The following is a 144179-nucleotide window of genomic DNA, read 5'->3' as shown; positions in this document are numbered from 1 at the left end:
GAATGTAGCTCATAACAATTTTACAAATGGTCTGTTGTATTACGATATTTCTGACCATTTACCGATATTTATTATTTCTAAAGTTCACCTTGTTAAAAAAATTACTAAAAATAATTGTGCAATGCATAGAAAACAAACAAAACATAATATTGAATCATTAAACTTTGATTTAGCCAAAGAAGATTGGGTCGAGGTATTATGTGTATCTGACGTAAATGTAGCATATGAAAAATTTCTAGAAATTGTATTACATTATTATCATAAGAATATACCCCTTGTCAAAATAAAAAAAGGTAAAAAGGCCAAACAACCATGGATTACTAAGGGTATTTTGCGTTCCATAGTCGCCCGTAATAAGTTGTATAAGGAAGCCCTTACAAGTCAATGTAACGACAAGCTTAAGAAGTATAAAACGTATAGGAATCATCTTACATCTCTTATACGATTGTCTAAGAAGTTATATTATTCTAACAACATAGAAAGTAATAAAAGTAACAATAATTTATTATGGAAAACTGTAAAGGAACTCTTAGGCAAGAAAAAGACAGAAAGTAATAAATGTTTCTTAATTGATGAACAACAAATAACAGATCCAATTAAAATTTCAAAAGCTTTTAATGAGTATTATATAGATGTAGGCCCTAATTTAGCAGCTAATATTGATTCAGGTGACATGGACTACAATAAGTCCTTGAATTTCCCACGTGAAAATTCCTTATTTCTTACTCCAACCAATGATTATGAAATTATTAATGTAGTTCAACACCTTAATTCTACAAAATCTAGTGGCCATGATAGTATAAGTGTTCACTTATTGAAACAAATAATCTTTAATATGGTAACCCCCCTGACATATATATTTAATTTATCAATTTCAACGGGTGTATTCCCACATTTGCTTAAAATCGCTAAAGTGATTCCTATTTATAAAAAGGACGACTCCTCAGTAATAAGTAATTATAGGCCAATTTCATTATTACCAAGTATCTCTAAAATTCTCGAAAAAATAATATATAAAAGACTTAACACTTTCTTACAAAAAAATAATTCATTGATTCCTAACCAGTTCGGATTCAGAATTGGTCATTCTACCGATTACGCAATTCTGCATATGTATGATAAAATAATTGAGGCTTTTGCGAACAGTGAACATATTGTTGGAGTATTTATGGACTTGTCAAAAGCTTTCGATACGATTGATCATAAAATATTAATACATAAATTACAATACTATGGCGTAAGAGGTCAAGCTCTTTCATGGTTCACTAATTATTTACAAGACAGACAACAATACGTATCTTTCCAAAATCATGAATCAACAAAATTAACAATTAAATGTGGAGTACCGCAAGGATCTATATTGGGTCCATTGCTATTTATTATTTATATAAATGATATTATTGAAACCTCTTCACTTTTAAATTTTATCATCTTTGCTGATGATACGAGTATTTCTTATTCCCATAAAAACTTTGATACCCTCATAACGCGGTTAAACTGTGAATTAATGAAAATTTCTAGGTGGTTTAAATCTAATAAATTGTCATTAAACCTTAGTAAAACAAATTTCATTCATTTTAAACAGACCAACGTACATGATATGAGAAATTGTAATATTGAGATTGATGGCTTGCCTCTCATTGAAAAACAATCTGTTAAATTTTTAGGAGTCTCTATTGACTCTCATCTAAATTTTAATGAGCATATACGTAATATACATACATCAATATCAAGGAATATTGGAATACTGTATAAGTTAAAACAAATTCTTTCTGAAAGATCTATGATTATATTATACAATTCTCTAATTTTATCACATGTGATTTATTGTAATATTGTATGGGGTAATTGTAGCTTAACAAGAATTAATTCCTTATTTTTGCTTCAAAAGAGAGCGATTCGCATGATCACTAACTCACATTATATATCACACACGGAACCTTTATTTCAGCGTTTAAAAACATTAAAAATACAAGATATCCACATTTTTCAGACATGCATTTTTATGTATAAATATTCTCATAATCAATTACCATCCCTATTTCACAATATTTACAGTTTAAACTCAAACATTCACACATACCCCACACGTTGTTCAACAAATTATCACTTAGAAAATCCTAAAATACTTTTAGCACAAAAATCAGTAAGACATCATGGACCAGATGTTTGGAACTCCTTACCAAATTCAATAAGGCATTGTTCATCTCTCTATTCTTTTAAAGCATCTCTCAAAAAAACTCTTATATCGAAGTATCTACATAACTGATTTCAACATGCAGTAGGCAATTGTCAAATTTCGGTCACATTGCAACTCAGTTTTGCAAATTTTGTTTTCTATTTCGTATTTCTTAATTTCCTTTATTGTAAAGGCTGTATTTGTTTCTACTCGACTATACCACACAGAGCTACGTACACTTCCACTATTTGTTACAAACACATACAAACACGCACGCTCGCGTGCACGTGCACACACACACACACACACACCCACACACACACACACGCACACACACAATATATATATACTAGCAGGACCCGCGGAAATCCGCGGGATCCTAGAGGGGGGCGGGGGGTGTAAATAGATATATAGAGACTGTCTAAATTAAAACCACCAAGAACTTTATTTGCCATTCAGGCCATTAAGAAATATACATGTTAAGCGTCCCCGCCCGCTTCCTTTTTGGGGGCCGCCTTCTATTTTTTTTTTTGAAATTTTTTGAATTTTTTTTTTTTTTTTTTTTTTTTTGAAAGAAAAAAAAACAGCGTCCCCGCCTGCTTCCTTTTTGGGGGCCGCCTCCTATTTTTTTTTTTTTTTGAAAGAAAAAAAACATGAAAAGCACTGCTAAAATGTATTTCTGATTTTAAAAAAGAAAAAAAAAAATTGTCGGCCGCCATCTTGAAAAATAGCCTGAATGTCAGGAAAAATGTACGGAGCGGCCATTTTGAAAGAAAATAAAAAGAAAAAAAAAGGGCCTCCTCCTTCCCATTTTTCGAAAAAACAGGAAGCTAAACATGTTTTTTTTTAAATTTGGCCCTATATAAAAATAAAAAAAACGATCCAACTGTACCGGTAGTTATTCTTTAAGCCACTGGAACTGCGTAGAGTTCCGTAGTGTGGCGTACCGACTACGCAGAAATTAGGCTGCGTATTAATGGGGAAATAGTCCCTGCGTAGGTTATGCGTAGGCTGGCGAAAAAAATTAAACAGGTTGAATTGTTTTCGTTCATCTTCGTACCCCTTTCCTTCCCTCAGCATATAGTAACGTAGGCCAGCGTAGTTGTTACGCAACACTACGCAACTCTACGTATTGACCCCACGCCAATTAGTGACCCGCAAGTGTCACAAATAAAGTATTAAAAATATGCTCATCTGACCCTATACGCCTAAAACCCCCGAGCTTTCGGGGGTTTATGGCCCCTTGAAATCCGTGGACCCCACGCCTATATTATATATACACTCAACTCGCTGCGATCTGATCTCTCCCCCCCCCCCCAACTTTGAAAAACGTAACCCCCGAGCTTTTGGGGGTTTATGGCCCCTTGAAACCCGTGGACCCCACGCCTATATTATAAATACACTCAACTCAGGACCCGCGGAAATCCGCGGGATTCTAGAGGGGGTGCGCAGGCAAAAAATTAAGTTTTTCATTTCGGGGGCTCCATTTCAAATTTTAGGGAAATTTTCGGGGGCTCTTTTTTCTGGGGCTACTTTTTCATTAATTCATATAAGGATAGGCCTACACTTTGTTGAGATTTGTTTAGTAGGCTATTGGGTTTCAGGCTTCCTACTTCATAATTGCCTATTTAAAAAAAAAAAAAACATTTTTCTAGTTCAATAACTAAGTTTTCATGCATTGATTTGATGCAAGAACTGTAACATAATAGACCCTAGATTGTGATTATTTCTGACCATGAATTTCGATAATCATTTTTCAAAGTAAAATTTTCACAGGAAAATCAAATAGTCTTTCAAAAACGTAGACATTAGAGTCTAGTAATACTTTTACTAATTCTAAGCTCAGGTTTCGTAAATCTATTCACGAAACTATATTGAAATCGCGGCAATAATGATGCAAACCAACAGATAACAATTTCAAAGTGTCAAATCTCTTCGACTCGAATTCAACTCACACACTTTCAACTGCAACTCAGCTCATCTCACACACACTACACAGTGGCAATGCCCTGTCAGTTACGGTGATTTTGTCTGATTTTCTTTACTTTGAAGAAATGATTATCAAAATTACGTAAACATGGCGAAAACATCACAAAATAGGCTTTAATTTCATACCTCTATTTATGGAAACTTTATAATATTGCAGCAATCGTGAATTCGTGATGGAAATTGATTGCAGTTTCGCGATGTTTAGTGGTTCATGGTCTAGATTCAGCTTCTACCGACACAAAATCGACCGCCAAAAACTCGAGCCCTACGCTCCGTCTCGATCTCGCAACTGCGAAAATGTACGTGTTTTGGCGTACTTGCGTGCGACATGGTAAGCCAGGTAAGGTATGGAATATGGTTCGAGTTTTTTTTACGACCGATTTTTGTGTATACAATTTTATACGGATAGTCATCGGTCGTGTGTCTACGGATGTCATGTTGAATATCCATGAGGTATCTCTGTCGTCACGCATATCCTGCATTATGCATGTCGCGTCTGTTTTCGCCCTGGACGTCGACACGGAGGAGGACCTCGGGCGGAGTATAGCCAATTCCACAGAGTAGACTCTCCCGCGGACGATGGCACCGGGCACCGGGACCCCGAGGGGAGGGTTCAGGAGGAGATAGCTGCACCAACTTCGGTCGGCGATCTCATTAAAAAACAATAGAATACAAAGGCTGGCGGAGACGTCGCGCCCCCCGCGGAGCCTTAGCGTATTATTATTATAGATATATATACACTTGCACAACACACTCACCAACTCATACACAAAGATCGCTTGAACACTTTTTCATTTTAAGTTTTACCTTAAGATTTTTGTTTGTTTTGTTCTTGTTTTTTTTGAGGCCGCCATCCTTGTCAAGCTTTGCTTATGATTGCGGTCTCCTGCACTTTTCCACCAGAATAGTTAGGATAATACTTTAAATTTATGATAATATGTTATGGAAATAATAAGTTTCGTTATTATAATTATGTACATATATTATGTAAAAAAACATTTTGACATGAAGAAATTATTGTTTGTTTATGTTGTATTATACCTTACATGTATATTATGTTATTTGTTATTCAGTTATATTTTATTTGGAAAAAATGCAGAAATAAAATCAAATCAAAATCAAATAATAGTAGGTGTAGGTGAACTATAGTAGGTGTAGGCGTAGGTGAACCAGTAGGTGAAGGCGTAGGTGAACTATAGTAGGTGTAGGTGAACTATAGTAGGTGTAGGTGTAGGTGAACTAGTAGTAGGTGAAGGCGTAGGTGTAGGCGAACTAGCATTCCCGATAATCACTTGATGTTGCTTAATTCCTGCTTCAGCATGTTTATCCCACCGCTGCCACCAATGTAACGGGTTTTGTCCGGGGTCCCTGCACCATTACCGAGCGGTCAATAAATCTCACGAGACTCCAATCACCCGCACGGTTCTTTCATAAACAGTGAAGCTATCACTCCAACATCATCGATCGCACTCAGATCACGCTACTTTTCTATAATACACGGAAACACAGTGTCATTTTACATCAAAAGGTACTTGCCTTTATTCACGAAGAACTCCAACTTTACAATGTAACTTCCCTTCAACAGCTAGTAGCAGTACTCCGATTCACCCTGTTTCACCTATCTTATCCTGCCCTCCCTAGCTACCTGCCCGAACACGTCCTCTCTTGCTCATGCCTAATACCTAACTCCCACCCGCATGCACTGACCCACATACGCCCGCTACGTTGAAACAACTCCGTTACATTATTATTATTATTATTACTACTACTACTTTTATTATCTTATTCTGTATTATCATCATAACTATTACTATTATTATATTAGAGAATAGTGTTGGAAAGAGACATAACTTAAGCTTTTGTACTTGCACTCATCAGAGTAAAACACAAGATTGAAACAGGAAGCCGAAATCGATCAATATAAACTAAAAGGAACAAGGTGCGAATTAAACGAGCGGTGTCGAGCGCTGATTGGCTGTCAAAAGTAACGGTAAGTTAGGCTAATTAGATTTGTAACTTACATATACTTGAGGAGGCCAACTGCTAAACAAACCCCCTTCTCCTATGATAGGTTCACAGAATGGGATGACAAAACAATAGCAGGAATGCTGACAGGGGCGCCTGGTAGAAGAGCAGCTGCATAGAGTTCACCTGAAATTCACGTTGTTTTGTTCCCACCCACTGTAATCAATTATTACATTGAATATTAATTGTGGAATTAGTAAGAATTATGTTTATATATTATTGTAATAATGTCATTACAAATAAAATGCTTCTAAAAGGAAAAAGTAAAGGTCACTAATGTCCTACAGAGCATATATTAGGTTGTCTCTTAAAATAGCATCCATTATCATTTAGGCCTATATCGATAAACACCTATGAATATATGCAAAGGTAAATACACTAAAACACTAAAACGAATAGTCTTTATCAATAAATAACAAATAAATCAGTAAATAATATTGAAGAAAGGAAGGTATATGTTTTTTACATTTTGGAGCTACAATGCCTCTAACATTTAACAACGTAACAAACTTGACTTATACCCACTTAGGCCTACTGAGAGATCTTATTTTGTAGAATTTAGTAAAAAGGAGCTCTTAACCAGCGCAACTGAATATATTTTGTATAAAAGCTGCGCTATATAAATTTATTATTATTATTATTATTACTACTTAGAAAGTACAACTGGATTTAGCCATTTCACTGGAAGCTTTTTTCCAGCAAAGTATTCAAGGTCCTTTCACTTTCCTTCCATGTAAGGGTATATTGTTGCCTGAACTACCAGCAATATTCCTTTAAACCAGGGAAAGGCCTGCTTGAACTTACCACTTGATATACTGATGTTACAAGTACTCCAGCTGTTGCAAAAACTGTTCCGATTACGTTGAATCTCACGTCATAGAAGGAATTCACTATAACTCCCATGGTTATGGGAATCTGTGCAGAAACAAACAAACAAGCATAAGGAGAGATACACTTATGACAAGTGTAAATTTGTATAGACATCATGTATTATAAACCATCCATTTTTAAAATAAATAGTGGCTAGATATATATATATATATATATGTCTTTGTTAAAATGAATGATTTACCCCCCCCCCCCACCAAAAATAATAATAGAACTACTAATCAGGGGCAGCGCCAGGTTATTTTGTTAGGGGGGGATGGGCGCGACACAAGGGTGTCTGAGTTGAAGTTGAAGATTTTTTTATAAAATTGATGCATAAATGGCTAGATTTGGTGCATACTTTTTGCAAATTAAAAATTAAACGGTCTTAAGTTCAACTAACAGGAACACAGGGGGGGGGGGGGGGGGGTAGTCACCATATTTTTTTTTTCAGAAGGGTTGTTATAGATGAATTTGTCGTTTCCATTGAACGATCAGCCATAAAGTTTAGGAGATTAAGGGATTAATTTGATTTTTTTCAGTTGGTGAAAGGTTTTTCATCGTAAACCAATGTTTGAACTTCCAGTAATGTGAATGTAATAATGACGCGTCTAATCCTAAAATCTGATCGCCTGATTTGGCTGGCTTTTTCTCTCTTTTTCTTTATCTTCTCTATCTTTATTTTTTTCCCCTCTCCCCCCGCCCTCCCTTACGTCATAATTTACATTTTATAGTTCTCTTTCTCCTGGCCTTCCTCCTTCTCATCCCCTTCTTTTTTCTTTTCTTCTCCTTCTTTTTGTTTCTTCTCCTTCTTTTCCTTTCCTTTTCTTTCTCCTTTTCCTCTTTCTCCTTCCCTTCCTCTTCCCCGATAAGGGGGGGGGGGCTGGAGCACCCCCTGCCCCCCTGTGGAGCCGCCCCTGCTACCAATAATAAAAGGAATAATATTTACTTAATAGTAATAATTCAAAATATACAAATATTACATAGTCTAGGATTAGAAACTTGGCTGTAATTCATAGCATCAACACCCCCCCCCCCTCCCATCAGGTTATCAGGTTGAGTGGTTGACCCATAAAAGCCTATCATGACTTTGTGATGATGACAAATCCAAAACAAAGATTATCATACTCACCAGTGTCAGCTTTACTCTTGTTGAATATGTTTTTCGATAAATGGCAGTTTGAATGATAAGAATGCATGGAGTCGTCATCGCCTTGGCTAACTGATATGTTCCTACAGTGTTGTTCTGTAAAGAAAGGTTCGTCAACACCACAAACCCACAAAAGGTTAAGCTCAGTGGTAGTACATTTTTGATGGGGATGCTTTTCCGCTGAAACAAACCCAACATCAAGCAAAAGACCAGTCCAAGGGATGTCATCAGAAAGTGGAGAAAAGTTAGAGTGATGTTGGGGAATCCATGGTTCCGATAGAGCCATTTGTTCAAGAAAACGATGAGGATTGATGAGCAGAGATTGATGACGAGTGAAATCGAGATTAGAAGTTGGCTGGGCTTCCCCGTTTCAGACATGTTGAAAAGTAGGCTGATCTCTGCTATTATCGGTCTGTTACACACCACTGCAGTACTCCGAGCAGCCGGGGCTGGAGCGGGGGCCGCGAGTGTGCTGACGGCTAGTTCCTGCCTAAAGTCCTGCCAGCTATACAATGTGTAGCCAGCTCGCTAGCGAGGTGCACTTTCTTTGCCGCGGGAACGTACAAGTCACGCCCAGCTCCCAAATGCACATAACAGGTACACAGACCTGGCTGCTAGCGATTCGGTCTTTGCACTCGCGCAAATCTGGGAATCGGAGCAACTCCTTATTAACCCTCTTATTAATGAGAGCCGCGGGGTCAAACCAATGCTGGCACGCAGCTGTCAAAGAAGACTAGCGAGTGGAGCGAGTGCCCCCTTCCCAATCGAATGGCCCGATTAAAGAAAAAAAGTGAAGAGAGAGAGCATGGGTGTCGATCCCGGGGGGGATGGGGGGGGGGATATATCCCCCCCCAAATATTTCAGGTGGGGGATGGCCTGTACAATCATACCCCAATAGTTCATAATCAAAAAAAAAAAAAAAAAAAAAAAAAATTTATGATGACAGCCCGATGAGAGTAGTTAATGGTTATTACTCGCAAGATGACCATCAATATACACATTTTGCTATCTTATTTTCATAATACATACATATACAAATAGACAACGAAGTAAATGAGACGACCGTATATGAGACAAGAATAAATTGAATTCTCGTTCATACGGCTTCATCAGAAATTGATGAATTTATTCAATTTATTCAATCAACAGCATCATATAAATGCAGTGCGCCAAAAGCAAAGCCGCAGCGTTAAAAATGCAACGAGCTTAGTAAATGTTAAGCACGAAGCGCAAAAGTGCAAAAAAGAAGAAGAGAGAGATATAATGAGGGACAGAGAGGATACAGGCGCTTAGCCAGGGGGTGGTGGGGGTGGTAGCCCCCCCCCCCCCCCCCCCCAAAAAAAAGAGAGAGAAAGAAGAAAGGAAGAGGACGTAGGAAGAAAAAGGATTTAGAGTCGAGAACGGTACAACGTATCGTCTTCCTTTCTCTAATAATTTAATGAAACGTCAATGCTTCCGCGCTTTGTGCGAAAGAGGGGGGAACTGAATTCAGCAAGGATTAAGAGTCGAGAATGATACAACGAATCGTCTTCTTTTTCTAATAATTTAATGAAACATCAAAGCTTCCGCGCTTCGCGCGGGAAGGGGGAACTGAATTCAGCAAGGATTAAGAGTCGAAAATGGTACAACGAATCGACTTCTTTCTCTAATAATTTAATGAAACGTCAAAGCTTCCGCGCTTCGCGCGGGAAGAGGGGCGGGGGGAGGAACTGAATTCAGACAAGGATTAAGAGTCGAGAATGATACAACGAATCGTCTTCTTTTTCTAATAATTTAATGAAACATCAAAGCTTCCGCGCTTCGCGCGGGAAGGGGGAACTGAATTCAGCAAGGATTAAGAGTCGAGAATGGTACAACGAATCGTCTTCTTTCTCTAATAATCTAATGAATCGTCAAAGCTTCCGCGCTTCGCGCGGGAAGGGGGGGGGGGACTTAATTTAGACAAGGATTGAGAGTCGAGAATGGTACAACGAATCGTCTTCTTTCTGTAATAATTTAATGAAACGTCAGAGCTTCCACGCCTCGCGCGGAAGGGGGGGAAACTGAATTCAGACAAGGATTAAGAGTCCAGAATGGTACAACGAATCGTCTTCTTTCTTGAATAATTTAATGAAATGTCAGAGCTCCCCCTCCCTGCACCCACCCTCTAGGAGGTGCTCACTACCGCCCCCCCCCCCTGAAATAAAATCCTGCCTATATGCTTGAGAGGATAATAACCTAGGTAGCAAGCGCATGTAGGACCCACATGGTTCCCATATTCTCTAAAATGTTATCTTTATTGAGGGTGACTTGAAAAAGTTAAAAACTTGGAAGGGAGGGGGTGCAACCTGCCACACGCCTCTACCTCTTGGTTGCTTTGATCCATTGCCGGCCGAAAATATTTTGGCACCTATCATCCCCCCAACCGAGGATACAAATCGACACCCTTGAGAGAGAGGGAGAGAGAGAGAGAGAGAGAGAGAGAGAGAGGGGGGGGGATGAAAGGGAGTAAACATAAAAGGGAGACATTCAATACCTCTCCCGCATCCTCCCAAACAATAGTGCCCAAAACGTTATGCCATTGACGTCATAATTTGAGCATTTTCTTTGGAGGGGGGGGGGGGGTAACAAGATCTAAATTGTTTTGGCATCCAAAACGCAGTATCTTACAAGAATTATCATAGAACAAGGTCTGAATGGATTGAGTAGCCTATATATCCCTTTATCAACTTGGGTCAGTGGGGGAAGGACAAATTCCTAACAAGAAAAAAATCAATGCCATGAGAAAAAATTACAGAATAATGATTTGCACTATGAGAGCTCAGATGGGGATTTTTTTTTTACCCCAATTTATGGAATGATTTTGACAATGATTTATTCCTAATAGATTTAGATAATAGTATACATTCTCTGATGTTATTCGATAATTATTGGCGAGTGTTTGTTTTGCCTGACTGCTAAAGCATGTGTATGCTAGTAGTACTATGTATATCAACTAGGGGACCTACGTCCTGAAATCATAACTGATAGTAATAAGGATTGAGCACCGAAAGGTGGACCTGTGCGCTTAACAAGTATATCCACTATGATTATTATTATTATTATTAATGCCTCACAAAAGGGCACTAATATAGGTGATCAACACGGTTTTTATCCTGGGGCCTCACAGGCCGCAGTCTGGACCAGTTGCCTAATGTCCAGCCATTGAGGCGGCATTGGCATCATTGGGGCGGTATCGAAAAGTATTAGGTCGATGCAGGGCGGGGTAACATGGAAATGCTTTTCACGTCATTCCCCTCCTTTTCTTTCTTAACCCTCTCCCTTCCTCATTTTCGCCATATTACTAAGGGGCAAATCTCCCGTCTTTTTATGTGTACGATTATTAACTCCGATTTTGTTTTTCTTCTTTCACTTTTCTTACAATCTCATTGTTATTGATTTGCGAGAAGATTGGAACGTTGAGCATTTTCGATTTAAAGCATAACATCGGTGTTTATTAATTTTGTGATATTCATGAACATGTATTTCTCTTTCTAAAAAACAAGACCTCCTCGTTTACCTTTTGAATGGACCTTCAAGTTACATAAATGATGTAAAATCTCAGATTTACCATTGAATTACAAGTTTAAGGGTGATGAACGTAAAATTAAATGTTGCATTATTACAATTTTCTTTAATCGCCACAAGCGACACAAACTTCTTTTACCAGTGGCTTTCATTATTATTTAACTGCAATTAGTTGTATACAACGCACGGCCTTAATTGCATGCATAAATGTCATCAAAGCACGCTTTGTACTGGAGATATAATAACACAGGATCATCCTTATGTTGTATGGGTTCGTGATCAGGGGCGTCGCTAGACCTTTTTCAGTGGGGGGGGGGGGGGGGGTGTAGAGGCCAACAATTACCGACAAAACTAGCCACCAATTACCGACAAAATTAAATGTCCAATATCTACAAATTCAACCCTATAAACGTGGGGCCGAAGGCTAAATTGTTTTTCCTATGGACTATCTATAGTACTTGCATATGCGCAAAATTGTCATTTTCCTCGACGACATAAATATACGAATTATTTCTTCAATTTAGTCAGCATCATAGCTATATATTTTAATGCAGGCGCGGAGCTAGGATCTTATTTTAGGGATGGGCGGTAGTGAACAAGAGATTCACTTTAAAGCGCTTATTAATGGGGTGTGGGTGATGGGCCTCCCGCGCGAAGCGCGGAAGCTTAGACGTTTCCTTAAATTATTAGGAAAAGAAGACGATTAATTGTACCGTTTTCGACTGGTAATCCGTGGCTGTATAAAGTTCCCCCCCCTCCCGCGCGGAACGCTAAAGCTTTGACGTTTCATTAAATTATTATAAAAAAGAAGACGATTTGCTGTACCGTTCTCGACTGTTTATCCTTTTTGGAATTCAGTCTCCCCCCCCCCTCCCGCGCAAAGCGCGGAAGCTTTGTGGTTTCATTAAATCATGAGAAAAAGCAGACGATTCGGTGTACTGTTCTCGACTCTTAATCCTTGTCTGAATTCAGTTTTTCCCTCTCCCGCGCGAAGCGCGGAAGCTTTGACGTTTCATTAAATTATGAGAAAAAGCGGACGATTCGGTGTACTGTTCTCGACTCTTAATGCTTATCTGAATGAAGCTTCCCCCTCCCGCGCAAAGCGCGGAAGTTTTGACGTTTCATTAAATTATTAGAGAAAGAAGACGATTAGTCGTACCGTTTTCGACTCCTATTAAGCCCTATTCATCCGAATTCAGTTTTCCCCTCTCGCGCGAAGCGCGAAAGCTTTGACGTTTCCTCATATTATTAGAGAAAGAACATGATTCGTTGTACCGTTTTGACTCTAAATAAGCCCGTTAAATTGCGTCTGAATTCAGTTTCCCCCCTCTCGCGCGAAGCGCGGAAGCTCAGACGTTTCCTTAAATTATTAGAGAAAAAAACACGATTCGTTGTACCGTTTTCGACTCTAAATAAGCCCTATTAATTTTGTCTGAATTCAGTTTCCCCCTCTCGCGCGAAGCGCGGAAGCTTTGACCTTTCCTTAAAATTATTAGAGAAAGAACATGATTCGTTGTACCGTTTTCGACTCTAAATAAGCCCTATTAATTTTGTCTGAATTCAGATTCCCCCTCTCGCGCGAAGCGCGAAAGCTTTGACGTTTCCTTAAATTATTAGAGAAAGACGATTCGTTGTACCGTTCTCGACTCGTCTATATGAAGTTTCCCCCTCTCGCGCGAAGGGCGAAAGCTTTGACGTTACCTCAAATTATTAGAGAAAGAACACGATTCGTTGTACCGTTTTCGACTCTAAATAAGCCCTATTAATTTTGTTTGAATTCAGATTCCCCCTCTCGCGCGAAAGCTTTGACGTTTCCTTAAATTATTAGAGAAAGAAGACGGTTCGTTGTACCGTTCTCGACTCGTCTATATTAAGTTTTCCCCTTCCGCGCGAAGCGCGGAATTTTGTGGCGTTCCATCACAATATAGAGAAAGGAAGACGATTCATCGTACCGTTTTCGATTCTTATTAAGCCCTATTAATCTGAATTCAGTTTCCCCCTCTCGCGCGAAGGGCGAAAGCTTTGACGTTTCCTCAAATTATTAGAGAAAGAACACGATTCGTTGTACCGTTTTCGACTCTAAATAAGCCCTATTAATTTTGTCTGAATTCAGTTTCCCCTCTCGCGCGAAGCGCGAAAGCTTTGATGTTTCCTTAAATTATTAGAGAAAGACGATTCGTTGTACCGTTCTCGACTCGTCTATATAAAGTTTCCCCCTCTCGCGCGAAGGGCGAAAGCTTTGACGTTTCCTCAAATTATTAGAGAAAGAACACGATTCGTTGTACCGTTTTCGACTCTAAATAAGCCCTATTAATTTTGTTTGAATTCAGATTCCCCCTCTCGCGCGAAAGCTTTGACGTTTCCTCAAATTATTAGAGAAAGAACACGATTCGTTGTACCGTTTTCGACTCTAAATAAGCCCTATTAATTTTGTCTGAATTCAGTTTCCCCTCTCGCGCGAAGCGCGGAAGCTTTGACGTTTCCTGAAATTATTAGAGAACGAAGACGATTCGTTGTACCGTTCTCGACTCGTCTAAATGAAGTTTCCCCTCCCCGCGAAGCGCGGAATTTTGGGCGTTCCATCACAATATAAAGAAAGAAAGACGATTCGTCGTACCGTTGTTGACTCTTAAACCTTGTTTGAATTTAGTTTCCCCGAAAATTTTAAACTTCTGATTTCTTTAGCTGATATTATAGGCAAGTGAAACTTCGAGAAAATACAAGTAACTGTTGTAGTCACTCTCGAAGTCGTCAAAGCGGATAAGAAGTCACAGTTCGTAGGGAAAAAAACTTGTCGACCGACCGACAATATACTTCTGCATTGATATAGTACACGAGGATCGAGCAAGAATACCGACACAGCTGACCCGACACAGCAACATATTTACCCGTGTCTTTCTTGCTCCCTCGACGAGACGACTCCACCCAACAACCCCCTCGTCTCTTTTACTCCCACTCCTCCTCTCTCAGTCTCTTATCTTCCCTCTCTCTACTCTCTGTCATCCCCCGTTTCTTTTGTTTCCCTTTCACTCTTTTTTTCCTTTTCTTTCTTTTCCTTTCTTTCCTCTCCTCTCTCTTTTTCTTTTTTTCTCTTTCTTTCTTCTCTTTTCTTCCTTTCTTTTCCTTTCTTTCCTTTCTTTTCCTTTCTTTCTTTTCTTTTCTTTTCTTTTCTTTTTTTCTTTTCTTTCCCTTTCCCTCTCTTTTTTTTCCCTCTCTTTTTTTCCCCTCCCCCTTTTCTCTTTTTCCGACGGCAGCGCAATTTTACCGACAATATCCTGACAGGTGGGGGGTGTCGCACCCCCCCACACCCCCCTTTGGCGACGCCCCTGTTCGTGATTAGTATAATCACTGACATTTGAATCTCTCTTTTAGCGTGCCCTTTTGTGTGTGAAATGGCGTCTTACGATGAAACCTTATTCACGCTGATATACTGTAAAGTAATCTGGCAAGTAAATTTTGAAGCACTATACATAGGTTGTTTTACGTTTTGGTTTGAGATAGCTGCTCACAATGAAATCCTACTGTTGATAATTTTTATGCTTCCAGAATAATGTTTAAAAGAACACAAAGATCGTTTCTTTTGTATGTAAAATTGAGTTGAAGGAAATTCGCCAAAGCTTTACAATACTACCAAATCTGCATAGGTACTCCAGGTTATTGCCCAAATCATAAATTGTTTGAGTTCAAACTCAATAAAGATGTTCGAGAGGTTGAAGTTTGAATGATATCAAATAACTAAATGATTGAAAGAGAAATATTCATTTACAACCTGTTTGCTCTTATTGGATAAGAATCAATAAATACACGTAAAACAGAGGGTAAATCCGGTGAGATAACACGTGTGTTGCGTCATCAACAGTAAACATGGCTGATCACGTTGCAGATTATGAGATGCAAGGTCTAGAAAATATAACTGAAGGAACTAGTATAAAAAAAAAATCATCGTATATATAAGTTGCATTATATAGGGCTATAAATACATCGTTTTTAAAGACCTTATGTTATCCCCGCGAAAATACTTTGAACTTTTTCAATCAAAGCGGCAAAGGAATCAATAGATAAAAACAAATTACTTTCTACTCAGTACTAAAAAACACTGAAACCCCACATGTTTGATCGTTTGTGGCTCATCATTTTGAAACCCATACATTATTGAAATTTCCACATTGTCAATTTGAAAACGTTTACTTGGAGAAAGTTTCGTTTTTTTAAAAATACTCTTTTCATAGTAATGCTGTGAATTCGTCATTAGATGTACAACTTTGTATCGCCTTTATTATTACGGACAACCTTTCTCTATCTACTTGATTTATCACTTATAGACTCGACGTTGATGTTTATATATTGTAACATTATTCAGTAAAAAGTATGAACAAAATTTTCCTTACCAAATGACAACAGAGGATTATTTCATTAACAAGAAACATCAACACTACGAAAAGCATCAGCAGAGTGATATCAAATTTGACGTTTTGAAAGTTGATATCTCCTCTTCTGTTAATGTGCACCATCTCCACCACCAACGAAAACATCGAAGCCACCCAGTATACGAGTAGGAGCCAAACCATGTGACGTTCACGCCATTTCTCCATCATGTGGAAGTAGAGAATGGAAAATACCGCCCCGGCAAGCATCACTACTCCTGCAACATAAAGGTGTGGTTGGTGTGGTAAGGAGTTGGCGAGGAAGGTGTCTTGGTCAGAATACCTTCTGCTATGAAGGAGAGTGTGAGGACAAGAAGGACATAAGTCAGAAGCCATCTTGGAGTGTGACCCGGGAGACGCAGGAGATAATTGGAGCCGGTGAGACTCTGGCGGGAGGAGCAAGAGGCGAGGAGGATGAGGAAGAGAGATGAGAGAAGGACGAATCCCAACTGGGGTACAACGATGATACCGTTGATTAAACACGAGTTGTTCAAACCGGTGCCAGAGTCGAGTGTGTAGTTTACACCACAAAACCAGTCCCATTCACTCATCGTCGTGATAAGTTGGTTTCTGTGAAAAAGAGAGGAGAAATTGTTATAAGTCTTTTAAACCTATAAGGATTCCACACATTAATACATATTTAATGTGAACACAAGAATATAGAAATACCAGCACATTCAGGGATGCAACAAAATGTACGAATAATATGAATTCTAATACATTTTAAACCTAATTATTATACCGCTTTTGATGTCCTCGGTTGTAAATCAAAAGTAACCAAATCTTTCAAAATGTAATTGAATTATAACTATTGATTGCGTATAAAATTTAATTAAATTGTATATATATTTATTTATTTATTGGTATAGAAGCTCACCTTCACATTATCCGAAAATGAACACAGGCTGTTGTGTATTACCCTGTGCTTGGTGCAGGGCTCAGCCAATATGATCAACCTATACAAATACCACCTGCCTCTCAACATGGACCATGCTCTCACGAACTAGAACAATACAATATATCTTAATTATTATACCGCTTTTGATGTCCTCGGTTGTAAATCAAAAGTAACCAAATCTTTCAAAATGTAATTGAATTATAACTATTGATTGCGTATAAAATTTAATTAAATTGTATATATATTTATTTATTTATTGGTATAGAAGCTCACCTTCACATTATCCGAAAATGAACACAGGCTGTTGTGTATTACCCTGTGCTTGGTGCAGGGCTCAGCCAATATGATCAACCTATACAAATACCAGCTGCCTCTCAACATGGACCATGCTCTCACGAACTAGAACAATACAATATATCTTGCAAAAGCTGCTCTAAGAAGCATACATCAGCGCTTTCGAAACAACGGTGATGAAATGAGCAGAAATCGAAGTTTTTTGTTATTTTATGAGCGGACTGTAAACATCTTTGAGGCAGCTAAACCCCTAATGCTAATGGTCAAAGTCTCATTCTTAATAGTTTTATAAGGGAAGCTATTTGCACGACCTAGGTGTTAAAGGTTCGGTGTAATAAGAAAATGCGAACTAATGTTGACCCTCGAGGTGAAAAGTTCCTTGAACACGATTTAAAAGTTAAAAATGAGTAGGGTGTTATCGGTATAAAATACTGTTTGAATAAAAATTCGTACATAGATAACAATCTAAGTTGAGATAAAGAGCAAATAAAACAATATACTACTACTAGGGGGGGGGGGCGGGGAGGGGAGGCCCAAATTTGAAATCAATTTGAAATTTAGTGTGCTGAAATTTGAAAATCGTGCCTTCCGATATTTCGCTCAGTGGGGGGGGGGGGGAGGGGGAGGGGGGGGGGGGTAGTCAGCACTTTTTTTGCTAAACACCTTCCCCTCCCCCCCCCCCCCTTGAGCAAAAAAAATTGTGGTCACAATTTTTTTTCCAGGGGGGCCCGTCTTTTTTTGCGCCGGGGGGGGGGGGCAAGTCCCGCTCGCCCCCCCCCCCCCCCCCCTGGATCCGCGCCTGCAAGAGAACGAGGAGAAAGAGAGAGAGAGAGATAGGATGCTGAAAATAACAACAGGAAATTTGTTTGCGTTAAAAATAAAAAAGATTCAACAGAGCAAAAAGCAACATCTCGGCAACATTGTGCATGAAGGTTGATAAAAAAAACTGCGTCATTTCGGTATGAAATGTTACCTATCATATTTCTTCTACTGTACTAACCCTCTAACATGCAAAAAATCCTGAACAAAGTCTCAAACCACCAAGATATTTATGTTTTTCTTTGAAGGCGTCACTGTGCATGCAACATCCTCTAACAGTAAATGCATGTTCCCAAGTACCTTGAAAGGTCGAGTGACATCATGATTATTGTTGTTTTAGCCTTATCATTATCGGTCAATGTGAAGAATCATCAAACGAGCAACTGACCTCATCCACCGGCTTGACCGGCGAGACCATGGACCTACTACGAATGTCAAGACTAGACAGAGGGGCTCCTTCGGTAACTATCAGGTCAAGCTCTATTCATTCGATGAAAAACTGTCATGGAAAACTCATATTGCCATAATTGCTCTACACAGATTACTAAGACTACAGGATAAAGTACTATTCAATAGGAAATGTATTGTTTATGATTTACTCATTTCACTCATCTTTGAATATATATATATATTGTTTTAGTTCAAAACCTATTTTAAAATCAAATACATTTTGTAAACTACCAAAAGAGAGAAAAGGGGGAGGGGTACGTGCATGGTGGGGAGGGAGGGGTCAATGAATCCTTACGCAATAATTACAAAATATTGGATGGCTTTGAGTGTGATACAAGAATATTTTGCTCGAGCTATGGCAAGATATTCTTGTATCACACGAAAACAAAGCCGTACAATATTATTATTATTATCTATATTCGGCTGATTAGCGAAATAAAAAAAATTGACTTACCTCGGTAAATGTTTTTTTTCTCCATTTTTTCATAGGTTTTTATTTTTTCTCTCATAAAAAAATCGTACATAACTTATAAAATCTTATACAAAATTACAAATAACCTTTACATAAATAAATTTGCAAATGAATTTCAACATTCCAATACAAGGTTACACATACATCTTGCTATAAAATATATTTGCAAATCAAGTTACACATTTAGGCCTACAGAAGAAAAATATTCACATAATCAAAATTATACTTTCACAATTAAACAAATCGCAAATAAAGTTTTTACAATTTCCTCGACCAGCTTGCATATTACATTTCCAATGTTTTCCTTCTTTTCCACAATAATTTTTCAAAATTTCTTTCAGAGAGAGAAAAAAAGATTTATAATAAAAGGAAAGAATAAGATAGATGATAAAAGAAGAAAAAGAATTTGTTTTCGTGTGATATCGATATCGATAGTTGAAGTTACCGGATGACTGAGCAATACGAAAACAATATTGGTCAGTCATCCGGGTACTGCGCTAAAGATATTGAATACACTGAATTTGTTATACAACTTGGAAGCCTTATTTATGTAGATAATAATCATTATTATTTTATTATATCTGTGTAATAATTATTTTGTTCATTTGGACACCTGCATCAACAAGCTAAAACAAGCTGTCTACAGGTGCTCCCTTTTCCTGTTACCATTTTCATAGTTTGTTTTAATGAACTTAACATAATGTTCATGATTGATATATTTTAAACTGATTACAGAGGAAATTGACCGAATGGGGTTTTACAAGTTAAGCACATTTAAAATGGGTACGCACTACTTCTATGAAAGAGAATGACATGGATCACTTAACAGAACTGCAAAGACTTTCAAGAGCCCGAAAGGTCACTAACCTATTTTAATGTCTACAGAATCATTCCATTGTCATGTTTGCACATTACATTGTTTTAAGGTTGATTTATGAAAGGCCGTGTCGCCAGATATATATATAAAAAAAAGGCTAATCAAATACAATAATAAAATTAAACAATATATCCATTGTTTCTCGCAATAGCTTTCAGGGGCGACATCGGTTTAATAAACGAGTTATTAAGATTATTCCATGAGGGAACCAGGATTCTGTAAAAGAAGGGACACGAAATTCCGAAAAATTATAGGTCAAAGGCTTATTAAAGGGGGCCCGGGGGCACAATCTTGGGTTGTATATTTTAGTTATGACACGAGAGTGTCAAGGGGGCGGACTGATGTGCCCCTTTCCTTAATCTGCAAGTGTATCATGAAGTCACATGTACAAAGCATCAGGGACCTTGATAATACAACTTTGTGATTAGATGCTGCTTGTAAGTATCGGCGTACATGGTGATGTAGATATATAAATAAGGTAAGAAAGATAACCACCAGTCTTTTTCAAGACTACACCAACAGTCCTTTTCAGGACTACTTACCGTTCAAGAAAGATTACCGAGAGTCCTTTTCAGGACTCCTCAATCCTCCCTCTCTCTCTCTCACATGGTGCACCCGCAACCCTACTGTATAAGTTTGTAATTGAAAGCGAAATGAAAGGACAAAATGCAATCGATCAGAAGCGGACAAAAAATATAAATAAATTGTCAACGGCCCCGGTGAATAATAAGCAAATTTGATAGTTTGAAGAGTTCCGCTCAGGAAATATCCTGACCCCATAAAAAATAGCAAAGGAAATTATCAAGATTTGCCAAAAATTGGGACGGGTTGAACACTTTGGTTTGTTGCCATGTTAGCACAATCGTGCCTAACATAATTTTTGAAAGTTTGGCATATTTCTGGCACTGAAAAAGGCCGGGTCACGGGGGTCCGAAATACGTGTTCGTGTAGTCCCATATACATCTTTCTGTGCAAGTGTTTGTAACTTTACCAAGACTTGGCCAAATTTCTTATAATTTTGATGATTCCAGAACCTTGCAATACACACAAATTCTTACATGCTAGATGATCAACCTTTTCTGGTCGGTTCCACACCGTTTCTTTCACAATGCAATCGCATGACCAGAACTCAACTTCATCTTGTTGCTATTTCTTGATATCAAGAATTACCATCGCTTTACAACAGAAAATCATTTCTTGGTGGATGAGTTTCTGGATGAGTTCGTGCAATACTTTTGCGTGAGATATCAGAATGAATTTCTGCACTACTCGATATCCAAACGAATTCTTGCAATATTTTTGAGCTCGATATCCAAATGAATTATTGCAATACTTTTGCGCTCGAAATCAATCACTATAACAATTATTGATATCAAGAAATAGGAATGAATGTTAAAACGGCTTGCCATACGGTCGACACCTAAATTATTGCCCACACCATCGATTGAACGGTCACAGTTCACCAACAAAAGGAAGCTGTGAAAGTCAGTGGCGACCATGCGAGGAGCAATATTGAAGAAAATGAAACACTGAAACGACTGAATCAATATTTGAGCCAGAGAAAAAGAAACAGCGCCATCTAATCATCATTGAAGAAGAACAGTATAGCCAAGCTGAAACAATCTTTTCAGATTGGACAGCCTTAAAACCCAACATCAACAACAGCAGCAACAACAACAACAACAAAATCGTGGAGCAACATTTTGACTGTAACAAACCAGACAAGATACAATTAGATAGGAAATGACACGGACGACATATTTTCGCAAAGCAGATTAAAATTCATGGTTCTTCAAATTATTGCACAAATGTATTTTAATTCAATTTTCTACTAGGAGGTCAAACAAGGCCGAGTTATTTTACATGTCACAGCGCTAGTATAATTATATTCCTATCAATGATCAGAGATGCACTTACAAAAGGAAAGTAGAAGTTACAGACGAGGCGCAGATGATTTAGTGTAACTAGTCTATGTATGGGTCTATGTTTTCGTGGTGACACCAGGGGCGTCTCCAAAGGGGGGGGGGGGGTGTATGTGTGTATGTGTGGGGGGTGCTACACCCTCCCACCTGTCAGGATATTGTCGGTAAAATTGCACTGCCGTCGGTAAAAAGAGAAAGGGGGAGGAAAAAAGGAGAGGGAAAGGGAAAGAAAAGAAAAAAAGAAAAGAAAAAGAAAAGAAAGAAAGGAAAAGAAAGGAAAGAAAGGAAAAGAAAGGAAAGAAAAGAGAAGAAACAAAGAGAAAAAAGAAAAAGAGGGAGGAGAGGAAAGAAAGGAAAAGAAAGAAAAAGAAAAAAAAAGGAGAAAAGGGAAACAAAAGAAACGGGAATGAAAGAGAGGAGAGAGAGGGGAGGTAAAAGCCTGAGAGATGAGGAGTGGGAGTAAAAGAGAGAGGGGGGTTGTTGGGTGGAGTCGTCTCGTCGAGGGAGCAAGAAAGTCACGGGTAAATATGTTGCTGTGTCAGGTCAGCTGTGTCGGTATTCTTGCTCAACCCCCTTTAAATGCATAAGTTTGAAGTCGGTGGGATGTATATTGTCGGTCGGCCGACAAGTTTTTTTCCCTACAAACTGTGACTTTGTATCCGCTGTGACGACTTCGAGAATGACTACAACTACAATACTTGTATTTTCTCGAAGTTTCACTTTCCTATAATATCAGCTAATAAAGAAATCAGAGGTTTAACAACGGCACGACGAATCGTCTTCCTTTCACTATATTTTGATGAAATGCCAAAAATTCCGCGCTTCGCACGGGGGAGGAAAACTTTATTTAGACGAGTCGAGAGCGATACAACGAATCGTTTGCTTTCTCTCACAATAATATCTTTCTATAATAATTAAATAACACGTCTAAACTTTTCGCGCTTCGCGCGGGAAGAGAAAAACTGAATTCAGACAAGGATTAAGAGTCGAAAACGGTACAACGAATCGTTTGCTTTCTCTCACAATTTAAGGAAGCATCAAAGCTTCCACGCTTCGCGCGGGAGGAGGGAAACTGAATTCAGACAAATTAGGGTTAAGAGTCGCGAACGGAAAAACAAATCGTCTGCTTTTTCTAATGATTTAAGGAACTGTCAAAGCTTCCGCACTTCGCGCGAGAGGGGGGAACTTAACTTAAACAAATAGGGTTTATTAAGAGTCAAAAACGGTACAACGAATCGTCTGCTTTCTCTAATAATTTAAGGAAACTTCAAAGCTTCCGCGCTTCGCGCTAAAGGGGGGAACTGAATTCAGACAATTATAAGGGCTTATTAAAAGTCGAAAACGGTACAACGAATAGTCTTCTTTCTCTAATAATTTAATGAAACGTCAAAACTTATGCGCTTCGCACGGAGGGGGAAACTTCATTCAGACAAGGATTAAGAGTCGGGAACGGTACAATAAATCGTCCTAATAATTTAAGGAAACGTCTAAGCTACCGAGCTTCGCGCGGGAGGGGGAGAAACTGAATTCAGACAAGGATTCAGAGTCGAGCACGGTTTTACGAATCTTCTACTTTCTCTAAAAGTTTAATGAAACGCCAAAACTTCCGCACTTCGCGCGAGAGGGGGGAGGAGAAACTTCATTCAGACAAGGATTAACAGTCGAGAACGGTACAATAAATCGTCCTAATAATTTAAGGAAACGTCTAAGCTTCCGCGCTTCACGTGGGAGGCCTATCACCTACACCCCCCTAATGAGCGCGTTTCGCGACCTCTTTAAGTGATTCGTTTGCTCACTACCGCCCCTCCCTGAAATAAGATCCTAGCTCCGCGCCTGCATTAAAATATATAGCTATGATGCTGACTAAGTTGACGAAATAATTCATATATTTACGTCGTCAAGGAAAACGACTATTTGCGCATACGCAGGTACTACAGATAGTCCATAGGAAAAACAATTTAGCCTTCGGCCCCGGGTTTATAGGGTTAAATTTATAGATATTGGGACATTTAATTTTGTCGGTAATTGGTGGCTAGTTTTGTCGGTAATAGTTTGCCTCTACACCCCCCCCCCCTCTCCCCCACTGAAAAAGGTCTAGCGACGCCCATGGGTGACACGAGTGAATAACAGTATGCAAGATAACGACGATGAAATAACATACGAAGCAAAAGCTAAGTAATAATCTCAAATTGTCTGAGACAGAATTAGTACACTTTCTAAAAGTAATGTATTTTTCATTCATCTTATTATTATTACAATTGGATTTCCATACAATGAAACTAATTGAGTGGTCACTTAGCCCGCTGTGAATTACCCACCAGGACTTAATTTTATCAACGGAATTAGTTACTATATGGTCTATTAAGGATGACGAACTATTCACAATTCGAGTGGGTTTAGTGGTATTTATCTGGTTCATTGAGTATATATTATTAATTTGATTATAATTCTTAGTTTTCAGATGTAAAGGTTGTTTTAAGATATCACAGTTTGTATCACCCATCATTATCAGATGACAGTTAAATCCAGATGCAAAAGAAATAAGTTCATCATAATAATTAAAAACTTCATATTTTGAATTAGGAGGTCTGTACCAGTTAATAAAGATAGGTTTTGTATTCTTTAGTCGAATAATAATAGGTATGGCCTCAAGGTGGGAAAGAGAATCGTGCTCTAAAACTGAATAAATAAGACTTTCATGTATATAAATAGCAACTCCACCTCCAGATCTATTTCTGTCCTTTCTGACAATGAAATAATGAGGTATTTCAATTTCAGAACTTCTGATGCTATCATCCAGTCTAGTTTCATTGAATGCAAAAATGTGAAGTTGGTTTTTCATAACAATAGATCGCAATTATCAATATTCTTAAGTAAACTGGCAATGTTAAGATGATCAAATTTCAGACCCTTAATAGATAATTCTGAATATTTCTTAAAGCTAATATCTTGATTTTTCTGGGTGACCTCTGATTTATCCTTATGAGAATTTGATAATACATTCAGGTACATTAGTAGATTCATCATAAAATGGCAATACTTTCATGATACATTTCGGGCACCGCCATTCCAAAAATAATTCAGACATGTCATTATACACTTTGACAGGAATATTAGCGCAGGAGATATGAACCCAATCATCACAAGAAGTACAAAGAAGTGCTCTATGGTTGACTTTAACAAGATTATTGCATAATGCACATAAAAAAATTGATGTTCATTACAAACAGAAAACAGAAAATACAAAATCAATATGAAACCAATTAAGTGACAAAAAACAAAAACAAAAACAAAACAAATATATATTAAAACAAAATAATAAAAATGGATATATATATATATATATATATATATAACAACAACAGCAATATATATATATATATAAATATGTTTGCACACACAAGTGGAGACAAACCGAAACTGGAGCGGGAGCAGTACTAAATCACATATCAATACATGTATGTTATAACAGAGAATGATTATTATTAACTTTACAGGTTCATTCAAAGCAGTAGCCTTGCATAATATCACAATACGGTCATTTAGGAGAGGAAAAAAAAGAAGAAAAAGACTTGCCTGCGGGCAGGCCTAATGATCAATAGGTATTATTGCATATCATTAAGTGGCAAAACATAAAGATAAAGAACCAGAAGCACCAGAGTGGACCATGAATACTCCTAGAATCCATGGTCATATAATACAAAGGAGCAACATAACAAAAGAGTCTACTCATTATATATAGAGTATATAGAGTATGAGAGAGTTATACGAAGTAGAGAACTACTATTACAATCTGAGTCTATGCAGTCAGTGTCAATGACCAATAGTTGAACTTCACTGTATAGCGATTAGTTTCAAAGTGCAAAAGAAGTACATAAAAAGCAGTTAATCCGCATAGACATTTTGGGCGTGGAGTAGCAACTCCCAAATCTTCTTTCTTGTTATACCACTGAACAATTCACCCTGAGAAGAACCTTCTCGTTGTATAATGAATAAGGTATTGTGAGATGGTACACATACACTAAAAAAAGTTATTCAGCCCAATACTGACATCAGTGGGATCAACGACAATGATCACTTATACGTCTAAATCAGAGAAGATCGCCATTTTCTTGAATGTACGAAAATATTACAAATTCGTGAATATAGAAAATATACATGAGTTATTATAAAATAAGCAATAACACAAAATAGTCAGCTAATCATTGTAGAACCAAAAAATGATATAATACTGAGTAAACACGAATAATAATAAATAGATGAGCTGGGTATATGGGTAGTATGTAGCAATGACACAAAGAATGGGATCAGGTTCGATTTACATATATTTAAGACGTCGAAAGTATGACTTAGATTTTCTCGATATGACTCACCCTCGTGCTGTCGATAACTGCAGTGATGTGCCTTCTTAGTAATTATAGTAATTATATATCTCTTTACTCAACGTAGATTACAAGATCTTTACTATGATACTTTCTAAAAAAAAATACGAACGACTTTGAGAAATATATTGTGCCCATGCCTTGAGCCATAATGCATGGCCATTCAGAGGATTTGTTTATGTTGGGGACCGGGGTAAAATGCAATAAATTATTGAAAATCTATTGCATTTTCTGTTTAAACAAAAAATATTTATGGAAACTGCCCCCTACCCTAGCCCCCGCTACGTACAGTCATGGTTCAGTGACAAAGCACTGGCCTCGTAACTGTGAGGCCCCAGGATCAAAACCATGTCGATGTGCTATATTAGTGCCCTTTTTGGGGGCATTAATCCTCATTACTGTCATTTATGACTTAAGGGCGTAGGTCCCCTATTTGATAAGCATAGTAGCATACACATGCTTTAGCAATCACGCAAAACACACATTTGCAAATTATTATTCAATGAAATCTGAGAATGTATACTAATATCTAGATCTATTATTTTTTAATTATTTTTAAAATAATTCCATAAATTGGGGTAAAACAAAAATATTCCAACTATGTGAGCGACAGTGTATGTAGACTGTTTTGTAGAGTACATTCATTAATAACATGTTAATGATAGGGGATAACTCGTCACTAGGTCCCCAGGAAAGAAACATACATAAATTTGAATATGCTAGTAAACCGATCTATTAACCATGGCTCAAATGACCCTCAAATAATATACACACGGGGAAGTGTTATTATACTATTCAAGAGTGGTGGAGGTGCTTTCATGAATAGTGAGTGTCTGTTTAAGTGTGTGAGTGTTTGGGTTTTAATTTGAACGTGTATCAATCAGACATGATTATTTACGTCACCATCCGAAAGACGTGAATAGGTTTCTAACCTGGATCCGATCGCAGTCAGAATGAATTAGGTGAAGTAAATAGCTGACACGCACTGCGTGGGGGGGGGGGGGGGGGGTGGGACTAACATATTGAGACATACGGGGAGTGGGGTACCGTTAAAATGGGTCGCTTTTTCACAAATATTCCTTAACATGGGTCCGCTTTTTCAAAATTTCAAAAACTTTCGTGTGTCTGCATGGACTTGATTTGGCAATACTTCGATATTCTGGGCTAGAATCTTCAACTTTCTACCTCATTCAAGAACAAATCAACAATCACATCCATTCATGATGACAAGAACAGATGCGCCCCTTGCCTATATTAAACTGAGATTCTCGAATTATTGGGCGTTTGGCTTTGACATAGAGATTCCCCTGCTGCTAGAACATGCATGATGTTATGATTCCAAAATACCCCAAAACTATTCTTCCCTTGATCTTATCACAATAGTTTCCATAGATCGTTTCCTTAATGGCCCGAATTCACAAAGGAGGTTTGTCGACAAACCTTGGTTTTCGTACGTCATATGACGCGTTTTACGCGATTTTTACAAACCTGGTTTGTAAAGAACAAAAGGAGGTTTGGCGAAACAAAAGGAGGTTTGAGCTCAAACCTTGATCTGAGCTCAAACCTTGCTTTGTGAATTCGGGCCAATGTGTCTGACTTTCCACTATAGCTTGCTTTCCCCTCTCTTTCTTTTCTCTTACTTTTCGTCTCTTTTCCATTTGCCCGACATCGTGTGCACTATATACACGACCATCTCTCGTTCTACGCTTCAGCTACCGAACCGTGACCTCTGCACAATGGCATGAATACCCGGTATACTAAGCACCTATAAGGATGACAATTTCCCAGTGTTACCTGAATACCCATTCTTGCTCGACGGAACATTCATTTTGTTTGTCCTTCGAGTTCCACTAATAGGGATCTCTGTGAGTGTATCTGACATACTGTGGCGAAGCTTGAAGCTCTGGCTTTAGATCAGGAGGTGTTTAGATCGTATAATGTGCGACCCGACCTCGTGAATTGTGAGTATATATTGCTTTCTTCCTTATCCGACGTACAGAAAAGATATTATTATATACCTAACCTAACACAGAGTTGCGATACGCAACACCTACGGTACGCAACTCCTAACATTCGTGTGAAACAGCACAGGCTAGTAATACGAGTGCACTTAAATTGAACGTCTTCCTGCTATGACTCGCTAGGTGCATGAATATGAATGTGCAATTAATATATTTATATTCCTTCCTTGTCGGAAACGAGTATATAAACCGAGTTCCATTCAACCGGCAAAACATATACGTGACTCGTTGGGGGCGGATGTTCATAGACGCAGGTTATTTCAAGTGGAAAACACTCCGTCCCTCGGATAGGATGTTAAATGGAGGCCCCGTGTACAGGAGAGTCACCACCCTTGCACATTAAGAACCCATTGCACTATTCGTATAAGACAAGGGGGAAACCCCGGTGTAATGGTCCACCTGCACACCCCAATCAGGCCGAGTATACGGCATCTGCAAGAATCTTCAGTATTGAAGGAGGCAGATTATCTTGAAGAAAAAGAAGAAGTTATGTTATCCATACATATAGCAGTCAGCGTAGTCAACATTACCGAGATTTTTTTTTAATGATTGATAAATAAATAATATCGAAATAACTTTTTCTTTTGTTTTTTTGTAAATTCGGTGGAGTCTCTCGGAGGCGCATATCCTCAAATAAGCAGAATGCACTACAAAATAATGAACGCCCAATGAACGCCCAACAAACGCCCACTCGTCCAATGAACTCCCAGAATGGGGGTTCGGTTTAGGGTTAGGGTTAGCGTGCGCTAAGGTGTTATTAGCTCAACCAATTCATCTGGTCAACTGTTGTGGTTGCTCCAAGAATGATTATTAGGGACCAACTCGATCATACAGTAGCCCTAGATTTCTGTCATTAAACTGAAATATTCAACGCTGAGCTGGGAGTATGACTACGAGTATGAGTGTGTAGTGCAGAGGATATAACCGACATGAACTTCACAAAGTTTATCGGGGAGGTGTTTCATAAAGCTGTTCGTAAAGTTACGCATGACTTTACGAACGACTTGCATATGAAAAGCCAAATGGGATGCTCATTCATTATTGATTATTATTTATTAAGTTAAACTGTGCAGATATAGATTAACATTCTTATTATAACAACCATTTTAATGCAAAGTATGTTTTTTGCCATAATTTAATTGAGGTTATTGGAAATATCAGGAAAAAAATGTGGGCATCCTATCTGGCACTTCATATACAAGTCGTTCGTAAAGCCATGCGTAACTTTACGAACTGTTTATGAAACACCCCCGGGTCATATCATATGTTGTTTAGGCAACCGCGTCGAGTTGAAATGGAAGGGGTATGACCAAAGAGATACCAGCTAATAATATCCTCCTTGGTATGACAGCGTTATTTAATACTTGAACAAAAAGGGTCATTCATATAAAATCGTCGATAATTATTGATGTGTATAATCATATAACCTTATAGTTCAGTTTGTTTGTTTGTTTTTATTTCCGTATAAAATCATCACAACATACAAATACATACATAAATGAGATATACGGCGGATAGCCCATTTCAGGCGTGTTAACAAAATACGCCTGTTCTTCCATGGGGTCCGGATAAAAGAGCTGATACATAAAAATCAGATATTTTATACAATCATGGGGAAATAAGATTTATATAAATTCAATGTAAACATTACATTAAACAAAACATAAACGATATAACTGAACATGTATAATATATTTTCGGGTCTAATAAATTCAATTTACATTTATAATTCAAATTCAGTGGATTTTATAAGGGATACAGAACCGCACGAACCCTGAACAAATAAAGTAAAAGGAAAGAGAGGTAAACAGATTATTGAGCACATTTCGAAGATATTGTGAAAAAAATTGTCAGATTGGATTTGAAATTTTGAATCGTACAAGCACTACGGGTATTAGCTGGTAATTTGTTATACAATGAAGTTCCTCTGTAATAAAATGTTCTTTTACAATTATTGGTTTTCGGTCTAGGGAGACTTAGATTACCTATAGAACGGAAAAAATACCTGTCTGTTTTTATTGGTATGGGACGTTTGATATATTCAGGAAAAAGATTATTTAAACTTTTGTACATCATAATATATATATGTTCTTCTTGGCGGACACTTAGTAATTTCCAATTTAAAACTTCATGGATATGAGAAGTGGAAATATGAGAGTATGGATTGATTTTCAATATGATTCTTCCTGCCCTGTTCTGAAGTTTTTGCAACATATCTAGATATTTTTGGGGGGCAGACTGCAAGATTATATCGGTGTAATCAAAATGGGGAAGAATAATTGAGGAATAAACAATTTTTAAATAGATTCATTTACAGAATGTCTCAGTCTACCAAGAAAACCTATCATTTTACCAATTTTAGAGCACATTTGTTCAATATGAAAATTCCACTTAAGCTCTTTATCAATAATAATTCCAAGGTATTTTACTGTTTCTACATTTTTAATATACGTATTTTGAATTCTTAAATTTAAAACATCGTGCCTTGCTAGCATTTGTTTTGTTCCAAAAGACATGCATACAGTTTTAGTACATTTTATTTTCAACTTATTTCTATTCATCCATTTACTAGCTTTGGTAAGTTCGGAATTTAAAGTTGTCTCAACAACTTTTGGATCTTTATCAGAGAAATATAAAACAGTATCATCTGCATAAAAGTGAAAAGCACATTTGTCAAATACAGAAGCTAAGTCATTAATAAATAATACAAAGAGAATTGGCCCAATCAAACTCCCCTGGGGCACCCCGTTGTTAATAGAATATTCATCCGAAAATGTATTATTTAAAAAAGTAGTGATTTTTCTTTTCGACAAATAACTTGAAAACCAGTCCAAAGATTTACCAACTATACCAAGCCGAGCTAGCTTAGATAAAAGTAGCTCGTGATTGACCATGTCAAAGGCTTTATGTAAATCGATGAATACCGCCCCGGTATAATGTCCGTTATCCATGGCTTGGAGCCAGTCGTCAGGCACTTTCAACAATGCCGTTGTGGTTGAGTGCTTAGCTCTAAATCCTGATTGCTCAGGTACTAACATTTTGTTACCTTGAATGAACTTAAGTAGCTGAATTAGAACGATTTTTTCGAGGATTTTAGAAATACAAGGAAGAAGAGAAATTGGACTATAGTTATCAGGATTTGATTTGTCCCCTTTTTTATGTAGAGGGATTACCTTAGCTATCTTCCATGATGTTGGTACTTTACCATCTAAAATCGACTTATTAATTAAATATGTTATAGATTCGATCAATTCGTTTACACAAGTTTTCAAGAAAAATGTGGATATACCATCAACACCAACAGATTTCTTGTGTTTTTTTTTAGTTAGCTACTTGCCTTTTAGTTCAATTCGACTCATTTTAAGGATCAAATACAGTTTTATTGAGCAATTGCTTTCGCCTCACAGGCGTAATATGTTTGTACCAATTGTCTTATTTGACTTAATCAGTTTTATCATGTTCATAAACGATAATTTTGATACATAATTTTAATTTATAAAGAAAATCCCTTGTTGCTAGTTTTGAAGGCCTGTATGACCAAAACACAACGCAGTTTACTCGGAAAATTGATATTGAATATTATAGTCGTGTACTTTGTTGTATATAGGTCTGCATGGAATTTGATTTTGTCATCATGTTTGAAAATGTGCAGAGAGAGTTTTTTTCTTCTTCTTGATTTCAGCGAACTCTAGCGTCGGGCACATCGTAATGCTGTTTTTTAAATAATACCGTTTATAATGCCCTACACTTTATTACCGAATCGAAGGAGCATATTCAAACGTACAACTATATGTTTCTATTGGTTCTGCTTCTTAAATACTCAATGACTTTTGACGCATAATTCTGTGTTGAAATTAGCTGGATGGAGAACGGCACAATGACTTAAAGACATCCAACAAATAAAGCCTAATTATGCTCAAACTATTTTGGGGTGCTTAATTTTGCTGGAGAAGGAAAAGTTATAAGATCGGCATAAAAGAGCGCAAAATATTTAAACAGAGATAAGATGCCGTGCTCTATAGGAGTTGGTAGTGATATTGGTGTTGGTGGTGTCGATGTTGGTGTTAGTAGTGTGTGTTGTGTGGTTAGGGGGGGGGGGGGTGGGGGTCGTAAGCCCGATCGTAACCAAACAAGGAAGAATAAATAACCGCTTTGAAAAACCCAATCTAGTCGTCGCGAGGCGAGCTACCCATTCACCACACGTGTCTCAGTCTGGACGCATTGTATATTACCTACAAAAGAGGAGAATAGATCTGGTCTGAATGTATAAATAATAAAGAAGTTTTGCAAACAACGTGAGTGTAAACACAGTGCCGACAGTGCGAAATTTTCGGGACATCTTCGTAAGACGTTAGTTAGCATGCATCAGATCATGTAGCCTAAATATGGTTTATGATCTATATCCAAGATCAAACGAGAAGAAAGTAACCATGCAAGGGATAGAACTTGCGATTACAAAGGAGAATCATTGTAATAATATACAATCGTATTGATATTGACTATTGAGTACATTTCGCGTAGTCATTTTAGACCTTTAACGTTCTCTAAATATGAATGCGCTTCGTGATTCATCTTAAAACTTTGCTTCGTCATGGTCACGTGATGCATGAAATATCAATAGTACTTTCAGTGTCTGATCTGAGTACAAAAAAATATAGTATAATTCACTGTTCATTGATGATTTTAAAAATAATTATCAATTTTCTAGGTGTAAACTTTTTGTTGACTCACACTGTATAACCTATGTGGCATACCGTAAGTACACTAACTTGTGCCTCAACTTACGTTATCAATAAGTGTGCTCTTATACATGAGATAAACCTGTTACAAGCGCAATGACTCAGTGGTAATCCAGTGGTACCGTCGCTGGGAGGTCCATGGACTCGAAACCAAGTCGATCCATGCGCTAGTGCTCTTTGGTTTAATAGGTAATTACCCTCATTACAAGTCCCTCGGAGAGTACCTAAAGTCGGTGGTACATTACATGGTTACCTAACTTACAAGCATACAATGCTTTATTAGCAGTTAGGCCAAACAAACAAAACAAAACAAAAATGCTAGCCGGGTATTGTTTAAGCATATTATTAGCACGTAGAAAACATCCTGACCCTATTCCATTTATTCTTTTTCAGAGACGTTGATATTTTAAAGGGAACATGATATTTTATGCCCACTGCGTATTCCTGCCAAGCGTTAACAGCAGACAGTTTGTAATCTACAGCAATTTTGTGTGCATACTGTTGTGAGGTAACATATTCATTAACCTTATTAACGAGGGTATACAATTATGTTTCCCTACGTGACCTTACATAGCCCCACCTATTTTATGATGCGTTTTATAAAGGTGTACAATGTTACGCAACATAATTATAACCCACGTATAACATTCAAGCGGTTGCAGTATGCAGTGAGCAGTATATTATGATTATAGCAATCATATTATTTCCAATTAAAAAAATGACGATTTACTGACAACTACCCTGTGAGGAAACAGTTTACCAAAACGATGTCTTTCTCTACAAACAGTGGAGTATAATATTGTTTGTCAAACCGCGGTCGTTTGAGCATCGCTATAAACGTGTAAGTTGAACTTCTTGATAAAGTCCAAATAATTATTATGTTTAAAAGTTGGATAAAAACTGCAATGTGTCAAATCAAGTTTTATTCGGAATCTACTATGTATTTTTTTTAATTTGTCATACTTTTAATTGACCAACGAGTTTTCTTCCTTTTCTTTGTGTCTAGCCGCCCTTACCTGAAGACCTTCCGGACGTTGCCATGGATTCTGCTGCATGGAATTGGTTCTGTGGGAGTAACGCCTCAACGTCGAATCAAGAATGTGTTGTAGACGCCATCATCTCAGTCCCACCCGTAACGTTTTCTGTGTTGGCCATCCTCACCATTATCATCACCCGATGTTGTTGCGTCAGAGGAAAAGCCACCCCGTACCTCCTCCGATATCCCGGGCATTCCATAAGATGGATAATGAGCCTAGCGTTTATCGCCGTGTCTCTCGCTGCAATCGGCGAAGGCATACTCAGCGAGGAATCTTTCCGAAAGGGGGGCGACCATCCCCACCCTTATCTGTACCTCAATGGTGCCTTCCTTCTACTCTCTGGAATCATATCCCTTTCATATTACCATTTCTTGGAGAAGAGACGGACAGAACACTTGTCGTGGTTACTTCTATTGTTCTGGTCGGTATCCATAGTAACCATGTCATATCGCCTGCATCATTTTCTCAACGACGATCTAATTGGCGATAGCGGAACGTACAAACTCGACATCTTTCGATATGATGTTACTATAGTGTTCTTGGTGATATACTGCATTTTATTCATTGTGGAATTCAACTTTGTTGTCGTAAGTATACTTTGATGACGACATTCAAGTCGTTTATTTTATTTGCATCTATTCTACAGAAAGGCACGAAGGGAAAACAATGACCTCAATCAATATAATTCAGCTTCTACATGTATTTATCGCATAACAATTTAAAACAAGTATCTCTGTTTCCTTAACAAAACTATTTCTGTTTGAAACGAAATTTACAAAAGAAGGTCGTCTGGGTATTTTTTATACGAGAATTTCCATTTGAACATCTGATGTACCTTTACTTAGCTGTCGCTGTCCACTAAAAATATGCTCTGGTTGAAGAAACGTGTTTCTACTACAGACATTCCCTAGCCCCACGTTTCATCAACGAAAATCGCAAAGGGACCCAAAAAGAAAATGAACAGTCAATATGCCTCTCGTGCCCCGACAGAAAAGGGATAATCCACATTCCCCCATCCCTCATTGAAAAAAGACTTCTGGCTATGCTATTCCAATGCGGAGTGTTTGCAAATGATATATTATTTGTGTAGGTTTTACATCAAGCTGTAAAAAAACCTGGCGCACACGAAACGATGTGACTACGATCTGATTTTGGAAATATTTGTGAAAGCATTTTATATGAACATTCAAACATGTAACTTGTTTTAATGACCCAGGATCTGAATAGTCATATGATTAATAACAATCTAAATTTCTAGGGATTTCATGCTTTTTTGGAGGGGGAAACCAAATCGGCTCATATTCGTACTGACGTCAGACCAGAATTATGTACAATTTGAAGCCGATTCGGATTTAATGTCGACTAGGTAAATGCATTAAATTTACGGTTGTTAATATTCTTTTCTTTATTAAGAACCTAAATCATGGCGGAAATGGTTATTTAGATTCCATATCTAATATAACCACCCTTTCATACGAAAATCTGATCGCAGGAGGGTCGCCTATTGTACGCCGGGCTTTAGCCAACAATGTTACATTATATTAATTATTATACAGTAGGCTTGCGGGTGCACCATGTGAGAGAGAGAGGGATGATTGAGGAGTCCTGAAAAGGACTCTCGGTAATCTTTCTTGAGGGTGTGTAGTCCTGAAAAGGACTGTTGGTGTAGTCTTGAAAAAGACTGTTGGTTATCTTTCTTAGCTTATAGTTGTAAGGAAAACTATGGCGCTTGGAGAGGATGGGTGGCGGGAGTGGCTCGACGTTTTGAACAGGTTGACTATCCGTTGTCAGGAGTGGAGAAATTATTAATATTAATTGTTGTTAACGTTATCAAAATATTTAACAATCAAGCTATTGCCCATTGCAAACGATGCGTCATTACTCAGCCATATGGGCAATTAGAGCATGCATCGTTAATCAATGCAGTGTTTGCGCTGTTCATGTCGCATTTACTTCGTGCACCATGTCACTCGACGTCAAAGACCGCTGACGCAGTCATTGACGTAACCCTCCGTCAGCAAATGGCGCCTCGTGTGCAGCGGGCATTACGTAATAACTGTCGTAATAACTCGATCTGTAAAAAGGATACACTTGCAACGTATGATTTCATCTATATTATATTCACTCAGAAAACGATATGTTGTTTCGAGTCATCCATTGACGCACTCCCTGCTGACTTGAGACAGCAGAAGATGAAGTATTTGTCCAAGCATTCGTCCTTTCTCTCTGAAGTGACGTTCTGGTGGGAGAATTGGCTTTTCAAGGCTGGTTACAAGAAGATCATCGAGGTCGAAGATCTCGGTAGCATTCCCGAGATTCACACGTCGACATACAACCATGAGAGGTTCAGGAAAGTCTTCGACAGAGAAAAGGTAAAGTTATTGGTTTTGAACCATTCTTGTTTCATTAAGTTAACACCCTTCTGCTCAACGCAGACAATGTCATGTCTACGCATATGTTGTAACACCAATGGGAAACAGTATGTAATAATATTGTGCACAATAAAACTTGAATCTTGAATCTTCTGCACCAAATTGAAAAGTGAATATACATACAACATGAACAGCTTAGATAACTGTACGAAAGCGAAAAGGTAGAGATTGATCCTCCTTCAGAATGTTTAATGATATAAAAGTGGAAAACAATAACTTCACGTATTCATCGCAGTTGTATTTATACGTAAAATGTTTCGGCCGGCATCATACAGTACTGGGATAGCAAATTTTGTTTCAATATGATATTTCACTTATATTTTTAAATCCTACATTGTATATAAAACGTCTACGAAATTGATAAGTAAGTTTAATAGTAGAATATCATTGGTCTATAGAGTTTGTTTACCAGTAGACATTCACAAAGTAAAGTTATCACGAACGTTTATTTTCAGCTTCACGTTGAGTAGTAACCTATCATTAAAGAGAACATGGGGAAAATTTATTTGTGTTTGAGAGTCAACTACCGTAATAAATTATCACCGCCAACTTATAATGTCAATCTCACAACTATGAAAATTATCATGTGCATTTGATATTTCTAGTCATATATTTATGTTTATTTGTTAATTATCCTGTGTCCTAAAACAAAATCACGTATTCAGGAGAAATGCCGTCAGTCAGGTAAACAGCTCAACATCTTCAAGGTGATGTGTATTACATACGGCCCGACGATTGCTTTCGCTGGTCTCCTCAAGATCATTGGAGATCTATTGTCATTCATTGGACCTCTGTCCATCAGCGGAATTGTGAATTTTGTCACCAATACGTACTATTTACCTGAAGATGCTCAGCGTGAGGTAACTATATCCCAATCTGCTAAAAAGAGGAATATTTTAGAATGGGAGAACTGTTATGAGGCCTAAAAAAAAATGTTGTATTGCCCTTTAGGTGCCAAAACATGGGTCGGTCGGTCGGAAATCTTTTTATTTTTTTAGTTTTTTTTCTTTCTCCCTCTTTTGGCTGATATTTTGAATGCTTTAATATTTGTTTTATTCATTAAACATTTTTTTCTAAAAAACGGTTAAAAATAAATAATAAAAAAGTAACGCCTGATTATGATACTAACGTAATGAGTGTTGATTTAGATACTAATGTAGCAAATTAAACACATATGTTTCTTTTTAAAGACCATATCCGAACTGAAAAATGAAATGGATGAATTATATATCAACGGAAAGCTTATAAGCCATAAATGACAATAATATCAAGTATATGCCAATTTAGTGTCTGTCAGAGGAGTATCATACAGCTCTCTGAAAAATCTAAATCTAAAGCTTTGAAAATGAGAGTTGTCGACCTAAAAACTTGCTATCGACTTGATGACATCATTTGTGTGGAGTACGTATATTCACAATGACTTTGCATTAATTAAGCACGGTTCATCGCCTCAGCTATACAGAGTGAGTCAAAAAAAAGTTTACACCTAGAAAATTGCTAATTATTTAAAAAAAATCATCGATGAACATTAAACTGTTATATGTCTTATGAACGAGTGTTTTATTCCAAATCATTTGGTACCATTTTTGTGTGGTATGTGTTCACGCTTGGATGAACAGGAGACATTGTTTGCGAGAGTGCAAATATCAAATTGCGCCAAAGTTGCCTGTGTGATGTTTGCATAAAACAATTGGGATTTGGGTATTAATTCGGTCTTTGCAGATCCAAATAACACCTCTAAAATTAATCATGCCACACATATCAAATATCGAATATCAAATATCAACGAACATTTGTGCGCGTGTGTGTGGGTGTGTGTGACTTGGCCCTTTGCAAAAAAACATATGCAATGCATTTCATTTGATAAATTCAATCGATTCTCTCACTCCGCTAATCCCAACATAATACATACTGAAGGCATCACTTTGGCGCAAGTCGATTTTTGCACTCTCGCAAACAATGCCACCTGTTCATCCGAGCGTGAACACATACCACACAAAAATGGTACCAAATGATTGGGGATTAAACACTCTTTCATAAGATGTATAATAATTTTCTGTTCATAGATGATTTTACAAATAATTAGCAAATTTCTAGGTGTAAACTTTTTTTTGACTCACACGGTATAGACTAACCGATTGTGTCCACATGTTTATATGTCGTCACTGTAACTTCGGCAAATTTGACGCATTTTGACCCGTAATTTGAAGGGGTGCGGAAAATAACCTCTTAATTTGCTTTTGTACAGTAATGAAAGGGTAAATACTTTGTAATCCTTTATATTTGTATTCTACATTCATTCAGTTTTCCATTTATATCAAGTTGAATTTTCATCGGATACGATTTTCTATAAGAAATTTAAGATGGCTCTTCACAGTTCAATTTTTTTTTTCATTGTAAGAGAAATGGTGCATTTTGGGGAGCAATCTGTTAAGTTCTTACATTCAAACGTTATCGGTCGCTATCATTATCCATCAAGCTATTTTCCCCCTCTTTACCTAAATAGTATTTAGGAACATAATTGCATAGGTATATGCGCATTTAAAAAAAGATAACAGGACACGTACTTGTGATGGAAATGTTTCAAAGGATTCCGACATACTATCATTGTTATGACTTAATTTCAGATTGTTACTCCCCATTTGGTGACGCCTTCAGAGTTCTTTGCTAACGGTTACATTCTGGTAGCAGCCGTGTTGGTGTCGTCACTGATACGTCACACCTGCGATCAGTTCTACCAATACATTGTCTCAGTAGAAGGTCTACATGTTCGTTCGGCGATCCAGGTATAAGTTTAGTTTGGTTTTTTTAATTGAGGGGCGTTTGGGGCAGCGGGAGGGTCACTTCTGAGAGATGATTTTCAGACCAGATTTATATGCCGAAAATTGCCTAAAAGATATAAAGAGGGTCCTGGGAATGTTAAGATTTTGACGATGACTTTAGAAATTTGTTATCCATAACGAAAATGAGGCGGGTGTGCAGGGAGGGGGGGGGGGGTGAGCAAATCGATAACAAAGTTGTGAATATGCCCCCTCCACAAAAAAGGGTAAGTTGAATTTAACCTAAGTTTACCTGAACCTCCCCTACATCGGCCACATCCAGTTAGAAATATTATTGACGATTTATTCGGATTAATGATATGATATTCACACTATGATTTACTCATTGAGCATAAAAGAATAGTGCATATACTGCGGCTCAAACGACTTAATCGAAATATTAGTTAAATTACTGCCACCCTTGATAATTGTATGATAGGTTTAAATTAATTTTGTTATGAATAATAGTTTTAGATGCCATAACAAATTTGAGATTATATATCTCGTGTAGTTTGATAGATACACACAAAGTGGATTTAATTAGGTCGGGCAAGTGACATCTCCATGATATACCTCGATCTCTAATTTTCTAACTTTTTGTTCCACCATGATCACCATCCATGGTCTCCCGCGTTCATTTTAACCTCGTCAGACGATGGTGTATTGGAAATCGATGAGGATGTCAACGTATGCGATGTCGGGTGGGATGATGACCATGGGTCAGATCACCAACCACATGTCCGTCGATGCCAACAATATCATGATGTTCTTCCAGTTATCAAACGAGATTTGGGCGGTACCTTTGAAGGTAGGATAACACATTTGCAAAACTCGCCTACTTTGATTCCGTCTCTTTCATTTCATTTGATTTGACTTAATGACGTACTGAAACCATTAGAGTTATGCTCGTTGCACACACGGCATAATTTTGATTATGTTGTTAGCTAAACTACACTATTCAAGTCTGTGAAGGAAAATACATGGAGTATATTTTCCAGAAATTCAACGCAACTGTGCACCGTTAAGTTCGTAGCATATTTGTTTTCTTTTGTATGATGTCTACGTCTTATGGTGCGTCAAAAACCGCACCAGAGTGACGCAGACGCGGTCCTGCGTCAGGTAAGTCATGACGCCTCGGATGAAACGGATATAACGCTTTTTTTTCTCTCCACAAAATGACAGGGAGGCAGTTAATCACTTCCCTATCTTTCTTTGTCAGTGGTGTTACTGAGTCCTGGGCATTACCATAGTTACCCGGTAGGATGCGACCGTCATTGTTGGTTAAACAGTTTTTGAGCGTCAAGTAACGCCTGGCTGGAATGTTCCCCAGGGAGTGGAGTTTGTGCACACAGTTTGTGCGGGCAAGCACTGAATCCAATGACGGTGGTAATAGTATAGCTGTAAAGCGCTTAGAGACGCCCGAGATGTATTAAGCGCTATATAAAAGCTGCATAGTATTATTATTATCATTTAGATCTTTTTTGCGATAACAACAATTTCTTGGAAATAGTGCTTTTATTTTGTTGATTGAGTGAAGTAGATATTTTCAGTATGTCTTTCTTTTTACTCAATTCCCTTTTCAGATTATCATCACTCTGGTTCTTCTTTATCGTCAGATGGGCTACCCTGCTCTCATCGCATCAAGTCTCTTCTTTCTCTCGATTCCAATCCAGATAAAGATTGGTGTCACAGTTGCTGGAATCATTAAGAAAGTTCTGGTATGGGATAATAAAATGCTTTCTCATCTCGTTGTTCGATAATAATGCAATGATGATTAAGATGAAGAGGGTCATTACAATTATGAGTATCATTTATCCCGAGTAGCCTAATTAGTAATAATATCTTTCTGTAATCTGATTCTTCTCTTTCCTTCATTGAAAGATTTCCCCAATCATGTTTTTAACAAAAGAAACTCAATAAGTTCGTTCTAATGAATATCGGTTAAAACATAGTTACATAACTATATGTCCATTTATATAGTAATTCAATATACTTTTAAGCCACTTCAGAGATACTATCTGCGCATAGGCAGATAAAAGTCATTCGTACAAAACTATTAAAAAAATTATTCATTTATGCACTGGCGGTACATTTTATGATACACAGGTGGAAGATTTTTTTAAAGAGAGCAAACATAGTATTCGTGAACCACCTCCATCTCTTTGGCAGTGATCATTCTAAAATGCACAAAGTGGGACGTCTTCATGTGTAAACGGATTTTAGGACACCTATCCCCTGGACATCCACCCCCGGAATAACCATCCCCAGTCAACTACCCCCTATAGGGCAACCGCCCTCTAGGACGACTACCCCAGGGACAACTACCCCCAGACAACTACTCGCCAGACACTAGGACAACTACCCCCGGACAACTATCCTAGAGGGTAGTTGTCCGGGGGTAGTTGTCCCGGGGAGTAATCGTCCTAGAGGGTGGTTGCCCTAGGGGGTAGTTGTCCTAGGGGGTAGTTGTCCTAGGGGGTAGTGACTGGGGATGGTTATCAGGTGGTGGATGTCCAGGGGGTAGGTGTCCGGATACAGTGTAAAAGATGGATAAGTGCTATCTCTTAAGTGACTTATTGCGGTTAATAAATATTCAGAACCCACTCAACTGCAAGGAAAGGTTTCAGCGTAATCTTAAAAGAAAATCAATATAGATTTCACTTGTGCATCTCGCATATCCTCTTTTTTTTGCATATAAAATGAACAACTTAAAGCACGATTTCGAACCATCTGGGAAACTTACCAGATTACAGAATAGAAAGTAATTTTAGTCAAAGGTATCATCACTTGTGTGTTTATTCTTTCTCTGTCATTAGCAATGTGCTGACAAAAGAATGAAACTATCAAACGAGCTGCTACAGGGTATTAAGCTTCTGAAAATCTACGGTTGGGAGAAGTTATTTTATGGTCTCATCAAACAAGCAAGAGAGAAAGAGCTCGCACAGATCTTCAAGATGTACATCGTTATTTCAGTCAATTGTAAGTTTTCTCACATTAACTGTTTTACATCATTCTAATCTTAGAAACGACTTACATGAAGGTGATTTCCATCCAAATAATATACTAATAATAATAGTTCGTTCTTTTATAGCGCATTTCAGGACCGAAGGCCCTCTCAAAGCGCTTTACAATGTACAATGTACGTTTACATAATAATTACTCGAAGCATTCATAAAAAGGGTGAGTTTTCAGCGCTCTCTTAAAAACGTCAACATCAGTCATGGAGCGTAGCGACACTGGGAGAGCGTTCCAAAGTTTTGGTCCACCACATGCAAATGCCCTGTCACCATAGGTTTTTGTGGCTCCATGATTGAGGGTGAGAAGGTGTTGAGAAGATGACCGCAAACGCCTTGGTGGGATGTACGGTGTGAGCAAAACTGAGATGTACTCTGGACACATGCCATGGAGAGCTTTGAAAACGATTAGAATCACCTTGTAGCGGATCCGTAGCTGAATGGGCAACCAGTGTAGATCTCTCAAGATATTAGATTTGATCGTGTCTTAATGTTATAATAAACCATTGTTTTAATGTTATAATTGTTGTCAACTTTTTTTCCTCCCGATACGGTATTCATTTATAAAAGGGATTTAGTGTCAATAACAAACGATTTTCGAGTAGAAAAATATAGATAATTTTGATGTGTACAGTATTTTGATGCTTTTATTATTTTAAACAAAGTTGATTCTCAAAATGCATTTTTTTTTTTTGTTCTCCAGTTGTTATCAACTCCGGGGTCCCCGTTATCGTCGCGCTGGTGGTGAGTCAAATGTTGTCTACTCGCTTATCAAATGACATGTTACCATTATTAGCATAGCATTCGATCAAGCTGTCATCTCTTGTAGTTTCCACCCTGGGGCTAATTCAATGCTTCTACATAGTTTGATACGAGTTCCATTTCTGTAGCTATATACTCAAGAGGACATAGATCACCTTTTACTTTGATTCTCTTTATTTCTTTGTATTTGACGACAACATTATACGCCAGCCACCAAGACTCCTCACCGATCGAGAGCCGACGAATTGTTATCCTTTGGGGGGTAATACTTTGTTCGGTCTGTTATTCTTTTGTTTTCTGTCTGTCCAGTGTGACTATGGCTAGTGGATTAATAAGGATCCTGTCTAATTATCTTCAGATGCGTACTGTGTGTCGATGTGTACCTACTATTCTTTTAATGATGAATATACCCTTTTACCGCATGACACGAACATTTGGTTCTCTTCTGGACCTCTGGCAGTTGATTCCCTTGAGATGAGAATGGATAAGCACTGGTGGTCTGAACGATTTGATTTAATTTAATATAATCAAACCGTCTCTATGCAAATTACATTAAAGCCCATCTGCACTAGGTGAGCCAGGGGGGGGGGGGATAAGACATCCCTGCATGGTCACTGACAGGTGGTTATCTCATCAAATCAGCTCTCAATTAACATAAGAACCGTGGGGACCAACGGTCACCGCTTAGGCATTGTTTGCTATTATAGAGGGCGCAAGTAGCTATAAGTAGTGCAGTGGGGCTTTAAGACATTGATTCCCCCAAAAGCTATTATGATCAATCTCTCCTCGCATCAAGATGATGATGATGATGATGATGATGATGCTACATGTCAACTGCTAATGTGGCTTATGTCAGATTTGTATCTACCTAATCCCTTTCTTCTTCCAGGCCTTCGGAACGTACACCAGCATCACTGGGAAACCATTGACCCCCGACATCGCCTTCACAACCCTCTCACTATTCAACCAGATCGTTGCTCCCCTCTTCATTCTCCCGTTCGTCATCAATCTCTTCGTCAACTGCCTCGTCAGCTGCGGACGTCTCAAGACCTACTTCCTCGCTCCGGAGATCGAGGGCGACGGCGATGACGATGGAAAAGATTTTGAGACCACAATTCCGAACGGGAAGGGTACGGCGTCAAATGGATATAGTGTCGGCTACCAAAATGTAAGTTCACTTGTGCGTGACGGGTTTATGGGAAACAGAATGAAAAACAATATGGCATTTGTGTTGTTGTCGTGAGTATAATTTCAAATTCTTAAGGTGTATTCTTTGGCAATTGGCGCAATTGACATAATTATGCTTTAGTCCGAAGATACTGATCAGGTAAATGATAATATATTATTCACCCTAGAGTATTGATGTAAAATCGAAATCCAAGTAACAAACTTCCGCTGCTCTAAACTCGCAAATATATTCAATTTCTCTGCTCTCGTATTAATGATGTTGAAACTCAGAGAGTAATAGTATTTCAACCACTTTTATAAGACGAGAATGCAAGTATAAATTAATTAACTGAATCCTTGTCGATGTCTTACTCCCAGGGCTTAGAGGTGGAGGTTCGACATCCGAAGAAGGAGAAGAAGACTTTTTGGGTCCACGAGGATGAGCTCCCAGACTCTGACCGGGCACCGCTCATAGCCAGCACCACATCCTATGGATCTGTGGACTCCAGAGGCAGCATGATTACTTCAGTCTGTGAAGAACTTCCTAATGACGTAGCTATCAGGGTAACATATTCGAACGTCTGTGAAGCTGCTAAAGTGTAACCTCACGCTATAGTGTAACCTAACGCCTAAGAAACTGAAAAAAGGTTCACTTCAGCGGATACGCTATATACACACTGATACACAGTGGAACCGTTGAGGAGCACACGCTAAACCGTAATTTGTTGGGAAACACAAGCGAACCAGTGGCTCTGAAGGGACATCGCGAATCACAAACTTTGTAGTGAAATTCGTGATGAAAATATGCGACAAAATGTCTCGATTTTTTAATTTATTTAGTTATATTCTATTTCCTTTATCTCTGCTTTCTTTCTCTTTCTCTCTCTTCCTCTCTTTCTTAATATATCTCACTTCTATAACCCCCCCTCTCTCCTTCTCTTTCTCATCTCATTCTCTCTCTCTCTCTTTCTCATCTCATTCTCTCTCTCTCTCTCTCTCTCTCGTTATCCTTCTCTCTCTTTCTCTATATCTTCCACCGCCCTTTTTGTTTTTATCTCTGTCTCTCTCATCTCCTTCTTCCTTTTTCTTTCTATCTATTAATTGCTATAGCCGAGCTTTATAGAGCCTTTCTACATTGTTGGAAGGCCCAACAATTTGATGGACACCAGGCTGATGGACACCCTTAAGACACACTTCTGCATGGATTTTCAAAACATGTTTATGAAGACGAATATAGTGATGAAAGTACAACATTAGGGTTTTCTGCGTACAACACAAACCTAAATAAATTATTGGGCACTCCTTCGTCAAATTCGTCTTCAAACATATTTGTTGTATAAATCATTGCAGAAGGACATCCTCTTTCACATCATTATATAATTTAACTGAAATTTTGCTATAAAATATTAAGACAATTTTGGGCTCCCAACACTTTAGAGGGGCTGTGTTTATAATGCGTTCATTACATACATTCAGAAACATAAGGGAAAGCTCAATTGATACGCTGACCGTTTTAAACGTAGTATAAATTCAAACATCTTTGGTTCTAACCAACCACATGGCCACATGATTGTTTCACGGTAAAAGAATAATGTCTGTGAAAATGTCAGGTGTTTAAGGCCCCTCTAAAGTTTTGGGAGCCCCACAAATTTCATGGCAAAACATTGATCTACATTTGCCACTCTCCACCCAGGTGTTAATTAATGGGTACCCGGTAAGATGCGAAAGCTAATGTGCTTAGATTAGCAAGTGTGCGCTTGAAAAAAATATGACGCCTGGCTGGAATGCTCCCAAGGGAGTGAAGAATGTGCATACATTATGTGCGGGTAAGCCTGAATCCATTGAACCGGGTAATTGCAGGGCCCTCAGGGAGATCAGTATAAATACTGATGAGGCCAGGCGCGGATCCAGGTTTTTTCGGGGAGGTGGGGGTGGGGGGGGGGGGGGGGGGCAAATTTGAAATTATGCGAGCCAAATATTGGTACGTAATGGTAACACCGGCAATGACAAAAACCTCTTTTTTTGTGGGGGGGGGGGGGGTAGACGAACAAATCCCCATCACCCCACTCTTATATGCAGGCCCCGCTGAACATTTCTCGGCGGGGATCAAGGGGTGGAGCCCTCAGAAGCTTAGTGGGTACAGGCATTGAATTACTGTCAGATGAGCATATTTTGATACCTTATTTGTGACTCTGGCAGGACGTACACTTACTGTATACTTAAAGTTCTGCCGATTAACGTCAACTACCTCTGCGACATACACAAGCGGTCTCCCCAAAGGTTTCCCTCCTCTCTTCACGCTACCTTTCTGTCTCACACGAATAAAGACCCTTTCACCTATTCCATAATTCTCCTTCTTTTCCTTTTCTTTTCCTTTTCCTCTTTCTCCTTCCCCTCCTCTTCCCTTTTTCAAAATGATAGGGGGGCAGCTGCCCCCCCCTGTGGCGCAGCCCCTGGCAGCAGGTTACACTATAGCAGCAGGTTACACTATAGCAGCAGGTTACACTATAGCAGCAGGTTACACTATAGCAGCAGGTTACACTATAGCAGCAGGTTACACTATAGCAGCAGGTTACACTTTAGCAGCAGGTTACACTTTAGCAGCAGGTTACACTTAAGCAGCAGGTTACACTATAGCAGCAGGTTACACTTTAGCAGCAGGTTACACTTTAGCAGCAGGTTACACTAAAACAGAAGGTTACACTATAGCAGAAGGAGAATTAAAGAAAAGGAAGGGGACAAGAAGGAGAAAGGTCAGGAGAAAGAAAATAGAGAAAAAAGCAAGCCAAATCGGGCGATCAGATTTAGACGCGTCATTATTACATTCACATTACCGGAAGTTTAACGTTGGTTTGCGATGAAAAACCTTTCGCCAACTGAAAAAAAATCAAATTATTCCCTGTTATCTCCTACACCTTATGGCTTATTGTTCAATGGAAACGACAAATTCATCTATAACAACCCTTCTGAAAAATAGGGTGACACCCCCCCCCCCCTGCCTTCTTGTTCCTGTTAGTTGAACTTAAAAGCAAAAAGTATGCACCAAAGCAAGCCATTTTATGCATCAATTCAAAAAAAAAAATCACATCTGAAGGGGCACATCCCCCCCCTCAGACACACCCTCCCCTTGCGTTCTTGTTCCTGTTAATTGAACTTACGACTGTTTTCTTTTTATTTTGGCAAAAATTATGCACCAAATCGAGCAATTTATGCATCAATTGAAAACAAAACTTAAACTCTGAGGGGGGGGGGGGGGAAATCCCTCTTAGACACCCCTTCCTTCATTGCACGTCCATTCGCCTCCCCCCCCCCCAACAGAATAACCTGGCGCTTAAGTGTAACCTGCTGCTAAAGGGTAACCTGCTGCTAAAGTATAACCTGCTGCTAAAGTGTAATCTGCTGCTAAAGTGTAACCTGCTGCTATAGTGTAACCTGCTGCTAAAGTGTAACCTGCTGCTAAAGTGTAATCTGCTGCTAAAGTGTAACCTGCTGCTATAGTCTAACCTGCTGCTATAGTGTAACCTGCTGCTAAAGTGTAACCTGCTGCTAAAGTGTAACCTGCTGCTAAAGTGTAACCTGCTGCTAAAGTGTAACCTGCTGCAAAAGTGTAACCTGCTGCTTAAGAGTAACCTGCTGCTATAAAGTGTAATTAACCTGATGTTAAAGTGTAACCTGCTGCCATGGGCGGCGCCACAGGGGGGCGGGGGGGGGGGGGGACAGGGGAGCACCTGTAATTTTTGTATTATTCATTTTCTCTAAAGCAGAAGTGTTTTAGGGGCAAATTTGTTGTTGCTTATAATACATCCACAGGGGTATCCAAGTTTAAGTGAAAACAGACCAATATTGATGATAACAATTGGGAAAAACTGATCTGATCGACTCCTTACAAAGATAAGGAGCAGGCACCAAAATAGCAATATGTTAGATTTCATATTGAAAACGGTATTAATACTATTTCCATGAAATGTAGAAAGACTATTTAAAACTGGATGGGCAGATGAGTAACTGTGATGTAGATGCTGGACATAGTGTGGTAACGCATGACGGTCAGTCTCTAGATCTCATCACGCGTGCGCCTGGCCTCAGTTCAGCTAGCTAGCTTCAGACGTACACGAACAACGAACGTGCGCCGGCATCACGACCGCTACGGCCGCGAGCCCGTTCGCTGAAGTGAATTTCTTTTTCAAAAACTTAGGCGGCAGGTTACACTTTAGCGGAGTTTTCACTTTAGCAGCTTAACAAACGTCTCACTATATTTGTAGGGATGTATCCATGGTTTTGTAAAGAAGAGGGGGGGGGGGGGGGGGGGGGGCGCGGAAGACTTCTGACAAAACATAATTGTAGTGAAATTTCGGGTGCCTTTTTATGCCTCCGTTACGAAGTAGCCGGAGGCATTATGTTTTCGGGTTGTCCGTCCGTACGTCTGTACGTACGTACGTCTCGTTCTCGTGATCGCGTTATCTGAAGAACCGATTGATGGATTCCTGCCAAACTTTGGTCATGTATGTATCTTGCAGAGCGGATGAACTGATTAGATTTTGGGGTCACAAGGTCAAAGGTCAAAGGTCACAGGGCTCATTATGTATGCAAAAACAGCTCGTGATCGCGTTATCTCAAGAACCGATTGATGGATTCCTGCCAAACTTAGGTCATGTATGTTACTTGCAGAGCCGATGAACTGATTAGATTTTGGGGTCACGAGGTCGAAGGTCAAAGGTCACAGGGCACATTATGTATGCAAAAAATAGCTTGTGATCGTACAATCATTAGAACAGATTGATGAATTCCTGCCAAACTTCATTTATGTATCTTGCAGAGCCAATAAACTGAGTAGATTCTTGGTTCATAAGGTCAAAGGTCAAAGGTCATTGGCTCATTATGTATGCAAAAATAGCTTGTGAAAGCATTCTCATTAGAACTGACAGATGGATTACTATTTAACTCAGGACATCTTGCAGAGCCAATGAACTGAGTAGATTTTAGGGTCATGAGGTCAAAGATCAAAGGGTCATATATGTATATGAGAAATTGCTTGTAATCACGATATTCTGAGAACCTGTTAATGGATTACAATTGAACTGGAATTTTAAAAATTTCTTCTGTTTTGGTTTCTAAAATTGCTCTATGACGGAGGCATCATTTTCGACTGCGCGCAGTCGAAGTTCCATCTAGTTTGGTTTATTGTTTGAAAAGGCAGCTCGAAACCACAATTATTGGCATAGCTTTCTTTAGTGAATTCAAAGTGTGCGCGATTGGGTTTTAAAAGAAGGGGGGGGGGGGTCAGGGATAGTGCCCTCTTAATCCGTCACTGTTAAATGCTTCTTGTTCCCCCAGTGAGTATGCCTCGATCTGTCACTTCGTGCATTTTATTGGGAAAGAGTATTCCTGCTCAATAGTTTGAATCAAAAGCAATTATTATTTTTACATTTGTTATATTGGTAAAATAATTTGATTTGAATCATTAGATCACCATGACGATAATTAGGTTATCGAGGATGTCGTTATTTTTCTTTAATGCAGGTAACGGATGGTAATTTTACATGGGACCCCATCGCCTCCACCCCTATCCTGCACGATATAAACGTCGATATTCCGATTGGTAATTTGATTCTTATATCTCAGTATTTGTATTGATGAATGATTTGCATGCTGCTCGCGATTCCTTGCTTGTCATTCTTATATTCATTTCTTGAACCCCCGTTACTCTATTCCCGGTGGTGATCTTTTATAAGGCGTATTCATCAGTTGCTCAAGTTTCCTCGTTTCTTAGATATTCGTGTTCTTTATCATTACCATCCCTCAGCCCCAAAGTGTCCACACTGTTTACTTCCTTTTCCTTGTAACTCTACCAGCAGAACTCTTGTTTTCCCTTTCTCACTTTCTTCTGTTGGTCATACCTCAAATCTTCTTTTCTAAAATGTGTACCTTTAAAGTCATTCCCGTGGTTATATATCTACATTTTATTTTTAATGAATAGATTTAATATTTGGCTGTCATGTGTTTTTTGTGAGTTTGTTTTCATTTCATCAACAATATCCATCATGACAGGTAAGCTTACAGTGATAGTCGGAACTGTTGGAAGCGGGAAATCATCTCTCCTGCAGGCGATAATGGGAGAAATGACCACACTTTCCGGAAACGTACAACTCAATAGGTAATATAGTTCATGGAATTCTGGATTATGAGATGGGGAAAGAGGGGTGGTAGGGGTCCCAAAATTGCTCGGAGAGGGGGGGGGGGGGGGGGGTCAAGAGTCAATAAAATTCTAAGATAAGGAAAACATGGTTTCAGAAGGCCATGATTGGCCCGGGATTGGCCCATCTAGAAACACAAACCATTGTTACCAAATGTTAATTACGGCAACAAGGTTGTTGAAAGGGAAAAAGTAAAATGACTACATGGCAGTTATATAAAAACACTACAGACGCAAGCTGCAATCAGATACCATGATACAAATTATTTTGTCCCAACAGAACACACAACGATATTGCCTTCGCCGCTCAGAAAGCATGGCTGGTGAACTCGTCATTGAAGGACAACGTCTTGTTCGGAGAAAAGCTCAGGGATTCCAAGTGAGTTTACCAAAACTAAAAATCCGAATACAATTTTGTATAATTTTGTTCCTTTTTTATTTTGTTGTCGTTTTTAAAACAATTTATCCTCTCGGTTATTGACGTAATCTTCTAATAGCCCGCAGATTACCTATGGATATTCGTCTGAAATACTGATAGGTCTTAACTATTAGATATCTGCGTCTCTCTGTCATTTCTCTCACCTTTCTCTCTGTACTCTCTTTGAATAATCATAATAAGTTTCCATCTCCTGTGAGATAAAACATCAAAAATCATAAAAGGAAGAAATAAAGAGAGCATAGGTTAATTACATGCATTTTTTCCTAATTCCTAGAGAATATTGTGTCATCTCCTTGATCATTGAGATACAAAATAATATTATGTAGGTCTTGTTTTGCGGTAGGTCTGTTTGTGTTAACATGCCAGGTCAAAGTTTTTTTCGCGGAGGCAGAGAGAATATATTTTGAAAAATAATCATCCTAAAATCTTTTAAAGAAAAAAAATATTGATGAATTGTTCCCTTCACTGAATTTCCCATCCGACCTCAGATATCGTAAAGTGATTGGAGCATGCGCCCTGAAGCCCGATATTGACATGTTACCAGCTGGCGACCAGACGGAGATCGGTGAGAAGGGTATCAACTTGAGCGGTGGGCAGAAACAGCGAGTCAGTGTGGCAAGAGCGCTATACTCTGGTCGAAACATTGTCATTCTGGTAATTGTTATGAATCGTATTAAAGCCCCTCTAAAATGTTGGGAGCCCCAAAATTTGCCAAAATCTTGATGGCAAAATTGCACTTAAATTGTATCATAATGTGAAAGAGGACGTCATTTAATACTTCTGCAAAGATTCCCCCCACCCCAAAAAAAAAAAAATGTGTTTGAAGAAAAATATTGATAAAAGAATACATCATTTGGGTTTTCTGTTGTAAGCAGAAAACCTAAATTTGTTATTCTTTCATCAATATTCGACCTCAAATACATATTTTCTTTGAAAATTCTCGCTGAAATGTGTCTTAAATGACATGCTCTTTCACATTATGATACAATTTAAGTAAAATTTTGCCATCACATTGTTATGGCTCCCAACACTTTATAGGGGCTTTCGTGTCCGGGATTCGTATCTAAATTGAATCTAAATTAAAAGTAATATTTAATGCTTCAGATTCAGATATCAATGGAAATGATGAACGTTATTATCATTATTATACTTAAGTTATCTGTGAAAGGGAAAAACATTGACCGGTTAAAGTTTAGGATCGAGTGGTACATCTCTTATGACTTTAATCCAATTTAGCCAGATTATTATTGTATTTTAAACAGCAAGTAAAGATTATTACGTATCGTTGTGTTAAGAAAAGAAACATTTCTCCACATTATAGCTAGTTTTGTTTTACTCGTCGATAGGATTCTACATAGACAGAGATAATTTTTTTAAACCTATGTCACTGAAGATCTAGATACTGTTTTCATTTCCTGCCTGATACATGATTGGGAGCCAGTCATAAAACAAATCGATTTTTAAGATTGATTGATTGTTGTGTTTCTCAGGACGACCCACTCTCTGCCCTGGATGTTCATGTAGGAGCGCATCTCTTTGAGCATGGCATCTCTAAGATCCTAAGGAAACATAACCAGACTGTGATTTTAGTAACTCATCAGCTCCAGTATCTACCAGAGGCAGATCAGGTTGGTATAGAAATATGTACTGACGTCTTGGTCATGAGAGGCTCTATTAAAAATAATATACCGCGCGCGTATGAAGTTTCTAGGCTTCTGATTGGTCAAAACAGCCGTCATGAAATTCGCTATTGACTTCTGGGCAATATTGCGAAAACTTATTGACCGGGCATAGTTCTATACTTATACGATATCGTAGTAAGACACGCGCAATGCTCTTAGACCGGTAAGTTCCCATGACTCTTAACAAATATATACACTTTGACAGGCATATTTTATCAAAATATCTTCTTATTTTTTTTTTTTTTTTTTTTTAGATTTGTTATAATTTATTTATTTATTTATTTATTTATTTATTTATTATTATTATTATATATATTTTTTTTTTTTTGGGGGGGTGCGAAATATAATATACAAATATTGACTGCTCATGAGGATGATGGTGGGAATTATCACTCCCAAGGTGGTGTTCATACCGGCTCTTCCATCACCCCCAGGCGCATCTCTTTATGTGGCTATTTACATCACCTACTGCTACTGCTAAGCTTTTTAAAGTTATTTTATATAATTTAAAATTGCCTATGTATGTTAGTTCACGTAATGATATGTTTCAACATGTTTCTTTTATAATAAACAGGTTTTTGAAAAAATCTTTCCAATACGCTTGTAATCACGATATTCTGAGAACCTGTTAATGGATTACAATTGACCTTGAATTTGACAAATTTCTTCTGTTTTGGTTTGTAAAATTGCTCTATGACGGAGGCATCATTTTCGACTGCGCGCAGTCGAAGTTCCATCTAGTTAGAAGATGATTTGAAATGCCCAAACATGCTCATGTACATGTATGATAATTAGAACGATGAGAGAGTTTTATATTGCACTACTTATCGGGTATGGGTGATGAGGCAAACGTGAGGGTTCTCTACATCATGTAAACTCACTATGACATGTCTCCCATGACAGATCATAGTCATGAAGGACGGTCGGATCGTAACCATCGGCTCACCAGAAGATGTGGCCATCACCGATCCCTCCCTGTGTTCGGAGTGGCAAAAAGCTGTAACCATCTTCAGCGAGTCAGAGGCTGAGTCTGGGGCCGAGTCAGAAGGATTATTGGACGAGAGGAAGGCACTCAGACGTCAGGTAGCCCGTTCGATATCGGGAGGCCATGCGGATAAGTGTAAGATAAATTAGTTTTATTATTATCATTATCATCATCATCATCATCATCATCATCATCATCATCATCATCATCATCATCCATCATCATCATCATCATCATCATCATCATCTTCATCATCATCATCATCATCATCATCATCATCATCATCATCATCATCAATTCATCATCATCATCATCATCATCATCATCATCATCATCATCATCGATCATCATCAGCATCATCATCATCATCATCATCATCATCATCATCATCAACAACATCATCATCATCATCATCAATTTTTTTTTTTTTTTTTTTTTTTTTTTGGGGGGGGGTTGTTTATCATGCTGAAATTTTGCGTTGTAGAGGCACAATAGAAACATGATAATCGTAAGATTGGTGCAGTATATTATGATAACACAATGATGACCGTCCGTGTTACATGGAGATGAATATAACCAAACTGTCCAAAGTATATAGTGTGATTACTTGTTGAACGAAGAATTCAATGGTAATGCGTTACTTAAAGGGGATCTATCATGTAATATATAATTTTCATATTGTTAGAAAACATAAAACCACAAAACAATTCGTTCGAAGAATATCAAGGTGTACATTGTCTAAATAGGAAAATCCTTGTTTAGCCAACTGATTGTCTCATCAGTGAGCTCTCGAAGTCCAGAAGCACCGTGAGGGGATTTGTAGATAGGACAAGGTTAAGGATTAAAGAGCAAGAGCGCAAAGATTTTGATGAATATTTTGATCCGTCTATGTATTACGTTTATCATAATGCTTTGTATACAACTCCATCCAAAACAGGTCCTGAAGAAAATGAAAAGGGGCGTCTGATAGCAAAGGAGGAGAAGGAGAAGGGCTCCGTTTCGTATCGGATGTATCTCCATTACTTCAAGGCTATGGGATACGGTCTGGCACTCTTTGTTTTATTCACCGCGGTGACGAGATCAGCCATTCAGATTTCAACAAACTTCTGGCTTTCTTCCTGGTCTCAATATGACCTCAACTTGACAGGGGTAATATAAGTGGAAGGCGACACCTTCAAAAATGTAGCAAAAGACTTCATCTGAGATTTGGTCGTATAAATCCAAACTTGTTTGTATATTCTGGCAAGATATCTTGACATGGAGTGATATACTTATATCCGGGGCTTATAAGTCTTTAGATATATTATTACCTAAAAGCTTACAAATCTACCATCCTAAAAAAAACCATGATTGCAACTACTTTAGCAAAAATCAACGAAGGCAATCTCCATGTGCGAACATGACTATGACGTATTACGTAATTCGAACACATTTTTTGATGGGAAATAAAATTGGGTATTGAAATTTTCTCTTGAGTCGATTTTTCGAAAATAATAGCGATTGTGTTAACAATATTCTAGCATTCAGATAATCCGACAGAAGACATACAACATTTCACCGGGATTTTCCCACTTTCCTTGATGAATCTCCGTAATTGCTATTTACGACCCCCCCCCCCCCCCCGTACTCTTTGAACAGATTAGGCTATCGTGTTTTTAATCTGGAAGATATACCTCGATAATGAAGATCCAAAAGTCACGCTTAACAGAAAGTGTCGAAGTTATCAACATTTCCGAATTCCGATCGGATTAATATGGGGCGCATATTCTTTGTCAGGTCAACGCACAAGGGTTGGATATGATCAGTATATCACTGACACCGCATACAACATCTTGCACAGAATTTCCCGCCATTCATTAAAACATTTCTGGTATAATGTGTGTCTTTTCAACCAGAATGCAATCGACAAGTCATCATATTGGATCGGTGGTTATGCTGGTCTTTCTCTCAGTACGTTGTTTATCACTTCGGTCTCTATATTCGTCATTGCCTACGGAGCCTTGCAAGCCTCAAGGAACCTCCACTATGCTCTACTTGATAACATCATCCACATACCAATGAGGTAAGAATGTCATTCACTACAAGGCCCGTTGCACACCAGGGGGGGGGGGGTGTTTCACAAAGATCCTAAGTTGAACTTAAAAATGATGGAAAGCCGTTAGCATCTTTGAAAATATTTTGTAAAACTTATTTTAAAAGGCATAAAATGCTAATTCAATCATTCATATTTTCTATTATCAAGGAGATTTCATGTTCTTGATGTGGAATTAATGAAAAGTCTTGCTTTTGAATATATTTATTTTAAGGCTACAAATGGCTCTTCATAATTTTTAAGTCGGACTTAAAGTTAATCCCGACGAGCCTCACCGGCTGGCTGAGTCGCCGCTAAATATTTCCACGAATCATGGAATTGGCCACCCTTCCATCTTGCCGCCGGCTGGATCCCCCATGGCTCGATCCATACTATGTCTTCCTGCTTACCAGATTATAGTAATAATGTCTTTTATATACCTAACTTAAGAAATTCAGCCATCTGATTGGTCGAAATTGGAGTAGTAATTTTATCTCTAAAGTATTATATACATTGCGACTGTTGTGAAACAATGTTTCTCTCTGTATTCATGCGAAGGTTCTTCGATACAACGCCCATCGGCAGAATTCTCAACCGTTTCTCAAGTGATACCCAACTTATTGATCAGGTAATTATTTCTTGATTTGTATGTTCCAATATTTGTAATTAGTCACGTACGCCGTTTGTCCCCGTATAGATATTGTCATTCACAAATTAATGAATTCAAGTTGGCAATGATTTTGTATGGAACCCTTAATCGGTGATTCAATAAAATATGAGAGTTTGCTAGAACTGCTTCACACCAAGATTAGGGAATCTGATGATGATGTAGTGGTTAATATTAACGATGTTCGAATTTTGTTCGCTAGGGCTAAAGCTGGTAAAGCTACTGGTCAAGATGGGATTTCAAACAAACTTCTAAAAGCTTGCAGCCAGCAACTTGCTGAGGTTTTTACAGCTATTTTCCAAACATGTTTAGATACTGGTGACATCCCACAATTATGGAAATCTTCTATCATAACTCCTGTTCCTAAAGTAACAAAACCGGTAGAGCTAAATCACTACCGTCCTGTAGCAATTACGTCTAATGTAATGAAGTGCTTTGAGAACATTCTTGCTAAATCTCTGAGACGTCAGACAGGTCTCTTTGACCCTACTCAATATGCCTATCAAACCAATAGGAGTGTTGGAGATGCTGTGTTGGTCTTCTTACATAAGATATACCAACACCTTGAAATCCCAAAGGCTTTTGTCATGTGTTTTTATTGATTTTAGTAGTGCTTTCAACACCACTATCCCACATAAATTGGCTGCCTCTCTATCAAATTTTGATGTCTCCCCTAAATTGGTTAGGATCATCCTTAATTTTCTTGTAAATAGGCCACAGCGTGTTAGGTGTAATGGAGTTTCCTCTCGTGATACTTGTGTAAGTATATGAGCTCCACAGGGTTGTGTGCTTTCTCCCCTCCTTTTCTCTGTTTACACCAGTGGAAGCACTTCTCTCTTCTCTAACTGCTCTGTCGTAAAATACGCTGATGACACAGCTATATGCGGCTTTCTAAAGCATGGGCCTGAGAACTATTTCCAAGAAGTACAGAGTTTTGTAGAATGGTGTGATCAATCAAATCTAATCCTCAATGTACAAAAGACAAAGGAAATAATTTTTGATTTTCGTCGCTCTTCACATTCTCATGAGCCTATTACTATCCATGGACATCCCATTGAACAGGTCCCAGAATACAAATATCTAGGGACAATCATCGACAATAAACTGAATTGGAATCCAAATTCACAAGTTCTCGCAGGAAAGGCTAATCAACGGTTGTATTTCCTAAGGAAATTAAGGGAATTCCGAGTTGACAATACCATCCTGGTACTATTCTACCAAAGTTTGTTACAAAGTATCCTTACTTTCAGTCTCGTGTGCATGTATGGGAACCTGTCAAATGAGAATGTGAAGAAGCTTGATAGAGCTAGGAAAGTCGCTCAGCGAATTACTCACACAGAGTTGCCCACAATTGGTGCTCTGTATGAAAAGAAGGTTCTACTGAAGATTCATAAAATAATGCAAGATTCATCCCATCCTTTACATGAGCTTTTTAAGTTCAACCGTTCAGGTATACGTCTAACAGTGCCTAAAACAATACGATGTAGATTCAGACAATCTTTTGTTCCAAATGCCATACACATTTTCAACAATTCTGTAAAACGATGATTTTCTAATTGAGTGTATGTAATGTGTGGATGGTTTGGGTGCATGCGTGGAGCCAGGTCATAATCTTTTCTCCTTTTCTGTCCTCTCTAACTTTACCTGAAGCATTGCTTTGGGTGTGCACCTAATCATTCTACCACTTTCTTTTCTTCTTATTTATTTCCTTATCTATCTCCTTTCCTCTATCTCTGTTGTATTCATGTACCTGACTTCACGCATGCCTGCACACACACATGCATACATGTAAATTGGTATGTTATGCTCTGATCACAACTCTGGTTTTTTGCATGTCTTGTCATGTAAAGCAGAGTCATTTTCATGATAACCATTTTTCGAACAGCTGATGTCTTTTGCCATGCTTTTTTGATCAATTTTTTAATCAACTTTTTAATCAATGTCAATATTTCAAATGTCAGTATTAAGTGCAATAATGTTAAACCTATAACAGTAAATGTCTTTCAACTCAACAAATATGTATATTTGAGAAGAACTGTCTTTTATGATAGTGTTAAAATGCCTTTCACTCTGTCCATAATGATGCGAAACAGTATCTTTTAAACTTTTAATGGATGAACAACGTATCTTGAGTGCGTGCATGAATGTCAGCTGCTATGTTCTTTCTCCCTCCCTCTTCCCTCCTTTCACTTGAAGCTTTGTTTTAGGTGTGCATTTCTCCCTTATTTACCACTTTTTCTTATTTCTCCCCTCTCTTCTACACCGCATCTCTTTGTATACATGTACCAGACTTCGTGCACGCCCTCTTACATGTTTTTAGTATGTTATGGCCGCTGTCCCATGACACATGTATATGTATATGTAAATGTGAAATGGCTAAGGCTAGGTTCCTTATTGGACACTTTTTTATTCCAACTTTCTACTGCACAGGGTCTATCTCTAGCTTGCAGCTCTGAATTTCGAATTTTCGAATGTTGACGACTCATTTGTCTTTTTTTACCACGGGCAGTCACTGTTCTTGATATCCTGTACTCTACCTCTACCTCTACCTCATCTCTTCCCTCCCAGAGCTCCTCGTTTTCTGTCACCTTCTCTTTTCTCCCTCCTTCTCTTTCTCCCTCACATTTCCTTTCTGTTCTACTCCACTCGACTCCTCTCTCTCTCTCTCTCTCTCTCTCTCTCTCCTCATACCCCTTTTCTGGGAGAGAAGGGGTGAATGTTTCAGAGCACTTTTAAATTCATTTATTCAATGCATTCTGTGCATTATCGAGATCCATTTTTAAATGCCAGTTTTAAAGTTTACATGTCAGCTTTGTTAATGCTATTATTGCTATTACTATTATTGTTATTATTATTATTTTTGTATTTTCTTTGTATCCTCGAATGTATTTATATATTGTTTATGTTGTTTGTATATGTACGGCACTTGCCAGTGGAGGACGAATTTCTGTATTTTTTTAAATCGGACAATAAATTATCTTGAATCTTGAATCTTGAATCTTGAAGAGAATTTATTCAAGATGATGATATCAATATATATTATTCCATCACAATATTTAATATTCCTCTTTGACAAATTAGCGTAAAATGTGTGTGTCTATACGAAGAGTTGCTGTTGATCTGAGTTCAACAAAAGTCTTTAATTCACCACAAATTACATTCTGATAACCCCTAAGAAATATGATTGATTAATCTCTATGAAAGTTACGATTGAATCAAATCAAGCACAACTCTTCAAAAGGCAGGGCCCTGGTCATGTCTTGTTAAGAGTTGGAAAAATTCCACATAGTCCTCCAACCATGCAGTCGCAGACTAACCTTCTAATTCATCCCAAGTACAAAGTCAAGATTGATATTAATCTTAAGTGGCGATCTTCGTGAATGTTTATTCATATACGTATTTATTTTTAACTTATCTATTGATCAGCGTTTAGTACATACACTTCGTCTCCTCATCAACCTCGCAGCCAACGTGGTCAGCTCCCTGATCGTTCAGGTAGTCGTCGTCTGGTACTTCGTCTTCTTCTTCATTCCGATATCCTTCATTTTTATCTTTCTGCTGATGTACTACATAGCAACTTCAAGGTAAAGTCCACCGTTTTAATGTTTATGAGACATTGTGAAGTTGACCGGAACTTGATAGACTACTGTCTGCATTTCATCCGGTACCGTAATACGGGATACATAGTGTTCTAACATAAATAGGCCTAAATATAATGTCTAGAAATTGTGCAGACCATTTCCATATGTTTTATTGGATGCGCTGCTTCGTTTCTAGGAAATTATTGTTCAAAAAATATTTTGCAGGAAAAATCTTATTTTTTTTGTACATAAAATATTAATTCCGTTTTACTGTTTTACTATTTCCTTTTGGTCACTGAGCTTTTTTAATGTGTGAGAATGTTTTTACCGTAAATATTATCATTTGAAATGAGATTTTTCATTCAGCTCGATTCACCTTTTTAATTCTTGTTTGGATTGTCTCACTTAAAGTGATGTATTATTGAAACGCGAAAAATGAATATACCGACTAGCAAACAAGGACTTAACCGTTAGGGAAATAAAACGCACATTTAAAAACGATTGATTGTATATCACGTATTTCAATCGCCTTGTCAGACATTGTTATAAACAATTATAAAAGAATAAACGATATGATTTTATAACTGGATGATTTGTCTTATCCTATAGGGAGTTGCAGCGGGCAGAGAGTGTCTCTCGCTCCCCGGTCTTTGCCCACTTCTCAGAAACCCTAGGCGGTCTGTCCACGATAAGAGCATACAAGGATGAGAAAAGGTTCTTCAAGACAATAATGGAGCGCATCAACGTCAACAATACCGTCTTCCTCTATCTCCTCACATCGATGAGATGGGTCGCTCTCAGACTGGTATGATTTTTAAATAAATATGTGATACTGTTTGTCCCGCCTGGCTCAGTCAGTAGAGCGTCCGCCTCATAACCGGGAGGTCGTGGGTTCGAACCCCGGCCGCGTCATACAAAAAGACGTTAAAAGACGGGAGTTGCTGATACCTTGTTTGGCGTTCAACAATAAGGGATAGAGCAACGTCGATCTGGCGCTGCTCAGTGGCTGCCGGGATCACGATCAACTGGGCAAAAAGAATTTCCATTTTCGGTTTAACTTAATAATAAAATTTGGAGTGGACTTTATTAGATTATTATTATTATTATTATTATTATAGTTGGAGCGAGACATAGATGCCGCGCTGTGTGACAGCCTTCGCTTGGTTCAAGCTTAAGGCTGAAATGTGTGCACCTGTCGTAATTGGACCAAGTTGTACCAATCCTTATGTTATCACTCTCAAGTACAGAATAATGCTCTTTTAATAGGTCCTTCTCTTGATATGTATCCTTCTCTTGACATGTATCCAAGCTCTCCATTTTATCAATTAAAATTATACTGACTATTTAAATGGGTTAGGCCTATGCTTCGTATCAAGTTGGTTTCAGCTGTTTTACTTCCCTGTAAATAGGGGTAATTGGTTGATATTTACTTACAATAAATTAATAGTCTCGTAAGTCCATTGATTAATAGCCTTCTTGTAACTTTGAATTTTGATTTGAATATTTACAGGCATCGAGGAACTCCAAATTTCCCAAAACGTTTATTTGTCCAATTTCATTGATTAAATTCATTGCAATGTCAATTTGACACTTCTTATTTTTGTCTCATTAAATGAACCTTGCATTTTAGTATCCAACATCCAACATCACATTCGTCCATCTGCAGATTAGTGCAAATTTTATTTGAGAAATATATTATTTACTTTTTGCAGGATTATCTTGGTGATTTCGTGGTATTTTCAGCGAGTTTGTGCGTCTTGCTCGGAGCTGCCTATTTGGGTATTGACGCTAGTCTTGTCGGTCTGGCTATTACATATTCATTAGAGGTAAGACTCGACTCATAGCCTGCCATAAGGCTGCATGCACGCTATCGTTATAGTGCTTTGTACACGCGAGAGAGCTATCGCTTGAGTGCCATGTGCGTGCAATGCAGCATTCGTAATAGCAGTTATTGTTCATGCTCATTGGACTGTGCTGTGTATTTTGCACCCGCTATTCATAGAACCATCGCGTTAATCAAATTATCCCCAAAACAACCTGGCACGGGGGGATTTGGGGCTTGGCACAATGGGAATTAGCTCTATGGCATGATAAGAGTAAAGAGTTTTGATTACCGAAAGGATCAGAATTGTTATGAAATTTAAGGATGCATGTAAAATTATATTTTTTCTATATATATATATTCTTCATATTTCATTTCAAATTTTCACGATTGTTTGCTGTGTAAATTGATTGCATGATTTTAACCTTTCCCTCTTCATAACTGAAAGGAAGAAGGGAAAAAGTATGAGGGCACAAATCCACCATTATGATCTTAAGCGTATTTTACCTTTCACCTAAATAACGTTTCTAATTCAGTGCGATTTGTACAGGAAATTACGTTTGCCATCATGTGATTAGAGATTTTTTTTTTTAATGTTTACATTTGTTGAGTGATCTTTAACAAAGCAATTTTAGCACGTTAAGCAATAAACTTTCCGTTTCTCCCCCCCCCCCCCCTCTCTCTCTCTCTCTCTCTAATCTCATAGGTTTCACTGTATATGAACTTTGTAGTTCGTCAGTGCTCAGATCTGGAGCTGCAGATGAACGCAGTAGAACGTCTTCGTTTCTACGCGGAGGTACCAACTGAAGATTATGATGGTAGGTAGTCCTTCCGGTCATATGATATACAAATAGAGGTATAAGGTATTATCTTGCCAAAGCTATAATAGTTACCAATTATTTTTGTAGTAAAAGTGTTATTAGTAATTTTAAATGTGAAGATACCAAGAAGAGGGGGACGACAAAAGGTCACGACGCAATGATAATTTCAATTTTTAATGAAATATGGTCATGGGAACGCCCGAAGTTTAGTATTGATGAGGTCAATGACTTAGCATCTCTTTCTTAGTGTACTTACACTCCCTTCTCAAACATTTTATTACATTAAAATGATGCTTCTGTTTGGTGAAATCAATATTTCATAATTATGAGAATTATCATACTGTAATACTTGTGTGGCTTATCCGTCAATTGACAAAAGGGGCACAATCCTCACCAGGCGGAGAAGGGATGTGGGCGGATGGGTGAGGGGTCACGGAGGAGGAATTTATCGTGAAGCTCTGTGTGGCCTATACCTACTCAACGTTGTATTACAACCTTCAAACGAACTTAAAAATGCAGTTGCCTTAAAGCCCATCTGCACTAGTTTGGCCAGGGTTTAGACCTCCCTGCAAGGTCATTGACCGGTGGTTATCTCATCAAATCAGCTCTCAATTAACACAAGAAACTGAGGATCATGGGGGACCAACAGGCACCGATTAGGCATTGTTTGCTATATAGAGGGCGCAAGTAGATATAAGTAGTGCAGTGGGGCTTTAAATACAATGATCAGCAAGTAATATCAAAGCTTAGAAAACTTCTTTTTTTTTTAAAACATATATTTTTAAAGAGTTTGATTTATTTGTATGACGGCAGTATTCATAACAAAACAAAAATATCAACATTTCAAACTCTTTTGACATCTTTGGACAGGTCTTGAGCCCCCTCCTGATTGGCCGGCTCGTGGTGAGATTCAATTTGATGATATCAGTGTGAGATATTCACCCGACCTAGATCCAGTATTACGTGAAGTGTCACTCAACGTATGCTCTCAGGAAAAGGTTAGGAATGATATAATGCTTGTCTTTCCTTCCTAGCATGCAATTATGATTTTGTCCCTCAGTTTAAAAAAAATTAGATATGTTTTGGCCTATATAACCAACTTAAGATTCAATTCATTATGATTTGTTATTCGACATTTTCCTCAATTTATTTAGAATGCTAAATTTACTCTGGGATTGAATATTTACCCTTGCATTTTTAAAAGGAAATTAGTCAAATTAAATCGCTGTACATATTATGGCCTGATATGATATGTCGTTGAGGTTTTAGTTTTAAATGGAATCCCATTTTTACCTGTTTTATTTCTGATGGATGAGACTGTAATGAAAGCAAGTATTGTACCCTGTGGTATTTTGTTTGGAAAGGCTTGTAAAATAAGTTTTAATTGCTTTTTATGTAGTTGTTGAAATCTTGGTTCATCTTTAAAGCATTTGTAATGTCATCACTCTCTCTCTTCTCTTATACTTCACAGTCGAATTATCATATATAATCGTCATTTTCCTTATTTCTTCTATTTCAGATTGGCATCTGCGGCCGAACAGGGAGCGGCAAATCGTCACTGACACTAGCTCTGTTCCGTATGATAGATACATTCAAGGGTAGAATTTTAATTGACGGTATTGATATTGCTGCAGTTCCGCTCCGTACGCTCCGTCAACGACTCTCCATCATCCCCCAAGATGCCATCCTCTTCACGGGAACCATCAGGTATATTCATGATGATGATAGTGGTAGTGGTGATAGTGGTGGAGATGGTGGCTGTGGTGATGATGACGATGGTAATGGTGATTGTGGCGGTGGTGGTAGTAGTGGTGGTGGTAAATGATGATAATGATGGCGATTGTGGTGATGGTAGTGGTAGTGTTGGTGTTGGTGGTGGTGGTGATGACGATGATAATGATGATAATGATGATGATGGTAATGGTGGTTGTTGTTGTGGTGGTGGTGGTGATGTTAATGATGTTAATTGTAATGGTGAAGTTAAAGATAAACTTTAGTACTGGTAATGCGATTGCATTGTGAAAGAAAAGGTGTGGAAAGGATCAGAATCAGTTGATCATGTAGCATGTAAGTATTGGTGTGCATTGCAAGGTTCTGGAGTCATCAAAATCATAATAAATTTGACCGAGGTAAAGTAACAAGCACTGTACACAGAAAGCTATATATGGGACAACACACATGGTGTCGGGGCTAGTACTACTTTGATTTCCCTGTCTTTCTATGCTCATTACCCAGTCAGTATACATTTTCTTCCAAAATTGTTTGGCACATGTCATTTATTTGTAATCTTGAACATTCAGTGTAAGTTTCGTTTGATTCTGTGAGAATTAATTTTCTTTTTTTTTACCAGAACTGGAGTTTACATTTAAGGGTAGTGGTTGTGGTGATGATGATAATGATGATGGTGATGTGAGTGATGGTGGTTGTGGTGCTGATGATGGTGATGATGATGATGATGGTGATTATGATTATGGCGATGATGATGATGATGATGACGGTGATGATGATGATGGTGGTGGTGATGATGATGGTGATGATAATGATATATTTCTTTGTCTTTTAGGTACAACCTGGACCCGATTGGTACAAAAACGGACAAGGAATTATGGGAAGCGCTCGATGTAGCTCAGCTGAGGGAAGTCGTTTCCAATATTGATGCAGGATTGGGTAACTTTTTTTTAAACAATTATTTTGAATGATTCACTACTGCACTTATTATCTCGTTTCAACTCAAGTCAATTTAAATTACCCATTATTCAGGTCATATAGGATTCGCAATTTTTCGAAAAGTCATTGTCTTCGTATTCTTGTGAAGCAATAATTGCAGGGCTCTTGCAATGTCTGCGAAATTTGGCGACAACATTCTGTATGGCGTAATTCCTACTACAGAGTACCTTTGATAATTTCGTAATTTCCTTTTTTGTTTTATATAAAGTATCACATCGTATTTTCTCTTTTACCAATCTACTTAAAAATAAGAACAAATCTTGATTATGCTATTGTCCTAGTTATTGACTGTTCTGCACAATCATTCTATTCCTCTAAATACCTTGATGTAATTTGATTCCCACCTTCGTTGATCAGATTATGAAGTGACCGAAGGAGGAGAAAACTTCAGTGTTGGTCAGCGTCAGCTCTTCTGCCTCGCCAGAGCTTTTCTCAGACATTCAAAGATTATTGTCATGGATGAGGCGACCGCTTCCATCGACCAAGAAACGGTATTTTTTTATTCATTTGATTCATGGAACATGAGATTTACTTGATTTATACAGTACAATTAAGTTACATGAATCAAGAGAGGTACAAGTCATGAAGCATGAAGGACACGAAGTAAAATCAGAGCAGGGGAAAACATAGAAAATGGTTGTACCTATAAGTTCAATCTTCTATCCAGACTCGGAATAAAAGGGTCATAATAACAAGCTCGTCGCTAGGCCTTCGATGATGATAGTAATACTAATAATAGACCACATTTATAACGCGCCTAATACATTGTTTCTAGGCGCAGTGGTGCTGTTGTTCCAGCAGCCATTAAGTGAAGCAATGTCCTTATACAAGAAATAAAGCCGGGACTACAGCACCACAAGTACACAATATTATTCAGTACACAATTACAGTATGTTACGCTATGTTACGTTACAAAATCAAAATGATGAAGGGAGGAGGTCTGACCAAATCTGTGGAAGGGAGTGGGGGAGGGTAGGGGTAGAGTGTAATGAGTGATTTTCTGGCCAAAATAATATTCATTGCAGATCAGACAAGCTAGCGATATGAGAATTCATGCATATGTCATAAATATTATCGCTTTAATGTTAACAGGATTTTATTCTGCAAGACGTAGTGGCTGAAATCTTCCAGGACAGGACAGTTCTAACCATTGCAGTAAGTGACAAAACTGGCGTGGGTCTGTCAAACTGTACTTGTCTTGAAATGAAATTTAAGACATCTGCATTTGTGAAGAAAATCGTCTTTCACTCCATGTGTGTAGCCTCAAATTATTCACCCGCATACATGAAACCTAATTTGATATTTTTTTTAAATAGAAATTATGTCACGCATATTTTGTGCATTTAAAAAATGACATGAAATAAAACCTCAAGGAACTCTGTAGGTCAGGGCCCGTCTTACAAAGTTACGATTGATGCAAATCAATCGAAAGTCCTCCAATCAATGCAAGTTTGCAGTCTCCCATCTCTTTTTGTACATAGTTGCGATTGATATCAACTCTTTGTTAAGACGGGGGCCCAGGTCTCAATTGAATATTGTAATATAGAGATATACTTCTGACGTTGTTCTATTTACTGAAATCTCATCCATTTAATTATTACCTAGTAATATTCTATTCACGCCCACACCAGACCGAAAACAATAAAAGCAATTACCAAAAATCTCCAAGATCAGTATCGATCGGTTTGGAGGCGTTTTACCGTGTGAATGATCATGTACAATACCCAGGTCAGTCCATCGCGAGATCGACTCCGGATCGAATCCAGGCCAACAGACCTAATTTAATTTGTATAATATCTCACATGTCACAGAGAGTCAGTTAACCTGTATGACTTGGGATAAACAAGCAGCAATTTAATGTAATTATACTATTTGCAAATCTTTCCAATATCCTTGTCCTTCTTCAGCATCGTGTGGCGACGATATTGAACTCAGATGCGATCTTGACGCTGAGTGACGGTCGTGTGGCAGAATTCGATACACCAGACGATCTCCTACAGCGAGATGACAGCATTTTCGCTTCGCTCGTGAAAGCGGGAAAGTAATTTAAGGGAAGTTGAACTTGTAGGCTTGCAATATTTCACATAGTTCATCCTTTCTTTAAAGTATGAATTACTGTGTGAATTTGATTATACGCCTTAAAGGAAAAATAACAACATATTCTTAAAGAAAGCAGAGAAAGCAGAGAAAGCAGAGAAAGCAGAGAAGGAGATTGATAAAAATTTGACCTAAATCGGACAAATATTAAAGATACTATGTCCCTTTTGCAGCCAAGCAGGATTTATGAATAAGTCACGTATGTCCTATCTGTGAAATTTAAACGTTAGCAGTGTCCTAATATTCAAATTATGCAAGGAAACCCGTTTTCTTGCTAGACTTCACTGTCAGACAATATTGTCAGTATTGAGTGAGTGACTGGCTCTTTTCTTCTTTGGTAACTAACATACATAAAATGAGCTGTAAATGATTTGTCTACATCAATAACCTACTTCTTGTAATGGCCAAAATTAAACTGATTGAATCTTTGCGCAGCATAAAACGTACGACCATGCGGTACAATGGTCTGAAAATCAAGATTATTACTTATTGGCTCTATAGCTCCTAAGTCGATTTGGCAACTAATTGTCGTTATTGTCCCTCTATAAATTTTCAAGCCCCCCCCCCCTTTTTTTAAGGGGAGTTCTAAAATAGTATTATCTTTCAAATGCCATTGGAATTTAACCTTTTCATTTTTTTGGCCTGCAAATGGGACACAGAGTTATGAATTTTCGAAAGTTTTCATCACTACACAATGTGTAAATTTCAAATTGACGGAAAACATTTTATTCATTCAACCACATACCAGGCGCGGATCCAGGAACCCATTTCTACCGGCCCGGCTATGGCAACCCCTTTGTGTAAAAACTAGATAAACTCTGTTTTTCTCAGATAAACTCTGTTTTTCTCAGATAAACTCAGTTTATCAACAGATAAACACAGTTTATCAGAAAAACTCAGTTTATCAGTTGATAAACTCAGTTTATCAAGAAAAACTCAGTTTATCAATGATAAACTCAGTTTATCAACAGATAAACAGAGTTTATCAGATAAACAGAGTTTATCAGTTGATAAACTCAGTTTATCAGAAAAACTCAGTTTATCAGTTGATAAACTCAGTTTATCATTGATAAACACAGTTTTTCTGATAAACTGAGTTTATCTAGTTTTTACACAAAGGGGTTGCCATAGCCGGGCCGGTAGAAATGGGTTCGTGGATCCGCGCCTGCCACATACACTGACTTTAATCACTTTTCCCAAAAAGGTATAACTTGTTCTAGGATCTTTTTGTCCATTTGAAGGACCTATGACCCCTATGACATGCTTTTCAAAATATGTTTGGAGTACTTCACCGAAGTAGAAAAACTTGAAATTAATGTATATCACTTCCAAATGGGAGAGTTAGTCCCTAAAACTTCTCAGCCGATTGATTCATTTACAAATATTAGGTTCCTATATAGTGATTTCAACTTTTCAAAATCCGTCATTATTTTGTTCGATTTAATGCAATCTTTGAAAAGATCTGATTTTATACGTTTTCATCCAAGATTTCAAATGATTTCTTGTAAATCACGTAACATGGTGTCAGCAACCGGTTATTTGTTTCCAACAATCTTACTTAGAACTACACTATTCAGTATTCACTTTCTTGTACTTTAACACCTTTACTGTATGAATGACTGCATTTATCGGATGGCACATTATTTCGAACCGATTTCACAATAATCGACAAATAATTGACAAATATTTTTATATGAATTATTTAAAGGTTAAGAAGATCGGCTTAATTAAAGTTCTTTGAAGTTTACTTATGGTGCATTGACGTACATTTATATTTCCAAGATGTGTATATTAATCCTTAGTTACGTCATGTAATCTGTACTTCAAGTAGTGCATTAAAGGTGAGAATAAATATATTTTCAGAATTAATTTTTTTCTTCTTCTGAAATGCAAGTTGGTGAAATATATGTTTATATACTTGTGGATAAGAGATAGTTGTTGAAATTAATTATAAAGTTTTTCCTAATTATGTTGTTCTCCATTTTTTTACAGAACGAGTTATCGGTTTACTTGTGGTATATTCCTTTGTTTAAATTTGGTTTTAGTATTTCTTTTTCTATGTATGCCTATAAACAATGGAAGTATAGTGTAACATTTGAATGTGATTTTGATGGAGGCCCCGACTAGAGTACCGATACAAATAGTACTATATTTTAAAAATGTATTAAGTATGAAGAATGAAATTAAAGACGATGTATAAATTTGACAAAACCATTTAATTATCCAACTGTTCATTATGAGGGAACCTGCGATGTTTCCTTCTCCTTAGATCTATTGAAAGAAAAAAAAAACTTAAAAATTTAGAAGGGGATAAACAAAGACGATGATCTTTGGAGGCCTTAAAAAAGATTTATTTATGTTATGCATAATGCCCAATTGTCTTCAAGGGGTGTTTCATCAAGCCTTACAATTGATCTTCAAATTAATCTAAATCGATTTTAGCTTAAAATTGATTTGATGAAACAACTCACAAGCAATATAAACTTTAAGATAAAACTGAATTTGGTTAAAACTTGATTTTTAAAATCAAAATCAATTTTAGTTGATGAAACAACCCCAGGGGTTATTTGGGGTTACTTGGCACGAAACTGAACATATTTAGTGGAGGCTTATTCACGAATCGTCACTTTTTCACATCATTTCACATCATTGTTTGTAGATTTTATGTACTTTGCTGCAATTCATCTATTATTTCTGTATCAACCGAAACACAAAAAGAGGCATTAGTATATTTTATATTTAGTTTTTCTATGCTATTCTTAATAATTTATGTACGCATATATTTTTATATGAAGATAGGAGAACAGTACTGTAGCAATTGTTAATCGCACTGTCATGTGACGCTTCCAAGGTGCTTCCTGAGATGTTGTATGTGGTTGACATTATGCAATGGCATAGAGTTGGGGGGGGGGGGGGACACATAGTATACTGGATGGGTAAAATAAAAAATTTAAAGGCCATCAGACAGGATGGTGTAGCCGGGAGGAAATCGTCTTTTCGAGTTACTTTCTTACCTTCGCCCCTTTCTCTCTCTCTCTCTCTCTCTTCCCTCTCTCTCTGCAGGGAAGCTATAGTTGCGCCACAATAACGGTTTTGAAATACATGTGTATCAGTATGCAAGATATGGGAGGGACCTAAAGTCCTGATCGAAAATAACTATTTATTGGCCCTCGTTTTCTACCAGAATCACTAAAGGCTTCATGTACAATGATGGATCTAGGATTGATTTTTGGAGAGGGGGCAAGTAGAACAAAAGAAAGGGGTCTCACAATTAAGGAGTCCCATTTCAGTCCAAAATATGTGTACACTTTTTTTCCTTTCTTAAGTTGTGCTAAATTGGGTTTAGGTTTGGGAGGGGGCGTCGTGTGCCCCTACCTCTGGATCCGCCATTGAAACATTTCCAGCCTTAAGGTATGTCGCTGTAAGAAGAAAAAATTCTTCATTTTACATGTTTACAAGAAGAGTAAAACGCTTTTAGTCCATGACGTTGGAATTCAAAGGGTAATACTTTTGAGTTATTTTCACGTCACCAGGCACAATGTAATGCTTTTTTTTTTATTTGTTTAAAACGAATTTAGTATAATATTGCGTTTATCTTGATCGGGGCCTTATTTTTAAGCACAATATGTTTTTTAGAGGTATTGGCCTATTATGTACACGAATTTTGTATTTATGTTTTGTAATTTTTTTACGATGACAAATTAATTGAATAGAAAAAAAATGAATTGAATTTATTGATCACTTTTAGTACTAATCTTTGCAGCATTTATGTATATATCTGTCAAATGATTTTTATATTTCATGATTATCTATGTAATTAATATAATTCACTTTGGTTATACGGATGAAATGATTAATATTGTGCGTTTCTGTCTTACTAATGTAATCAAATAAACAGCTCTAAATTCTCTTCTTGTCAAGAAATTATGTTTATGAGTCTATGAAGCATAATACGCTACCAGTGTGTTGCTTTTAATTTCATTTCAAATTTTATTCCCTGGTCTTTTAGGTATAAGACATATAACGAATAAATAAAAGAAACGCTTTTCTCGAAACTCCAATCAAGTAGTAAAGTATTAACATCTTGAAGAAATGACCACAAACAAGATATACTTGCGCCCTAAAACAAAACGTAATGTGTCGTTTTAATTTCCTGAATTCGGAATCCGATGTATTTCTACCAGCAAAACAAAAATTCATACATTTAACGGTTCTAGGACAACTACCCCTAGGACGACTACCCCCGGACAACTGCCCTGGAAAACCATCCTCTAGGACACCTACCCCCTGGACAACTATCCTAGGGGTTAGTTGTCTGGGGATAGTTGTCCAGGGGGTAGATGTCCGGGGGTAGTTGTCTGGGGGGGGGGTAGCTGTCCTAGGGGTAGTTGTCCGGGGGTAGTTGTCCAGGGGGTAGTCGTCCTAGAGGGTGGTTGCCTAGGGGAAAGTTGTCCTAGAGGGAAGTTGTCCTAAGGGGTAGTTGACTGGGGGCGTTATCCGGGGGTGGATGTCTAGGGGGTAGGTGTCCGGATTCGACATTTAACAACATGATGCAATACACAACCTCCGGGCGAAGTTTACGAACAAAATCTCATTATATCAAAGTAAATTGCCGGTAAGCATATTCCACTGTTAAAGCCTTAGTTTACAAACATAGTAGAATAATGTCCGAGCACCATAAACACCACCCCGTTTACCCCAATGAATTTGGGGATGATTCATTCATAAAAGTATCACTAATAATATAATATCCTAGCGATATAAACTAAATTGAAGCCGGAAAACACTGTATTAATATACAAGTGGTTAAATTATTTTAAATACTATACTTTATACTATATTTTCCAAGATACAAATTAGAAATTTCAGTTGACCACAGATCTCTAAGACATTCATATTAGAAAAACATGCACCAAAACATACATATATGAAAGACAATAGTTATTTTCAACCCCAGAAAATCTCATTGCAATAATACCATGTTCTGACTCTACATTTGCCACACATTTCTAAATAGCCCAAATTACAGTGAATAATCGTAATATTTCGAATTACATGTATATAAAAAACACTTTCTGAGAACTCAAGATGGTATATGACACTGATACCGTGATAAATTATCTATATATTATTATCTGAATACGAAAGGAATACGTGTATAATGATTGTATAAATAATACAATGTTAATATTTTTAACGTATATAACGAATATAACATTCAAATTCCATATTCTCAAAAAAGTGACACATTATTTACTTTGCGTAGCTTCATGACAAATATTGATTTATAAGTTTAACTACCGAGTTGTTCTGAGAACGAAAGATTTGTATCCACACATACACATGCTTCCTAAACAGTCGGGTAAGACAAACAATTAAGCAATCGATTTGAAAAATAACTTAACAAACCTAATATCCAACTTTGCAGCATATATGGCAACCTTATTTTAAATACAGTCATGTACCATCATTATCAAAATTTGATATCGTATGTAAAAACTTACCATCCTTAGCAAATACTGGCTGTTATAACCCTGTAATGCCAAAGCAAGGTTATATTTTCCTAGTTACAAAATCGAAATTATGTGAGTCAAATATCACTATCATTATATTTCCTTATCATATAGAAAGATTAGAAATCGTGTACTGTTATCAACCATTTTGCTTATTTGTTATTTTGTGAGTTTATTGCACAAACAAAATTACGATTTTATACACAATTTTAAGATGATGATTCTAACACAAGGAAGACCAATAACTATGGCACTTCAAATACAAAATGAGATATAATGACAACGTTTTCTCAATTAAGAGCACCATTGCAATTTCAAAACGGTATTTAAAAAAAAGAGTGAAAATCTGCATTTTCCTCATTTAGTTGTGACAAGATAATATTTTCAGAGATTGTTCGGCCGGAGAGGCTCTTCACGAGTCTGATGTTCATCTGATCTGATTACTGCCCTTCTCTTCATCCATTCGAACTGTGTCACTGCACGGAACAAAACAAATAATAATACAATTAACAGCAACCGTCCAGTGATCTGACAACTGCCATGTGCAAAGATTTTAGGTTGACCAGCTGGTTGACCAGTGTTAACACTGGGTTTATGTTTCAGGTACAGGGTTAGTGTTCGGTCCATGGCTGATCTTGGGAATTCTATTAGTGTATGTATTTAAACACGGATCCATTGTCGCCGGAGCGTGTGTCGTATATCTACAAACCTATCAGTTTTAATAGAGAAGTGCTGGTAAAGCCATGGAAATGTATTTAGCCTCCGCCTGTTTCTCGATCGGTACATGCATGTCTATATCAGATCTAAACAAAACAAGACAAGAAAAACGAAGAAAAAAAATTTGGTGGAAATGTAGAGGCCGACAGTGAAGTCAAAGGGTTTTTACATGAAGCCCTTGGTTGACCTGTCCTGGGCCCATATTCATAAAACAATAGTAGGTTAGTTGTCAACTATTAGGCTAGTTAGTTCACAACTTTAGGCTTATAAAGGTTTTATGAATATGGGCCCTGGGCTCTACCATCCCACCATATAGGACAGCCATTTACAAGCCTTCCATGTAGGCCCCCTGCATTTCCAAACATCTCTTCTTGTTTTCTAGTCTTGTTTGTTTGTTTGGCAACGGAACAAATAAAGAATTGTGCAATTCCTTGTACATTGTGAACAAATTAGGTATTAAATTGTTAGTTATTTATGATCCAAGTCATGTTGTGCATTCATTTATTGTAGGCCTACGTTTGTTTACTATTTGTGAGTATCAACCGTGCCCTGTAATCATGTTTTTTGTTTTATTTTATGTTTGGAAACGAAAAAATGAATTGAAGAAAAACAATAGGTAGACAAAGATTATACTACCTACGAAGATAAAATCCTATAGGTACATATTTACAACTACAACAACCGTAAAATTACTGATACGGGCATTGTTGGAAGGGGGCATGTGACGTACCCCTCTTCATTCTAAAATTATGTGAGTATGTGATCAGGCCAAATAGGTACGGCTGCAGGAGGGATCAAAATAATATTCGAAAAGATCTACCAGAATTAACATTTCATTCTTGTACATATATATATATTAATAGCTGTACAATGGTGCATTCAATATAGCACTAACATAATCCTTTCAATAGGAATATTGTTGTTCAACTAACTTATTAATATAGTCTCATACATTATCATTATCTCGATTATAAGATTACATTGCAATTCCACAGATTGCTCTTCTATATACCGGCCTCGAGCTCTTAAAAGCTGGGAGCGGTATACATATTCGCAATCAGTTATTGTAGCGTAGGGAGACTTGTGTTAGTTTAAACCCTGCCAAAGTATATATCAATAAAGAGGGGTAAATTTACTCAGTCCGTGGTAAGCAAATTTAAGAGGAGTTTGTGGATTTAGTTGTCTAGATGTTAGTCTATTGAACGACGGTGGACTTTGAAAAGTGATCCCTTCAAACAGAAATTCAAATGACCTTTAAAAACGACTTGAAACCTATCAGCGTCTTTGACCCAATTAAAAGGTTCAAGTACTATTGAAAACCCATCGGGACCCCTTGAGTTGTCAATACCCCAGATGAAACGGAAATATGGTTATACCATTAATAGCGAACAGATAAATGTGTATTAGTCTGAAGCCTCCATTTCCTTTGTTATACACACACAACTTCAGTTTGACAGCTCAATGTCGACTTGATAGTAACTTAAAAAAGAAGACCATCTTATATTTACTATAGATTACATTGGAAATCACATGCAAACAAAAAAAGCAAAGAGAGTATACAGTGATAAAAAGTTTATATACGATATGAATAAATCATTTTAATGTCTTTTCATATACATGTACTTACAATATCCTGAAACCCAATTAACATCATAATATTTTTCCCCATTTTCCTGGTTATATAGAGGAATATCTGACATATCAAAATATACTGACAGTTAATTTGATTACCTCTAACCCTTTTCCAAACAAAATATGAAGTCTTAAAATCATTATCTGTATCATAAAAAACAAAATAAAGTAAACAAACAAACAACAAAACAAAACAATAGTGATCTTTAATGTGAGACGAGATTGATTGAATTTAGACGAAACCCGCGCAGTAAAACCTAAGTATTGCATTCTTTTAAATGTGCAAGTCAGTGTCAAAACACAATGTCCGTACCTCCAAAATGTTATGACGAAAATGATCTTGGTTTCTCAAAATGCCCCCAAAATAAAAGGCACGTCGATCGTTTCATTTTCATTCCGTTTACGAACAGGTCTGCATATCAAGGGAGGCTACCAATATTAAGCAAGGGATCGATGAAAATGGACGAATGAACAAACAGACAGACAAACAGACAAACATACTTTCAACCAACATCCTTAAGCACTGTGTCTCACCAATCAGGTGGAATATGTTGTGTTTGACACGGGGGTTCAAGTTCTCCATATTATTACATGTACTACAAACCAAATGTTACCATTTCCAAAATACTCATCATTGCATTACTTTTTTCAAACTGAGTTGAATACAACACTCATGACTTTAAACACATCATTCATTTTGTATATATTGTGTATGTTGTCAAAAATACATATGATCAAGTTGGTTTCATTCACTTTGCAAATTGTAATGCAATAAAACATTTCATAATTTCAGTTACAGTTACACATTACTTGTATAATACGTAAGCATAAATATCAATAGAAAAATATAAATGTAAGTGTTCTTCATCATCAAGCGAATAAATCTTTATTCCAGCCATTATGTCAGAGTCAAGAGACTGCTTAAACACTATTTTCTTCACCACAATTTAAATGGAGCACTATTTAATTTCTATTTTAAAGTAAGTTATCAAAAGTTAAGGCTTTTAGAGCCCTGAAAATAGAAAGTATTATTTCATGCATCAAAAATGTATTGGTTTTTGATTGGTTGAGAGCTCGTCACGTGACCTGAACATTTCAACTATTTGAAGGTTGCTCTGAAAAAGTACTATAATGAGAGTACTAATTGGGAGTACTTATTTGGGAGTTGAAAAAAAATGTGATTTTTTGTTTTTAAACCAATTTTTTTCTTCTTTCCCAAATCTTAATTTAATAAAAACAAAATATTTAAAATCTTTTTTTAATAATTTTTTTTTTTTTTTTTTTAATTCTAAATTTTTTTCTCTCCCCAAAATGGTAATTTGATGCAAGATATAAAAAAATTATACCATGCCTTCTATTCGAGGTACTGTTAAAACTATGGGCCTCGGTGACTCTAAAAGTACCGTTTGCTTTGGGGTTGCGCCCCTCAGCAAATAGTACTATTGGAGTCACCTCTTGCGGATAGTTTTAACCAGAACCTCTCAAGACAGTGTATATTTGTATACTATACTCCATTCACTCTGCAGTAATACTGTGTATTCATTCAATTAAGGATTCCAAACCAAAAACAACTATTGTATGTATTCAACCCATTATATACAACTCTCTTCCTCTAATTTGATCTATTTCAGTTAGGCCTGTACTATTATTTACTTATCAATACATAAAAGTAACCTTGCAAGTAATTTAATTGCTCCCACTAGAAACACCAACTTTGTCTGACTATTGTATGTTTATGAAGTTATTTTCTGGAAAATATCACTGATTATTATGATAAACTTATCCCAGTCAGACAAAGTTGACCTATCTAGCGGATGGAAGAAATCTCAGCAAAACTAAACTTATCAGAAATAATTTTTGGGGGAGGGGGAGGTAGCAAAAGACTGGTCAAAAGCACTTAATATCCACAGTGGTAGGCATTGATTCACACTGGCAATTCATTCAACAAAGTATTCAAATGCTTGAATTGTACAAGAGGGCTGACAACACAAGAAACTACATGTAAGTAGCTAGAAACTAAAGAAGCTCTGATAGAAAGTTTAGTTGTATTTGTTTCGTTAGAAAGACCTTGTTTCAACCTTTGTGTACTCTTCTTGTTTGCTATTAAAATACATGTAATAACTTTCTGTTCAGAAAATACTTGAAGGCTAAAAAACAAGACCAACTGAGTTATTGACTTCATTTTTTTCAGTGGTTCGATCATTATAAATGGAATTTAATTGGAAATACATTCTCAGCCTCTTGTCTATGTATCTGCCCCCCCCCCCCCTCCACCATAAATTGGCTGTCAAAATAGCTAGGAATAATCCTTGGGATATCCCTGGCTGTGTACTAATGAGCAATATATGATACAGTGAAACCTTGTTTTAAAAACCTCTAATGAGCAATATATGATACGGTGAAACCTTGTTTTAAAAACCTCTTGGATTGACCTAGGAGTTAATGGTTTTGCAAAAAGCAGGTCCTTCAGTTGGGCCAAAAAATTAAAGTATTATAGGCTAGACTGAACTAATCTCATGATGCAAGTTAAGATGAGAATGAAATCCATGAAGTTCTAAAACAGAAGGCAGAAATCTTGCAAAAGCTTATGGTGAATGTACAGAGAGAGATAAACAAAAAAGGAAAAATTGCAAAGTAGAAATGAGAGTGACTGGATATGAAGCAATAGGCAGACTGGAGAACATCTCTCAAAGTTAGGCAGACCTATATGGATGAGAATAGGAAAGACAAAAAAGAGATGGAGATTGGTAGAGTGATGATGAAATAATATGAAGACTGAAACAATGAAATGTGCAATCATCTAGACTCTAGAAAATTTAAGAAAATATTTTTAATCAGCACATGTGATTTCAATAATATGAAATTTTGAATGCTTACAAGTTACAGCAAATGGTTATATCAGAATTTGATATCCATTATTCATCATCAATTGCATCAAACTCTGGATGATAAACATACAATTTCTTGACAAGTTATATGCTGAATAAGAATCAAATTCTTCTTAACATGCTTTTCAGAATGAGACAATATTATCAAATCCTCAAAAAATGAAACACATAATGCTCCTTGTAGAAAATTTCAAAAACAAACTTCTCAAGATATGCATCGTATGTAACTGAGCCTCATCATTATTTTTTATTTTTTTAAATTTTGATCGATCGGCCACTTGAGCCTGTGCAGCTTAAATTACAGTGTGATCCATAATTATACTCGGGCAATTCTCTGCTATCAGTACGTGGAAGGCAAATTGATGTGTGCCTAATGACTTCCTACTGTACTATTAGGTAGCAGAAGTAGTGGTAATATAATTGTAGTGATGTCATTATGATGATGAAGATGACATGATGATATGATGATGATGATGGTGATGATGATGGTGATGATGGTGGTGATGGTGGTGATGATGGTGATGAAGATGATATTGATGATGATATTGATGATGATTGTGATGATGATGGTGTTGATGATGGTGATGATGATGATATTGATGATTATGATGATGATGATGATGATGATGATATGACGGTGATGATGATGGTGTAGATGGTGATGATATGATGATGATGATGATGATGATGGTGTTGATGATGATTATGATAATGATGATATGTTGATGATGATTAAGATGATAATAATGATTATGATGATAAAGATGATGATGATGAAGATGATGATGATATGATGGAGATAATGGTATGATGATGGTGTCGATGATGATGATGATGCTTATGAATATGATCACAATGATATTGATTACGATGATGACGCTTATGAATATGATGACAATGATATTGATTACGATGATGATGATGATGATGATGATGATGATGATGATGATGCATTAGTTACATACTATGGGATTAATTTAATATTATTAGTACTAATCATGAGTACACGGACAACAATTCACAAACAACTATATAAAGTAAAACAAACAAACAAACAAACACAAACATACAAGTAAAGACAGGAATTGTAGCCATGCCCAAAATATTCATGCATAGAGGAATGAGCTGGAGACCTTACTGTATTATTATTATTACTTTTATTACTTTATTTGGCAAAAAACACATGATACAAAACTACAGAAATGAAAATAATTAATTAATTGCAAATCACACAAAACTACATGAAAAACTGGGTGCAACCGACTGTGCTGCCAGGCCTTCAGCAAAGTTAACCAAATAACTGTAGTCTGAAGACCGCCCTAACCTATATCCCAACCATATGCAACCAGTGCTGCTGATTTATGTGACAAAGACAATCTAAGGGATACATAATGTACTGTACCACATTCACATAATTAAAATGTGTCAAGACAAAGCCTTCAAATTTCCCCAGATGTTGAATCACACGCCGGAGACTCATTATGACCACACAAGCAGAAAAAAAGTGGAACAATATTTTACAAAAACATTTCCCTCTCCTCCCCACAACCCCCCCCCCCCCCCCCGGTTCCGAAACCAATCGCGAAGGGACTTAGTCACCCCCCCCCCCCCATGTGTCATCAATTACATTACCTTCAGGGAAAGAAAATCACTAAAATACTTTAAGAAATGGAACAAAACCCAGGTTTGTGTATCTCTGACTTCACCCACAATCCATTCCATTCATCATGCAGATACATGTACGTCAGACCATTCAAAAATCAAAACAAACACAACATTACCAGCTAGCATTTCCCGACCCATTCCAAAATCCCAGAACAACAGATTTGTTAACCTATTGTTTAGTCTATTAATCTGGATTCCCACACATGCAGGGTTCCCATGCAGGATTCCCATGACATACAGATCTATCAAGCCTGATTAAACATACATTATACATGCACAGTTGAAGCACACTGAGCAAGATAGATACCCCCTGTCCACACACAACATTTTCCGTGATTAGGCGTGATAAGCTATACCGTTTCGCGATATTGATACCGTTTTGCGATAGTTTTACAATGAAATATGTGTGTGTGGACGCTCACTAACGATACGTCGTATAACGAAACTAGTCTAACGAAACGCAGGCTTGGGCATCGTTTCGAACTGAAACCCAATGAAGAATCACGCCTAATCACGCTTAATCATGGAAGATGTTGTGTATGGACGGAACTAGTGTAACTAGTGTAACTAACTGGGCGGGGCTTAACGTGACCTCGAGCGAAAGGAGACGTAGACCAGACCTCTCATTTCCGCAACCATTTCATGACCGCAGTAGCAAACTGCGCAACTATACGACATTTCGCTGTAGAGTTTCAGGATTACTTTCTTCTGTGTGTGGACATCCTAGAATTTATACGATGATTATTTATACGACGTTTCTTGTGTGTGGACACTCTGAAATTTATACAATGATTCTTTATACGATGTTTCGTTATAGAGTTTCGGGATAAATTGTTTTGTGTGTGGACACGCTGTATGGTAATAATCTTGTGCAAAAGCAGCCAAATTGAATGTCATGCAACATTAACTGTGCTAAGAATAGTTCAATTTGTGATTCTTTTTTAAAAGGACAATGGGCGCAGCTGTAGGTAGTAACACAGGGAAGGGAATGATAGACTCAGTTGATCATTCAACATGGAGCAAGAAAGATAGATGTACAGTAATATTCTTCAAAAGCAAGACAAAAACTCGAAAAAATAAATTACATGCAATATTAACTGTGACAAGAATGATTAATTTTGTGATTTAAAAAAAAAGGATAACGGTGTACTGTGACAGTGCAGCTGTAGGCATTAACATAAGGGAAAGGGAATAATAGGGTCAGTTGAGCATTCCAAATTATAAAAAAAAACAAATAAGGTGAGTGTTTGGTAGATTATGGCGTCCAATCCATTCATGCATTTCCAGTCACAAGATGAGAGATCACTTACAGCTAAAGAAGGCAAAGAGCAGCCTGAGAATGAGAAGACTATCATCTCGGTAACACATTTCTCCTCGATTGACGAAAACCATCGTCGTAACTCTCACTATAATTATAGATCAATATGAAGAAAAGATTTCAATATGGCTGGGTATAAGAGTGCAAGCTATGAAGCTGAAACCAAGGTTTTTAGGATATGCTAACTACAATATCATAGGGTCATAAAGCATTTCAACATGCAGTCCCTCAACTATGGAACAAACTTCCTAGTAATATCAAAGAATGTTCTTCTCTTGATCTATTTAAGTCTCTGGTAAAGTCTTACCTTTTTAAAACGTAATTTTGTACCATTCTTCATACAATACAATGTATTATACAAGTAGTTTCCAGTTTGGATATTTATCATGCTTATATCGTCGCCTGGGTGGCAGAAAGCATTAGTTCGATCTACAGGTAAAAAAATGATGCGTTAAGCAGAAGGGCGTTAGCACTAAATCGCCTCAAACTTTTATAAAACTGGCCGTGTACTACTATAACATTTCTATTAGTATTTAAGTTTTAAACCAATTTTCTGGACGGAAAGCAGTTTAAATGTAAAACAAATCTTTAAATGCGAATAATTCGAAAAGTAGTTTTCGAGTCGCTCGCCCGCTAACGCCCCTCTGCCAGCCGGCTGACGATATGTTCTTATTAATTAATTTCTTCTGTACTCACTTCTGAAAATACAAACACACCATCGTAGATTATTATTCATCTCTATGACTGCATTAAATACAGAAAGATGATTAAAGTATTAATAAGTAATTGATAAATAATTTGAAGAAAAAAGAAATCTTCCGAAATCAACACTATATTTTAATCCTTTGAATCACATCTTTCACCATGGAGTTATCCCAAAACTAGCGAAAGCCTATCAATTTCACACAGCTGGTACAAACTTATAATCAAACTCCACATTCACAAAACTTAATCAGGAAATAGTCAAAAGAAACAGGATGAAAACATTACTGTACCCGTTCCACAAAAAACCCTATTCTACAGTGAACTGGGTTTAAATCATGCTCAGCAAATGGGATGGGATATACTATACAAAGGCCCTTAACTAGGATTTTTTTTGGAGGGGGGGGGGGGGGAGGTGTAGACAACTAGACATTATATGAGGGGGACCCCTTCGAGTGTGCAGATATCCAAGTTGAGGGGGGGGGGGATCTGTAGAGAGGGTGTGACCTGGGAAATTTGTTGGCATAATCTGACTGAAAATTAAGTTTTAGGTACAATTTTGAACACCAAGACGGTTTCACTAATAACTGTATCCTACCTATGTTGTTTGCTTGTTACATATTTCCTTTACCTAATATCACACTGAGCATATTTTTTTTAATGGACCTCTCGTCGCTAGCAGGGGGGGGGGGGGGGAGGGGGGGGGGTATGGTCCTGATACATGTACACATATGAATGTACTAACTGGCCTAACATCAAAACGAAAACCAAATGTCTAATAAATTAGCATTGCACTTGCACACAGATAACATTCGTTTTAAACAAAATATTGCTTTACAAGTTTACATTAACATACCATAACCACTTTTATATCGATATATATATAATATCAATGTTTTAGACTCCCAGTTTGAACAAAGAAATTTGCCAAGGATATTCCTTGTGTTTGTCAAACAGATACATGGGTCTTACAGGTAAATAAATATACATGTATCATGAAGATTGGAAACACCCAAAGAAATCTGGGAATCAAATACATTTATTCTGTGATGAGATACATGTACATGTATCACCTTTACAATAACAATAAAAAAAAAATCAAACAAACAAAAAACAAGAAGAAATAAACAAATGGCTGCCGTAAATACTGTTTATCTTGTATGCATGTAAATTCACGTAATGCTTGCGTTCTCCACTTTGGGTAAAAGCGTAGTAAATATTTAGCAATTAATTGCATCCATTAGTGTTTTTCTGAAGTCTCTGTTTTCTTTTCAATTATGTTGGAATTTGCTAACCGTCATAACACATGGTAATGGAATAAAGACGATATAATAAAAAATCTTTTAATCCAGAAAAACTTATACAAATGAAGAGAGAAAGAGAGAGAGAAAGAGAGAGAGAGAGAGGAGAGGGGGGGGGGGGGCAGACAGGCAGAGAGAGAGAGAGAGGGAGAGAGAGAGAGGACGAGCAAAGGAGAGACAGAGAGAGAAAGAAAAAAATGATATGATGATGCATACTTACTATGTTTTAGCTGGCGTTTTAGTTTCTTCTTGATTTTGTTCCTGGACTTTGAAGTGTGTGTAGATGACGATTCCACTTAACGTAAGTCCAACGCCTCCAAGCTGGTTGAAAGCTAATGGTTCATGGAAGAGGAAAAACCCTCCAAGAAGCGTGAGACAAAACTTTGCATGTCCCACCATATTGTAACTGTAATTGGAGACGTTAAGGTAAATGATAAATTAAAATTAAACACTTGTTGTAATAGGCATTTGTCACTGATGACTTTGGGCTAATGATTTTAAACGTAAAATAATTGCTTGTTTCTGTGACTATTGTGAAATATCCTGTAATGTATATATATACTGTACCTACATGACTACATCTACTCTAGAGCTTTGCAACCTGGAAGGGGGAGGGGGTTCTGCATTCTACAAAAAGGTAGCAAAAAGAGGATCTGTAGACCTCTCCAGTCAGAGAAAAAAAATCAAATCAATGTTGTTCAGTTTCCTGTTCACTTGCCCTTAGAACCAAGGAAGCATGATGGCTCAGTGGCTCAGTGGTAGAGCAGTGGTCTTGTAACCGGGAGATCCCGGGTACGTACAACACCAAGTCGATGTGCTAGTGCGCCCATTAGTATTAAAGGCATTAATCCTCATTACCAAGTCCCTCGGAAAGGACTTAAAGCCGTCAGTCCTCTGGTTGCTTACTCACAAGCATATGCTTTCTTTGCACTCAGGTAAAACCAAACAACCAACCAACCAAGACTTGTTAGTGTTGATACCTGCTTATGTAAGCTCATATAAATGCTACTACTTTATTGGTCTGCACTTTCAATATCATAAGAAATGACTTGCGACTCTAATCTTCTGTTTTACGAATAAATAGACATATCCTAGAAATCTATAAATGTATTCTATTTTTGAAGGAAATGTACCAGTTTTCAAATTGATAGATACATTAAGAAAAAAAGATTGAACCCCATCATGATTAATTTAACAGTTACTCTGCAGATAAATGGGTAACAAACTTGCATAGTAACAGACAAGATGCATGCTTCACAAGCAAAATGGCTTACAGTGTACACAAAGAATATCCAATAGTGGCCTGCAAGGCTTGTACCTGCAGATATTCAAGTCATCTTTAAAGGATACGTTATTGGAGACGTGTTGCCTATAATCCAATAGATAGAGAGATTCACTGAGAAAGCCACACAGCACGATGCCAGTACAAGGCCCTGCAAAAAGGAACATACAAAAGGGAGTTTGTCTTAATAACTGGAAAATTCAGATGGTATTGCACATAATTATCGAGCAATACTTTGGTACATTTATTTGAGACAATATACATGATACAGCCTCCTTATTGCAGTTTTTCAATTCTAATAATCAGAGTACACATGCACTATAGGAGTGTGCCATATATTTTCCTTAATCATGTAACAATTTTGTTTCTTTTATCAATTAAAAACAATTTTGTCTCTCTCTAAAGCAACTAAAACAGTATACTCTCTAAAGAAGATGAATATATGGCTTCATAATACTGCCACATAAAAATATTTTGTAAAGAATTTACCTAAATATTCAATGTACATGTACTTAGCAGATGACAATGTCTCTATAAAATGTAAATCCATGCTGACAAGCCTACTAATATGCTAAGAATTGATCATTGATGTCATCATAATCATCACTATTAATATTATTATCATTATTATTATTATTATTATTATTATTATTATTATATCATCATTATCATTATCATCATCATCATTATCATCATCATCACCATCATCATCATCACCATCATCACCATCATCATCATCATACATTTTAATCATCGTCATCATCATCATCACCATCATCATCACCGTCATCATCATTATAATCATCATTTTAATTATTATTATTATTATTATTACTACTACTACTTTTATTATCCTATTCTGTATTATCATCATAACTATTACTATTATTATATTAGAGAATAGTGTTGGAAAGAGACATAACTTTAGCTTTTGGACTTGCACTCATCAGAGTAAAACGCAAGATTGAAACAGGAAGCCGAAATCGATCAAAATAAACTAAAAGGAACAAGGTGCGAATTTAACAAGCGGTGTCGAGCGCTGATTGGCTGTCAAAAGTAACGGTAAGTTAGGCTATTTAGATTTATAACTTACATATACTTGAGGAGGCCAACTGCTAAACAAACCCCCTTCTCCTATGATAGGTTCACAGAATGGGATGACAAACAAGAGCAGGAATGCTGACAGGGGCGCCTGGTAGAAGAGCAGCTGCATGGAGTTCACCTGGAATTCACGTTGTTTTGTTCCCACCCACTGGAATCAATTATTACATTGAATATTAATTGTGGAATTAGTAAGAATTATGTTTGTATATTATTGTAATAATGATGTCATTACAAATAAAACACTTCTAAAAAGAAAAAGTTAAAGAAAAGGTACTATGTCCCAATTGCAGCCCCAAAAAATGAAAAGGTTTAATTCCATAGGCATTTGAAAGACAATACTATTTTAGAACTTCTCTCATAGCAAAAGGGCATGATAATGGCTTTTAGTGTGGGAAATTAACGACCAATAGTTGTGATTGCAATCACCTGAGTAATAGTTTGATTTTCAGACCCTTTTACTGACTGGTCGTACTGACATTTTGTGCTGTACAAAGATTCAATCAGTTTAATTTTGGCCATTACAAGTGTTGAAAGATCAGATGAACGGATAAATAAGAGATCACTGTAGACAAGGTTCATGTATAAGTGGCCATCTTGAAAGTGCTTTATTCATGTATCCTTCCGCCAATCGCGGCCTCATTACGCACATCAATGAACTATTGATGTTGTTCATATAGTACCACAACATCCCCCTTCTTTCAATGACAAGTTGAAAGTGCTCTCATTAACCAGTTATATCTTCCCTGCTCAATAGGCACTGTACATGACGAAAATTATCCACTAAAACAGTAACACAATTTGGAAATTTCAACAAGAGGAAACATTCCAAACATATTCTTCTTTTTTTTTTTTTTTTTTTGAGAAGCACAGTACTAAAAACTGTTCAACTAAAACTTACAAGTACCTTTCAACAAGAATTTTAGAAAGGTAAAATAGTGTCCTCCACTATAACAGGCATATTTTTGTCGCTGAATCGACATACTTGTATAATGTAATTCAACTTTTTATAATTTACATAACTTTTGCTGGAATAAACTAAAGTGATTCCATATTGCTTTCTGGCAAACAGTTATAAACAACATTTTCCTGTGAAAAAACGTTTTTCATCCCATTTCAATTAGGACTTAGCAATACGACAAATCAGCGTAACAAAACTATAATACCTGGTCATTTGTGTGGAGAGAAGAAATATCATGCACGAGCACGACATACAATTGTTAAATTCGGTTCTGTATACAGAATAGATTTTCTGTTGAAAGATAGCCAATATTAAGCGTGGCAGTTATATAAAACATTTTGGTTATATACATGTATACTGATTAAGAAATTGAATCACCTGATGTCAAATATGAGGTTTTACTATCATCAATGTAATTCTACCGGGTATGCTAAATCATTAAACAAATAAAGTATAGTTGTTGTTTATCAATCTATTAATCGATGAAGTTTTTATTCTTGATAACGAGATGGGGGATTAACCTTGCGACCATATCGTGTGACATAGGCAAAAGAATCAGAACGAGGGATTGAACCATCGAAATCCTGTGTTCCTGCGGGTGTTGTGCAGGTGTCACCATCCTCTCTTGGAAGATGCTCTGTCCCTGGTGTGGGTGCTGTTGCCGCCTCTATTTGTATCGGCATCTCTCGCAGATGGGACCTGTTTCTCCTTAACACCCTGCCATTTGGTGTTGTCACTTCATATGATCTTGGTTCTGGGCAAACTCTTGAAACCTCAGCCGGCAGCCATGTATTGTCGTCTGGATGCAAAGTTCTGACTTTCTGGCCGACCTTCAGGAGGGACAGTACCCGACCGGCATGTCTGTCATGGTCGGTCTTCATCACATCCCGCCTTCGCTGGAGCTGGTCGTGGACATCGCTCATCTGTCTGTCATGATCATGGCGACCTGGAAGGGTTGTCTTCATTTGCCTCCCAAACATCATTTCGGCAGGAGATGGCAGGTCCGATTGAGGCGTTGCTCGAAGGTGGAGAAGTGCCTTTTGGACATCTTGTCCTGTTTGTTTGCACTTCTTAATCATCGACTTTATGGTGCGTACCATCCGCTCAGCTAGGCCATTGGAGCGCGGATATCTCGGCGATGAGGTGGTGTGCTTGATGTTCCATGACTCACACATGTCTTTGAAAGCTTTTCCAATGAACTGGGGTCCGTTATCAGATATAACTTCGGAGGGCACTCCCAGGAGGCTGAAGGTTTCTTTCATTACGGTAGCAACTGTAGCACTTGTGGTGCTGTGCATTTTCCTGATCACAGGGAACTTGGAATGATAGTCAGTAATGAGTAAGTATTCAGTTCCATCAAGAAAAAACAGGTCTGTGGCTACCTTTGTCCATGGCGTCATTGGAACTTCGTGCGGTTGTAGTGGTTCCCTTTGTTGCCGATCCTGGTTCTCCTGGCAAGCAGGGCAAGTCTTGACAAGGTTTTCAATATCCTTATTGATGCCTGGCCAGTATACCGTGTCCCTTGCTAGTCTACGAGTTCTCTCTATACCCATATGACTCGTGTGTAGCTGCTCCAGGATGTCTGATTGCAGCGTTGAAGGTATCAACACCTGTCTTCCTTTGAAGATAATGCCGTTGGCGACACCCAGTTCCTCTCGGTATGACCAGTGAATCCTTGAGCTGCTTGGAACCTGCTTAATCACGTCTGGCCATCCATCGTGAATAATTCTACTCAGCTGCTTCAAGTTTGGATCGCTTGCTGTCTCTCTCTGCAGCTGTGTCTGCTTCATAGGTGTGAAGCTTGCCAGATCATTGTCATGATTCTCTTCTAACTCCATGACTTCATCTACATGGAGCTCAACGATGACGTCTCCTCTCTTTCTGGGGTTTGGCAACCTACTGAGTGTGTCTGGTAATGTCATCTGACTTCCGGGCTTGTATAGGATATCACAATCATAGCCCTGTATTTTGACGAGAAGCCTCTGTAATCTTGGAGGCGCACTCCCCAGGGGCTTTCTACAGATCGTTTCGAGTGGTTTGTGGTCAGTGTAGACTGTGAACTGGTTACCAAACAGATATGAATGGAAACGTGTGATCCCAAAGACAAGTGCCAATGTCTCTCGCTCGATGTTTGAGTAGTTTGATTGTGCATCTGACAAACTCTTTGAGGCGAATGCGACTGGTCTTTCATTCTGAAGGAGGCAGGCTCCAAGTCCTTTGAGCGATGCATCTACCTCTAGTACTGTTGGGACACTGGGGTTATAGTACCGTAGACACTTTCCTTCTGAAATTTCTGATTTCAATCGTTGAAAGCATTCCTCATGGTCCTCCTGCCAGGTAAAGGGAACATCTTTCCTCAGAAGATCACGCAGTATTGCTGACTTTTCAGCATAGTTTGAGATGTATGGTGATAAATAGGTCATCATCCCTAACACTCGCTGGAGATCGTCCTTGTTCTGTGGTGTAGGCATTTCTCTGACATCCTCCAACTTGCTAGGATCTGGTTGTATGCCTTTGTCTGTGTACAGTGAACCAAAGAAATTGATGCTTCTCGCCTTGATCACACACTTTGTACTGTTGAACACCAGACCTTCTTTTTGTGCAACTCCCATCAGTCTCCAGAGATTATCATCATGCTCCTGTTCAGTCTTGCCAAATACAGCTATGTCGTCAGCTATACCTTCACAGCCTGGCGCCTGTGCAAGGATTGTGTCCATCCTTTGTTGAAAGATGTCTCGACTCACCGAAAGTCCAAATGGAAGTCTGCGAAAGCAATACCTTCCAAATGGTGATCTGAATGTAGTAAGCTCCTGCGATTCTTCGTCCAGGTGGACTGACCAATATCCTGCCTTTGCGTCCAATTTCGAGAAGTACTTGGCCTGTGAGAATGCAGGATTGAGCTCCTCTAGAGTTGGAATCTTGTGAGGGCATCTTTTCAGGTTTTGATTGAGCCTTTTGGGGTCAAGGCAGACTCGCAATGACCCATCCTTCTTCAGGGCTGTGGTGAGGGAACTGCACCAATCTGTGTGATGAGTAACTTTCCTAATGATGCCGTTACTTTCCATCTGATCCAGCTCTTTCTTGAGCTTGTCCCTCAGGTGGATGCTGCATTTTCGAGGCGCATCAATTGATGGAGTTGCATCCTTCTTCAAGTGCAACGTTGCCTTGCCACTGAAGTTCCCAATCTGGTCAAACTGGTCTGGGTAAGCCGCCTGTAGGTCTTTAGCTGACCTGATGGGAGGAAGATCATTTGGACTGTCCAGGCCCATCTGTTGTTCTACTGTGTGAATCGTAACAATCCCTAGCTTTCTGGAAGTAGGAAGTCTGACAATGACTGGTCCCTTTACGTCCGCAACATACCATGTTTGGTCTACGACCCAAGGCGACCCTTCATACATCATCGACATCATCAAGGTGCCTAAGCAGCGTAAAGGCGTTTCTCCGTAGGCAGATAGTCGCGTAGTAGTGGGACGGATAACATCTTTCCATCGAGCCCTGTACATGTCCTTCAGCGTCCGCAGTGGCAGAACATTACCGCTGGCTCCTGTGTCAACCTTTGCATTGAGGCGATGATGACCCCTCAGGTCTGGACATATGATGTTGATACTCGCATATGCTTCGGTCTCCTCCGAGTCAATAGAGTTTAGCGATATATGTATCATGTGGAATTCACGTTCCCCACTGTCCGGATGGTTTGTGTCGTCCGGTCCAATTTCGTCAACCTTACGCTGGTTCCTGCTATGAAAGGATGTAGGCCTATACTGCCTGTTTCTGGGCTGTCTCTGCTGTGAGCTCCACCTGTCTTGTGATGGTGGACGTCTAGGAGGAATCTTCGGTTTGACCTGTTCTTTCGTCTTTCGACACATCTTCGCCCAGTGTCCTTTGACGCCACACGAATTGCACAGGTCCGCGAAGGCTGGACACCTCTTTGGAAGGTGTGAAAGACCACAGTTCCTGCATTTCTGCCTACTGTCGTGACTAACAGCATCAATGTTCCCACTTCCAATATTGTGGAGCGTCTGCAGGCACTGTTTACCGACTTGAATGGCCTCATATTTGCGGCCTTCTTCAAGAAGCTTATCAATTGAGAACCCCTTTTCTTTGTCGAGTAGGTCTTTCTGAAATGACTCGAGTTGTGTAGACGAAATCACCAGCTCTATGAGTCTTTCACTCAATTCCCCCTCGGTGAATTTGCATTCCTTTGCCTTACTCCGACATCTATTGACGAACTCGTCGATCGTTTCTCCAGACATCTGCTTGTATCGCATTAATTCGAGACGATGAATCCTGAAGTTCACTTTGACATTCAGTTGGCCTTCGATTAGGGCCCATAGCTTGCCTGGGTCCTTCTGATCCTCTACACTGAGGCTAGAGGCGTTTATCCTGCGTAACCCTTCGTTCCCAAGAGCTATCTTTATTTTTGTTGCCTGTTTTGTAGTATCAGTTATCTCATTATCGAGAAGGCAAAGTTCCATTCGCTGTTGAAATAACGTGAATTCTTCAGCGAGACCACACTGAGGGTCCCACTTCATCTCTGGATAGCGAGCCATGATCCTGGTTTCTACAATGGGGTCTTGGACTACACAGGTAATTACATGTAATACATGAATTGTGACTTAAATCGACATGTAGGCCTACATAGCAATTAGCATTTACACTATAGACTAGATCTATATGTACAACTTCAAAATGTAGGTTCAAATGTATCAAAATATATCAAGTCTAGATCCATAGACAATTAGACCCCCTTGTGTAATTGGTCTAGCAAAGACAACTGGTCCTGGACCCGCTTTAAGGGGATACCACGGACCACTGTTTGGTCTATAGTACCAGTGGCAGTAGAGTCTACCACCACTAGATCTAGATCTAAGTTAGTAATAGTACATCAGCACTTCTACATACATGTAAGAGATATGTGTGTATCATTCACTTAATTAGGACAGGTCCACATGTAGAAATTGGACTTGTTAAGGTCTAAAGTAAACACATCTAGAGATCTAGACCAGGTCCAGTAATATAGAACAAGGTGAAAGTAGACTTTGATCAAATTACACCTTCTTAGTCATACTCATTCTCATACTCGGTCTAGTCTAGATCCATAAGTGGAGTCTAGACTAGAAAAAAGTGTCTAGACTATCTATCTAGGCTAGGTCTTGATCTAGACCCCTAGACTAGACTAGACTCTAGTCCAGTTTTAGTGGTTTTAATATTGATGTAGACAAATGCTCATGTACCCTTTACAGCTCATTTTATGTAGATGTCAGTCAGTCACTCGATAGTGTCTGACAGTGAAGTCTAGGTAAACAGGTTTCCTTGCATAACTTGAATACTAGAACACTGCTAATGTTTAAATTTCACAGATAGGACATACATATATGAATATATGCATAAGTAAATATGACACTAAAATGAATACATGAATAAATAAATTAATGAATATTGAAGAAATATCTTGAAAGGAAGGTGTATATATGAAATGTACATTTTGGATCTACAATGCCTCTAACATTTAACAACCTAACAAACTTGACTTATTCCCACTTAAGCTATGGTCACAAATCAGAGCAGCGACCGACCGATCAGTAGCCTGCTCGGTCGCTGCTGGAATTAGGCATCGCCCAGCGATTAGGTCGGTGCCCGGGCGGCGACCGCCCAGGCACCGAGCGTATTTTGGGCGGCGAGTGAAAAGTGAGCAGGCGCCGCCCAAATTTTAACTCCGCGCTAAAACTTCAGCGGCGACCGAGCGATGCCCTAAAAACGAGCGGTGCCTGGGCGGCCGCCGCTCGGTGGCCGGGCAGCCGCCGGGCAGAATTGGTTAAAAACTCGCCGCTCGGCCGCCGAGCAGACTACTTTTGGGTAATGTGACCATAGCATTAGGTATAGGCCTACTACTTAGAATGTACAACTGGATTTAGCCATTTCACTGGAAGCTTCTGCACTGGAGGAACTTTTTTTCAGCAAACTATTCAGGGCTCTTTCACTTTCCTTCCATTGTAAGGGTATATTGTTGCATGAACTACCAGCAATATTCCTTTAAACCAGAGAAAGGCCTGCTTGAACTTACCACTTGATATACTGATGTTACAAGTACTCCAGCCGTTGCAAAAACTGTTCCGATTACGTTGAATCTCACATCATAGAAGGAATTCACTATAACTCCCATGGTTATGGGAATCTGTGCAGAAACAAACAAACAAGCATAAGGAGAGATACACTTATGACAAGTGTAAATTAGTACAGACATTATATAATCATAAACCATCCATTTTTTAAATAAATAGAGGCTAGATATATATATATATATATATGTCTATGTTAAAATGAATGATTTACCCCCCCCCCCCCACCAAAAATATTAATAGTACTACTAATCAGGGGCGTCGCCAGGTTATTTTGTTAGGGGGGGGGGGGGTGGATGGGCGCGACGCAAGGTTGTCTGAGTTGAAGTTGAAGATCTTTTTATAAAATTGATGCATAAATGGCTAGATTTGGTGCATACTTTTTGCAAATTAAAAAGAAAACGGTCTTAAGTTCAACTAACAAGAACACAGGGGGGGGGGGGGGTAGTCACCATATTTTTTTTTTCAGAAGGGTTGTTATAGATGAATTTGTCGTTTCCATTGAACGATCAGCCATAAAGTTTAGGAGATTAAGGGATTAATTTGATTTTTTTCAGTTGGTGAAAGGTTTTTCATCGTAAACCAATGTTTGAACTTCTAGTAATGTGAATGTAATAATGACGCGTCTAATCCTAAAATCTGATCGTGTGATTTGGCTGGCTTTTTCTCTCTTTTTCTTTATCTTCTCTATCTTTATTTTTTTACCCTCTCAGTCTCCCCCGCCCTCCCTTACGTCATAATTTACATTTTATAGTTCTCTTTCTCCTGGCCTTCCTCCTTCTCATCCCCTTCTTTTTCTTTTCTTCTCCTTCTTTTTGTTTCTTCTCCTTCTTTTCCTTTCCTTTTCTTTCTCCTTTTCCTCTTTCTCCTTCCCTTCCTCTTCCCTTTTTTCAAAATGATAGGGGGAGGGCTGCAGCACCCCTGCCCCCCTGTGGTGTGGCCCCTGCTACCAATAAATAAAAGGAATAATATTTACTTAATAGTAATAATTCAAAATATACAAATATTACATAGTCTAGGATTAGAAACTAGGCTGTAATTCATAGCATCAAGAATTGAATTGAATTGAGAGCACACCCCCCCCCCCCCTCACTCTCCTCAGGTTATCAGGTTGAGTAGTTGACCCATAAAACTAAAAGCCTATCATGACTGTGTGATGAAAAATCCAAACCCAAGATTATCATACTCACCAGTGTCAGCTTTACTCTTGTTGAATATGTTTTTCGATAAATGGCAGTTTGAATAATAAGAATGCATGGAGTCGTCATCGCCTTGGCTAACTGATATGTTCCTACGGTGTTGTTCTGTAAAGAAAGGTTCGTCAACACCACAAACCCACAAAAGGTTAAGCTCAGTGGTAGTACATTTTTGATGGGGATGCTTTTCCGCTGAAACAAACCCAACATCAAGCAAAAGACCAGTCCAAGGGATGTCATCAGAAAGTGGAGAAAAGTTAGAGTGATGTTGGGGAATCCATGGTTCCGATAGAGCCATTTGTTCAAGAAAACGATGAGGATTGATGAGCAGAGATTGATGACGAGTGAAATCGAGATTAGAAGCTGGCTGGGCTTCCCCGTTTCAGACATGTTGAAAAGTAGGCTGATCTCTGCTATTATCGGTCTGTTACACACCACTGCAGTACTCCGAGCAGCCGGGGCTGGAGCGGGGGCCGCGAGTGTGCTGACGGCTAGTTCCTGCCTATAAAGTCTTGCCAGCTATACAATGTGTAGCTCGCTAGCGAGGTGCACTTTCTTTGCCGCGGGATCGTACAAGTCACGCCCAGCCCCCCAAATAATGCACATAACAGGTACACAGATCTGGCTGCTAGCGATTCGGTCTTTGCACTCGCGCAAATCTTGGAATCGGAGCAGCTCCTTATTAACCCTCTTATTAATTAGAGCCGCGGGGTCATACCAATGCTGGCACAGGCACGCATCTGTCAAAGAAGACTAGCGAGTGGAGCGAGTGCCCCCTTCCCAATCGAATGGCCCGATTAAAGAAAAAAAGTGAAGAGAGAGAGAGAGAGAGAGAGAGAGAGAGGGGGGGGGGGGGGGGGGGTGAAAGGGAGTAAACATTAAAGGGAGACAATACCTCTCCCGCATCCTCCCAAACAATAATGCCCAAAACGTTATGCCATTGACGTAATAATTTGAGCATTTTCTTTGGAGGGGGGGGGGGGGGGGGGTAACAAGATCTAAATGGTTTTGGCATCCAAAACGCAGTATCTTACAAGAATATCATAGAACAAAGTCTGAATGGATTGAGTAGCATATTATATCCCTTTATCAATTTCCTCGGAGGGTGGGTCAGTGGGGGAAGGACAAATCCCGAACAAGAAAAAAATCAATGCCATGAGAAAAAATTACAGAATAATGATTTGCACTATGAGAGCTCAGGTAGGGATTTTTTTTTTACCCCAATTTATGGAATGGTTTTGACAATGATTCCTAAATAGATTTAGATACTAGTATACATTCTCTGATGTTATTGGATAATTATTGGCGAGTGTTTGTTTCCCGTTTGTTTTGCCTGACTGCTAAAGCATGTGTAGGCCTATGCTAGTAGTACTATGTTTATCAACAAGGGGACCTACGTCCGTAAGTCATAACTGAGAGTAATAAGGATTGAGCACCGAGCACAAGTATATCCACTAGGCTTGGGAGCGAGAGCCGAGTACCCGACTCTAACCGATTCTGAAATCCAGAACCGAGGAGTCGACTCCAATCTCTAGAGAGTCGATTACTCGAGCACGTCGGTTCCGAGAAAAGGAGACTCGGTTCCAAGATAAGAACCGAGTCTTTGGCGCTGGAGTCGACTCCACAGCACCAAAATTCAAAGAGATACTTTGCAAAAGTGAACGAAGGAACATTGCCCGAACGAACTGGTGTCGATTCCACAGCACAGAGAATGAACAAAATCAGCTCTGTCAAAGCAGAATGCATGCGAGCGATGGGCGCACTAGCAGCATGCTGTTTTGATACACACATTTGTGTGTGTACCTCCTTCGTAGTACTGTGCATCAGAGTGAGATGTGTGTGCTATGCGATGTGTATAGCACTGCTGCATGTTGTCTGTAACTGCCCCCCCCCCCCCAGCTGAACGTTTGACCTTTGGTAAATTGCGCAAGAGTCTTGGAACAATGGCCCCATTTTCTCTCCTCTTGGAGCGTGTGATCAAGTTGATTCATGTTTTCTCTCGTGCGCAAACTGATTTATGTGACTTTGTGTTTGCTCTCTCTCTCTCTCTCTCTCTCTATCCCTAGTCTTCCCTTCCCCTAGACATCAGACGTTTAGTTTTCTTCCTCAAATAAACTAAATCACACAACTCACAATTTCCTCCTCCTTTCTCTCCCTTGAATTCTCCTCATCAAGTTTTATTCTTCTTAAAAATAAGTTTGACAGGTCTACAATTTACATGTACATTCCCCCACCCCCTATATCTTGTTTCCTTCAGTTATTTTGTTTTCCTTACAAGAATAAATGTGGCAGGTCAACATCTCCCCTTCTCCCTTTCTCTCCCCCTCTAGCATCCCCTTCTGTTATTATTTTTGTCTCAAGAATAAGTTTTGCAGATCTACATCTCTCTGTCTTGTGTTCTTTTTGGGGGTATTTAAACAAATAAGAATAATTCAGGCAAGTCAAGTGTCCCCTCTCGCTGTGGCATTAGCGCAATCTCTAATAGTGGCTGAAAATGCAGACTATTTATTCTGAAACCAAGATCTAGCGCTGTTATCTGTTGTTTAGAAAGCACGTGGTTAGTAGTAACCATGGGAATGGAGTGCCACCGAGCTGGGGCTGGGGTCATTAAAGTTTTTGGGTGGCATTGGGCGGGCGGGCGGCCATGTGAGCATGAGTTATTTACACTTAGCTCTCAGATAAAGGTTGGTCCCTGGGAGGAGAGCCAGCGGACCAGGCATGTTTCGGATACATTCCATTTATTTTAGGCAGGGAATCAGAATCTTTAGTTTTACATAATGGATTGTTTACCGTAATATTGGAAATAATTGTTCTGCATTTCTTACATTTTAGCAGTGTAAGTACGAGTTGATTATTCCATAATTCTATGTTGAAGTTTAGAATTTAAATTAGACCTAACATGTTTTTGTTTGTTTACATTGTTGCCAAGTTGCCATGAGTTATTAAATAATTAATTACTTTATTAGCAGTGGTCATGTTTTTTTCTCGATTTGATCGAAAGTAGTAAAATAAATCATTTCATAACTGTTTATGAAGGTCTGCACTTTGATCTTCTTTATATATTGTTTGCATGTAATTGTAGAGATATCATGAGACGAAACAGATATAAACAAAACATCAATTTACACACACAAGTCACACATACATTCATACTTTTGATACTCAGTTTTAAAAGTAAAGTTTTCCAAAAAAATATCTCAGAAAATCATCTGTTGCTATCGGTGCCACTGCTGAGTGGAGCCGACAAGCACAGTACATAACATACAGTGTTTAAACACCTCCCTGGTGTGTGTGTGTGTGTGTGTGTGTGACCTTTACAGCATTGTGGCTTCAATTACATGTACTGTATATGGCAGCCAGCGGGAGTCGATTCCACTTGGAACCGAGGCCGAGAGTGGGAACCGGAGTCGGTTCTCATCAACAAGGGAACCGCCCAAGCCTAATATCCACTATGATTATTATTATGATAATGATAATGATGATAATAGTACATTTATAAAGCGCAGAAACTATCCAACATTAGGTATATATTCTACTGCGCTACAAGAGCTCCTGATATGCTAAGATTTACGGTACAGTTAATTAAAAAAAAGTGTTTTCAGTTTTGACTTAAAGACGTTTACAGATGGTGATTTCCTGACTTCAAATGGCAAGTTATTCCAGAGTTTTGGGGCTGCACAAGCAAATGCTCGATCACCTAGCGTTATTTTTGTTTTGATAGATGGGATCTGTAGCAACAAAGTATCTCGGGAACTGCGCAAGTTGCGATTGTGTTGAATAGGTTTGAAATTCAACAGTTCTTCGATATAAGTGGGAGCTTGACCAAGAAGTGCTTTACATACAATCAGCAAGAGGGCACTAATATAGGTGATCAACACGGTTTTGATCCTGGGGTCTCACAGTTACGACGCCATTGCTTTGCCACTGAATCATTACTATACGCAGCGGGGGTAGGGTAGGGTTGGCCCCCCCCCCAAATTGAACAAAGATTGAAAACGCAGTAATTTATCAATAATTCATTGAATTTCCCCCGGTCCCCAACAGGAAAAATTCCTCTGTACTACCATGCATTAGGATTCAAGGCATGGCCACACAGAGGATTTTTTTTCTGTTGAGGACCGGGGGAAAATGCAATGAATTATTGATAATTAATCGCATTGACCTCGCAGGCTGAAACTGTCCCGTTTCCATATTTTACGAGCAAAGGGACGGCGAGCGAGAGAAACGATCGATTACACTTTACTATCTGTGATATGCCTCCTCATGAAAACAGATTTCATCTACGTTGTCCCCACACTACTGATTCAAATATAATGTAATATTTGAAGAGCATTTTCGAACAATCTATCTCCTTTAATCTCTCACGTTATATTTTCTTTTCCTTCATGTTTCCGATATCTGTAAAAAAAAATTATGTGTATAGATCTACACCAATAGACAACCTTTTTGTTTTGAAGCGTATGGGGGGGGGGGGTGGGATTACCTAAGCATTTGTATACATATATTTTCTACTTATATATTTATTATTTTTTTTTTTTTTCATTTGATTTGATTTCTGCATTTTTCCAAATATAATATAAATGAATAACGAAGAACATATAAATGTAAGGTATAATACAACATAAACAAACAATAATTACTTCATGCCAAAACGTTTTTTTTTTTATTTGTTTTTTTTTACATTTATACATAAAATAACGAAACTTAATATTTCCATAACATGTTATCATAGATTTAAAGTATTATCCGAACTATATGTTGAAAAAGTGCAGGAGACCGCAACATAATTATAAGCGATGCTTAATTAGAATGGCGGCCTCGACAAAAAATCTTGAGGTAAAACTTAAAATGAAAAAATGTTTCAACGATCTTTGTGTATGAGTTTGTGAGTGTGTTACATGCAGAGCACTTGTAACTTTTTTATTCTCAAGGGGATTGATGTATTCCCTCGCTCTCCTCCTTTTACCTTGCCATATTCGATTATGGGGCTGGGGCGTGCCCCCTCGCCCCCCCCCCCCCCCCCCCCCCCCCCCCCCCCCCCCCCCCCACCCCTCCACCACCGTAGCTACGCCACATATGCCTGAAGACATAACGAATCAATACGCAAGGAATAGAATATTCTACATATTTTTATACAATTTGGGGGGGGGGTTATCTTGCTTTTTCACGAAAAAAAAAAGGGTGTGTATATTCAGAGGGGTGAGTATATTGCACGCACACACAGTCACAAAACATGACTCTCGATCTGGTATACAGCGTCACACCAAAGGAAGACTAATGCTACGCGAGTGCTGATTAGTTGTTTGGAGCGCCGTAGTTAACCGCAGTCCAATCAGCAATGCGGATACAATGGCGCTAACTCGCAGCCAGCTGTTTACACGACCTGTGCCTTGACAACAGCTTCATACAATAGGTTTCAGCGAGATTCAGCTAGCAATATTGATCACGATCTCGAAGTAAATACAGTGCATGTAGAACCATTCACAAGGAAAACAGACCTGTCTTCTGTCGGAATACAGTGTATACTACAAGCAAGAACTGATTTTTAAACTCAACTGGGCATAAAATACAAGGAAAAATGTACAAACTGGACTTACCCATTGACCTCAAAGAGAATGCTGCCATCGAAAGGCGCCGCAATCTTGAATTGGAGAGACAGAGCAGAATTTTCAACGCAAAAGTCAGGACGATTGGCGTAAGTTTCATAAATTTATACTCGTCTCATGTTATAGGTCTAGGTCTAGTCATATATTATTAATATTAGATTATTTGTAAATATGCTTTGACAGTTCACTGTTAAGAAATAAAATAGAATCTACATGCTGGCCTGCATCACATTATGCATGCAACAATATTACAATAACATGTGCAACTCCATGAATCTGTCAAATGGCATGACTAATTGAAGTAGAATCTCCAGTGACTGATGTGTCTTTCTGAAGCTATGCACATGTTACATTAATGTATTCTAGTCTGTCTAATAATTATCGGCTGCTTGGCTAATGTAATTGAAATGATTTTTCAAGCTTATCATTCGTCATTGTGATTGTGCCCACTTGTCCAATAAAATAGTCCAGACAGACACATTTATAATCATGCATTTCCCCTTGGATGAATTTTTTTTTTAATGCAAACATCTTTATGTGTGTTGGAATATCTTCCACTTAAACAAACCTGTATTAAAGAAGAGTTACTTTGATCTTCGGAAATTATAAATAATGTTTATTTAACAATAACAGTAAACAAATCTAATTATATGGTCGGATTCCTATCTCTTTCTGTTTCTGTACAGGTTGATGTCCAGGTATTAAAGGAACAAGTACATGACCGAGATTTACAGGAGCAAAGGGAAAATGACAGAGAAGAGGCGTTTGGTAAGGATTGATAGATGGCATACTTTCCTCAAGAACTTTAGAGTTAGCGTTCACCCAAACTACCCTTAATGTCCAAACAAAATATATCAATGTTATAATTCTTGCAGTCTTCATATTAGAAGTGTTTAATGAAAGAAAAAGGAAGCCGTTTCCAATCATCTGGCAGGCATACATGTACATGTACCTTTCGACTATCCCTGTGTTGAACTTGTTACCATATTGTAACCACAACATGGATTTCTATTTTCATATGGAATCAATCTTATTTCAATTATCAGAAATATTGGATATGTGGTAGATCTATGCCAGAAAATATGTTTCTTTTTTTTATTTTCCAATATTTGATATAGTCTACTTTTAGATATTAGAAAACTACCGGTACCCCAAGTACACTGGTACTGTATGCACCAAAAATCAGACAAATGTAGTATTGACTTTTCTTCTGTCATTGTAATTGTGTTATTGATGCTTTGCCCAATTTTTGAATATTTATTGAGTGGAATTGTTTCCAAATTTACCAGTATTAGTTTGGTCCCATACATGTACCAACCATATTATCCAATAAAACACATATTTTATCAAATCCATGACCTGGACCCACATTGGTTTAACTTTAAATTGATGTTTTATATTTACGAACTGTATTATTTTCCTTTTCTAACAGCCTCTGATATGATCCGCAATGATAAGATTTCTGAGCTTCTCCAAAGGCGCCAGGAACAAGACATCCGCAACCTCAACTCTGCTATGAACGAATTCAGGGATCTTCACCAGCAACCAGAAGGCAGGCGAGAATGGGATCTATATGACCCTGAGGCCAAGAAGAAAGACAAACCTGCCAGGGTGTCTGACGATGACCCTCGCTGCGGCCCATCCAGCATCCAGAAGTTTGATGGGGAAGACTTGGGAGGGAAGGAGCGAAAGAAACTGATGGAGGAACAGATGAGGGAGTGGAGTACCAAACAAGCCAAGGAGAAAGCCCTACAGAAGAAACGACAAGAGGAAGCAGACAGGCTGTATGATCTACATAGGAGAGAGATGGACCAGAGAGCATGTGAACTAGCAGCAGCGGAAGAAGAATGTAGAAGAGCCATCAATTTATCAACTAAGGACTATAACAAATCGCTGGTAAGTTTTTAAATAAAAACTTAGTTTGCAAGTTGTTGCTAAAATGATATCTAAAGATGTGCGAGAGAACAAAAAATATGTAATTTCATTTTATGCAGAAAATTAGATGTATTTTCGTAGAAATTCGTTCAAATATACCTGAAAGCATGCTTTTCAAATAATGATTCTGTGGTTTAAGACTTGCAAAAATGAATTTACAGCTTGTAACGGTTGAATTAGTTCTGATATGTTAGATTTATTAGTTGGCATTTTTTAGGTAACCAGAGATCATCAGCAATAATTTACACTTGCATAGAATATTTTGGTAATTTTCTCAATAAAATAATATTTGTATTAATTGGTGTTTGCTAGGCTGATGAACAAGCAGAGAAAGACCGCCTGAGACGTGAGCAAGAACTTGATGACAACTTCACAGAGCTGGCCAATCACATCAACGGTGACATGCTGACAGAGAATCCTGATGTAGCAAGCAGCGCATTTGGTCCACACCGTGTTATCACCGACCGCTGGAAGGGCATGTCACCCGAACAGCTTGAAGACATCCGCCGTACGCAAGAGCTCCAAAGGCAGGAGAAGGAGCGCATCAAATCTGACGAAGCAGAGAGGGATAGAGAATGGGAGGCACAGAGGATCGCTGATGCTAGGGCAGGTATCCTCATGGATAGAGAGCAGGAGAGACTAAGGAAAGAGCTAGAACGACAACAAATCGCATCAAACTCAAGGCTTGCTGAGGAGCAGAATGCACAGTAAGTCTCACTTTTGTATATATGTTGTTTTTGTTAATTGTTATTTATAGATTTATAATCTATCATCTTTGTTTATAAAATGCAAAATTGAATTTTCTGTAAAAGTTGGACTTGAAAGTACCGATTGTACCTAATGTTATAAAATAGATTCAAATTATTCTCTTTTTCATTTTCCTTCCAGACTGAGCTGCAGTTTAAGAAGCTTGTTTTCCAAATGTTCGTTATTTAAAAAAAAAGGCAGGGTATTCTACTGACACTACTTCAAATTTACATACATGTATACTGCCATCTGCAGCTCACAATGTACCAATGTGTCGACAGCCATGATCTACAACATGCATCACGCACGTGATGATGCTTGGGTACAGGAATTGTAAATCGTTCTATATACGCCTTCACTGAAAGTTGGCGCAATTGAGAATACATTACAGCGATGGTAGAGATGTCGGTAAAATGCTCTGCATTTACGGACTTATGAATGGTGTTCTATGATATATCTGTTCTGCATTCATCGTGAACCCAATCACTTATTACCATGTTGTTGACATTTTTGATTTTCTCCTTTCTTCCTATCCTTCAGCCAAAACTTCATGGACAAAGAAGTTTACACAAATCCACCCACAGCAGCCTACTTTCAGCAGTTCAACAAGACAAGTCGATAAAGTGCTGCAATTACTGTGGATAAGTTACCTGCTGCCTTCTTTTTGTCTGCTAGAATTCATCCAGTGGACATTCCTCCCTCAGCTCAAAGAGATTTTTCTGGCAGAAGAGTTTTGAGGACACCTCCCCCCCCCCCCCCCCCCCCCCCCCCCCCTTCAATCCATTACTTCAGTAAGGCTATATATTATGTAGTGGACAATAGACATAAAGCATTAGTTATCTTCCAATAGCTGCATTGTTCAAAAACTTCATCAGCTACTCATTACATGAAATGAAATCTGAAAGAGCTGTATGGGAAGGATTTTAGAAACTCAATCAAGTCTTGCAACTACTGTTCATTCCCCCCCCCCCCCAAAGATAAGCATAAATATGTAAAACTAAGAAGCGATTATTGTTGCATTTATGTGTACACCATGGCATGGGTTTTACAAGTGGTAAATTGCAGAATATTGCATGTTCTATGATAATAAAACCACAAACTATCTTGTTTTTTTGTTGTTGTACAACTATGTTTTAAATGTTAAAATCGAGTGGGTAGTGCACCAATACTTATATAATATGAGATGGCCTTGAGTGTGATACAAGAATATATTGCTCGAGCTATGACAATATATTTTTGTATCACACAAAAATAAAGCCATACAATATAATTATTATCTATATTAGTCTGACTAGTGAAATAACAAAATTTGACTTACCTCGGTTAATATGGCTTTTTCTTGTGTGATATCAATATGATATCGATATCGATTGTCGACGTTTCTGGATGACCGAGCAATACGAAAATAATATTGGTCAGTCACCTGGGCACTGCGCTAAAGATATTGTATACACTGATTTATTGTACCACTTGGAAGCGTTATATAGATAATAATCTGGAATATTGGGGTACTTTCAAAAGTTTGGAATAGGAAATATTTAGTGATATTTTTTTCCTTTAAAACCCACCAAACACTGTACGATTCAGCTGCCATCCGATTTTAAAGTAAATATTGTACATTAGATTTTGAAACTCAAACAAAGATTATCTTCTTTACTGCGATTCTGAATAATGATATGAATACTAATTATGTGCATTAGAGGGCTTCAAGGGGGAGTTAGGCCGTACTGGCTTTAAATCAAGTCAGATACAGATTTACTATGAGTCGTAACCTATTTGACTTTTTCCTCTCATAAGGAGATTCATGTGCCATTCAGAATCCTGATTCTTGAGTGTTTAACGATTATGCTGTGGAGTTGGTACATATTTGTCATCAATCGTATCAAATGTTATCGCAAATTATTCAAAAATGGGATCATAGTCAAATCGTTAAGTGTGATGTGGGCTTTAGATATTACCTATTACATCAAAGAAAAAGAAATCCTCAGGGTCTAGACTTCACTGTACAGTACGTAACCTGATGGTATCTGTGATGTTATAATTGCATTTTGTTTTGTGGAAGAGATTTATGAACCAAGTGAGATGAGTGTCTTTAATTTGTTAGATTTGCAATTGTTTGAACATATTCTCTGGTAAGAAGGTCGTTACCTCTGCGTTAGAGTATATGGCCCGAAATAACAAAAGTGGTTAAGCCCTGTTTCCTAAAACTTGTTAAACAGTTATCAATAACAAATGCTAAATTTCTATGAAAAACTTGCTCTCGGCCTATCAGATGCCATGGTTTCAGTAGCTTAATTATGACAGTTATTGTAACTTGTTATTGATATCAAGTTTCCTGAAACAGGACCCAGGTGTTACTGAATTTCATCATGGAGTCGTGAACATACACATCTACCGACATGAAAATGTCATTTTACTTAATGTTTTGTCTGATTCAAGCTCTATTAGGGCTTTTGGCTGTATACTATCATTGGATATTAGAAATCTGAGATGTGATCTGTAACGTACGAGACAAAATGAATATAGCTTTGACTTTTACAAATGCACTATCGTGTAGTGTATTTGATGCTTAGTGAGATGCTGTAATGTTAAATCACATAATAATGTTATTTTTGAAGTGATATGTCCTATATTGCTGACCATATATTTTCTTTTACAATGTGGAGCTTGTTAGCACAATGATACTCTTGTCACAAAGTTTACTTTTGTCACTTCACGGTTATGTAGATGGTTACCAAGTGTTATGTTGGCATCGTGGTTAATTATTGAGATATATTTCTTATAACATGTAGAAATGATTGAATATGTATATAGACTGTATATTATTTTAAACACATGATAATTGAATATATATGTATGTACATTTATTAAATACTCATACGTGTTTTATTGACTAAATGAATGTTATGTACTTTCAAAAGAAATTCTTTCTGTGTTAGATTCTGTCAATGAGAAATTGGGTACAACATAGAAGAAAGGAGAGATAGGGATATGAAGAGAGGGAGAGAGAGTGCAGATTAGTGAGGGGTGGAGGATGGTGTATATGTAGAGAGGGAGCTCAGGGGAGGGGTAAGATAAAGAGAGAACATATGAAGAATTTGTGCAACGAAACTTTGTTACCTTTTTTCTTCTTCTTCCATTCTTGATTATTATTAATATAGATTTCAGTGTTGTTTACAGGTGTGCGTGTGTGTGTGTGTGTGTGTGTGTGTGTCGGGGGGGGGGGGTCTATAAAGAGGAATAATATTATATTATAGGCTGCACCTACCTCCCACCTTTTCAAACTAAGATATTGCCTGGTTGCTACATACATGCTACCCTGGGTTTTGAACATTTCAGCCACACCATGCGTTCTGTAAATCTTTGCTTGTAAACAATAGTGATATATGCAAATAAGAATTACTTTTAAAGGCCCACTACACTACTTGTAGCTACTTGCGCCCTCTATATAACAAATAATGATATAATCCTATATGTTAGTCTATCCACGTTCTGTACACGTGTTTCCTAATATAGGGATAATCACATTATGTAAGATCCTTAATGGCGATTCTGATCACTATTACAGAGTTAAAGAAGACAAAATAGGCTTTTTGAAAGGTTTCCCCTTCTTCCCGACCTACTTCATTTTTCAGTGTTGTATACAGGAGCGTTCAGGCGCGAAAGCAGGGAGGGGGGGGGGGTGTTTTGGGGGTTAAACCCCCACTCCATTTTTTTCCTGCTCAATAGGGGGGGGGGGGGGGGGGGGTTGTGTGCTCAGTAAAAAAAAATGGAAAAAAAGTGCTCCCTAACCCCCCCCCCCCCCCCCCCCTTCCCCCACTGCGAGCGAAATATCGGTCGGCGCGATTTTCAATCTTCAAACACCCTCCTTGAAACAAATCATGCGTACGCCACTGGGTGCGTGCGTGTGTGTCTGCCTGTCTGTCTGTGTGTCGGGGGGGGGGGCCGAGGACTCTCGAGGGAGAAAAAAAAAATAGGTTGCCCCTGCCACCTTCCCAAACTAACATATTACTTGGTTGCCACATACCCGGAGTTTCAAACGTTTCACACATTAATTTTTAGCCACCCTATGCTTTCTGTAAATGTTTGCTTCTCTATACTGACGTGGCGTTTGTCTATACATTGCGGGGAGAGAGAGACAATTTGGGGGTTGGGGATCTGGGTAACTAATAATCATATAATAGTTTAGTTTATCCACGTTCTGCATGTACACGTGTTTCCCGGGGATAATCAAGATCATTAATGGCGATTCTCAATTGCACAGAATTAAAGAAGACAAGACAGGCTTCTTGGAAGGATTCCCCTCATTTCCGACCTGCTTCACTTTTCAATGTTGTTTACAGGTGCGTGCGTGTGTGTGTGTGTGTGTGTGTGTGGGGGGGGGGGACTTTCAAGGGAAAAATAAATAGGCTGCCCCTGCCTTATTTCCAAACTAAAATATTACTTGGTTGCTACATAAATATACCCGTGGTTTCAAACATTTTCACCTATTTCAGCCACCCTTTACTTTCTGTAAATCTTTGCTTCTATATACTGATGTCGCGCTTGTCTGTACATTGCGATGAGAGGGGCTGGGGGGGGGGGGGGGGGGGGGGGGGGGGGAATAAGTAATAACATATAATTATTTTGTTAGAAAGCCTCATTAGCTTCAATTCTGTTCTTCCTGAGTGAAAATGCACCTCAATGTATAAAACTCCCCTACAAAAATGTGTTTCACTCATTGAATTAATTTGTTGTTTACACTCAGGTAGCCATAACTGTACTGGGATCACCAAACTTTGTTTTTTTCTGAAATTTAGTCCCTGTGGAATGTTATGGCCTGTTGAGTGGTTTCTTGGAAAATCGTCATAAATCCTCAAATCTGACATTTAAAAAAAATAAAACTATACTGTGATGTAGCTGAAAGTTTGCAATTTTTCATCGTTTGATCGGTTTTTCTGAATAATTTGTGAAACATATGAGGAAATAGCTGTAACGGTGATCCAAGTAATTTACATCGCCATATTTTATTGGCATTGCAAAAATATTGGGAATTTGATGTTAATATTTGGTGTAAATATGATCTATAAATAAATGATTTAAAAAATGCCAACAAAATGAACAGTTTGACTTTCGTATATAATTATATAATTAGCTGAAATGACCTAATTTGCATATTTGATGAATATTCATAAATTTTTTTTCTTGAAAAAAAAAAAATTCTATACCTGTCTGATAAACATAGGCTTCATTGATGTATCACGTTCGGTTTTGATTTGATTACATATGCGTATATTAATTAGGTGGACTTAGTTATTTTCATAACTTTTTCATATCTGCAGATTCGCAAAAATGGCAAAAATTACTTATTTTTGCTTCTGTTTTCCAAACGGTAATAGATTTTATTTTTTGTATTTTTTACCACAAAGATGATATTTTAGTGTCTGATAATTTAATTTATTATTTGTGTCCGAGAAAGTGATAAATTAAGTTGTCAAGTTTGTCAAATTTTGCCATTTTTGCCAATTTGACCATTTCTGGCAGGTTTTTCGGTAATTTTGCGATATCAAAAAAATGGCATAAAATCACAACGCATTGACCGATTTCATTTTTTTTTTTTTGAAGCTTTTAAAAAGCTTGATCATTTGCAATCATCAAATAACATGTGTTTGTTGTACTTATTTTTGGTGTGCTATACCTATTATTATTACACAAGGAATTGCCAGGTTTTCATGTATACCTGCATGCAGTGGGTGGAGAGTGGCAAAACCCTATATTTCATGTTCGGAATTACGAACTTTTTTCTTTTTCTCCATTTTAGGAATAAGGATCCTTCGAATTTACCGCAATGCAAGGTGAAAAAAATATGAGCAAGGAGGAGGTCAAGGGATGTGTATGCATCGCTTATTGATACATCAATATATACAAAATACGATTCATCTATTTAAGATCATAAAGAAGAGAAAAGTGTCAAAAAGTCAATGATGACTTATAAAAGGTTGAATTGTGCAAAACAACAGTGCAAGTATAGTCTAAAATTAAATATATTACCTGAAACAACAAAGTTATAGCCAAACAGTTGTCCAGAGTGTGAGTGTTACAAGAGATTTATATATTTCTTATTTTGTGGTACTCTATTGTTTCTCATTTTTATCTTATTCATTTCATTTATTTATTTACCCCTTGTTGGATGGAACACCCTGATCAGCGCGGATGTTTTTTTTCACAGGGGTTGTGTAAGATAAAAATTCGTCATAAACAGTAGGGATAAGAGATACAAATAAGAATGACTTTTTAATGGTGAAAACACGTCCTAGTACACGTTTTTCCTGGGAATAATCACATTGTGTAAGATCATTACCCGTTATTTTTAACTTTACAGGATTAAAGAGGACAGGATAGGTTTCTTGAAAGGATTCCCCCTTGGGCCCTATAAGATCAAAAAACAAAAAACTTCTTAAAGGTAAGAACGACTTTTTTTTTTAAAGGTGAAAACACGTTCTAGTACACGTGCTTCCTGGGGAAAATCACATTATGTAAGATCATTACAGTTTAAATTCCACTAGGAATCTTTTGGAGGAACAACAACCAAGTACTGGCGATTCTCAACTTTACAGAATTATTAAAGAGGACAGGGGTAGGCTTCTTGAAAGATCCCCTCTAGCTTGGCGCTTTATATTAAGACCTAAAAACAAACAACTTCATTCCGTATAATCCGTCATAAACAGTAGGGTTAAGATATACAAAATAGAATGACATTTTAAAGTTGAAAACACGTCTTAGTACACGTACTTCCTGGGGATAATCACATTATGTAAGATCATTACCCGTTATTTTTAACTTTACAGAATTAAAGAGGACAGGATAGGTTTCTTGAAAGGATTCCCTTTTTGGCCCTATAAGATCAAAAAACAAAAAACTTCTAAAAGGTAAGAACGTATTTTTTAAAGGCGAAAACACGTTCTAGTACACGTGCTTCCTGGGGACAATCACATTATGTAAGATCATTACTGGCGATTCTCAGAATTAAAGAAGACAGGGATAGGCTTCTTAAAAGGAATCCCTTTATATCAAGTATTACGTAATAAATGAGATCATTACAGAAGACAGGGATAGGCTTCTTAAAAGGAATCCCTTTATATCAAGTATTACGTATTAAAGGTATAGACCAGTATTGGAAACGCCCCAATTTCAAAAAATGAAATGGAAGCTCTCATTACCAATCATGTGAAAGAATATGTTTTGACTAATACATGATGATAAAAAATTTGCCGGGAAACCGCCTGCTAATTCATATATTTGGTAAATTTGTTTCTCTCATGGTCTGTGAGAGATATAGGGTAGTCCCATATACATCTTTCTGTGTATAGTGCTTGTAACTTTATGAAGTATGGGCCAAATTTCTTATCATTTTGATGATTCCAGAACCTTGCAGATGCTAGATGCTAGATAATTATGATCAACCTTTTCTGATCGATTCCACAACGTATCTTTCACAATGCAATCGCATGAACATAACTGGTCTTTACCTTTAAGTGAGATCATTACTGGTGATTCTCAACGTACAGAATTGACGAGGGCATGATAGGCTTCTTGAAAGGACCCCCCCCCCCCCCTCTTGCCAGTGGCCCTCTATAAGACCTAAAAACAAAAACTTCATTCCGTATAATCCGTCATAAACATTAGGGTTAAGATATACACAAAATAATGCCGTTTTATAAATTAAAGGCAAAAACACGTCCTAGTACACATGTTTCCTGGGGATAATCACATTGTGTAAGGTCATTACTGGCGATTCTCATCTTTACAGAATTAAAGAGGACAGGATAATTATGCTTCTTGAAAGGAAATTCCCTCTGTAAGACCTAATAAACAAAAAACTTCATCCGTTCTAAACAATAGAGATAATTAGAGATACAAATAAGAATTACTTCTTAAAGGTGAAAACTAAGGTGAAAACTGCTAAATATTATTCTAAGAGTCTCAATAATATCTATCTTCAAACTTAGAAAGAATGAAATTAGAGGTATATCATTTATTACATTCAATTGGGCGACGTTCAATGACATTGATTTTTTTTAAAAGCCTTTTAACTGTGGTACATTTACTGAATATCATAATATTAAAAAAACACTGTCAGCAAGTTTCTATCCTCTGTTCAAGATTCTATCCAACTTGGAAATGTCAAAAGAATAGAAAAGCCTTCTCCCAAACCAAAAGTCGAGCATTTGGACTTTTATAGTGATTAAATTTGATAGTAGTCGCCCAGTTTTCATTATACATTACTTATTCAGAATCTCGTATTTTCACACCCCGAATATACGATACAGTGCATAGTGTTTAAAACTGATTAGAATTCAAACAACTCTTTTCGATTTTCTCCTTAGCATAATGGTACCACCAGGAATCATTTTACCCCCTCCCACGCTCTTATATACAGTATATATTAACATTTTCAGAGATCAATATTTATTCCTAATCTGCACTCAATTGCCTTGTCTTTATTTTCTCATTACGGGAAAAACGAGAAAAGGTGAATAAAATGGCATTTTCAATATCTGAAATTTGAGATTAAACTCTGGCGCTTACTTTTAGTATATACTTCCTGCTATTTCATTTTTCTATTAGTTTTCCTTTAATTTGTGGAGCAGTATACATGCAAAACAGTCGACCGCCTTGCTCATTCGCTCGATTTAATCAAACCTTGGTTATATATTTTTGAAAGTAGTACCATGGTTACGAATTCAAGTGTGAATATGCTTTGTAATTTTTAATTTGTATTTGGGGGGGGGGGGCAGGGGTGGAGGGGAAGGGGTGCACACTTTCTGTGCTTACCCCTGGTGCCATAATCCAACGAAATGCTTAAATACATGGGCGTGTAAATATGTGGCGCCTATATAGTGTGGGCTTTCAAGGAGACTGCAAAGAAAGTATTGATTTTTATTTTCCGTCGGATATGATATGAACATGACGTACAAAAGAAAAGGAGCCTGTTAATTGACATTGGATAAAGAAGACCTGCGCCCCATTTTTTATATAAAGAGTTGCATTAGATCCAAGTCAGTCGCAAGGATGCAATCTCCTGTATCGTCTGTATACATTATAATTATGTTGCGATTTATCATATCAACTCACTATAAAACAGGGCCATGCATGGGCTCATAGCCCTATATTTATGAAATCTTACTCAGCAGAGTTGCCCTCTAACTATGTTTTATAGCTTATGTAATTTATTCGACTAGATTTATAAACATTTTTTTTTTAAATATGGGCTCTAGTGGACAGAGATACCCAGAAAGGAGAAAAAATCAAGGAAAAAATCAAGGAAGTAAAAACACAATTTGATATAATTGACTACTACTACTACTACTACTACTACTACTACTACTACTACTACTACTACTATACTGATACTACTACTACTACCACTACTACTACTACTACCACTACTACTAACTCGCCCCCCCCCCAGACAAGAGAGGGTAGGAAGCAGTATCTGGGTGCGAACCCATTTCACACTACAAAGATGTTATTCCATTAATAGTGTAGTTTATTTAATCCTGCCAGTTTCAAGGTCCTGAAGTAAAATTTTAAATAATGATAATAATAATACTGTCCCAATAAAACTTTGGTATGTTAAAGACTGAAGGTCGCATATCATTTTTCAATATCACAAATTAATATGAGATTAAAATAATTTGAGAGGGTGTTCTGTCCAAGTTCACAACGTACGTGTACATCCGTAATTATGTACTCTTTGACCATGGAGCTTCCCACTTGCAATATTGGACGAAATGGGGGCAAAATACTTTTCCCATATTGTTACATATCTGGTAGGTTATATTTCTTATCCTGTTTATTTAATCGGTCACACAAATTTGATGTTTTGTTTGTTTGTTTGTTTTTTCCATATACTTTTGTTTGTCTTCAGAAGGGCCTCCAAAAATGCAGATATATTCAACCTCACCAATCATACAGAAGCTTTTTTAAAATTATCTTCCCGTACTTATTTCGTTATTTTGTGTGTTTTAACTCTCATCATCATGTATTTATTTTGTGAACAATTTTGCTTGCAACTACAGTTATAGTCTTATTTGAAATGTTAAGTTTGTATTAATTCAGTTTGTTTTAAATGTTTATATGTGAATCGGGAGACGCTAGACAAGCATATACCTACTCTCACCCTTCATAATGTAAAACTTTTCTTCTCCTTATTTCGTATATATTTACAATCAAATTTGCATTTTAATAGTTTGTAATAACGTGATATGCAATTATTGTTGGTTGTATAATGAAATGTTCAATTTTGTCTTGTTCACAATTTTTTGAATGTATATATTGTTTGTATTTTAAAGGGCCCCAACGAAAACCAGTGTATATGCTGATTGGGCTACCCTTTTTTTAAATGTGTGAAATAAATAAAAACAAATAAAAATAAAGAAAGAAAGAAGAAGGAAGTAGAAGGGAAAAAAAGGAAAGTAATAAACATGACCTTTAAAGGAAAAGGAAATCGTTGACATTGACCTATGAGGGAGACATGGCTGTCCAAGTTCACGGCGGAACGTGTACATCCGTTACCTTGTCCTTGTATTCTTTGACACTGGAGCCTCCCACATGCAAGAAAGAAGAAGAAAGAAGAACGAAGAAGAAAATGATGATAATAATAAAAATAACAAGAAGAAAATGATGATAATAATAAAAATAACAAGAAGAATATGAAGAAAAAGGAAAAGAAAAAGAAGGAGAAAATAATAAGAAGAAGGAAAAGTAGAAAAAGAAGAAGAAAAAGGAAGAAGAAGAAGACAAAGAAGAATAAACAACCATATTTTCCTTTACATAAAGGCATTAACTCACCATAGAAAGCAACAACGTTTGTCATTATTTTGTTATCATGATCCTCTTGAAGCTGCCCACGCCATATTTGGATTATGCTATTTACATCCATCGGGAGTCTTTGATTAAAGATCAAAGGCACTACAACGCCACATAGTTATCAAAAAAATAAACATATTATACAAATAAAAAGGAAGCCATTGACATTGGAAAAAAAAGACCAGGGGGTGTTTCATGAAGCCTTAAATTGATTTTTAAAATCAAAATCAATTTTAGTTAATAAAAAAAACTGGCATCATAGCTATTTAAAAGAGGAAAAATTACGTCCAAGGAGAAAGAGAAAAAGAAGGAGAAGAAGAAGAAGAAGAAGACAAAGAAGAAGAAGAAAAAGAAGGAGGAGAAGGAGAAGAAGAAGAAGAAGAAGAAGAAGAAGAAGGAGTAGGAGAAGGGGAAGAAGGAGAAGAAGAAGAAGAAGGAGAAGAAGAAGAAGAAGAAGAAGAAGAAGAAGGAGAAGAAGAAGAAGAAGAAGAAGAAGAAGAAGAAGAAGAAGAAGAAGAAGAAGAAGAAGAGAAGAAGAAAAAAAAGAAGAAGAAGAAGAAGAAGAAGGAGGAGAAGAGGAGGGCAAATACAAAAATAACCACATTTTACGGCCTTGTAACCTGAGCTGAAAAGGAATCCATCTAACATTCTTGCCCACATTCTACGGCCTTGCAATCTGCATGAAGGCCGTCATGTTGCCAGGAGGAAGATCCAGTAAAATCCAGGACGGATCTAGTATTTTGTACAAAATGGTTCCCAATTTGTAACGCAATAATGCTATACACTCCTATTCAACTAGATAAACAAACCAATTTCATCTTCCCTGAATTCTCATTGTTTTTGCAAACAAAACAATGCCTTCTACTAGACCAAATATCTGGAGCCGTCTGAATAACGAACGAACCAGTGGAAAACCCCTCTATATACCAATTATGAGAAGCTGGATCGTAGTCATAGAGACTGTTTTGTTTTACCTCCACCTTCTTCTTAAATTCTCCTTCGTTTCTTTCCTTACTCGGTGGTTCATTCTCCTCGCACGTTTCGTAAATCTGGTACGACATGTACTTGATCGCGTTTCACCTCTTGCTGAATAGTCAGATTTACTACTCACATTTTACATTATCATTTAAGGAAAAAAATAGATTGTCTGTCATATCTGCGCTTCTTTAGAAAAACCTAACTATTTACCTTACATCATAGTTTATCCCCGAGTTTATCTAAGTTATCTACCCGTTATGTATTAATACTCTACAGTTTGTTTTAATGTAAATTTGGAACAAAATAAGCGTAAACCTAAGAAAAAACACCCCAAAACCACACAAATAATGGGGGGGGGGGGGAATATTCAGACAATTGTGGGGGAGGAATCACACTTATCAGGTGCCTTTTGCGTTGATTATTTTAAGAGGAGCATATTTTCATTTTAAGACCCCAAGGGAGGAGGCACTAGCCGATTTTGCCCATCCCCCCTCCAAAAAAAAAAAAAAAAAAAAAAAAAAATTCTTTACATCTCTGTGGCTGGAATAAGAAGTGGTCTAATTTTAGACCTCATAATGGAGGTCACTGCCTTGTGAGAAGGAGAAGAAGAATATGAAGAAGGAGAAAAAGAAGAAGAAGAAGAAGAAGAAGAAGAAGAAGAAGAAGAAGAAGAGAAGGAGAAGAAGAAGAAGAAGAAGAAGAAGAAGAAGAAGAAGAAGAAGAAGAAGAAGAGAAGGAGAAGGAGAAGGAGAAGAAGAAGAAGGAGAAGGAGAAGGAGAAGAGGAAGAGGAAGAGGAAGAGGAAGAGGAAGAGGAAGAGGAAGAGGAAGAGGAAGAGGAAGAGGAAGAGGAAGAGGAAGAGGAAGAGGAAGAGGAAGAGGAAGAGGAAGAGGAAGAGGAAGAGAGAGGAAGAGGAAGAGGAAGAGAAAGAGGAAGAGGAAGAGGAAGAGGAAGAGGAAGAGGAAGAAGAAGAAGAAGAAGTAACAACCATATTTTCCTTTACATAAGGGCATTGACTGACCATTACTAAAAAAACAACAATGTTTCTAATTGTTTTTATCATGATCCTCTTGAAGCGGCTGCCTACACAATATGCAGTCTATTTTTAAAATTATGATAAGGTCAGCATGTACATTCATCAGGAGTCTTCGAGTAAAGATAAAGGGCATTGCAACGCTGGTTAATAATAAATAAACATAACATATATATGAAATGGAAGACATTGACATTGGATAAAAAAGACAGGGGGTGTCTCATGAAGCCTTAAAATTGATTTTAAAAATCGAAATTATCGCCTCATAGACCTATTTATAAGAGGAAAACTTACGTCCAAGGAAAAAGAGAAAAAGAGGGAGGGGGGGGGGGCAAATAAAGAAAGTTACATCTTACGACCTTGTAACCTGAGCTGACAAGGAATCCATCTAACAGTTCAGGCCCACATTATACGGCCTTGCAATCTGATAAAGGCTGTCAAGTTGCCAGGAGGAAGATATCCAGTACTGGTATACCATGGAGATAAGAAGTATACTATAATCAAGGACGGATCAAGTATTTTATACAAAACGGCTCCCAAATTTCGATGCAATAATGCTAAACTCTCCTATTCAACTAGATAAACAAACCAATTTCATCTTCCCTGAACTCTCATTGTTTTTGCAAACAAAACGATCACTCTATTAGATCAAATTTCTGGAACCGTCTAAATAACGAACGAACCAGTTGAAAGCCCCTCTACTAATTTTTGTTATTTATAGCTAGCAAAAGCTCAGGTGGAAGTGCTACCTTTAAAGGTAGGCGTTACTACTGCAGCTAGAAGGGATTAGACCACACAGCGAGCCAACGAGGTCACTGTGACAGGTGGCTATCTCATTAACTCAGCTCTCATTTAACATAAGAAAAAGAGGATCATGGGGGACCAACAGGCACCGATTGGGCAAGTTTTCTATATATAGGGAGCAAGTAGCTACAAGTAGGACAGTGTGCCTTTAAAGTAAGCCGTATAAACACAAATGAGAAGCTTGATCGTACTGGTGGTCACAGTCATAATCACTTTTAAAAGTGTATTACACTGTCCTGCCATTATCTTGGGGGAACTTGAACAAATTTTTGACAGGGAAGGGGGAGGAAGTTCTCTTATGAGATGCCTTTTGATTCGACAATTATTAAAGGGGCATATTTTCATTTTAAGGCCCTAGGGTTATTTTGGCCAAATCAAGTCTTAGGTTGGCTTGAATCCAATATAACAATAAAACTTGAAATATCATATAATGTGAATCTGTGGTGACTTTATTTCAATTAAGTGTAAAAGCACCTTTAACTTTATGGCATCTTAAACCTACTTGAACATGTATATATTGAATTATTCCCTTCACTCTGATCTTTCACACCAATCTGACGTCTACTGACTTTACGCACAAGTATCAATTTTCTTCACTCATTCATACTCGTTCTTCAACAGTGGCATCTAATTTTAAATACTTTTACCTACAGGTTTAATTCACTCAAATGACTGAAAAGGTACATATGGACAGTTAACAAAATAAGTCGAATGTTTAATGAGTGGAATCTAGATGAGTGTGACTGCGTCGTCAATACGCCCCCGTCAACTTTCAATTAACCTAAGATCATGTGACATTTGACATATGACCTCATGAAACTAAACTCTTTTCTGTTCATCTTCATCATGCTAAAACATACTTGAGCAGAGAGTGGTTGAAAACTTTATGAAGATGTGACCTTTGACCTCTAACCTCTGATACCCTATAAAGTTTGGTTAAAAACCCATCCTATGGTTTTTCAATATAAATTGTCTCTTTTTCCATGATAAATAACAGGATAAAATTACAAACTATCTTTTTTTCTGTGAGCATGATGTCATTTTGAAATCGCGGAACAGGCAGGTGTTACAACTTGATAATTCAGAGTAAACACTACAGAATAGGGGAAAGAAAATCAATGCAATAATAATAAATTATAGTATAATATTCAATTTCTGTATAAAGCATCATAACATTCCCCACATGAGAAATCTCAGACACTGTCAACCTGCTGGAGGTAAATGAAAGGGAAATCCAACCTTGAAAACTGCTCTAAAACAAAGCAGAAAAATCAGAGAAGCAGACTGGTGAAAAATTGAATGAAATCGGACAAAAAAGAAGAAAGTAACACATTTTTTAAAAGTTGTCATCATTATAGGTATGGGCTCTTCAAATTGGCTGAATCAGTAATATCTCTGTGATGCAGTGGTGTACAACTTTCCCATTTGTTCCAACATACAAAATGACTCATATTGTTTTTCTTTCAAAAATGTATGTCTCGGGAGGGGGGGGGGGGGATTTTTTCTCTTTGGAGGAACCATTATCATTATGCTATCCATAATATATTTTGAAAAGTGCCCGAAGGGGGAGGTACTCAGGAGAAAAACAGACACTAATAATATTTTGTACACTACAAAGGGCAGAGTTATCTGTGTCTACGTCACAATCCACGTACCAAATTTGAGATTTGAGATTTGGAATTATTTTATTTCCCTGCTTTCATACAACTGAACTTATTTCAAGGGTTGGCTCGCCCTTTGATATTCATTCAACACATATTTTCAATGGCTCCATTGAATGTTCTCTCAGGCTGTCCCATGGAGATCTGCCGGTTTCCTCAATGAAATACTGAGTCCATCCGTGGAATGATCCAGTCAGCCTCTTTCCCTTCTTTCCATTCACGTTGCAATGGCGATAGTCTGTATCAGCAGAAAACGTCCTAGCCAATAGACGATTATCCTGGACATTGCCTGTCTCTCTCTCCCTTACATTTGGCAACACCATCGATGGAAAGATTTGTCCTTTTATCTATCCATCACCAGACAAATGGCGATCGTTCTCTCAAAAGCTTGAGTCCTTCGCGTTCCCACTCTGTCCTGCTGATCCATAGTTCCTGAGTTGTGTCTAGATAACCCAGGACGGCCCCTCCTTTCCAACACGTCACCCTCGGGTCTTGTTCCTGCAGGATGAACACAAAAACCATTGTTATCATCTTCAGACTGTTCTGAGTGATACGGTCATATTAAATTGAATTGAAAACCTCATTCTTAACTTCATTTTCAATATTTAAAGTGATACTATAAATGTTTAGCGTAATACTGTCTACTGTCTACTGATTAAAGAAGCACAAAATGAATATCATACATCACATTTCTGACAAAATAGACAGCCTATGAAATTGTCATTGAATATGACGATTATCATTAAAGATATACATGAGCGAGAGAAATATTGAATTGTGAATCTTTAAAACCCCTATCAAACTAGATGGACCTTCGACTGCGCGCAGTCGAAAATGATGCCTCCGCCATGGAGCAATTTTACAAACCAAAACAGAAGCAGTTTTTTAAATTCAAGTTTGATTGTAATCTACTAAAAGATTCTCAGAATAATGTGATGACAAGCTATTTTTCATATACATGTTTGACCCTTCGATCTTTGACCTCATGAACCTAAAATCTAATCACTTCATTGGCTCTGCAAGATACATGTTTTGAGTTTGATAGTAATCCATCCGTCGGTTCTATTGATAACGCCTTCACAAGCTATTTTCGCATACATAATGAGCCCCATATCCTTTGACATTTGACCTCGTGACCCCAAAATCTAATCAGTTCATTGGCTCTGCAAGATACATACAGGACCCAAGTTTGGAGGGAATCCATCAATCCGTCCTTGAGATAACGCAATCACAAGCTATTTTTGCATACATAAATCAGCTCTGTGACCTTTAACCTTGGATCTTGTGACCCCAAAATCTAATCAGTTCATTGGCTCTGCAAGATACATACATGATCCAAGTTTGGCGGGAATTCATTGATGGGTTCTTGAGATAACGCGATCAAGAGCTATTTTTGCATACATCATCAGCCCTGTGACTTTTGACTGTGGATCTTGTGACCCCCAAATCTAATCAGTCCATTGGCTCTGCAAGATACATACATGACCCAAGTTTGGAGGGAATCCATCAGTCAGTTCTTGAGATAATGGACTCACGAGAACGGGATGTACGTACAGACGGACGGACAACCCGAAAACATAATTCCTCCGGCTACTTCATAAAAATAAAACTTAAATTCTGTAGAGTAGGAGACTCCTGTTGACATCTGTACTAAAGGAAGTTCCCATAGGTTTTCCAAGTAAAATACAAATAAAGTTAGGATTTAATATATGAGTAAGGTACCACTTCAGTCTCATCTTGATACTGGTACATACAAATAATGTCGGGCATTGACAACAAAATTTTTTTTTCTGGGGGGGGGGGGGGGGGGGGGGGGGGGGGCTTCATTGCACATCAACAATAAAATGGTTCAAACTGTTCATAGATTTACGGTAAAACAGAATGAAATCCTCCAAAACAGCACATAAAACAATACAAACATCTGACCCTGTGTCAGAATGGCACAACTAATGACATACCTAAAGGTACCCAACACTGACCTTTGACTTGCATACGACCTCGACTCTATCCACAGCTCTTCTGAAAGAAGGGGGCATCTTGGTTTGTATTCTCTGCTGCAGCATCTCGGCCGCGCCTTGGAATAGGGCCACGCCTCCTCCTACCACCAGTATACAGCTGTACATCTTCTTCTTCGTTTCATCGGAAGCTACAAAACAAAACGTGCCGGGTGAAACCATGCATCAAAGGATAACTTCAATGCCTCCACCTACCACTGCAGGAAATTACTGCCTCCACATACTTGGAGGAAAAAGAAATCAAGGATTTCCAGGATTTACGTACATTAAGAACAGTCAATTACTTGTCTGACTTGATTAATGCATCAGGTTGTGGCACTGGAGTCAATCACATTATATTTCTAAATTTGATGCCAAAACCATACTTTTCATCAACTGAGCGGGAGGCTTAGCCTTAGAGTTGTGTGGGCAATACTTTAACATGGCAAAATGACAAGTGCCTGCCTATCTAAATGTGTTACTAAATACAGGTTACAAGATAAACATCACGTACATTATGCTTGTTTTGCCCTGTTGGAGTACTATGGCAAATGGGAAATTTAGACTTAGCAGATACCAGTATGAATGGATAATTTATCGATCATATATTAGCTATATTTCATTTTATTCCACATAACATCAATTTTATACCTCACTTTAGAAATCTAGCCATTTCTAAAATGCCAAAACCGGTCAATAGTCTTTTGAAAAGTGGCTTTTTTCAAAAGACTATTGACCAGTTTTGGCATTTACGGGAAAGGCTAGATTTCTAAAGTGAGGTATAAAATTGTCCTAAGGCCCTTTTCAAAAGACTATTGACCAGTTTTGGCACTTTACGTATATGCGTGCAATCTCAAAGGGAAGGATTTTAGCACACAAACTCGAGTGGTGCACGATCAGACAACCTATTAAGACTAGGTCTCGATAGCGTAAACAAACTTGATTACCATGATTGTTAAGTCGCACATGTATTCTATGACCCTTTTCGGTATATAAAAGTTATAATGACTGCTTTAATATTTGAGGCATAGTTGTTTTTATAGGCTCATGGGGAGGTTACATGATCATACTCAGTATCACCCCTCGGCACGCCTCGGGGCGATAGCATGATCATGTAACCTCCCCTTGAGCGTATAAAAACAACTATGTCTCTCATAGCAGTCATTATTACTTTATTATTAACCGTATCAGACATCTGAGCAGGGCAATTTTTAAATGTTATTGCCCTCAAAGTTTGATAAGCCAAAAAAACTACTGGCGAAAAAGAAAAAAAATTGACCACTCAGATAATTCAATGGAATTTTGTGTGCAATTTGCCAGTCAATATCAATAAATAGTGAACCCATGAACAAGGTATATTGCTCGATCAGAAAAGTCAATGGCAAAATGCGTGTTAGACTATCGGATAATAATATGTAGAGCCAACATCCAGCTTCATTGTGCAGAGAAAATGAGCACTTTGCGTGCACTCTATTGTGACGTAATAATCACATCCAAGGCACACTGTTAGCAGTGTATCGAAAATTTTGTCAAGCACTGGATGCACAGTGCTGGTTTGACAATGTATTTGCAACTTTTCATGCTAGGAAACCCTGTGCAGAGTAGGCTACTGTATTTTACATACCGTAATTAACGGTGTATAAACCGCACCTTTTTGCTGCTGAAAAAAATTCAAAGTCGGGGGTGCGGTTTATACATGGTACACAAAAGAAAAAAAAATTTAAGTTTCGATTTATGCCCCTCCATCTGGCGCTATGCCTGGCAATGTCTCCCAGCTCAGTAATCGGTGTGTTGACTCATCACTCGGAAACTAGAACAACACTCAAATTTGTCTGTGATCTCAATATGTAGTTTATAATAATAATTCCTCCAATTTTTCTTCTATTACATGGTGTACCACAAGGTTCTATCCTAGGTCCTCTGTTTTATAATTTACATTAATGATCTTACACATTCAGCTGCACCTCGCAGTGAAATAAAAGGCCTTCCCACGTGGGTTTTTTTAACACGGACCAGGCTTGCTGCCGACAGAGTCGTTAATGGCGAATACACGAGGGCGGTTTATACAACGCTAATTACGGTAATTTAAGAGTAAGATATTAAGAGTTTCTTGTTTGCTCTAGATGTCCGATGTGATAATATTGACTGCCTTCAGGGCAATGCCTCCACCTACTACTTCAGGAAATGACTGCCTCCGGTCACTTGGAGAGAAAAAATCTAGAATTTCCAGGATCTACGTACATTAAAAAATTAAATTGCTTGCCTGACTTGATTAATGCATCAGGTTGTGGTATTGGCTTCAATCACATTATATTTCTATATTTGAAGCCATGCAAAACTCTACCTTTTATCAACTGAGCGGGAGGCTTAGCCTTAGAGTTGAGAAGCCATTACTTTAACATGGCAAAATGACAGGTACTTGCCTATCTGTGTGTTACAAGATACAAGTTGCAAGATAAACATCACATACATTATGCTTATTTTGCCCTGCTGAAGTACCATGGCAAGTGGGAAATTTAGACGGCATTGGATCAAAATTGTAGAGTGTATGGAAATGATTATTGAATGAAGTAGCATTGGAATTCAAAATTTATTTTAGACTAATGACAGATATTTTTGTGAAATATTGACTTCAGAAATTTATAATGGTGAAAAACAGGTCATTTTTTTTTCTTTTTCATTCATCCGTGTAGTGAATTTTCTACACGTGTAGAGGTTCGTGTACACGGATAAACATGTACACGGTCCCAGCACTAAATTGACTTCCATAAACCAGTCCTCCCTACTTACCGCAGCAATCAATGCTGTATAGGATAGCTTGATCCAACCCCAGCGGCTTGTCTAGAGTCTGAGAGGTGGAGATCCGGCGTGATATGATGGGGGGCGGGGCCTCCTCGGCGTGCACCAACATATCACCTTGACACTGGCCAATCAATGGAGAGCTGGTTCTTTGAGTGACAGTTCCTAATGTCAGGCCCTCCGAGTTGGTCTGTATACAGGCTGGGTCATCGCGCATGAAAACACCATTGTCGGTCTTTAGCTTTGTTGCCTGCCAAACAAACATTAATATATTTACTTCATATAATAATAATATATACATAAACATATAATAATTGTTCCATATTTGTGGTTCTTTATAACAGCAAGGAAATAATCCCCCTTTTAAAAAAAAAATGAAGAAGAAACCTACTCTGCTAGTTGGTTGAGTAGCAAATTTTTCGATTTTTCTGTTTTTTGTGCTAGTAAAAGCAGAGGGCGATGGTTACAAGAAAATGGATTAATATTAAATGAGAGGAAACCATTTTCAACATTCATATTGGTACTTCCCTCCATCACATATAATTGAAGGTTAACGGATGCAACATTGATAGACATGTACATTCTATTGAAGATGACGGAACAATGGTAATCTCAAGGATGGAGAGCTTCAGTCTATAGGGCTTCAAGATGAGATAAGATCAAGTGTCCTTCCACTGAACATTTTCATTTTTTATTTCTTTTTTTGCTTCTTTTTTATAATAACTTCTAGGCTTCTCTGTAGAGGTCATTTGTAACGTAGTCACTGGTTTTAGGCCAATAACCCCCTCGGAAATCTCCAATTACCAGCGGGACATTTACCCACGAATGACAATTACCCCCTCCCCCCCTCCCCACCGGAGGACAACCACCCAGAGAACAATTAACCCCCGGAAAATTACCCCCTAGGAAAATCTCTCCTAGGGGCAATAACGCCCGCGGCCATTGATCCTCCCCCCCCCCTGAGGACATTTTACCCCTTGGACAATTACACCCCCCTCCCCCGAAAAAAAACCTTTTTTATTAAAAACCAACATATTTTCAGGGTGGACTTCCTCTTTAGTAAACAGGGGGGGGGGGGGGGGATAATTGTCCTTGCTATGGTTTGCTATGATTGTCCTGGGAGGGGGGGGGGGGTCCTTGGGTGTAATTTTTTTTTTTTTTTTTTTGGGGGGGGGGGCTATTGTCCTTTCCATTTGTGAGGTCTTCCTTTCTTTCTCCTGTGGGACACAGTGATTACGTTCCTGAGGGGGGTGGGAGGGGGGGGGGGTTGTCTTTTGGCATCTTTCTCCCTTTTATGTCAGCTTTGAATTGATCTTGTGACAGTCAGTTCGCTTTATATTGCACCTTTTGTGGGAACTTCACTATATCAATACCTTATTTAGCAATGTTAAATTCATTTGAATGATTGAAGTTTGATATAATATCATTATATTTCCGGCTTTTCAAATTTAAGATTTCTTTTCTTCTTTCCTCTTTTTAAGCGGAACACTCTGGACGTGGACGTAGATGTAGATGTAGGGTTTCATCAAGATATACCAAAGTTGAAGGTCTTTTTTCTATTGTACCTACTACTTCCTCGCTTTGCGTGATGATGTCTTGATTTCCCTTCAGAAGTAGGGCTGCATGATACCATACATTCGGCTACATGTACTAGTATTTCATAAGTCTCACCTGCTATAGATTAGCATTATAACACATCATCTCAAGAAATAAATGAGCCCTTATATATTTGTGCGTACCTTTAGATTAAGCCGTATTAAAACCAAATGCCTGCCAATCAAAGGCTCCATAATAATTGGCTTAATTCTGCTAAAATATACTCAGCAACAACAAAAATTGGACACTTTTCATTGTTCAATTTGTCAATATAAACTGTCTATTACATGTAATTCAATAATTAAAGAAAAATTTATACTCTACAACATCGATTAAGATCAAGTTTTGAACTTTCAGACTTGGATGGGCAGATTCATTTAACCGTTAGATGGTCTGATAAAGAAAATTGCAAAAGCAGCCATTTAAATGTTAACAAACATATTTATCGGTGAGACATTTTTGTTCGACAATGAAAACAAAGAATGAGAAACAATGTCATGCTATCGCCCTAGGATACTTCCCAATACTCATCAACATTTAAATGGCCAGATAGATGCCTCTTCTTTGCAATGTTCTTTCAGAGATTCCCTTATTGTTAAATGGCTATGCTCACAAATGCAGGAATGGTATGATTCTAATTGCATATCATTTAAAAGATGATTAATTTATGTTTATTTTGATATATGAAAGTTACACTCACATCAAATACTCATTTATAAATTTAAACTGTAAATACTGTCCACTCTCTTTCTTTTTTTGCTGAGTGTACTCAACCAATATTATTGACCCTTGTGGCACTTCATACTTGCAGCATCATCAACCGTGAGTTTCACCATTAAAACCTGCTTTTTTTCACAGAAGTATGAACTAAATAAATCAAGCCATGCCCTACCATAAACCATATACCCAAACGTTTTGCAGTAATGCTGCAGCCCACCGTGCCAAATGAATTTTAATAATCTATATTTATTCCACCAGTAACCTGCATTCATGTTCATATGTTCAATAAAATATGATAAGTAACCTCAATAACTGTGTACTGCGTTGAATGCATTAGTCTAATAACAGATTGCTGGGGGCATAGATAATTACGTCTTGTATATAGTGATAGAGTTTAATAGGCATGAATAGTTTTCCATTATAGCACAGTCACTATCTTTATAAAGGAGTGATAGTTTGGCTATTTTTCATTTGCCAGGAAACAAACCAACTTTTAAGGATTCATTCATCATATATCCTGAAGAATGATATTTTAGGAGTAATTTCATAAGTTCCCACTGCCCACATGGCAATGATCGAATTGGTTGTTCAACACCATTGTGTTCTAGTTTCTTTTAACCTTTCAAAAAACATGTTTATTTCTAGCACATCCATTTCTTATTTGTTGTAAGATTTAAATTATTAATTCTTTTTCTTGGAAAATAAATTACATCAAGAATTATGTGTGCGACGTCACCCTCTATTCTAGTTTCCTTTTCCCTTTCAATGAACAAGTTTTTTCTAGCACATTAATTTCTTATTTGTTGTCAAAAATTAATCTATTAATTCTTTTTCTTGGAAAATAAGCTACACCAAGAATAATCTGTTTGAACCCACCAACATGCGCAAGTTTCGTTTTAACTTTAAAAAAACATGTTTATTTGTAGTACAACTTTTTCCTATCTGTTGTTAAGATAGTTATCAAAGGACTACTGACACCCACATCACCCAGAATTTACCTTTCAATAAATATATTTATTTCTAGCACATCTGTTACATATTTGCTGTAAAAATAAAATTATTAAATTCTTTCTTTTGGAAAATAAATAACAAGAATAATGTGTGTGACATCATCCTTATTTTCTAGTTTCCTTTCACCTTTCGATAAACATGTTTATATATAGCATATCCGTTTCCTATTTGTTGTCAAAATTGAAGTATTAATTCCTTTTCTTGGAGAAAAAAATTATGCTGAGAATAATTTGTGTGACGTCACCCTCATGTTCTAGTTTTGTTTGACCTTTTAACAAACATGTTTATTTCTAGCACATCGATTTCTTATTAAAAAAATTAATTAGTTATTCTTTGTCCACCCTCGTAATGAGAATCGGGTTCCCAGAAGGTATGTCCTCATCAGCTCGAGATTGCCAAATAGCCCGCTATTTCTGATTTAGGAAATAAGCCCAAAGCTACAAATCGCGTCTTCATCAGCTCGAGACTCGACCTCGAAACTCAAGCTCGAGAAATTAGCTCGAGATATTTTGCTCAGCATTCGCGCATAGTGCGAGTCTTCGGGCTGTTGAAGAGGCACCGGACATAAAGCGGGATATTTTGCCAAACAGTAGAATATTTTGAAATATCCCGCTAAGTGCAACTGCAGGCTGATGAAGGGGCAAATTAGCTAGATAATTTGCGATCGGGATAGTTAAAATAGCGAGTTATTTGGCAATCTCGAGCTGATCAAGACAGGCCTATTGATACCTGTTGCTGCTGGTTCTGTGTTTGCAGCAGATAGAGCTCATCGTGGATGTCCTCAGGATCACCCTGGTTTCGCTGCTGGGTGAAAGTCATCTTCTCATTCACCACCCCAAAAAGCTGCGGATAGAAGATGGCCATCGGAGCCTGAAGGGTCTCGTCACCGAGTTTCATTTGGTAGGTCAGTGTGGGCTGGTTTGGGTAGCAAACTTGGAAATCTAGAATCTGTATGCCATCAAAATCCTGATGAAAAATAGATCAATACATCAATACCTCTTTAATTTAAAGTGAGATTCTGGATGATACGCCATCAAAATGACGATGAAGATGAATACATATAGATCCCCTCCCCATTTTTCCAGATTTTTCTTTTTGAACATTTCTTGTCTTTTCGTCCCAAAAGGCATAGCCTACACAGTCAAATGCCATTAATTTCATCCCAGATATGCCAACCTTTACATTCAGCTTTCAGGGAGGATTCATTTATAAATCAGGGAGATCTCTATCACTTGCATACAGCATGACAGGAATTATCTTTCCATAAAATCAGGGAGGCATTCAAATTTGTGTGGAGTGACGTATACCGGTTAAAAAAAAAAAAAAGTCAGAGAGGCTCCCTGAAAATCATGGCGGGTTGGCATTTCTGTCATTCCTCCCATCTCATTATTGTTAAAAAGATCCATGTTTCATTCTATTTGTGCCATATTCATGTGACATGTGGGCGTACATGCCTCAAGGCAAAAAAAAAATCTGGATTTTTTTTTTTTTTTTTTTTTTTTTTTTTTTAATCAGGAAGAAAGAAAAAAAATCGGGAAAAAATCGGGAAACCGATTTAAATCAGGTTTTTATCAGGCCTGGCACTGACCCTGACTAACTTGTTTCTCCCACTCCTTTTGATGGATTTGTCTCTTATCTTGCCACAAGGTATTGTGGATTCTATTTTTGTTATGACTGGTCAAATAAATAAAAATAATAATAATAATAACTAACAATAATGGTAAAGTCTCATTCAGTTATGATAATAATAATAAAGCTCACATTTATAATGCGCTTAATACTTTGTTTCTAGGCGCAGAACATATTATTATTATTATTATGATGCGGTGAGCCACAGCGTTTAAAAGTAGTTTTTATGATGACGTAAGTGTATTACGCTTCATATTTCTGTTTGTTTTCACACAGAGCTCAGTGAATTACGGGTACGACCTTTGTTGCACACAGTTGCTATTCATTTACATGCATGTACAACAAAAAAAGTCTTTGTGGCACCGGTTTAAGGTGGCATATCTGAACAGGCCTTAACACGACCACGAACACAGACAAGAACAAGAACACAATAAACTACTACTACAACTAACAGTAACACTACTACTACTACTCTAATAATACTACAAAGTAGCTGCTACTACTCAGTGTAGAAATACATGGGAGCAGTGAGTGATTTAGCTCCGGTAAGCTCTAAAAAAGCTAATGATACTACTACTACTGTACTACTACTACTGTACTACTATTACTACTACTACTTCTACCATTACTACTACCGGTACTACTTTTACTACCACAAGTCCTACTACAAATACTACTACTACTTAATACAATAATTACAGCAGTATAAGAAATCATCACCAATTTAACATGATTTGGAAGGACTGATATATCAAAGGACCTTGAATTTACCTGATCAAGATGGCAAAATGTTTCTTTCAATTCAACCAACAGCAGTGCATCCATCGTTTTCTCTGGCTTGCACTCTCTGTAGGGAAAGCGGGCTCTCTCTAACAGCCATGTAAAGGTCCTGGTGATGTCTTTCCCCCCATATGTCATACAAACCCTGCATAATGAATACAAAGTATACAGGATTTAATACATCATTTAGAAATGTTCATAAGATGTAAAATCCGTATTAAAAATGAAGTAATCTCGTACTAAACTCAGTATTTTGCCCTTGCTATTTAGAGACAAGATAAAACTGACTAAATACCAGGCATAGGAAGAAAATAAAAAAAATTGATAGAGAATTCAAAATACTGGTATAGTATGACAGCTCAGCTACAGTCAGAGTAATGCGCGGGACGAATAGGTATGCAATTAGAAAATCCATTTTGAAGTTCTATTTTTTAATTCTATTTCCCTTCTTTGTCACAAAAGGTCACTAGCTAAGGATAAATCACTGGCAGTGACTGATTTACAGCTGGATTGAAAATATAAGAATGGATGAATATGTTCGTGACATAGCAGCTAAAGGCCGGTTTTGACAAATATCAGACACATGCATTTTTAGTTGGGTTTCTGGTAGAGATGACAAACAAATTTATGAGTCTCCGTGTTTCAGCATTGCTCTTCATGTCACATGTGTTAGTAGTCCCATGCATCCATTTCTGTGTGCAGTTCATGTATCTATCAGCACAATCGAGCAAATTCCTAATCATTTTGGTGATTCTAACGCTCACAGTATACACCCCTCAACCTTTCCAAATTACTTCTGAACAGTTTCTCCACAATTTTATCGCATGACCAGATCAACTTCATCCTTAACATACGCTTCATCTTATCATGATTTTCTTTTTCTTTTCACCTTGTATTACGATGTGACAGACCATCCTCCACACAGCATACAGACGTCTTCTGGTCACCGACATCTACAACACAGGCACTGCATAGCCCACTACCATATGTGGCACAAACAGATTCCTACCAAAAAAAGTTTGGATATTAAAACAAGTGAAAGGTTTATCATTAACAGACAGGCAGTTGAGTACTAAAGGATTGGGTGACTTTGCCTCAGATTCTACCGGTCAACAAATTCCAGGATTAAGCTCATGCTGCCTGCAATCATAATTATAAACCTTTAGGTCATACATGAATCCCATGACTTTAACAAGCCAATCGCCTGTCTGATTATCAAGATATCTATTATTGGAATCAGAAATTTCAGAATTCGCTTCCTAATGGTTTTTATAACACTACAGTCTATTGGGAAAAATGAGTATGGTAAAACCGGTCACTCAAAGATTTTTACTTTTTTGAGGCAATTCATAATCATTTTGAAGCGCAATGTTTTTAGGGCCTCAATATTACACAATATCACAGACACTGATAACACGTAGGGCCATGCATCTCAGATTCAACATTGTTAAACAATGCCAATAAACAAAATGCACAATGGAACTAATTATTTCACATTTAACCAATAGAAGATCAGAGTTTCCCAAAGGTTAAATAAATCATGAATAATTTTAGTATTGTAGTAATCTATGAGTATTCTAGATCAAGAGATTACAAAGACGTCACTAAGAGGAGATATAAGAAAAAGAAGGCTATTCCACAAGAACACAATGTATTTTACTTATAACTTTGTTTTTATATGTTTTCATGTTCAGTACATTATCTTTTATCCTCAATAACTAAGAAGAAGGCTATTCCTCAACACAATGTAATTTACTAATAACTTTGTTTTTATATGATTTCATATTCAGTACATTATCTTTTATCCTCAGTAACTAAGAAGAAGGCTATTCCTCAACACAATGTAATTTACTAATAACTTTTTTTTTATGTTTTCATATTGGATGAGAAAGTAAAACCACAATGACTTTTCAAGGTGTCTACGTGGACATCCAAGATATTCAATGAAAAAAAAAAAATTGTCATTGTATTATGCAAGTGTGGAAGTACGTCAGATAAAAAAAAGTTCCCTGAAAAGCATGGCTCTTCAAATGCCATAATATTCTAAATATGGTATGTAACAACATAAAAATTGGGACAGATTTTAACGCCACATGTTCGTGTAGTCCCATATACATCTTTCTGTGTATAGTGCTTGCAACTTTACCAAGACTGGGCCAAACTTCTTATCATTTTGATGATTCCAGAACCTTGCAGTACACACCAATACCTATATGGTAGATGATCAACCTTTTCGGATCGATTCCACCTTTCACAATGCAATCACATGATCAGAACTCAACTTCATCTTTAAGGAGCAAGTCAAACCATTCCAAAATAGGACATACCTGATGGACGATGGCTGCTTCAAAGTCTAAATGAGTTAGGAGTAGTCTGACAAGTTCCTTGATGTGTGGTCTATGGTAAATGTCAGGGATTAAAAGGATTGCTCTGTACTTCTGCAAAATATAACAATGGTGAGATATTACTTGGCAGAAAATTTGATAAGAAAAATATGGTTTGAGAATAGGGAGAGAGGATGTTGGGGGACATTTTCAGGATTATTGACCCACAAAAAAGCAAACTATGACTTATCTTAGGCCAAATGAAAAAAAATAATGTATTTCTCGTCCGGATTAAAAAAAAAAAAAGGAGGTGGGGCATTACTATTTACTATTTTTGCAAGTTTTTGCAAGTTTTTGCAAGATGGCTGCCATGCTAATTATTGCTGGCCAAGCCTATTTTTTCACAGATATTGTGCTATGTGAGTATACTGATGCAATGTATGACAAAACAAATGATTTGTAACACTTTTGAAGTTATTTAAACAAAATGTATATCACAGGCTTTTTTTTCTCCCTTTTTTTCTTCTGAATACCAGTAGCAAAAAAAAGGGGGAGGGCAGGGACAAGAAACACTTCATTTTTGTTATTTGGCCCTAACTCTTCACAAAACGGGACCCAGATATATACAGATCCACCCACTCTTTTATGAGTTGGCCATGCTTCTATATATTTTATATAAATATATGAACAATGATTGAAAACAATGGCGGGGTGCAGTCGCTTTCTGGCTTAAAGGCCAAGTCCACTCCAAAAATAACCTACTTTCAATAGAAGCAGAAAAATCAGACAAACCAATCAAAAAAAGTTTGAGCAAACTCAGATATCTAATAAGAAAGTTATACATTTTTGAAAAAGTCTGTAAAACTAAGGAACAATGAAAATCACAAGACATATTGGAAAATGGAAATTCACTCATGAGTCTATGACGTCATGTCCTCACTATCCCCTAATTGTTTTCTTTATATTGATAATATAAATTTTCTATTTTCCCCCTAAGAATCTGATTTCTTCACACCAGCATCCAGGTTAGATTGATAGTAATATGTTTTTGTTTGGATGCACTAATGTAGAGTAATTTGTTTTCAGTTAAATCATGAAAAATGTGACTTTTGATAAACTATTCAGATAAAAATCAATAATTATGAATACACAATATTCAGAAAATAGTATCAATTCTTCAAAGTTCATAAAATATTTTGTGCAATGCCATGCACGCAAATGATACAAATAATATAACCTGGACAAAGGCATGGGGAAATCAAGTTTTGGGGGATAAAAAGAGAAATTAATGGGATTAAACTATATAAAGTAATTGATAAATAGTAAGGACACGACGTCACAAACTGATAACCAAATTGGCAATTTGTGTAGTGATTTCCATTGTTCTATTGTTTTACATAATTTTTCAAAAATTCATAACCTTCTTTACTACCGTCTTAATTTTAATTGTGTACCTCTCTCTACAGTAAACATTTTCTGTCCCGGTTATTTTTCAAGTCGCCCAGGAACCTATTCTTTACAAGCTCTGCTTTTCTATAGGTTCCTGCACATTTCACAGTTTGTACTTTTATCTGGGTTTCCTTTAAATGATATTAGTTGTCAAACAAATGTGATGATTACCTTGTCAATTAATATAATCATTTTGTTATATTATGAAACAATATGTCTTTTATGTATATTTTGTTATCTGTATTATTTCTGCATGTGAAATGTGAAATCAATAAACTCAATAAACTCAAACTCAATATAAATTTTCTGATTTTGCTCAAACTTTTTTTCATTGGTTTGTCTGATTTTTCTGCTTCTATTAAAAGTAAGTTATTTTTGGAGTGGACTTGTACTTTAATCTGCATGGTATGTTTAGAACATGCACTGGCTCAGTAATGGTGAGATGATACGTGAGACTATGACCCTACATTTTTGTGAATACAGTAGATATATACAGATCTACCCACTCCTTTATTATCTGATTTTGCTCAAACTTTTTTTGATTGGTTTGTCTGATTTTTCTGCTTCTATTGAAAGTAAGTTATTTTTGGAGTGGACTTGTACTTTAATCTGCATGTTATGTTTAGAACATGCATTGGCTCAGTGATGGTGAGATGATACGTGAGACTATGACCCTACATTTTTGTGAATACAGTAGATATATACAGATCCACCCACTCTTTATGAGTTGGCCATGTTTCTATATATGTATATATATATATGAACAATGATTGAAAACCAAGGTGGGCCGTGGGTGCAGTCGTTTCATGGTTTGATCTGCATGGTTTGTTTAGAACGTGCACTGGTTCAGTGATGGTGAGATGATACGTGAGACTATGACCCTACATTTTTGTGAATACAGCAGATATATACAGATCCACCCACTTTTTATGAGTTGGCCATGTTTCTATATATGTATATATATATATATATGAACAATGATTGAAAACCAAGGTGGGTGCAGTCGTTTCATGGTTTGATCTGCATGGTTTGTTTAGAACGTGCACTGGCTCAGTGATGGTGAGATGATACGTGAGACTATGACCCTACATTTTTGTGAATACAGCAGATATATATACAGATCTACCAACTCCTTTATGAGTTGGCCATGCCTCTAAATACATATGAACAATGATTGAAAACCAAGGCCAGTCACTTCCTGGTTGACCTGCATGGTCTGTTTAGAACATGTACTTGTTTGGTGATGGAGGCTATACAAAATCCACATAAACCATAACCCTATGTACAGCAGGTATACAGATCTATCCACTATTTCATGAATTGGCCATACTTATTTGGCCACGATATATATATATATATATATATATATATACACAAACATAATTCAATTTTGATGATAAAGTAATACGGTAATATACAAATAATGATAAAAACAATTGAAATAATAATCTTTGAGAGTTCACTTCTTAACCACGAGCAGTTTCAATCTTACATTTTTATTTCAATTGTTTTAATTATCATATATCATGACCAATGGAGAATACATATCTACCCACTCTGTTATGCTACCTTTAATAGCCATGATATATGTATACAATTCAATTTGGATAATCCTCTGTCAGGGTAATATACAAATAATGATTAAAAAAAATAAAAAAATACAAATTCTTGAGAGTTCATTTGTTACTATGACTGGTTTCAATTTTATTTCTTCAAATTAATTTGTAATTTTGAATTCACTATCTGAAGAAATGAGATTGAAACGGTTCATAGAATTATTATTTCAATTGTTCTAATCATTATTTGTATATTATCATGACAGAGGATTATCAAAATTGAATTGTATATATATATATGTATATCATGGCCAATGAAGCTTAAATAACTATCCACTCTTTAATAAGTTGGCTATGCTTCATTGGGCCTGATGTATACATATACATTTATAATAAACACATATACCATGCACTGAGAGGCTCTAGTTGAAATTATGGATCGAGGTGGCAGGAATAGCACTTTATGTATGATATGTTTGTTTTAATTTTTTCAAACCAACCTTCATAAAAATAATAATAATAATTTGTCTATGACGTCATCCATGGTATAGTGCACTATATATGTACTTTTTTTTTTATCGGTAACATCATAGCAATTTTATGTTTGGTCATATAATGCTATGTTGACCAATCACTGAACAGGATTTCATTCATCAAAAACGTAATATACAATATACAATACACCTTCTATCCTCTCTTTTGCTCTTGTTTACTTTTACACCATATTCGCAAAAGATAGGAAAAAGGGTGTCTCTGTTTTAAGTTTCTGTCCTCTTTAGACTTCTTCAGAAATTATATTCAATCATTAAGTTGGCAGTTTTTTAGTTCTCTGATTAGTACATTTTCTGAAGTGAGGGATAGTAGTACATGTACATGTAAGATGTAGCGGAAAAGTTTGAACAATTCTTTAAACAAATTAAATGGATTCACTATAAAAGTGGAACACTGAAGAGAGAGAGAGAGAGAGAGACCATACCTTTAATTCTCCAGCTGGAATCCCCAAACTTTTGTCTAATACATGACCCCATATCGTACACAGGTCCTGGATGACTGCAGATATAGTTCCGCCCACTCTGGAGTGAAGGTTCAACTGACCCCGCTTCATTGGCCAGTGGATACTGAAATCAGCTGAGTTTTCAAGGTAAAGCGCCTAATACAAAAATAACAAAAAACCAACAACAGATCAGCAGATCAGTCCATAAGTTGCACTGGCTTTCGCTAGACACACAGATAACAAATCAAACTTTAACTATAACGTATACTCCTATTAGGAGTCTACTTTATAGTTAAACCAAATGAAAGAAATTACAAATATAAAATAAGGAGCTGTATTTTGTGAAACATCAAGTTGATATACATAAAGAATTTACATGTACCACCACCAAAAAAACAACAAACAAACATATAATTACCTTCCAGTTTACTACAAAAATATGATTTAGTCTATACTCCTGACTTTGGTTGGATTAAGAAAGACTAACAAACAAATTCTGTATTATTTTGTGTCTACGTTACCAGGATATCTTGAGCTTAATCCACCAGGAAGGCCCAAATTCACAAAGGAGGTTTGTTGACAAACCTTGGTTTTCGTACGTCATATGACGCGTTTTACACGTTTTTTACAAACCTGGTTTGTAAAGAACAAAAGGAGGTTTGCGCTCAAACCTTGCTTTGTGAATTCGGGCCATAGAGTTTGAGGCCATACAAAAGAGTAAATCAAGTAGGAATTGCATGGGTCATAGTAGCAGAAAAATAGTACATGTATATACATGAACGTACAAAAGTCCCCTCCATTAATCAGTTTTTGCATGATCAAGCGCTAGTTGAAATTCTTCTGAAATTTTACCCGATTCGAAAACTATGGCAAAAAGTAGAATTATGATTTATCGTCTTGATAGTAACCTAATATGTTTTTAAACGTACTTACCTGATCCCCAACAAAGTGATCTGTGTTGTCTGAAGTGTTCGTCCATGACATATCAGTGAACTCATCAACTGATTGATGACTGACAGAATCATTGTAGCTATGGATCTAATATACAAAATACAATATTGCTTTTATAAGTATGTATATGATTTGATTTTTAGATGTAGCATGCATCAAGGCCATTTAAGTATCCATACTTACAGATATTCACAATAAACCCTATACTATCATAATGTATACAATACATGCAATATGCACAGTATAACATACATCTTCCACATGCTTTTTTGTTCTAGGCATATCCATTCTAAATGTCAGCAGTACTTGAATAGAAAATAAAATGACAAGTTCATATAGGCCTAAAGGGTTAATAGGATGTATGGCTTTAGGCCTCTGAGTCGGTTCTAGGATAATTACCCCCCTGGAAAGGTCCCCCCCCCCCCCTTTATATATGGCACTGGTTTTTTTAACTATGACCAAATACCTAAATGGCCCTTTGAGAGCCTGTAACTTTCCAAAGATAAAGAACTAGAAATCAGTAACAACTTTTTCTAGTAGCATGGACCTAGGTTAACCTCCCATAGCTTAACGAAAAATTTTCATCGTTGCTTTATGCGCATGAGGTATCCCTGAACAGCAAATTGTTTACGGAATTTTGTAACAAAATTGACATGCCATTTTGGTCGGAGCTGAAAAAATATATAGCCACAAACAATATGATTTTTTTCTATTGATGATTAATGAGCATGAGTGGATCTTAAAGAAACTTAACAGTAATCTGAATCAACTCCCCTATTTTAATGGAAAAGTGCAATTGAAAATGGCGTTTCGGACGTTACATTTTCCGTAAACAATGTAGACCCTCATTTAACCCACTAGGACAACAAATTAATGGGATTGTATATGGTTTGAGTGAGTTTATTAGTTGCTCCAAATGATTATATTAAAAGAAAATGTAATTTAATTATAGTAGCGCTTATATTAGAAATATACTCAAAATTTGAAAAAGTCGTCTCATTTTCCGTAAACAGTTTTGTAACGTCCGAAACAATTTTCAAGTTGAAGTAGCAGAAAATATATGAACAGCAGGATATATCTATCATAACATTTTGTTAACATCTCATGGCAGCTACCCACCAAAACAAAGAAATTTGCAATACATTACTACAATACTATTTTATAGTTAAAACCACTTTTCCGTTAACAGTTGTAACGTCCGAAACAAATGTAACGTCCGAAACAAAAAATACCAATAAAATGATAATAATCCATATTTTAAGGTATCTAGAGTGAATAAATCATTATGAAATAAATTATTATGAGTCTTAACACAAGTCAAAACACAAATCAGGTCTTTCAAATCCATTAATTTTTTGTAATCACAAGAATGGTGTTTCGGACGTTACACAATTTTATTGTTAACACAAAGTCGACAAATTTCACCTAATTTTCGATCATATCTGCAAGTTAACATTTCACAATGGACACTCCTGTTAAAAACACTATTTTGATGATTTTATTCAGATTTAAATATAAAAATGTGTAGAAATATGATGCCAAAAATCAAATAATCCGTAAAATATCTAAATTTTCTGCAAAATTGACTTATAAAACATAAAATATTGAAGCCACACTTTGTGATGCAAGGCATGGCTGGCTGCTTCAGTATATCCTTAATTGTAATTTATCAGAAAAAATCTCAACAAAAGTGACTCATAACAAATATTCAGACACTTTAACAGCACTTTCTGGTATGCTGTTAGCACGTTTCGGACGTTACATTAAACTGTTAACAGACATTTTCATACTTTAACTAGTTCAAATGAGGGGCAATGATAGATGTGAGAATAGCAAATTTCATTTGTTCAACCTCTCCTTTTGCTATTTACATTGGTGTGTGTTTGCAAATCATGAGGTTTTCATTTTTATAGAGGTTGTTCCAAATGATGTTATATAACCAAAAATTGTATGGTCAATTTACACCATCTGGTAGGTTACAAAAATAAAAATCACCCACTTAAGCAATACCCAGTGTGCATGGTCATGACATGGATATGATACAGGTATATGAAGTTGATAAAAATCAAGCAAATTAAAATGTTTTTCTAAAAAATTTATGAAAAATATGTATTTTCATCTGAAAATACATTTTAAAAAGGGCACTCAGTACATGTAACTAATCTATGTAGAAAGGATTAATACTGCCATTATCCAAAACTGGAATTGGCATTTACACTTAATAATGATAACAATTTATCAAGCAATTTTATGAAATTGGCTTGCACACTACATGACACACTCATTGGTTGCATACATGTACAATTGATGAGCACAAAGGCTTCCATTATAAAACAATAATCAGTAATCGGTATCCGATACCTATTATAGAAACTTGTACAACATAATGTTGACATAGCTGTAGATCTGCCAAATTTCCAAATGACAAGAAAATGGATTACCAATTTGTGGGGGTAATTAAAGCATGAACATGAAAATAAGGTGTAGCCTCTTCAAAATTAATTAATTCATAATTTTATCCTTTCATTGGATGAACTACCCTCAAATGTACTAGCCTTACGTACAAATACTTTTCAAATGCTTGACCTTCATAACAAAATGTACATGTTAATGATCATTTCATGATCCTAAAGATATAGTAACTTCCTCAAATTTATGCAAGAATATCGGGATGTACAATGAATTAGGATTCCCATATTTCTAATTACTTAAATGGCTGGGGATACTTTTATATACTTTTATTTGTTAAAAGTATTTTTGTAATGTTTTGCTTACACTGTACATACTGTACATGTATGTGATAGTGATATTATTGAATGACACACTACATGAATCTAGTTTTAGGCAAAGTACAAAGCAAGCCGATTAAACATCTATGTTGTAAAGTTTGAAGAAATTGATGATCTGATTGAAATGTTTACATCTTGTAACATCCGAAACAAACTATTGCATATATATTGTACACTGTTGTTCATAACCTGCAAAAGAGAGTATGTTTGTAACTGAATTTTCTAGGAGTTGTGATGACTACAATTGCTATTAGCTCCATATTTCACTTTGTTAGATCACATAAGCATTTTTAACTACACGTTCCTGAAATGAACAGTATACCTTACATAAATTGAGTAGTCGATGAAGACAAACTAGGTGTATGTGCATAACTAATTAAAACTACACAAGTTTTTCAATAAATGTTAAAGAAATATTTTTCTGCAAACAATTAATGTAACTTAGGTCAATAATACCTAAAGAAAAGCAATTAACTTGAATAAAGTTATGATGTTAACAGTGTGTAACGTCCGAAACACCAGTGGTGTGACATATGAAAATTATTAGGCAATGCACTGGTTCCCCAATTTTTTTGGATGTATTTAACTTATATCATCAGTTGTTATAATAAAATAAGTTTGACCTAAGAAAAAAGCATTTTACCTAATGAAATAAAAACTTTTTATTGTCAAAACCCTAATTTGGAGCTATTTTTCACTTTCAAGGGACACAAAATCTGTATTTTTCAAGATAGAAACTCAAAAATTTGCATGAATAATCTCTGAAACATATTCTTAAAGACCCAACATATTTAAAGGTGTAGTTAATAGCAAATGAGTTTAATATCACAGTTATAAGTTATGCTATAGTTCACAATAAAATTGTAAAAACTCAAAGTATTCATAACTGGTGAATAAATAAGGAGATAGATTAAGGTCCAGAATTTGCATTTCTCAAAAATATGATTAGTCCTGATCCTAAAAATAGAAGTTTGAAGTGAGTAAACATAATTTCATTTTGGACCCATTTGTGGACACATTTGGTATAAGTTAAAAAAACCAGTGCCATATATATATACTTTCAATCCTTATTGCTCCTAAACAAAAAATATTATATCTCTAAAACTTTTATATGTTTAAGTGAACATGTCAGAGATTACATTTCATGAAAAATGTTGTCAAGGTCACGTGATCCACAAGGTCAATTTCAAGGTCAAATCTTAGGTCAAGAGGTCAAAGTACCCCAACTGTCATGTATAAATTTTCAAAATGGCGGCAGATTTGGAATCCTTATTGAATACCCTTTCCAGCACTACAAATTTTGTGAAGATTGACCCATTAGATCCCGAGATACAAGGGTTCAAAGGTAGGCCCGCCACCCCCATTTTTGAAAAAATCTCAAAATTTGGTTGGCCGTATCTCCCAAACCCCTCACCCAATTGACCTAAAATTTTGGATTTGGTGCTGTGAGATCACACTCAACAAGTACACTAAGTTTCATGAAAATCAAAAATGGTCGGGTTAAGATTTTCAGATTTTTTGGGTGATTTGACATGGAATGACCCATCATGTATTATTCAAAACATATTCTTTCACATGATTGGTAATAAGAGCTTGTATTTCATTTTTTGAAATTGGGGCGTTTCCAATACTGGTCTTTACCTTTAAGCAATAAATAATCACGCAAACCCACCTTTCATCAACCCATCGTTAGCTCAATCGGTAAGTACAGCGTAATGGAACGTTGTAGTTGTAAATTCACATCTCAGTATTTATTCAGTTCTATGTTTTGCCTTTATAAATAGTGAGGCAAAGCAATAAATAATCAAATTCTAATTGTCTGTGAGGTAGGCACAGCTTGCTAGACTCTTTGTGAGCCTAACGATTACCATGTGCGCATTACTCTTGGAGCCTATATATAGTGGCGACCTTGGATAACACTCACCTCTGACGTGTGTACATTTTCTCTCCTGTGTCCTTGCGATGTCTTACGTGACCAAATGGCCTGTTCCACCATCTTCAAAGCCTGCTCTCTCTGGGTGGAGCTGCCAGAATGCTGATAAAGGGGAAAGGTTGTAAAATAAAATTAATTAATCACCAGCTGCTGGTATAGTGATAGTCGGAGATTTCTGCAAATCTGTCATTTTTCGCAGCCATAAACACTGTGAACATGACAGACAAATAAAGCGGACAAAATATACAGTTCCTCAGGTGGACAAAGGAATATCCCTTCACTGCTATTATGTAAAAATGTGTACATAGAACAGGTGTCACATGCATATTCACCTGTTCTACACATTTTTACATAATAGCAGTGAAGGGATGTTCCTTTGTCTACCTGAGGAACTGTATATTTTGTCCGCTTTCTTTGTCCGTCATGTTCATAGTGAAAGCAGACTACAGGTATACAGTTAAATAATTTATGTGGATTTTTTTTTCTTCTGTCAAAATGATTAAATCTACAGTGTCAACTTTAAAACCATCTTAAATTTACAATGGGATAACAATATGAACAGTAGCTATGCTCGAAATACATCATATTCATATTTTTCTCAAATTGAAACCCCAAACTAGGTGTAACAAAAGAACCTACCGGTAGACAGAGGTTTCAGTTCTCCATTTGTTAAAGATGCAGTCCCTGTATTGGGCGAGCTGAATGGGCAATACAAGGATCTTTAGAATTTGATAAACGGATATGCACATCGTGTAATAAAATTGAGTGATTCTCTGCATGCAATGTAGAGACATTACATGTACATGGCCTCCAACACCCCCCCCCCCCCCCATGTGTACATGTATATCATCTCTCACTAAATCAGAGAAGTAGACTTTTCTGATACACTTACATCGACCCCATTCCTGTGAAGAAGCTTTTCCTCAAACCTGTCCTGCTGCGGACCACGATGCCGTCTGGCGATCACCTGTGGAACTGCTACTGGGTAAGGGTCCGAGGCACGTCCAATACGCAGCCAGTAAGAACCAGGATGGATCACAATGACCGAACTCTGATGCAGTGGCTATCAGAGATAATAGGGGACATAGGAAAAAGAGGTAATTGAGAGGAAAATTCTTGTGACTAAGGCTCATTTTCTGCTGAGTGTTCCTTGAAAGGAAATGGTTGCCACCAGACTGGAAAATCAAATATATATGTATGCTTAGTCAGTGCTACAGCACGAAAATAAATATGTTTTACGAGCTCCACAATCTTTTTTCTAATGAAACGTAACTAGCTCGACTCTTTCATCCACACAACAATCATGACAAATATATTGGGAATTAATAGTTTTAAAAAAAATGGAATTCACCCAGAATATAAAGAAATATAGAGGCAAAATCAAAGTGGTAGAGGTCTTCAGTTGTACATGAATTTGTTTAATCATGTTCGTCGAGAACATTTAATTTTTAATACTTACATTTATCATTTCGAATTGATTTATTTCATATACATTTATTGCTGAATGATTCATTAAATTCTTTTACATATTTTACATAATATTACACAAAAATTTAATATTAAAACCATTGTAACATATTGATATTTTACATATTGACACATTCACATTTTTACATATTCATATATTTCATTATTTAGATATTTATATTTTTATAAGTTACATATTTATAATCGATTTATACATCAACTATGTGTTATATTTAATTGAAAAACAATCAAAGCATAACTAAATGAATTGATTTGTATAATAATATATCGCTTACGATTATGTGTGTGCACGTTACAGATTATGAAATGGTCCTGGGGATGATACTAAAATAATAATAAAAATAGAAAATTTGGAAAATGGATTGCTGAAGGTTTGGTTAAACAGCATGGGCAACGAAATAAGTCATCGTCATTTACTTCCTCCTTTCCTGCACAGCGTCCAAGGTGGACCCAGTGCTGGCAGGATACACATTCCGCCCAAATGATGTTAGTGTCATTATCATTCTCTGTAGAAGGTTCATCGGGATGGAACTGTAAACATCTCTCGTCATTCCCATTATCCTGGACACTGCTGTGGTTAGGTGCAGGTCTTTCACCGGATGTTTGAACAGAAAATTGTCAAAAAAATTCCATTTTCCGTTATGGCTAGTCCGCCAGCTTCGTATTCGGGTGCAGCACGTAGCTTTCTCCGGTTTGTTTTCTTTGTCGGAGGGGATGCTTCTTTGCTGGCTAAGAGTGCTTCCACGTTGCTGCTGAATGGGCGACCTGCTGGGTGACCTTCACAGTTTGTTACTGTAGTCGGTCTTGTCATCCTTACGATGTCTACAGCCTCTGGATTGAAGACTCCCTCCAGATTTCCCCTTCTCATTGATTGGAGGTACAGTATGAATGGCTTATGAGCCTGCACAGGTCATATCTTGTAATTGACGGTCCCAGATGATCAGACAGAAAGTCTTTGCACTGTCGGTTGAAATGAGCCTTCATTGGGCCAAAGCACCGACATCTAAAGGCTGGAGTATGTGACTGGTATGGGGGTGGCAGAAGGTATAGGACGATGTTGTTCCGTCGAGCTTCATCTATGAGGGGGACGTCGATATGGCTCTTATGGCCATCATAGAGGGGTAGTATTCTCTGCTCTGGGCTTTGATCTGGCAGGGATGAAATGAAGTGTTTGCTGAGGAAGTCCCCGACTACTACACTCTTACTCCATCTGCTATCTGTCATTTTGAACCAGCTTCCAGGTAGACATCCTTCAGGCGGCTAGGTTGTCATGTTCTTCTCCTTGAAGATGAGGTAGGGTGGTAAGGAGCTGCCTTGTGCAGATCCACAGGCCAGGAGGGTGGTTGTGGCTGAGCGGCAAGAAACGATAGAACCCCAAGGTAAGAACATTATTGTCAACCCCAGCCCCCTCCCAATCTCCTGCATCTCACTACAAGCCCCACCCCCCCCCTCCCATGGCTCCCCCTTTAAATTATCATCACTGGCCCTCTACATTCGTTTTGGAGTGTTTCTCTAACTCCCTCTCTCTCAGCCATACATGAGTTGTTACTTTTTTCTCTTTGTCTCTCCACTTTCCCCTTTTAAATTTGTATTCTTACGAAACCCATTTATAGTACTGAAATTCACAAACACAGATACGGTGAAAGCAGGTTGTTTTTCGCGTAAGAAATTGAAATTTTATCATTATTTTTCTAAGTCAATTCCCCTCTAATAAACTGATTTTCACAATTTGTAATCATAAAAAGTGTGGAAAAGCTAGCTTACTCACATTTTTATGTCGCATTTTGACCTTTGGAGTTGTCGATGGTGCTCAAAACAAAGTCTAACAAGTCAAATTTCAAAAAGAGTCAAAGATTCCGGTGTCTCAGTCCCACCATGCACCACACAGGCATTGCGTATAATTGTTCTCCTGTTTAAGTGCTTTTACTGATTGTACGCGAGCTTTGGTCACACCACCATACAGTGTTGCCCATCTTAAATTAATTCACAGCAAGCGTGCAACGCGCAGCGCCAGATAGTAATGCTGAACATATGCCTGTGGTGGGAAAGACGATCGAGAGCGATTTCTTCCATGCGCTGGCCGGGGAACTCCCGGGTGCGTAGAGCCGTAGTCACAGCATTTGCGCTTCAACTTTTCTCAAAGACATAATAAGCCGTTTCCCGCTTACACTTCAAGAATTCAGCTAGGTGTATGAACAAATATTCTCATAGACATAATATATATCATAATGTAAAAGGTGAAAGTGTACTTACCTCAGCCATCTCTGTTTAAAGAAATTAAGGCACAAGTCCTTGTGAATTTCTCCAACTCCGATCGGACTCAATGGTGTCTTATTACAGGCAAATCCAAAAAGAGAAATGTTTGATTCCCTGTGTACACAATATGCATAGAATAGTATAAATGGCTCTATGCTTGTTGGGTTTACCGGTAGTTTGTTTGTTTGTTTGTTTTATTTTTTGTAAGGTGTTTTATTTCCTCAATACCAGAGGTAGTACAAGTACAACTAATAAAATCATGCAATTAACATATCATACTGACTTGACGTCACACTCGGAATAATTGGAATACAATACAAAAGTATAATTCTTATTATATTTAACATCAATTGCTAATTAAACAAAACAACTCGATCTTTTATACATTTCCTTATTCGTTTAGAACAATAAGAGTAATACACTATTTAGTCATTTCATGTTCATTTGTTTTCTTTCAAAAAATATGTTAAGGTAAACAAAATAGATAATTGCTTAATGAAATATAATAATCTGTCCCCCCCCCCCCCCAAA

At 37.4% G+C, this 144179-nt stretch overlaps 4 protein-coding genes and 1 pseudogene across 9 annotated transcripts; 2 read left to right on the top strand and 3 right to left on the bottom strand.

Moving 5' to 3' along the window:
• Positions 1–5679: 5679 nt before the first annotated feature.
• LOC115919537 lies at positions 5680–9052 on the bottom strand (annotated as a pseudogene).
• Positions 9053–27873: 18821 nt separating this feature from the next.
• Positions 27874–67506, top strand: LOC105445458 (ATP-binding cassette sub-family C member 9-like). Of its 2 annotated transcripts, XM_030972988.1 has the most exons (31): positions 27874–28255; positions 33448–33562; positions 34061–34678; positions 36221–36463; positions 37189–37383; positions 39151–39309; positions 39995–40150; positions 40926–41060; positions 42159–42321; positions 43060–43100; positions 44008–44286; positions 44664–44849; positions 49806–49884; positions 50334–50439; positions 50759–50857; positions 51406–51571; positions 52408–52545; positions 53503–53719; positions 54522–54733; positions 55480–55646; positions 56214–56283; positions 59749–59906; positions 60513–60708; positions 61616–61729; positions 62432–62543; positions 63417–63544; positions 64066–64253; positions 65110–65213; positions 65631–65764; positions 66366–66428; positions 67181–67506. In XM_030972988.1, exons 3-31 carry the CDS (start codon positions 34094–34096, stop codon positions 67316–67318), a joined length of 4731 nt encoding a protein of 1576 aa, XP_030828848.1. In that variant the 5' UTR covers positions 27874–28255; positions 33448–33562; positions 34061–34093; the 3' UTR covers positions 67319–67506. The 2 variants fall into 2 exon arrangements, with proteins under 2 accessions (XP_030828848.1, XP_030828847.1); XM_030972987.1 differs by lacking the exon at positions 33448–33562.
• A 4947-nt stretch (positions 67507–72453) lies between these two features.
• On the bottom strand, positions 72454–94511 carry LOC592246 (solute carrier family 35 member E3). Of its 4 annotated transcripts, none has more exons than XM_031000298.1 (7): positions 93760–94511; positions 92515–92625; positions 85482–85640; positions 84457–84539; positions 83327–83512; positions 81096–81191; positions 72454–73359 (listed from the first exon to the last, which is right to left on the bottom strand). In XM_031000298.1, the coding sequence occupies exons 1-6, from the start codon at positions 94153–94155 to the stop codon at positions 81137–81139; spliced, it is 990 nt and encodes a 329-aa protein (XP_030856158.1). In that variant the 5' UTR covers positions 94156–94511; the 3' UTR covers positions 72454–73359; positions 81096–81136. The 4 variants fall into 4 exon arrangements, with proteins under 4 accessions (XP_030856158.1, XP_030856159.1, XP_030856157.1 ...); XM_031000297.1 differs by lacking the exon at positions 72454–73359 and adding an exon at positions 76526–77935 and having other exon boundaries at positions 93760–94510; XM_031000299.1 differs by lacking the exon at positions 81096–81191 and having other exon boundaries at positions 93760–94509.
• A 4645-nt stretch (positions 94512–99156) lies between these two features.
• LOC586351 (RIB43A-like with coiled-coils protein 2) lies at positions 99157–103035 on the top strand. Its single transcript, XM_786136.5, has 5 exons — positions 99157–99460; positions 100058–100139; positions 100804–101267; positions 101619–102013; positions 102594–103035. The coding sequence occupies exons 1-5, from the start codon at positions 99344–99346 to the stop codon at positions 102673–102675; spliced, it is 1140 nt and encodes a 379-aa protein (XP_791229.1). The 5' UTR covers positions 99157–99343; the 3' UTR covers positions 102676–103035.
• A 13377-nt stretch (positions 103036–116412) lies between these two features.
• LOC100889970 (actin-related protein 8) lies at positions 116413–143758 on the bottom strand. Of its 2 annotated transcripts, none has more exons than XM_030972302.1 (12): positions 143646–143758; positions 140797–140967; positions 139896–140006; positions 135165–135269; positions 134214–134387; positions 130236–130346; positions 128798–128913; positions 127900–128053; positions 126229–126465; positions 122164–122422; positions 119359–119525; positions 116413–117877 (listed from the first exon to the last, which is right to left on the bottom strand). In XM_030972302.1, exons 1-12 carry the CDS (start codon positions 143652–143654, stop codon positions 117734–117736), a joined length of 1758 nt encoding a protein of 585 aa, XP_030828162.1. In that variant the 5' UTR covers positions 143655–143758; the 3' UTR covers positions 116413–117733. The 2 variants fall into 2 exon arrangements, with proteins under 2 accessions (XP_030828162.1, XP_030828161.1); XM_030972301.1 differs by lacking the exon at positions 143646–143758 and adding an exon at positions 143161–143582.
• Between the last annotated feature and the right edge of the window lie 421 nt (positions 143759–144179).

This window comes from Strongylocentrotus purpuratus, unplaced genomic scaffold, assembly GCF_000002235.5.
Source record: "Strongylocentrotus purpuratus isolate Spur 01 unplaced genomic scaffold, Spur_5.0 spur5_scaffold_6, whole genome shotgun sequence".
NCBI classification, from domain to species: Eukaryota; Metazoa; Echinodermata; class Echinoidea; order Camarodonta; family Strongylocentrotidae; genus Strongylocentrotus; species Strongylocentrotus purpuratus.
Note: the sequence above shows the minus strand (reverse complement) of the source record. Positions and strands in the feature narration are given on the sequence as shown.

Coding starts and splice junctions, on each gene's coding strand:
- LOC105445458 (XM_030972987.1), top strand. CDS start 34,094: ATGGATTCTGCTGCATGGAATTGGTTCTGTGGGAGTAACGCCTCAACG. Junction 63,545..64,065: donor ACGTATGCTCTCAGGAAAAG/GTTAGGAATGAT, acceptor CTTCTATTTCAG/ATTGGCATCTGCGGCCGAAC. Junction 64,254..65,109: donor CTCTTCACGGGAACCATCAG/GTATATTCATGA, acceptor TTTGTCTTTTAG/GTACAACCTGGACCCGATTG.
- LOC592246 (XM_031000298.1), bottom strand. CDS start 94,155: ATGTCTGAAACGGGGAAGCCCAGCCAGCTTCTAATCTCGATTTCACTC. Junction 92,626..93,759: donor CAAGAGTAAAGCTGACACTG/GTGAGTATGATA, acceptor GTTTCTGCACAG/ATTCCCATAACCATGGGAGT. Junction 83,513..84,456: donor GGCAACACGTCTCCAATAAC/GTATCCTTTAAA, acceptor CTCCAATTACAG/TTACAATATGGTGGGACATG.
- LOC586351 (XM_786136.5), top strand. CDS start 99,344: ATGTACAAACTGGACTTACCCATTGACCTCAAAGAGAATGCTGCCATC. Junction 99,461..100,057: donor CAAAAGTCAGGACGATTGGC/GTAAGTTTCATA, acceptor GTTTCTGTACAG/GTTGATGTCCAGGTATTAAA. Junction 100,140..100,803: donor TGACAGAGAAGAGGCGTTTG/GTAAGGATTGAT, acceptor CTTTTCTAACAG/CCTCTGATATGATCCGCAAT.
- LOC100889970 (XM_030972301.1), bottom strand. Junction 128,054..128,797: donor CTGTCACATCGTAATACAAG/GTGAAAAGAAAA, acceptor TTCATTATGCAG/GGTTTGTATGACATATGGGG. Junction 119,526..122,163: donor ATACAGCATTGATTGCTGCG/GTAAGTAGGGAG, acceptor TTTGTTTTGTAG/CTTCCGATGAAACGAAGAAG.